At 39.9% G+C, this 125,908-nt stretch overlaps 2 protein-coding genes, 1 long non-coding RNA gene and 2 other non-coding genes across 6 annotated transcripts; 1 reads left to right on the forward strand and 4 right to left on the reverse strand.

The window, feature by feature from the left end:
• Positions 1-8,712: 8,712 nt before the first annotated feature.
• LOC116668524 lies at positions 8,713-29,572 on the reverse strand. The gene is made up of 2 exons (XR_004325636.1): positions 29,297-29,572; positions 8,713-9,549 (listed from the first exon to the last, which is right to left on the reverse strand). It is a non-coding gene; the product is annotated as an uncharacterized LOC116668524 (long non-coding RNA).
• TRNAE-UUC lies at positions 29,493-29,564 on the reverse strand. Its single transcript has one exon. It is a non-coding gene; the product is annotated as a tRNA-Glu (tRNA).
• Positions 29,573-50,588: 21,016 nt separating the features above from the next.
• NUFIP1 (nuclear FMR1 interacting protein 1) lies at positions 50,589-82,091 on the reverse strand. Its single transcript, XM_006176254.3, has 10 exons — positions 81,636-82,091; positions 79,434-79,519; positions 77,983-78,081; positions 77,053-77,115; positions 76,172-76,248; positions 65,492-65,584; positions 62,224-62,417; positions 57,246-57,362; positions 52,123-52,358; positions 50,589-50,889 (listed from the first exon to the last, which is right to left on the reverse strand). Exons 1-10 carry the CDS (start codon positions 82,042-82,044, stop codon positions 50,773-50,775), a joined length of 1,491 nt encoding a protein of 496 aa, XP_006176316.1. The 5' UTR covers positions 82,045-82,091; the 3' UTR covers positions 50,589-50,772.
• Positions 82,092-82,156: 65 nt separating this feature from the next.
• Positions 82,157-111,223, forward strand: GPALPP1 (GPALPP motifs containing 1). Of its 2 annotated transcripts, none has more exons than XM_014551991.2 (9): positions 82,157-82,354; positions 93,436-93,568; positions 94,385-94,489; positions 96,958-97,063; positions 100,792-100,926; positions 101,345-101,509; positions 104,132-104,230; positions 109,900-110,118; positions 110,758-111,223. In XM_014551991.2, exons 1-8 carry the CDS (start codon positions 82,240-82,242, stop codon positions 110,116-110,118), a joined length of 1,077 nt encoding a protein of 358 aa, XP_014407477.1. In that variant the 5' UTR covers positions 82,157-82,239; the 3' UTR covers positions 110,758-111,223. The 2 variants fall into 2 exon arrangements, with proteins under 2 accessions (XP_014407477.1, XP_032352010.1); XM_032496119.1 differs by having other exon boundaries at positions 100,795-100,926.
• TRNAA-UGC lies at positions 103,751-103,822 on the reverse strand. Its single transcript has one exon. It is a non-coding gene; the product is annotated as a tRNA-Ala (tRNA).
• Positions 111,224-125,908: the final 14,685 nt, after the last annotated feature.

A 125,908-nucleotide genomic window follows, 5' to 3' on the forward strand; every position in this document is an offset into this window, starting at 1 on the left:
CCAATTCATCAAAGTTCTAAAGATTGGTGCAAAAAGATCAGAACCAATTAGAGCTACACTAGGACTTTTTCTAGAAGGGTGAGAGAGGTATTCTCTCTCTTGATTGGGTTATGGAGAGGAGAGATTATCAAACCAAAGCTCAAGGCTCCCATCTTGCCTCCATCAGGGGAGAAATTGCTGAGAGTGGAATGGATGAGGAAGAAGGAGTTAAAATACCTGGACTGTAATCCATTCTCTCCCAATTATTAGAGAGACTTCCTTGGAGAGAGAAGGCAAGTGACCTAGTTGAATCTCTCTCTAAATGGGCTGATAACTGACCTCCTGATAAATAATTAGCAATAGTTCAAGAAGGAAAGTCCTTATCTGTGGAATGTTCTTAGCAGGATGCTCCTGGTTTTGGATTGCTTATGGTAAACAACTCTAGAATAGATATGTGAGCCATGGCTCCCTAAAAAATGTCACTTAAGCTCAGTAACAATCTTGCTATAAAATGGAGATGCTCATAACATAAATACTCCCTGCTGTATAATATGAGCACAAACATTACTTAGAGACCACATCTCATTACTCTGAGCCAAAAAGCATGTCTTATGAAGGAAGGGCCTGGGGAACCACATGGGCTGTTCCACATCTCTCTGTATTCAGTTATCTATTGCTGTGTAATAAATTCCCTCAAAATTCAGCAGTTTCAAACAAAATCATTTTATCATAAGTCAGGAATCTGGGCAGGGTGTAGCAGAGTCAAAATGTCTGCTCTGTAATGTCTTGCAGGGGTGTGGGGGTAGGTGGGGCAGCTGGGAGGACTCCAAAATTGGAGGTGATTCAGAGGCTGGGGCTGGAATGCCTGAGGCCTCATTCACTAACAGTGAAGGGAGATCACTGCTGCCTGGAGACTCAGCTAGCACCAAGGATGGGGTCCCCTTCCACATGGCCTCTCCATAGCTTGTTTGGCTTCCTCACTGCATGGTAGCTTGTATCCAAAAGAGTATCTTAAAAGGAACAAGCAAAAGCACTATCACCTTTAATGACCTAGACTCAAAAGCCATATAGCATCACAGCCAGATCCACATGCCCACCCAGTCACAGTGGAAGGAAACGTAGACCCCACCTCTTGAGAGGAGGTGTGACAATGTCATATTATAAAAGGAGCACGTGGGATGGGAGATCTTGTGATCATTTTGAAAATGCAATCTGCCTTATACTGCTTTGCCTATGTTGTTTGATTACCTATATTTTTGAAATTACGAGTAAAGATTACTAGCAAAGGCAAGAGCTCTGATTTGACAGAAGAAATCAGAGCCAAGAGCCATGATGACCATGTTTGTGCTCTATATTTGGCTACATTTGAAGTCAAAATCATTCTTGCACTGCCCAATTGCATGAGCCAATAATGTCCCCCCTTTTTAAAGTGAAGCTGGTTTGATTTTCTTTCATTTGTAATCAAAAGATTTCAAAGTAACATAGTGTGTATATATCATTTACCACCTTATTAGGTGGTATTTTAGGCTGCTTATGAAAATATACATGTACCACGCAGCAAGATAAAAATGTTTTTTTAAAAACTGAGGAAATTAGAACCAAGAGAATACAACAATAGGAAAAAAATTTAATTAAACTAAGACTGGGGTAAGAACTCATAATTCATGCTGGAAGATCATGAACACTTAATGGAAATAGGATAAATCAACTAAGAAATTGTTGAGATAATCCAGGTAAGGGTGAGAAGGGAGATGAGTGGATAGATTCAATAGGATTTGTTGACTGACTAAATGTGAAGAAAGAGTAGGGTACATGGAAGTTTCACAAGGATTCCTGTGCTTCTGGCTTAGGTGACTGGGGTAGGCAGAAGTACAACTCATGAAGATAGGGATATCTCAGTGAATACCAAGTTCAGGGGGATTACTTGGAGGTAAGGTGCTCTTTCTGGACATTTTGAAAATGTGGTACTATGATCATGCAAACAGAAATGCAAATGGGCAATTGGGTTTTTTATTTTTATTTTTATATTTTTTTTTTACTTTTTGGGGGGGGCAGATAATTAGGTTATTTATTTATTTTTTTAAAGGAAGTACTGGGGGATTGAACCCAGGATCTCGTGCATGCTAAGCACACACCACCGAGCTATACCCTCCCCCGGCAACTGGTTTTCTAAGGTAGCAAATGAGGAGTAGCTCTGAACAAGAGACACAGAATCAGTTAGCAATAAAATATTTTTTAAGATTCTAATTATGGGCATGGAACTGTGCTAATTACTGGAGATAAACGGATGAGCACAATAGGCAAGATTTCTGTCCTCATAGAGCTGACATTCCAGCAAGTTATCGGCAAGTACATGACACTTGAGGCCATGGATGTGCACATCACCCAAGCACCTTGTCTTAGGCAAACAGAGGAGAGAGTCCTACAAAGGAGAGTGAGAATGGCCAGAGAGGTGGGAGGAGAACCAGAGGGATATTCTAAAAGCCATCCAGGAGAGAGGATGTGGAGCGTATAGGAAAGTACTCAGTCAGTACAATGTAAATATGTTTTATTATCATCATCATTCTTGGCTCTCATCTCTCTCTGCTTTTTCTAAGATTATTTTTAGGTACTTACCTAAGTTTCTTAAGGGTGGAGACATTTTGTACCCTGGTACCCCTGAGTAGCCTGATCTGTGTCTTATACCATAGTCAGTGTCTGTGAAAGTATCATGTCTATTAATTACTGTTCATGTGTGTGTGTGTGTGTGTGTGTGTGTGTGTGTGTGTGCGCGCGCGCGCACGCGCGCGCGCGTATGATCCCTGTCTGATCTCTCTAACTGGATCAAGCTGGCCAAGTGTCTGAGGACAGGGGCTGGATAGGGACTTGGGTTCTGTGTCATCAGATTTCCCATTCAGTCTCCAACATATTAAGTCACTCAATCTGTATGTATTGAACTGAACTTTCTCTCTTGTTCTAGAGGCTAAGCATTCCTGAATGATCTCTGAGCATGAATGTACTACCTGTAGAGAAACAATTTGTTCTCTGTGCTCTGTTGTTCCTTTGCACAATGTGTTCTCACAGAACTGTTTTTATTCCAGTGTTGGAATCAAGGTTTCCAAGGTTAATAAGCAGGGCACTTAACCTAACCACGCCCCAAGCAAACCAGGTCTGCTGAGATCCGAAAAAGCAGCCAGAGCAGCACAGAACTGAGACTAAGGGACCTATGGGACTATCTAGTGATGACATGAGTCTAATCCAGCCCCTTTGTTTACAAAGCAAGGGAGCAAATCAAGAGAATTTCCAAAAAGTATCCAAAGACACAGCCAACTAATGGCAGAGCTGGTATTAGAACTGAGTTCCCAGACTCCCAGGCCTTCAGTCCTTGCACTGGACCCAAGATTTCCTCTTAAACACCCATTATGGAATAATATTTGTGAAGACCTGAGGCTGGGAATTTCTCCAGACTCAAATCTTATACTCTTACTGCAAGACCTTCATACCACCATCTTTCTTTAACTGGCGGTCACTTTAGAATGTCAGGACAAGGGGAAATAACCCTAACAGATGCGAAAAACCAAAAAATTTTAAAATGATCACTCAATTTCATTTACATCTCACCTGAAGTCCTAATCTTCTATTTGCAATGTTATAATTCTCTCCAGTAGCGACTAATCGTGGCATCACAAAGAAAGGATTATAATTCTGGTTGAGGAATAAGTAGTAGATGGAGGGGAAAGATCCTGTTTCCATGTCAGTGTTTCTAGCAAATTTGTTTTTAAAGGCACAAAACAAACCATCCACTTTATTCTCATATTTATTAAAAACAGTAATGTTTACTATCTCTTGGTGAGTCTTCACATATGTGATCCTGGTGGAAAGATGCATTTCTGCACCTGAGGCATGAATCCTCTCCTCTCAGTGCATCCAGAAGAAAGTCTCTCTCCCCACAGTTCCCAGAGGTTCTGGAATTGTCTCCCCTGCCTCTAACTGGCCTGTGTCCAGTGGCCACAGCCACTGGAGGCCTGTGGCCTCCAACCACCATGGGCAGGTAGCACAGTGGTCACATTCCCACACCTGCAGTCAGCTCCACCCAACCCACAAGGACAGTAACTGCAGGATAGCGAGTTTCTCAAGGAAAATCAGGATGCTACTGACTACTAGAGGGGGGAGGAAAGGAAACAAGAGATGTCTATTAAAGAGTCAAACTGCAGCCTAGCTTAAGCTGCCAAAGGTTGCAACAGAGGTTAAAAAAAGTCATCAAACAATACAAACTAAGTAAAGAAGCTCCCAGAATCAGAGCCCTATCTCCCGTCTTCTGTGAAGTTTGGCTTTGCATCTACCACACAGACCTGAACATTCATCTGAAAAAATAAAGACATAGTTTGTTATAGAACAGGGTTTCTCAACTTCCACACTATTAGCATTTGGGGCTGAATAATGCTTTGTTATGGGAGATCTGTTCTGGGCACTGCAGAACGTTTAGCAGCATCCCTCGCCTCCACCCCCTAGATACTAGTCCAACCCACCCCCAGTTATGAAACTGAAAATGTCTCCAGACATTGCCAAATGTTCTCTGGGGGGCAAAATTGGCCCCCAATTAAAAACCACCATATTATAAGACATGAGAACGATCTATATACAATGGAATACTACTTAGCCATAAAAAAGAGTAAAATAATGCCATTTACAGCAATGTGGAAGGATCTGGAGATTGCCATCCTAAGTGAAGTAAGCCAGAAAGATAAAGGAAAATACCATATGACATCACTTATATGTGGGATCTTCAAAAATGACACAAATGAACTTATTTACAAAACAGAAACAGACTCATGTAGAAAACAAATATGGTTCCCAGGGGGAAAGAGGGTGGGGAGGGATAAATTAGGAGTTTGGGATTTGCAAATACAAACTACTATATATAAAATAGATAAACAATAAGGTATAGCATAGAGAACTATATTCTATATCTTGTAACAGCCCACAATGAAAAAGAATATGAAAAGGAATATACATATATATGCACAACTGAATCACTATATTATACACCAGAAATTAACACAACATTGTAAGCAGGCTATACTTCAATAAAAATCAACAATTAGAAGACAAGAGAACAGAAAAGAAGGGCTTTATTCACTAACCAGGAGGGACAAATCCAAGTCACCTGGTCCAGCTGGTCCCTCTGAAACCCTGGGGCCTGCATGGTTGGAATTCTGGGCAGAAGAAATGGACACTACTGGACACTAGGAGCCAGAGCCAGAGATCTTCCAGTTCTGCTTGAAAACTTTGCTTGGGGCTGGCCTCAGAGATGCCAGGATCTCCCCTCTAATTCAAGTTTCACGTGGTCACAAATCTTACCACTTATTGAGTACCTATGGCATGTAAGGCACCGCCGGGTGCTTACATGCAACTTCTCACTTAATCACACATCAACATTCCAATGCAGATGTTAGCTGCATTTCACTGAGGAGGAAACTGAAGCTCTGAGAAATTAGTTGCCCCAATTTCGCACTTCGTAAATGGTAAAGCTGAGATTCAAAACCAGCTGTCAGATTCCAGGGTCCTCACCTCTCCTAACACACCCTGTGGCCTGCATGTCCACTCTGATGGCCAAGCTCCCATGACTTTCCATTTCTAGTCCAGTTTCTCTTTCCTTTGAGATCTTATTTTATATCTTTTCTTGTTCTTCTCCCTGTGCTCTCCGTTTCTGCTTCATCTGCTTTAATTGCTTCATCTCCACAGGTCTAACATAACAAAGGAAGGAAACAACAGTAACAATTGCTCACCTTCAGATGAAGAACCACACCTCACTCTTCTCTTGGCTATTTGGTCATTTTAGAGATTGGTTTCCCAACTTAAATCTGAGTTTAAATTTATCATTTCAGAGACCTCATAGTATGATGAAAGGGCATATGTTTGGGATTCAAAAGAACTGGGTTTTAATTTTGGCCCTAATACAAACTTGCTGTGTGACATTGGGAAAATGATTCAACGTCTCTGAGTCTGAAATTGGAAGCCTAGATTTATTCATCTACAAGGACTGTCCTAGCAATTTGGTACTAAATGTAAAATTAATTTCACAGCCATTTAAAAAGTCTAAAATACTTAGAAGAGGTTTGAAATAAGTAAACAAGGCCTGCTTCTCAGGGAGATGGCTGGAGAAGAGCCCCACTGTGTGGAGTAACAGCTCGAAGCTGACTTCCGCTGTGTTCCATGAGGACAGAGAAAGGGACAGGCCTGTGTCACCTGAGTCTGGATATAAAAGGTGATTAAAAATGCATGCCCAGGCTGAAGGAGGACACCGAGTGAATTAGTGATGGCCCTCAGATGTCTGTTGCCTGGTGACAGCGAGGCAGGAGGTGGGGCACCTGGTAAGGCCCAGCAGAAGACTGGTGTGAACAGAGCGCCCTGCTTGGAGCCCCTGCGCGCCTGGTTGTGGGTGTAGCCCTGGCGCAGAAGGAGGCCGCCTCCAAGTATTAGGTGAACATGATTCATTTAGAAGAAGCCGGGCGAGCCCGGCGCCTGTCACACCCAGAGACACACGCGCGCCAACCCTCCCGCCTTCCGTCTCACAGGCACTGGCTGCCCAGAAAACAGCGACCCTGTGGTCAAAAACGGGGAGCCCCGCAGCAGGAAGGGCTCCCTGCAGAGATGACGGGGTGGCCTGAACCCCTGCCCGGAGCCGGAGCTGAGTCCGCTGAGGCCAGGAGGGAGCTTGTAGTGCGGGAGCGCCCTCCCTCCCTCGGCCTCGCTCTCCCATCCCTAACTCGGCTGCCGTCACACTGTATTTTCTGTTCTGAGGCCTCAGGGGGAGTCTCTAATGGCTCCTCACAGCCGAAGAATTAGAAGCCCACTGAGGTGCGGGGAACCCACCTGAGCTTTGTAGTAAAGGTGGTCTGAGAGCTTGAGAGGAAAACCTCCAGGGAGTGGCCAAAGAAAGGGGCCCCTTCCTCTCCCTGCCCACGCCGCGCGCCATTTTCCAGGTGCCGAGTCGGCGGTGGGGGTGGGGGGCGGCCCGGAGGCTTCTGGGAAACCGCCCAGGGCCTCCCCCGGCTCCGTGAGTCCTGGGCGGATACAGAGGCCAAGCAGGTGAGGACAGGCGCTGCCTAGCTCGGTCTTGTGGACAGGGAAAGTCAGCCCCGGGCAGTGGAGACGAGGACACAGTTCAGAGGACTGAGTGTGAAGGGAGGGTGGGGTGGGATGTCAGAGGGCTCCAAGCTGGGCAAGGTGTTTGCGAGACACCGGTCACCGTGTCTGGGAAGCAGACACGTCCAGCCAGAGGTAGACAGAGGGCTTGGAGCTCAGGGGTCATCTGGGGTCATCAGGGAGCAGGAAGAAGTTGACACATGGAGGGTGGACCAGTTTGCACAGTGGAAGCACATAGGCTGAGAAGATGGGTAACAAAAAACAAAAAAACAAAACACGTCGTTTTAAAGTGTCCTCTGTAGAGAGGCTGTGTTTACTGGGCCAGGTCACTTTTGAGTTACTAGGAAATGTAATGGTGATGATCACCACACAGAAACTTCACAGAAGTTTAAAGTCATGATTGAAAGAACAGTCAGCAGTCCCTCCTGAGCGTCTTCCAAGTTTTTACAGGTAATCGCGCTGAGAAAGCTTCCTGACTCTTCCAGGAAGGGATGCCTCCGCCATCCACTAGACAGTGACTCCTCTGTTTCACCCAGAGAAGGCAATACCTTCATCTGCTTGGTGTACCCTAAGTGCTAGAACAATCTCGATCACACGGAAGAGACTTAATAACTGTATGATGAATGAATGAATCATTTAATCATCAATCTTTAGACTGAATAGTAGACCTTTCAAAAAATCATTTCTATATCCAAAGCCTCTAAACCAGTGCTTGATACACAGTAGGTGCTGAATAAACGTTTTTGAATGAGGCAAATGTTTCCAGATACCAACAGCAGCAATGTTTGCTCCCTGGCTGCCCCAGGAATCATTTACTCCCAACCCAACACCCACCACACCACCCCCTCATCCCTCACCTAAAATTTGGATACATTTCTGAGTTGTTCTCTAGACAAGCAATACATTCACTTCTTTCTCCTCTAAAAATGTATATGCAAAAGAAATAAAGAAAAATAAAAATGTATATGCAAACTTTTTTTTTTTTTTTTGGCTAAAAATCAAGCCTGGCAAACCTCTATCCTCCCTAACAGCTAGCAAATAAACACAGGACACAGGAAAGACATGGCTTAAAGGAGGAGAAAACGTCTACCTGTTTTAGGTTATTTGAAGAGCTGATTTTATAAGAGACTCTGTGTGTTTGCTGGATTATAAATGACAGCTTCCAGACCCACAGGCTCTATTTGGTGATGCTAACCGCCGCCCCACCACCACCATGAATCCCCGCAGGAGCAGGCTGGCAGGACAGCACCTCAACCACCAAATCTGCATAATAGACATAATTACTACCATCAGGGTGAGTGACAGAAACACTGTCATTAACGATGTTGTGTAATCTTCCTTTTTTGTTTTGGCCTATGGTAAATTAAGATCATTTCCCTCTCCTCTTGAAAAGATTCAGCTGTCCTGTTTCTCATTCTCTCCCCCACCTCAGATACACAGCGTCTCCCCTCCAACTCCCACCCCAGCCCCCCGGCCCCTCTCTCTTCAGCTCTCCCTCCTGTTCCCACACCCATCAGCCACTGACTCACCTCCCCATGTTTTCCTCAGGGATCTGACCAGTAGCCTCCCCCTTTCCCTTTTAATTTAGGGTTGTGACATCTTGCCTGGCGAGGTCACTAACCTTTATTTAGGAGACCGGGAGCCATTACCCACCACCACAGAGGCTGCCCAACCCTCCCGCCTTGGAATTTGGTCTGAAGGCGGCATTACTGCCACGTGCAGGCTTCTGGTGGGAAACCTGTTCCTGGCACTGAATTTTTGGTGGTTGTTTTTGGTGCAGTGGGAACTGAACTGAGTGGCCTTTTGTTTGAAGCCAATCCAGTGGTGGCCAAGCACGGGGCAAAGCCAACCTTTTGCTACAAGTCAATGCCAGTTCTGAAAAGCAGGGTGTTTCAGGCACTAAAGCTTGGGTTAATAAAAAACTAAAAGCAATTATAATATTACCATTTGTATTAGTTTCCTAGGGCTGCAATTACTACAAATTGCCACAAACTGGATGGCTTAAAACAACAGAAGTTTATTCCCTCACAGTTCTGGAGGCTAGAAGCTTAAAATCAAGGAGCTCTGTCCAAAGCTTTCGGGGGATATTTCCTTGCTCCTCTTAGCTTCTGGCGGCTCCGGCCATCCCAGGTCTTGTAGATTCGTCCCTCCAACCTCCGCCTCCATCTCCACGTGGCCTTCTTCTCAGTGCGTGCATCTCTGTGTCCTCTGCTCTCCTCAAAGGACATCATTCATTGGGTTTGGGATCCACTTTAATCCAGCATGCTCTCATAGTAACTAAATGCACCTGCAAAGACTAGTTCCAGATCTGAGATTCCAAGTGGACACGAACTTTGGGACACTATTCAACCCAATGCATTACTTTAAAGACTTAGGAAGATAGATTTTTTTAAAACATTTCTGAATTTCTTCATATTCTCTGGCATATCTCTCAAGTATCATCTAGAGGAGAAGGGAAGCAATGAAAGAATATAGTATGTTAATTAGGGGATTTTTTTAATCCCAAAGTGTTCCCACAAAGCTAATTTAAATGTAGGGACCTCTATATGACCCAGCAATCCCACTCCTGGGCACCTATCTGGAGAAAACTCTAATTCAAAAAGACAGACAGGAGAGATTGGGAACACCAGATCATTTGTGTGCCTGTGCTCTGTGCTCTAAATAAAATTAGTTCCATTAAAAAAAAAAAAAAGATACATGCTCTCCATTGTTCATAGCAGCACTGTTTACAATAGCCAAGATATGGAAGCAACCTAAATGTCCATTGACAAATGATTGGATAAAGAAGCCGTGGTATATTTATACAATGGAATACTACTCAGCCATAAGAATGAAATAATGCCATTGGCAGCACATGGATGGACCTAGAGATTATCATACTAAGTGAAGTAAGTCAGACCGAGAAAGACAAATATTATATGATATCACGTAGATATGGAATCTAAAATATGATACAAATGAAATTATTTACAAAACATAAAGAGACTCACAGACATAGAAAACAAACTTACGGTTCCCAAAGGGGAAGGTAGGGGGAGGGATAAATTAGAAGTTTGGGATTAGCAGGTACAAACTACTATATGTAAAATAGATAAACAATAAAGCCCTACTGTATAGCACAGGGAATTATTTTCAATATCTTGTAATAAACCAGGAATGGAATAGAATATGAAAAATAATACATATATGTGTATAACTGAATCACTTTGCTGTACAATGTGCAGAAACTAACACATTGTAAATCAACTATATCCCAATAAAGATTAAAATAACAAAATTAAAAATTAAAAAAATAAACTTAGGAGCATCAAGAAAAAAAAAAATCACAATCCTCCTTAGTGTTTATTTTTCAGCTCAATATACTCATCTCCTCTTTGGGAAGAGGCCCTTTCCTCTGTGCCTCACCTCTCCCACCTCCCAAATTCAGGTGCTGCCTTAAAGTACTTACCTGCAAAGACAGGTACATACTGTACGAACAGCAGAAATGTTAATGTGAAGTGTGGAAGAAAGATCCCTTAGGGCTTTCAAAGCCTCGCTTTAGAGTGAATTAAACCTTATTTGTACAAACTTTGCATAAGCTTTTCTTAAAATGGAGCCAAATAATATTCAGTAACTAGAACTAAGGTGGCCTTTCTACTACTTAAATTTCCAGTTCCTATGTCCACACAATTATAGTGAAAGGAGCAAAGTCAATGACCAGGATACTTCAGATCCAAAATTCTGTTTAAAAAAAAAAAAAACATAAAAATAAACCAATTTAAAAAAAAAAAAACACTGGTTCTCAACCAGGAGGAATTTTGCTCCCTGGGGAGCATTTGGCAATATAGGGGATATTTTTGGTTGTCATGCTTAGAGGGGTGCTACTGGCAACTAGAGACCAGGGATGCTGCTAAACATCCTACAAAGCACAGGAAAGCCCTTCACCACAAAGAATGATCCAGCCCCAAGCATCAATAGTACCAAGACAGAGAAGTCTTGGTGTAACACGAAGAAAATCTACAACCACATTTGGATCACATTTCACTCCTGCTCAAATGGCTGCACGTTATCTTTGAAAATTCAAGCTCCTTGGCCTTTAAGACCTTCCAAAACTTTCCCCAGGTTCCCTTTCCAGCCTTCTCTCTCACTACTCCCAATATGAACTCTTCTTATCTACTACCCTGAGCCTGCAGTTACCCTGCTCACCCTACTTTGAAAATGTTTCCTCCTCTCTCACCCTTAGAGCTCATCTGTCCTCCAAGGACCAGCTCAAGCTCCTCACCTTCCAGAAAGTCTCTGGGACCAGTCTTCTCCTCTCAGTCTCATCTTGCCTTCCTCTCCCCTCACTCAGGACACTCCAGCCACACTGGTCCTCCTTGCTGTGCCACTAACACACCAAGCTCTGTTCCCCTCTCCTCATCTGGCTCCTTTTATGACTGGCAGCTTATTCTTTAGATTTTCAGCTTAAATGTCATCAACTCAAAAAGGCCCTCCTTGAGCCTCCTATTCACTGCCCAAGTGCTCTGTCATCACTCTATCTGGTTCCTTCCTAATATTTATCTCTGCACAGTGTCCTGTTTATTCACCTGCTTGCTTCTTTCCTGTCTTTTTTCTCACACTAGGATGAGCACTCTGAGGGCAGGAAACTTGTTTAGCTTTTTATCAATATGTCTCAGCCCTTTCACAATTAGTCTGACTCATAATAAGATGTTCAATAAATATTTATTAAGTGAATAAATGAATGAACTCATAGGCAGATATTGTAGAAATTGTTTTTTAATGGAGGTACTGCGGATTAAACCCAGAACCTTGTGCATGCAATTCATGTGCTTTCCCACTGAGCTATACCTACCCCCACCATTGAACTCTTGAGGAACATACCTCTCATTCTCAAGAGCAGAACTGCCCCACCCCCATAGTACAGCATGATGCTCTGGGTAAGTTTCTAGTAATTGTGCACTGGATGAGTAAGTGCCCGCCACAAATTTATTATCTGTAGAGCTTACATTCCAGTATTTCTAGATCTAGACCCCACAGTGGACCTGTTTTATTGTTCATTCTAAGTGGTGGGTGTGGGAGCAGGAGGCAATACTCTGACTGATTAGGTAAATTACCTGGTAGCCACTACATTCTGATGAGGATTTCAGAATTGCTCCAATTCTGTTTTATGGCACTATCATGCCTTGTTTATTATCGCTAGTCTTCATACTCTTTCCAGGAATAAATTTCCATTAATCTGTTTATCTAAATCTATGCAGTTCCTTGCTCTGCAGAGAGGCTCTCAATTCTTTGATTTTCCTCCCCTGGGGCAGTTGCAAAGGAGATCTGACAGTGTTCTTATGAGGCATTGTGCCATATTTCCTCCAGTCACCTACGGCAGAGATGCTAACTATCTCCTGATACTCCTTTTCCTCATGGTTGTAGACTGTTTAGTTGGGACACAGCCACCCTGGTTGAAGCCCACATTTCCCAGACTCCTTTGCGCTGAGGTACGGCCATGAGACAAAGTTCTAGCCACCAGAATATGTATGGTATGTGTGCGGCTTCCTGATGGTGAGCTTGAAAGGTGAATGCTTTCCTCTTCTTTCTCTTTTCTGGCTTAAATGTGGATGAGGCAGTGTCCACCCTGCAGATGAGGGCAATATTCCAACAATGGCAGAACAACAAAGTTGAAGGCAATCAGGTCAATGACTCCATGGCTGCCGTGCTGGCCTGGATTCCTTAGGCTCAGAAGATTCTGTGGGAGAAAACACTTTCTATCTTGTTTAATTGACTGTTATTTGGGGTCTATCAGATGACCTGATAGCCTTACCCTTTCCTACCTTCCCCACTAAGAAAGTCAGCAGTACCGTCCCAGTTTTGCCAAGCTGCAATAAAGAGGGGTTATGCTGCTTTCCCCCCCAACCCCTCTCCACCCCTCATCCCCATCATCCAGTAAAATTGGCAGAAATGGGAGCACTGAGGCAGGACTTCCCGCCTCTCTCTGCTGCCTCTCCTTGGCTGCTCGTAGCTCCTTCCAACCTCGCTCTTAACCACGGGCACTGATCAGGTAGCACAACACAGTATGAGTAAAGGATTATTTTAAGGGATCCTGAGCAGGCTTATCTCCAGCCAGCAGTGCTTTTTTACATTCCCAGGTGGAATTCACCCCATTCCTTTTTCTCAGCTTTCCCTGAGGTTTCATTTACCTGCACCAACACCGAGCGTGGTTCCTTCAGGTTTTAAGGATGCCTCCAGAACTTGTGATCTGAGTCTGTCTCTGTGGATTGTTTTCAGGTTATCAGAGACCCCCCTCAAGCATGAATACTCTTTACCAGCATCAAAGTGCTTTGCAGTGGTCTCCATTTACCATTTGTTGAAAATAGATGACCTTAGTGTCCCTCAGCTTTCTCAATGGAAGCAGCCAAGAAAAAAGATGGGAGAGTCGACTTGTTCATGTGACAAGTGTAGGTAGAGCCCCTGCTTAGGTGCCAGCATAGGCACTGAGGATGCATCGGAGAGTAAGACAGACGAGGTCCCTGCCTCCCAGAGCTCCCGTTTTAGTGGGGGAGACAGGCGCCGAAGAAAACCAGGAAGACCTAGGAAGGAGAGAGAAGGAGAAGGGGAGCTAGGACAGGGAGAAGAATAAGTTGGCTCACATTGTGATGAACGCGCTATGAAGAAAACACAACAGGAGGTGGGCCAGGCAGGCCTCTCCCAGGAGAGACTGATTGAGCAGAGGCTTGAAGGACACCATGCCAGTTGTGGGGATAAAGATCTGGGGAAGAATTCCAGAAGAGGGAACAACAGATGCCAATGCCTGGGGATGGGAACATGCTGAGTGTGCTGAGGGGCAAATGGACAACCCTTGTTGGCTACAGTGACACGACTAAGGAGGAAACGCATGAGATGCATCTGCTCAGCCTCCTCCCAGCCCTCAAAAGTCCACACATGAAGTTGGAAAGGCGGGCCTGAGGGTCAGGAAAAGAGGAAACGAGAGGCCTACCCTTAACCAATGTCTTTCCCAAGGAGAGAGGAGCTTAAGAATTCTCTGAACATCTGTTTCAACTGCACCCAGGCCCTCATGATCTCAGGGTCCTTTAGAGAGGGCTCTGCCTCTGTTTACACTTGGATGTGTGGTGATTATGGTGATGACGATAGGCATTGACAATTGAAAGCTTCGCTAAACTTTAGTGTTAAACGTATCCTCTTCTAAATTCTCTAAAATATGTACCTTCTAGCACAAGCAGAAAGTAAAACTTCCTCTTCTGGGGAGGGGGTAGGGTATAGCTCAGCATGTACGAGGTCCTGGGTTCAATCCCCAGTATCTCCACAGGAAAAATAAATAAATAAAACTTCCTTTTCTAAGACTCACTACTTAATAGAACAGCTCATCCTAAAGCAGAACCAAGAGTCTAAAAAGGAAGATTCTTGCCTTGATGCCATTTCTTTCCACATTTAGGATGTTGTAGCCCAGATGGCCTCAACTTAGCCTTGAGTGACCCAAAACAAAGGTTCTGATCAGGTCTCTGGGATGACTGAGATGGGCTCATGTGACTCATTTTATGGCTTTGGGCCTCGATTTTATCTTTGAAATGAATCTAAATGCCTTGGAGACTAATATCAGCTAATTGGTAAGTAGCCTCTAGAGTCTACCTGTTCTCATTTTTGTAAATCATGCCTCTCTCTGTGGCATACTTCCCATAATTTTCCAGAAATTCCTGACAGATCTGTGATCAGTTATTCATTCATTGACTGGGCAGTCAATGGCCAGACCAGGATGGACAGGATGGCCATGGTCCCTGCCTTCAAGAAACTAAGTCTAGTGGAGAACACAGATACTCAGCAAGTAATTTCTAGAGTAAGTGCCATGCAGGAGAAATTCAGGTCCTTTTGGAAACAGCCAACTACAATGCCCACCCCTAGGCTTAGAGAATTCAACTCTCCTTGAAGGTCTCATTCATCTTGGGAAATTGGTTCTAGCCTTTAAGGATTGTTTTGCTTCCTGTCACCTATCTCCCTAAGCATGGCCCAGCCCCATCTTTCTCTAAATATACTTCTGAGCAGTGTAACAGAAAAAGTGATGTGGGGTGATGGAAAGACCCAGCATTTGGCCTGAGATGCTCTGGGCTCAAATCCCAGCTCTGCCTCTGAGAAGTACCCCCACACGCTGAGGACAATAACTCCTCCCCCTCCCACCCCACAAGGATTATTGTGAGGATCCACGTGATCATTTACATGAAAATGCTTCACAAACCATGGAGTATTATTCTCATGTCAGCTGCTATTTCACAAGTCTTAGCATATTCTGGACTTCAGCTTTTCCTGACACTAATATACAGATTCCTGCTATTCTTTTGTGGCACCCTTCATTACATGCCCCTCCTTCCATCTTTTGTTGGTGTTCATTTAAAATCAGAGCTACAGCAGCCTTCCCCCACCGCCACGTTGGCTCTTTTAGCTGCCTCTTCCTTTTCTTCCTTGTGATTTTTTTTTTTTTTTTTTTTTTTTTGTCCTCGTACAGATACGGTGAACCTTATAACCTTCCTGGGGTCATTTCAGAGTCATCCTCAACTCCAAATTGCAGACATCCCTCTATTCCGTTTACTAACTTGGAAAATCAGCAAACTCCTTTTAATCCAAATCAAAATGATCTCTCACAGCCTGGGGTCAAGTAAGAATCGGGGTAGCCCTGGCTTTTCCGTGAAATCACTCCCATCTGGTGGTGGTCGTGGAGGAACTATATGGAAGCTCTGGGAGTCAAAATTCCCTTGAGAATCTAAGGAGGTGGTTCAGAGAACCCAGCAGCTATCTATCTAGGGACTCCTTCTCACACCCCAGAGTTTTCTTAGGGCTCCCAGACTCACCCTATAACTGGCCTCTTCAAATGGAGAAGCTGGGTCTCCCCTCACTGGCCCACCACCACAGAACACCACCTTGGCCTCCTGGGCAGCTGGTGGTTGGTGATGAGGGCAGGCTGGCCTGGGGGCAGGGCATTTCTCCCAGGACCTGCCAGAGACAGTTCACGCGTGAGCTTCCCTTCCTCATCCAGGCAAGCCTACTGACCCTGATGTCACCCAGCCAGCCGCGTTCCTGCCCTCTCTGTTCCTGACCATCACAAAGGGCTTTACATCCGAGCACTTAGAGCCAGAGCAAGTGTCTCCTAATCTTCCACTCAGGGAGTTCAGCGATTGCCAGGTGACTTCACAGGCAGGATTGGGGAGAACTCCTGAGGCAGGCAAGCATGGAGAGACTGTGGATTAAGCTGGTATTAAGTACAAACACATGAAAACTCAAGCACACAGAAAGGAAATTAACATCACTTTTTGTCCCACTTCAGTGAAAGAGATCCCTCCTGTGTAACTGCAGCTCAGGCACAATTTCTTTATTGCAAGTGTCTTGCCGCCAACGACAATAGACAGAGAAGCAAGTGGGATGGATGACAAAACCCCGGGTTGTTACTGTGAGGGGAGGGGCCTCGCATGATACTGGAAGGACTCCGCTATGGAAGCAGCCTTTCCCAGCTGTGGACACCTCGGCTGCAGTCCCCAGCTCAGAATTCACAGCTTGCTTCCCTGGCCAAGGCAGTGTGGTCCCTGGAAACACAAAGAAACACCCACAAAGAGCAGCCCATTAAAAAGGATGAAGCTCTTGAGTAAAGAACCAAAGCATGGTGGGGCTGTGGCTGCTCCCCAGCTCCCTGACCTCTGCTTTACCAGGCGACAGTAGCTTTCTCCCGAGTGACTTGTGAGGAATCCCGGGAGAGGGTGCATGTGTTTTCAAACAAAGACACAGGAGCTCTTTGGTTGCTGCGCAGGACTGAGACTTTCTCTCTCTCTTTCTTTCTTTCCTTTTTTTAGCCTTCTTAATTCAATTTACCCATCTTCCATAGTCATTACCAAATGTCACTGAATCCCCCGTGTCAGATGGAAATAACTACTGTTTGCCTGAAACCCAGGTTCGTTTATGTGCTGGAATATGACACATCTTAGAAATGCCAAATCAAGAAGCATTCTGAAAAATAAGCACTCGCAAGAAAAAGAGAATGTAACTGTATAGTGTCCAAAACACTCAACTGGGAAATAGCTTCATTTTCCTTTGGCTGCAGTCAGAGCCATTAAAGGGGTCTCATCTTTCTAATTCTGAGTACTTCTTAACAATGTGTGAACCTATAGGTTCTGGCAAGACTGAGGGCTTTGTTGTTGCTTTGGTGATGATTTCAGAACTGTTTTAAGAGTTTCTTGGAGTTGTTTAAGAAAGTTTTTCTTCTTTATTTTCTCCTTTTCTTTTCTTTTTTTTTTTTTTTCTTTTTCTTTTTGGTTTTATGGAAATATTGACCCATGAGGATTTACTTAAATCCTCCTTGGTTATAGGCCTCCAAAGACAAAGCCATATCCATGGCAACCACAGGCCGCCCAGCAGAAGAGAGAACACACCAGACCCAGAACATAATAGCTCTGTTTACTGATGACTAAGATCTTGAAAGCACTACTGTACATGCCGACTCCCGGCTCAGGGCAGGACTCCAGGATGTCCTCACCCTCCAGACCCAGGAGTCTATAATCAGAGCCACAGAAAGGGAGAGAAGCCCTTTTCCCAGCCCTTGGATGTTCCTCCTCCCTGGGAGGGAGGAATGTGCCACTTCTCGCAAGGCTCCCGATAGTCCTGCTGAAGAGGAAACTGTGAGCCAACAGGAGAAGGGGGCAGGGGCAGGGACAGGGCAAGTCACATGGAGGGGAGCACACCAGCTGGAACCTCATGGGAGCCCGAGGTGGGGGCTGGCGTTCCTGCCCATCTGCGAGCCCTCTGAGGACAGCCTCGTGCCCAGGCCACCTAACCTCCGGAGGTAGAGGCACCCCTAGCAGGAGCCCTACTAGAGCCGCGGTCACAGCCAAGCTGTGATTTACCCGTTGACCCCCTTCTTGCACCAGCAGACCTAATTCCATGCATCTTTTCCAGGTGTGGGTAAAAATCTGGCAAACACACAAACCCAAGTAAAGGGTTGTGCGCACGAAGCACCTCCCCACTTTCCGATACAAGCCAGTCAAGTCTCGGGCTTAGGAAGCGCCCTCACATACCTAGCCCTGCCTTCCCTCCAGAAAGTGAGTTCATCCGAGAAAATGCCAAAATGAAAAGAACTCCTGCCCAAGATGCATTAATTTCAACCCAAAACACACTGGAGCCCTCCCTGGGAGGATTTCAGTTACCTAGATCTGGGAAGGAGAAGGGGTAGTGAAAGATGGGGAGGATGGAAGTGGCCAGCGATCCATTCCGATCATGCGCCTGCACTCCCCCCAGGGTCTCCCAGTAAAGGAGAAAGGCCATCCCCAAGGCACTTAAAATTGCTGGAAACTTCTTCCAAAGAAAAGAAGGTGGGACAAAGCAAGCACTTCCTTTGTAAGCAGCTTCGGGGTTTTATCAGTTTTCTTTGCCTGGCATCTACATACATATTTATTTGAATGTTTTAGAAGTTTCAGCCATAAAAAGTTTGAAAGTCACAGCTCTAGAGACAAGAAAAGGGGATGAACAGCAGGAGGAGGAGGAGGAGGGACCGAAGAGGAAGGGTCTTAGAGTGCCTACTGGGCACCTTTATATTGGTTTGTTCACACTTCCATTGACCTGATCACATGGGCATTGCATTTTCTACTGGTTTTTACTTGAAGAACTAGTATTTGAAGAAAATACAGAATTTCCCCCCAAAGTCACATATTGGCAGTAGAATCAATTCTAAGCCCTGTGTCAAGTTGAAGCTGTAACCCAAGCTATTTGATTCACCTCCCAGCTTTATTTCTCTGTAAAACTAGTAGCTGTTTGCACATGATTACAGATGACAAAATAAAGAAAGCTTACGCAGTCTGCCAAGCTTTGATGAGAAATTCAGAATGTTTGGGGACCTGCTAATATCCCCACAGGTCCTACGCTGAAGCAATCACTGTGATCAAACCCTCGGTGCCATATTTACTCTAAATTCTAAAAACTCTCTGCTGAAAAGTGGGACTCTGTTTCTTGTCACCAGTGCCCCAGCTGCTCTCTGTTTCAGATCCCAGTGCTTCGGAGATGTTTAGGTTGCTCCGTTTTTACCATCACATAGCGAGAACTTCGTGGAATTGCTGGGAAATGGAGCCAGCTCTCTATGTACAGGGAATTGTCCACAGTGTTCTTCCCAGAAAGGGAACATGGGCTCCAGTTACGAGGCAAAGTGGAAAGGATTTTGGAGAAGCTCTGTTCAGAGCTGTGCGCTGGGCAACCCCTTCCTGCACAGAACCAGCTTTTGTGCTCAAAAAGGCTCAGTGGAAGCAGCCACAGTTCTTTGACCAGAACTGCTAGCTTTTAAAAAATTTTGACCAATTGGGAATCTCAGCCAGAGAAGGCTGGGTCTAGCTTCAGCATCCAGGGCGAACAGAGTTGTTGAGGTAACATCGCCCCCAGGTGCACTGCATCTGGTCGCTGAGATCATTTCATTCATCAGTGGCTTGTGGCCCACGCAGAAGGTGGAGAATGAATCCATGACACCAACTTAAAAAAGACTCTTCCATTAGCTGCACACTTGACCCCAGAACATCCCCAGGAACTGTTGACCTTGTTTGACCTAACTCAGCCCTGGGTGGAACAAGCAAGCAGTTGGTGGTGAGCAAAAGACAGAGGACCTCGTGTGTCTACACTGGAGTTCAACAGCAATGCATCTACCCCTGTGTCTATACCTAGTCATCTAAAACTAAACAGCCCAGAGGGGAGGGGATAGCTCAGTGGTAAGGCGCATGCTCAACATGCATGGGGTCCTGGGTTCAATCCCTAGTACCTCCATTAAAAAAATAAATAAACCTAATTACCTCCCTCCTTCAAAAAAAATAATAAGGAAGTAAATGAAATTTTAAAAAAATTAAAAATAAACAGCCAAAACAAAACAAAAAACCCATACAACCAACCAACATTATCCTTCCCCTTGTCATACCACTCCCCCCCGCCCCACCCCAAGTATTCACAGAAATACTACTATTGCTTCCTCTGTCTGCTGGCAGAACAATAAAACCCTAGGCTGTCTCTTCTGGTCTCTCTGCATCCCCTCTACCCACTACTCCCAAGCCAGTTACCCTCCCTTCACCAGCATCTAACTACCTCTGTGTCGTGCACCTAGGGATGGTGGCCAAAGTCATTATAACGAATCTTTAGTCCTTAGGCTCCTAATGTTTCTTGTTCTCACTTAATTTCTTTTAACTTTTTATTTGAAATAATTGTAGATTCATAAGAAGCCGCTAAATATTTAAATGTTAATACTCATTTATGTGAGAGGAGAGCTGTAGTCACACCCTCTTCCCCATAGGTCTCTTTGCCCCTTGGAGGACTCAATCTGAGGAAAAGAGTCATTGGAGACTGGAGATTTATGAACTCTTGGTGGGGAGGGGTCTAACCTTCTTGGAAGCAGAATGGTTTTCTACATATATACATGTCTATGTATATTTATATCACATCCTCAGAAGATCATGTTTGAAAAATAGAGTGCTCTCTCTAAATATCCAAGTTATTATGCTTTTATTACTGCTAAGTCTAACATGGAATGAATTCTATTATCTCTTTTTACTGTTTTATTTGTCATACCTGACATTGACCTCTTCCCAGCTTATGAAAGTAGCCATTATTTCGGCTAACCCTCAGCTAAGAATTCAAATTATTGTGATTCTTGATATGAAATTTCATTTTGATAAATCTCCCAGGGGTTTCCATACCCAGCAGATCAGAAATCCACCTGAAAACAATTAAAAAAAAAAAAAACAACACTCCGTGGACCTAGAGATTATCTACTGAGTGAAGTAAGTCAGAGAAAGACAAATGTCATATGATGTCACTTATATGTGGAATCTAAAAAAATGACACAAATGAACTTATTTACAAAACAGAAACTAGCTCACAGCCATAGAAAAAAACATGGTTACTGAAAGGGAAGAGGCAGAGGGGTAAATTAGGAGTTTGGGATTAGCAGATACAAACTACTACATATAAAATAGATAAATAACAAGGTCCTACTGTATAGCACAGGGAACTATATTCAATAGTTTGAAATAACCTATAGTGAAAAGGAATATGAAAAACAATTTTTACGTATAACTGAATCACTATGCTGTACACCAAAAACTAACACAACATTGTAAATCAACTATAATAAAAAAATTTTTTTAAACACTCAGATTTTCATTTGTAAAAGAGCAGTAAAGAAAAGCAGCACTCCGACGAGAGAGAAATTACCAGATGGGGAAGGCTAATGGGATCTGGGTTAAGCACTTAAAAAGTCTTTAGATGCTAGAAAAGAGCTCACAGTGAATGGCTAATGGACAATCTTGGTTAACTAAGAGAACGTCACTTAACAGATAAAACAGCATTTCCTGTGCAAGACCGAGGGCATCCAGGTTTTGTTCTCCAGTGAGAAGGGGGACTACCCAGGGCACCCTGGGTGAGGGCACGAAGGGGCAGTTTGTGGGCCCGGACCCTTGTCCCTTCAGCCCAGCCCACTGCAGGGATCAGCCCAGAACCTACATTTAAAGTGTGAAAGCGCCAAACAGAAGCTTTCAAAAGGTTGGACAGCTCTGAAACTGGGAACACATTATAGAACATCTCATGCCACTCAACACAGACTCCCAAGCCATATGGATTTATTTTGGGGGAAAAGTTCCTGACTAGGAAAGTAATTATATACCACTTTCAAACATAATTTGGAAAACTGAAATAAGTATAAGGAAAAAAATTAAATGTAACCGTACCATTCAGAAATAGCCACTGTTAACTTTTTGGTGTATTTCCTTCCTGTGTTTATGTATGTGTGTATATTTCTTTCCATACAAAGTTGGACAGAGTTTACAATTCTGCTTTTTCCTGTGTCATTAGATCATCTTGGCTGCAAATAATCAGCTGTACAATATTCCACCATATGGATGTACCATGTGTTCGTTCATTCTCCTGTTATAGGATCTTGTTATCATTTTGAGTATTTTTTAATGATAGATGATGCTGTAAGGGAAAAAACTGCCTTGTTCATCAATCTGTATCTTTGCTCTTCTCTGATTCTTCCCTTGATGTCAATTTCTAAAAGTAAAATTACCAGATAAAAGGAAGAAGCATCTTTATGGCTCTCGATATGTATTACACGCTAAACAGTTTTCCATGAAATTTGTATCAAGTCAGCTTTTCAGTGGGTCCCACAATCACACACAAAGCATGTGCAACAAATGCAGCAAACATGAAGGTACCCAGTTTATAAAATAATTTGCAGCTCAAAGTCTTTGACTGATTCTTCCCCCATAATGTAACAAGATCAGAAGGGACTGGAAAATTTGCAGGCTTTATTAACCAAGACTTTTTTTTTTTTTTTTTGAAAGACAGCCTAACAAGCAGCCTAGAGCCTCTGCCAGCTTATATATACCTTTGCTCAACTTGGAAAAAGTCACACCTTCCTCAAGACATTTTACAGCCATCTGCCAGAAAATTATCATGGTAAATATCAAATCCATGATGACCACAGAGGACCAGAGGCCCTCTGAGCTGCGCAGTGCACATTCGATGCCCTTGAGAAGTGTCACTGCTGGGCTAGAGGTCTATGTACCAAAGTTTGTGTCTGTCACTACTGGCCAGGTACACGACAGAATCTGTCACATCCTCCCAAGCGCACACCCTCTCTGCAAGACCCCACTGCTGGCAACTGCCAGGCACCATTCAGTGAGAAAACCGAAAACCCCAAACCCCGAAGACTCTTATTTGCCTGAAAATGACAATTGCCCCCCCGAGGGGTCTGCTTTCGCAGGTGTTCCAGCCTGAATTGCCTGCACTCTTCATTTGCTCCATTTAGATGTCCCAGCAGTGCCTCAAATTTGTCAGAGGAGACACATTTCATTCTCTCTGCCCCACTTCTCTGTCTCTCTGGGGATGCTTATCATCTTGGGGTTGTCAAAGAATCATCCCTTCCTTTCACACCCCACCGCTGAGCTGTTGCCAAATTCTGATTATTCCTCCTTCACTTCCCTTAGTGCAGCGCTCTCCTCTGCCTCCCTTGAATCTATTAACCCCAATCAGGACATTAACAAGCACAGGTCATGGAAAATTACTTTAGCTTCTGATAACTGTCAGATTCACTGTTCCCACCTCAGACTCAATGAACACATTTGATGCTTACAAAATCTCCTGCCTTCCTCTGCACACCTCACCCTACTCCCTGGCATCTCCTGTATTAGAGCTTAGAATGGAAAACAGCACTGACTGAACAGAGTCACCCAGAGGCAAAAAATAAATGGTGGGTCTCTCTGCATTTGGCAAATGGACTTGCTAAGTTTATACATAATGAAAGAGTCAGGGTCAAAGGTGACGCATACAGACTGCTGCAGGTGTTGGGCCAACATAGCTAAAACCCACTGAGGGTGGAGATAGGGGTTCCCTGATAAGAACAAGGTGGACTCCCCAAGTCCTCTGTCAGATGCTGCAAGATCCGGACAAAATCCTGACAGCCCTCCATTTTCTGCACGCAATTCTGCAATTTTTGCTTTGGCGCTTCCAGTGAAAATCCTAATGCAGGTGACATCCATCAAGCTAACTGCAGTTCTGATGAGACAGAAACCCCCAGCACCAGACACTCCCCCAAAGGCCCACTGTTTCCATTTAAAGGTCAGACTGTGATGTGGGGTACCCCACAGCCTCTCCTGATCCCTCCTTCTGGAACTTCCCCTTAGGGAAAAAGATGGAGGAGAGGTCAGAGCCATCATGAGCTGGTGCCCTGAGCACTTACTTAACGTTTTGGTAAACAGTTTGTGGCAATAACCAATCCCATCTCTTCTCCTTTTCCATTGAGAAGAAAACTAGAAAAAAATGCTGTGTAGTGAAGAATGCGGCCTTGCCCAAAGAGAGGTCTGGCCTTACCCTTGGCTTCTGGGAAGTAATCGATGTCATACCTGAGAGGAGTGTCTTTGTTTAGGGCAGGCGCTGGCCATACTTGATAGCTTTAGGGTGGAGCTGGCCAAGCCAGAAAGACCAACTATGTGACTTAGGGTAGGGGCTTTGGCTCACATGTTATCAGGCAGCCTACAGGAAGAGTTCAACCACATGGGCAATCAATGAATTAATCATGCCTACATAATGAAGCCCCAATAAAAACTCAGGTGGGTGTCCCTGGTTGGCAGTATTCCATGCATGTTGTCACCCATCAATCCTGGGAGGGTAACACATCCTGGCTCCACGGGGAGAGAGAACAACAGAAAACTAGCACTTGGGACCCTCCCAGACTCTGCCATATGCCTCTTCCATTGGCTGATTTCAATCTGTGTCCTTTTCCTGTTATAAACCCTAATTGTGGATACCTCAGCTTTCAGTGAGTTCTGTGGGTTCTTCCAGCACATTACCAACCCCGAGCATGGTTTTGGCAACCCCCCAAACTTGCAGACCATGTCCAAAGTGAGGGCAGTCCTGGGGACTGTGTCTCCAAATATTGCAGTTTGGCTAACTCCAGAAATACGGGCTGAAAGCAAAGTATAATGTGATTTGGTTTAGTCTATAAGGAAGCTTTATTTTATGACAAAGTTGCCAAATTCTGAAAAGAGGTTATGGAAGCCATCTCAAAGACCTGTTAAACATTCTCATCTTCCTATAAAAGTGCAGTCGGTGCTGACCACAAACAGAGAACCTGGCCAGAAGACTCTCAAAGCCCCTCAAATCCAGGGAGTCTCATCTTGGAAGTAGAACCCAGCCTCTGCTTAAACCTCCAGAGTTTTCCCATCACATTTAGAATGAAACCCAGACTTCTTACCTTATTCATGTGTTTTTGTGTGTGTGGAAGATTCCCCAACTAAAATGTAAATCTAAATGGTGCTGGCGCATACCAGCTGCCTATAAATATGTGCTGGATAAATGAGCAGCTCAAATAAAAGGAATATAAAAATGATTATTTTGCCAGTGATATTTTATTTCTGGCTTAATTTTTTTTCTTTCTTAAATTGAGATATAATTCATATACTATAAAATTCAGCCTTTTACATTCAGGGGGGTTTTAGTATATTCACAAAGTTGTGAAACCATCACCAATATTTAATTTCCTTGGCTTAATTTTAAAACCTGTTCCTCCTTCCTCTCCACCACGTGGTTCTAATGAAGGCTGCCAATCATAATACCCCACATGCATCAACCATCGGGAGGGCACGGGGCCCGAGGAAGGCCATGTTCCTCCCCAGCACTTTCCCACAGAAACTACAAAAAGAAAGACCTTCCCTCTTGGTTGGGGGAGCTGTGAGCAATGAGTACGGAGCTGGTGGTATCCGGATCCCTGCCATGTGGAAACAGCTGGTCCATAGTAGGTGAGAATAAATCTGACACACGGACAGACAGAGAGGGAACACTGGTTCTGGTTGTCCCCGAGGCCAGCCACACCACTCCACTTTCCACAGTTTGGTTATATAAGCCAAGCATTCTCTCTCAGGCCTGAACTAGATCCAGTGGCTTTCTGTAACTTGGAACCTAAGATGTTCCTGGGGACAATACAGTCCTTGTCCGGCTCACACATTCCCTCAATGCATGTTTATTAAGTATTTACTGTGGGCAGGGAACTGGCCTTGGAGCATGCGGTCTAGGGAGGGCCGTGGCAAGTGTGGTAAATACAACGAGAGGGAATTGTGCAGAGCAAGCATCTCCCCCCGTGTCAGTGAGGCAGGAGAGGCTTCTGGAGGAAGTAACATCTAAGCTAAGACCTGAAGTTAGAGGTTAGCATCAGAAGACACGTACACAAGATGCTAAGGGGAATTAGAAGAAATTCCCATCAGGCATCTCCCAGCAGGAGAGGTAAGGGATGCTACGTGAAGAACCAGACATTTGAATTAAGCCTTAAAGGGTGGATAAGATGCAGACATTTAGAGAAAGGGACACAAGAGCATTTCAGTAGAGGGAAAATTGAGCAGAGGCCAGATACAGGGCACAGTGAGAAATTACCTGGCATCTGGGGTGCATGGAGGGAAGAGGTAGGAGTAGGTTGCAAAGGTAGGTTGGGAGCACATGGCAGGCCAAAGCCCTGAAGGTACAGGTGCGGGGGCAGCACCCTCAGCTCTGTGCTAGGACGGGCAGTATGATGTGAGATAGAGAAGATGGGTGAGATGGGGGTCAGAGAAACCAGTTTGGTGTCTGGTGCAATAATCCAGGGACCAAGATGATCTGAACCAGAACAGGGGCAGGAGAAATAGGTAAGAACATACCTGGGCAGCACTGAAGAGGTAGAAATGATCAGGTTTAACGTTGCAATGAGAGGTAGAGAAAGAGGAATTCAACATGATAATGATGACAATGATGATGGTGGTAATGACGGCACCCAATGGTCATTGGCCCTAAACTGAGCCAAGCAGCTTATATCCATTATCTTATCTAATCTTCACAACTTTATAAGGTAGGTCCAATTGGTATCCCCATCTTAGGGTCTAGGAAACTGAGGAACAGAGAGATGAAGTAATATGCACAAAGAAAATCTGAATAACATTAAAAAAAAAAAAAAAAGGAACCCAGGCAGTAGAGACTTGGGAAGGACAAGGTCATTTCTGCCTAGAATGAGGGTGGGTTGCCTATCTGGGTGAAACTGAGCTCTGAACTTGGGTTTGAATGTGTCACTGCCAGACAGCAATAGCCTTACCTACACTTTCTTCAGGAGTACCCAACACAGAACAAAATTTCAAGGTTTCTTCAGTCAGGATGGATTATCTTGACTGCTCCCTACATCTACCAAGCCTGTCACTCTGTGACAAAAGGAAATTAGATTCACCTGGTAAGCTTTGTTTTTCACAAAGCTATGTAGGATGATTACCCAGTACCCTGTGGTCTTCTAGAGGTTTGCAAATTGATTTTTTGATTATTTGTTCCAGTGATTTTCCAAGTATTCAGTGTTTTTCCAAGTTCTTCAGTTTTACAACGTAGGTGAGTTAAAATTCACATTTGCCTTCCCTTTCTTGTCATAATACGAAGTTTTAATGTTGTGATTATTTAGGAAATTTTTTGCATGTAGCACGTACCTCTGAGGGAACACACATGCAAATCTATGTTACTCTATATACACATGTAGGTGGGCACCAAGGGATCTCTATGCAGACTCGCTCGCTCAGAGTTTATGACCATATGCAAAAATGGAAGCATGTTGAAAACCTATGACTAGTTCAAATAACCCAAATGAAGATCATCACTCTCTAGAAAATATTTGAATTTTACAAAAGGGTGGGGTTGGGTATAGCTCAATGGTAGAGTGCATGCTTCGCATGCCTCAGGTCATGGGTTCAATCCCAGTACTGCCATTAAAATAAAGAAACCTAATTACCTTCCCTTCCAAAAACAAACAAACAAAAAAGACCAAATAAAATAAAATAAAAATTTTTAAAAACCTCAACATTTCAAATAGAAAAATTGTTACAACTGTGTTCATGTAGCTATCCTGTGAACACTAATCGAAAGTGAGATACAACAGAATTTTTCAAATTCACCTTCTCTGCACCCTATCCCCTTTCCTGAAGCCGGGTTTTGGAAGGACTGGTATCTGTCCAGGACACTATGCAAAATTCCATTTTGAGGGATAGAGTCTAAAGTCCAATACTAGGGAATCAGAGGCAAACAGTCCCGGACCCATGCTTCAAGGGTAAAGTGAAGGGCTCGATTAAATGACTGCAAAGGGCATCTGCAACTCAAATAGTCTATGCATCTAAAGACTGATTATGACGATGATTAATGAAAGTTATGGCAAAATGTTTTGTGAAAATACAAGGCTTTAAGAAATGCCAAATAGACCTCAAGGAACCATGTTTCCATAAAATCACACTCTCATTTTATTAAGTACTTGTCTGTAGAAGTATCTACTCTGCTCTGGGTCTCTTAAGTATCGTATGTACCCGAAGGAAGCTTTTGTCAACTTTGTGAGGCCACAAATCTGTTTTATGGAAATGAGCAATTCATAGGATGCATAGATTTAACAGCCTTCATGTTTATGAATTCACCTGCCCTATGAAAACAAGTGTTAAGACAAACAAAACCCACAGCTCCTCAGTGGCAGCCCTCTCCATCAGCCACCCCAACTCCCTTACTCATTTTAGGCCCAGGAGCCCTGAGGACTAGCATTATTCCTTGTTGTTTTCCTAGACCCTAAGTAAAACCTAAATGTACCTTGATTAAACTCATTAAGAATCATCAGTTTCCTACTGGGCCTCTGGCGGATAGAGACATAACATTTTAAACGGTGCTTAAAGCATTCATCCTGTATGTGCTCAATAAATACTGCCTATTATTATTAGACTTTTTATTTTCTTATCATTTCTGTCCTACTGGATTCAAGAAATGCAGATTACCTGCTGATGATCAATTGCTCCCCTAAGCTCCTTATTAGGAATTTTGAATAAGCATAGATTTATCCTAGTGTTTTTCCCATGAAGGATGACATTTTCGTGCCCCTGAAAAATCCCAAAGGACTTTAAAAAGGGAGCACATTTCAAAGTCACATGGATGCCAAGTCTTTTTCACAGACATTTCTCAGTGTAAAAGGCAGTCTGGGAACAATCGGGGACGCTTCTGAGTTCAACACCAGTGGGAAAGAAGTGTGACTTCTAAATGCCTGGAGGTTTTTCCTAATGGCAAATGTTTGGAGAGGTAAGCAAGACAAATGAGCACAGCAGAGGAGGCACTTATTTGGGTAACAGTTGTAAACTGTCTTGTCACACATCAGTACTAAGATTTCTAACTCTAGAGATCTTATTGAGCATATCATGAATTCTTGAAATTTTTTAAACAGAATGTGTCAAATAAATATGTTAGGGCGTGAGAAGAAAGTGTTGCTTTTGCCATTGCCTCACTCCTCGGTATTTGTAATAACCTAATTTTCTTTTTCTTCTGCCCCACCCCCACCCCGCAATAACTGGTTTAGTGAGTCCTTTGGATCGCAAACACAGTAGATTGCACACTGAACCACTCTGCCCTTTAATGATATGTTGTTTTCTGGAAATCTTGCTGTCCTTCTCAAAGGAATAGCTTTAGGCAGCTTAAAAGCCCTATAATGTCCTACAATGTGTCTTCTTTTTTTTCAAAGAGCACTTTTTGGTCATTTGCTCCATATTCACAGTACAAGGAGAAATTACGCAGAAAAACCAGCTGAAACATGTATCTTAGCACGGGACCGGTTGGCTCCCTGCTCCTCAGGTTTAAAGGCTTATTTCAAAAGCTAACTTCGCACTCTTTCGAGTTACCTCCTTACCGCCTGCTCCAGCCAGCCGACCGGGTTTGTGTTGGCTGTGTTCTCAAGCTGGTTCCAGGGCAGACTTGACTCTCTCCGGCCTCGACCTCTCCCAGCTGCTACTGAAATGCAGTTACAGGGTTTTCTAAAAAACACTAGTCTTCTCCTAAATTAAGAGGGGACTTAAGTTAACTTCCCCCCCTCAAAAGGCTTAGCGTTCCCACACCGGGAGTCGAACCCGGGCCGCCTGGGTGAAAACCAGGAATCCTAACCGCTAGACCATGTGGGAGACGACAACACTCACTGCAAGCCTAGGCAAATTGAGTCTTCTCCACCGGCTTCCTCTCGCCCCGCCGCACCCGCCCTCCGCTGTCAGACTTGCTTCTGCGCATGCGGGGACCCCTTCCGGCCGAGCGCTATCCTTCCGCGCCTTGCAGAGGAAGCTCGAATCTAGTTTCTCTCCACGCTCGCGTCTTTGTGATCTTGTTCTGTCTCCTGATTCTGGACACCATTATTCAGAATTCCTTACGAGAAATCCAGCCAAGTAGCATGGTAGTAGTGTTTGGACTGTAGACTCATTAATAAGAAACAAGTGTCTGTTAAGTGAAATAAGTCAGATACAAAAGAACAGCTGTTGTATGATTCCACTTACATGAGGCACCTAGCATAGGCAAGTTTATAGCGACAGAGTCCATGAGAGGTTACCAGGGGCCGAAGGGAGGTGGGAATGGGGATTTAGTGTTTCATGGGGGCAGTTTCTGTTTGGGGGGATGTAAAAGTTTTTCAGACGTTGTGAGTGTAATTGTTCACTTAAAATGGTCAAAACTTTTAGGTTATGTATATTTTATCACAATTTTTAAAAAAACCTTTCAAATGAAAAAAAGAAAAACACGTGTCGTGTGGAGCCGTAAAAGAGCCACCGCAGAGGCCCGAGTGGGCTCGGCGCTCGGTCCCTGGTGGCCGCTGACCAGCCCCGGGGCAGCCGCTCGGAGCGCAGCGGACACGGCCTCTGTGCAGCCCGCCCGGCTCGCCCTACGCCAGGCACAACCTCCCGCAAACGCACGCGCAACGCACGCGCCGTGGGCCCCGGGCCGATGGGGCTGCAGAGCCCGGGGGTCCCTAGCGTCCAGGCTTGTGTCTCTCCCCTCCGCTCTGTGCAGGGCCGGCCGCAGGCCGTATCTCGTCCCCGGGAAGTTTCTCTTTCCCCTCAAGAAACAGGAGCGAGGGCCGCCTGGAAGCCTGGAACATTCGAGGTTCTGTTGACTCAACGGCAAAAGGCAGGGCTTGTGTCACTGAAAAGTTGGGGGATGGTGGGTTGTGAAGGTAGTTTAAAAATCTGGAGAGTGTCCCTCACTGCAAGCGGGCGTGATTGATGGAAGGTCCCGGTGGTTTCCCAGCCTGGTCTGGACTGGAAGCAGCATTTCGCTGGGAGCAGTTTTTCTGCTTTACAATCTGCTGCATGGATTAGGGAAGCACAAAGGGCCAGTTATTCGGGCAGCGGGTGTGGGAGAGCTGCGGTCTTGGGGTCCTCGTGGCGGCTTAAACTACATAGAAGTTGTTTCCACTTGCGCCGGGCACTTTGGAGCCCGTTTAAAAGCTAGTTTTGGTTCTCCTCTCTCGCCTCCTCTCTTCCCACCTGTCAAAGGGTCTTAGAAGGTGCTCGCTCTAAGGCTTCCATTGTGACATTCATCAGCAAGAGAGGAGGGGTGGAAAGAGACCTAAAATAGAAACGATTCTTACATTTATGAACACGAATGAAGCTCCCTGAGAGGAAATCAACATAATCCGCCAACACTGAACCTTAATGACGTTCTGAAGGAAAATCACAACCTACTGACTGCAGACCTAGTATGTGTATTAGACACGTTCAAGTGTTTGCTCTTTTAACCCTCACAGTGTACCCCCGAGGTAGGTCTTACCCACATCTTTGAGGGTTCTTCCTGTACTATCTTCTAACAGTTTGTGGGTTGTTTGTTTGTTTGTTTGTTTATCAGTGAGACAGCTGCCTTCCTTTGAGGGACATCTGTTTTGGAAGAGTAAAGAAAACTCTCCAAAACAGACCTCATCAACTACAGAATATCCTACGTCTGTGGTTCTCACTCTGGGGCCAGAGATTTCACCTATACCTTTCAGAATTTTGTATTTCCACTTAACGATAATTCTTTTTTAAAAATATCCTACCAGTTTTAAAGATAAAAGTTCCCGATGTAACCTATACATTGGACAGCACCATCCTTAGGATATAACCAAAATGAAACTTTTCTTTGGTCTCTTACTAGCCCCAGACTGAAATTTGTTCGGTTTTTCCCTTGTCACTGGATGAGAACTTGAGCAGTGACAGAAAGCTCTGTAGTCACTTTAACTCTATACTCTATAGCAAGGTCCAGGACAATGTTCTATTCAGCAACTCAGTCTTCATTCTAGATAGTTCTCCCCCACCGCCCCATCTTGGGCATGACTTCGGGCTATGAACAGTGGTGAGCTGGGTCTGGCTTCTACCAGCTCACAAGATCTAATTGTAGGCATCTCTTTCTAACCCTGCATCCAGTAACATCACATTGGTAGCCCCAGATGGCCATGCTGCGAGAGTATTTACACCACGGAAATAGGCAGATACTCCAAGGCACGGCTGTTTACCTTGGAGGGCAGTGTGCTGGTCAAAGACTAGTGTTGTGCTAGTTAAATATTTACCAGCAGACAGGGGGCCAGGGTCTGCTGTCCAGGAAGGAGGGTGTGATCTACTTCTCATTTCTTTCTTTGGCCTTCCTCCCTTTGGGACTTAAAAGGCCCTCCAAGAATGGAGTGTAGGGAGGGCAGGAAAAAGGGGGACTGAAACTTCCCACTGGACTGGTACTGTCGAAAGTCCGCTTCCTGCTGTCTGGGCCTGAATGTGTTTCAGGCCTGACTTTTTTTCTCTGCGGTTCTCTGTGAGTTCATCAGGGGCTTCCCTGCTTGGACCCCTTAGAAAGTGTCTCCCAGAAGGCCAGCAGTGGTCTCCCAGTGTGGGTCTTACACCAGTGACACCAGGATCACCAGTGCCTTTGTTTAACTGCAGATTCCCAACCCCACCCAGAACTTCTGAATGGGAGCTTCTAGGAGCAGGGCCTGGAAGTCTGAATTTTAACAAACATGCTTCCCCACCCCAAATGATTCTGATGCCACTCCAGTTTGAGAAACACTGAACTATAAGACTGTAGGTTCCTTTCAACCTCCAAAAGCCCATGAGCCCTGAAGCACCATTTCCATCATTTCCCTTTCCTGCTCAAAAACCTGAAGAAATGGCTTCTGGTTGCCTATTGAGTAAAATCTAAATTCCCTGGCCAAGTCTTCCCAGCTTTCCCTAATCCAGCCTTCATAGAACCACTAATATCATGCTCCCTAATGCTGCCAATTACCCTACTTTCTCTGTCCCATTGCCCCTCATGCTTTCCTGCCCTGACCCCTTTGTTCCACATCTCTGTGCTGCCCTCCCTCCTCTTCTCCCCCCATCTGACCCCCAACTCCAAGGCCTGCTCAGCCCCATAAAACTGCTTCAGGTCTACTGGATTCATTTCCTCTGAATCCCAAAGCACAGGCCTTTAAGAATGGTGAAGTAGGCTTATACCTTGTCACCCTTATTATCTAAGTTATTTAATAGGAAAGTCCATGAATAAAAATCAGATTCCATAATCCCCCTGGGAACCCAGTCCTGTACTCAATCATTCTGCCAAGTAGTCCTTCCTTTTATCTAACTTAAATACTTCCTGCTGTACTTCTATGTGAAAGCTGCCCCCTTTTAACCACCAGCGTGAACAAAATGTTCCTGGGAGGAGGGAAAAAAACCACAAATTTTTGAAGTTTAGCCAGACCAGTAAGTGAGCTGCATTTCTTTAGTTCTTTAGCTGCATTTCTTTAAAAAAAGCCTCCTTGTTGACACAGGAACCACTGCTATTCCTGTTCCCATGCATCTGAGGTTGACTCTCCCTGGGCAGCTCTCCCATTTCATCCACCATTTGATACATTTGATTCTGGAAAAAAGCCCCAAATACATTATACTTGCCGGGCATCTACATTAGCCAAAGCAGCGGGTGCAATTCAGGTCCCCTGCCTGCCGGTCACTTAGGAGTACAGATGGTTTCCATTTCAGTGGGCCCAGAAGTCACCCTTTATAAGGGCATTGAAAATAAGGGCCAATTAAATTCCACTCTCCCAAGGAGAGCTCTGGCCAGCGCAGACCCAGCCTACGGCATGAAGTTAACCTCAAAGCTCTTTTGGGTAACAGCATCTGCCCCTGCTGACCAGTTGGGGTGAGTTAATCTTCATGGCCTAACACTAGGTTCAACTTCTAAAATTGGATCTGGGCTCAGGCGGCCACTGGGATAACAGAGCTTCCTCAGGGCTTGCTTCTGTTACAGAACTCTGCCCTTCACCTCTACCCCAAATCTAGCAACTCCTACTCGTCCTATGACTCAGGACAAGTACCCTTGAACTCTCGAAACTGGGTTAGGTACTCGCTCTGCGGGCCCACCCCCTTAGTCACTGGGCTGGATGAATTTCCCTGCTTCCCTCTCCGTGGTCGACTGTAAGCTCCTGACAGCAGAGTCTGGGTCTCATTCTGCTGCATCCCCAGCTTCCAGCACGGTGCTTGGCAGGAAGAAACTGTTCCTCAGCCAGGTAAAAATATCTCCACGGTGTGGTGTATTTCCTGACACATCAGCCACACTCAGTAAATGTTCGACTGGTTGCTTACTCCATTCATTCATTCACTTAATAATCAGTCAGTCTGTCAATCGCAGGGGAATAGTCTTGGTTTCCACCTAGCACCTAAGTGGCAAAGCAAGTCGCTAAGAGTTTCAGGGGGCCACAATTTCAGTATCTGAGCACCTACAACATCGAACATGAAACCACATCTCTGTCTCCCAGTGTCCTTCCCCACCTCATAGACACACTCTTCCCCCACCACTCCACCTTCCCTTTCTCTGCTCTGATCGCAAAAGACAGGGAGGCCCTATTTATACTACCCCCATTGTCTGCTCCTACCAAGGCTCAGCCCTGGGGCAGACAAGAGCTTTTCTCGTTTTTCTGGAGGACTGCACTCTGGAGTTGTGAGGTTCAGATGCTCCACAGCCTGGCATCTAGAAAACTTGCCCAGCATTGTGGTTTCCTATTCCACATGGCAATTGCCCACATATTGAAATTATGGCCCTCTGAGGCCCTCAAATCTGTTGCTTTACCACTTAACTGCTAGGTACAAATCAAGGTGGACCTTGTATGGAAGGTTAAAACTACTTCTGATTCATTTCTGGACTTCCCATTAGCAGTTCTGAGTTGAGTGAGCTTTCTAACCTCATTTTCTTCTTTACCTATGAGATAATCTGTCTCAATTATCTTCAGTAGATCCACAGCCAGGGATTATGTCCAGTTCAGTGTTCATCATGGCACCCAGAATATGAGACAGTGCTTGGTATAAAAAAAAATAGTTATCACATGTGTAAGAGTCACTCTGTGCCATATAATTCTAAACACTTAAATATATTAACATTTTAATTCTCACAATGACTCAGTGGGATAGGTACTAATATTATTCCCATTTTAAAGATTAGAAAACTGAAGCATAAGAAGGTTTATAACTTGCTAAAAGTCTTACAACTTATAAATAATAGAAGCAGGATTTAGATCCAGGCATTTTGCCCCCAGAATCTTAACTCTTAATATCAAACTGCCTCTTCTGTTATACGTATTGCATAAAACAGGGGACTGTCATTGATAATAATAATAATAATATAATGCCATCAGCAACAATGACAACATGCAGGGAAGAGCGAAGATGTTATGGGCTCTTTCTAAACCAATGAAAATAAACATTTCATAATCTAAGACCTCACAGATGCTGACGTTGACCCAGAGATGATACCTGTGGTCCCTTCCTCATCATCTAGTCATTTTCAGAAATGCCACCTTCATTATTATCCCAAAAATAGTATTTTCCTTCTCTCGAAGTCTAGGATTAGAAATCTGGGCAGGTGGGAGGTGGAAGTATAGCTCAGGGGGAGAGCATGTGCTTAGCATACACAAGGTCCTGGGTTCAATCTCCAGTACCTCCTCTAAAAATAAATTTAAAAACCTTAATATCTCCCCCTCAAAAAAAGAAGAGAAATCTCATAACTTTTCCCCCTAATCTCTTTTCAGAATTATTGCTCACTGTTGATTAAATGATTCACACAATCCAGAGAGGCACAAAGGTTCATGCCTTTCCAAAGCCACAGCCTACTAGACAGCTGCATGTGGATGACTGCTGAGCATCTGAAACTTAACATATTTAAATCTGAGCTCCTGAGAGTCTATCCACTCCCATTGCCCCATACCAGCAACTTCTGCCATCTTCTCCATTTCCATTCATGGCTGCCACATTCTCCAGTTGCTCCAACTCAAAACCCTGGAATCACCCTTGATTCCATTCTCTCTCACATTCCGCACCCCAGACCTCAGGAGATCCAATTGGCTCTATCATGGAACTGTATAAAGAATTTGATCACATCTCCCCACGTCTTCCTCTGGCCCAACTCACCATCCTCTCTTACCTGAAATAGTCTCACTCCTGCTTCTGCCCAAAGCCCCCCACCTCCCACAGCCTATTCTCAACACCACAGCTAGAGACTTTTAAGACAAATCAGATCATGTCACTTCTCAAAACCCTCCAACGGCTTCCCATCTCACAAAGAATAGAAGCCCAAATCCCAACTATGATCTACAAGACCACCCTCCCATTCATTGTCCCCCTGTGCACTGGCCTCCAGCCACACGGCTCTCCTGATCATTCTTCGAATCCCCTAGGTATGCTCTCATCCTAGGGCCTTTGCATGATATGGGGAAGGAAGAGCTTTCTTCCCAGGTAGAGGAAACATGTTCATGGCTTGCTCCTTCACTTCCCTCCAGTCCTTTAGAAATTTTCCTAATAGGACCATCCCTGGCCACCCTATCCAGATTCAGGAACCTGCCTTTTCCTGCTTTATGTTTTCTCATTAGCACTTACTGACATTTGATATACCGTGTCCTTTATGTATTTATCTTTTTCATTGTCTTTCCTGCCAGAGTGTTAACATTTCTGCTGTTTTGTTCACTGCTGTATCCCCTGCCTTGAACAAAACTCAGAATTTCGTGGGCATTCAGTAAGCATTTGTTGGCGAGGTGAACGAATGAAGACAGTCACAAAGATGACTGCATTGAAGGGCACTCTTGAGTGATGTGGACAACAACCACTGTAAGAATTAAGAGGGAGAAGAGCCCTTCTGATAAGGGCAATCACAAATGTCTGAGCTGAGCTTTTAGAAATGAGGAAACTTTGGGTAAGTGTAGGTGGAGGGGAGAGCCCCATTGTGAGAGTGGAACAGGAGCAGGTACACACAGGGTGTGGTGGGGGGTAGTGTCCAGACCAGCGTACCTGAATGGAGGTTCCTAGAGGAAGAGAGTGCCGAAGAGTGAGGCTGGGTGACTGAGAAGGCTTCATGTGCAACCCAAGAACTTGGATGTCGTGGATCAGGATTTCACATCAGTCTTAACTTACCACTTCATTTGTCCAGGCCATAATCATAGCTGGCTCCACCATCACAGCGTATCTGACACCTCTGTGACGCTAGGGCACAAGGAAGGCCAAAAGGATTTCTCATCAGTCAGAGAGGAATATTTACCGACCACTCGCTAGTCACAGAACCTGTGTTGCCAGTTAACTTATTGTTCCCAAGAACAGAAGGGCAGCTTTGACCCAAATATCCGGAGGCTGGGACCATGACTTTTAGCAATGCACATATCAGAGTTGTAAAAAGGAAATTCAAAAACAAATTGGAATTCATCTTCCAGTCAGTATGTTATGTTTTCCCTCGTATTACCATTAAGTGTATCTTTCTGAGATGCAGCAAATTAGAAAGCAACTGAATTAAGTATTGTCCCAAACTTTTAAGCAGATGTGATTTTTGGAGGGGGCATTCAGTAGAACATTAACTTCCAAGCAGCTGATAGTTCCCACTATCAGACGCTGTGGAGCAATAATATCTTTCTTTGGAGCCACTCTCAGGATAGTAAAACTTTTATAAAGAGGACTAGGATGTAATATGAGTACAGGATAAGTCAACTACTGATTACTGATCCAAGAGGAGCTGAACATCCCCTTAACAATGTCCCCTTAAAATTAAAAATCTATTCGGACTACAAAAAAAAATACACTGGTTAAGTATAATAAAGGCTGACGTAACAGCATCTCATACGACAGCGCTCCTTACCTAGATCCAGATCAACTCCTGGAACACCTCCAGACTTACAATTATCCACCATGAAAGCCTGGTGTGGCATGAGATTTGTCCAATTCCTGGTATCAGACCATAAGTAAATTCCATTCAATTAAAATAAGTGGACTCTAAAAATAAATGTCTATTATGAAACATTCAAGCTCTTTCAAAGTCAGTCAAGTGCTATTTTTTAAATTTTTTTTCTCTTTTTTGGGGGGGGTAATTAGCTTTTTATTTATTTATTTTAATGGAGGTACTGGGGATGGAACTCAGGACCTTGTGCATGCTAAACACACACTCTACCACTGAGCTACACCCTTCCTCAAGTCATGCTATTTTAAAATAGCAACAATTCATGGACTAGTGTTGTCTATTAGAGATATTTGTCCAATTTACCTGGGTCCAAATTCTGGCTTTGAAAAGAATAGTCAGGAGGGCCATTATTTGTAAACATCAAATCTTAAAAGTGTAAAACCACTCTGTCAATTTTGTAAGTTCTGAGCCTTTGCTCTCTGTTCTCTTTATCTCCTCTGAAATCCTCCCTTGGATACAGAAACCCATTACTTCCCTAGAAACTCAGTTACGGACCAGAAAGGAGATATATAATGAATCGTTCCCTCCTCTTCCCTCCTTCGAACCTCTAGTCTAATAGGCTTTTTAAAATTCTGTGCTGGTTATTTCTCCCCTCTCCTCTGAGATGCTGGCTGGGACATCACTCTGCAGCCCTGCTCCCTTTGCCAGGGCGTACGTTTGGCTCTACCACTAGGGAGCACTAAAGGGAGACTGGGAAACTGTTTCCAGTTGCCCAAGTGTGACCATAACCACCACACTTGCTCATCTGAGTAGCAACTGTTGGTTCCGGTAGCGGCAATTGCTTCCAACACTACTAGAACCAGCCTGATCACCACCTCCCCTCTCTGCTCAGAGACACCAGCATTAACTGGCCAGCATCCCTTCATCAAAGGTCTGAGTGCCAGCTCCACAGTCTTCCTTTTAAACTTCTGAGGAACCGGGACCAACAAAGCAGGATTTCCTCCAGCCCAGAGGGCTGAAGCAGGGCCTGCTCCAAGTGTCTAAGTTTCAAAAAAATCCAAGCCTCTGACTTGTCCTAACCCAGCCCAAGGGGTGATTACTGTTTTCTATAATCCTTACCTTTGTGACACCTCAGTGTCCCCTCTTTGCCTTTTTTCTTCCCTAATACTTGGCTAGCAATCCTTTCTATTAAGTTTCCTATTAAAATATCTCCTGTGATTTCTGTCTCCTGATTGGACTCTGATTGATTCAAGTCCAATAAAGGAACTCTTTCCATCTGATTTCATATTAACAATTCTTTAAGAACACAAGTGCTGGTTACTATCTTCCAAGAGGTCTCTATTTATCTCTAATTCATGCTCCAAGGTCAGGGATCAGTCCTCAATCTGATAGAATCAGAATTGACTATGTCAGCAAATAAAAGCAAATCAGTCCCTCATGTCACCGCCATGAGGAAAGAGACATCTGAGTCAGCAGTAACCACAAGTTAGCCTGACCGGTTTCATGGATGCTGGAAGACCCCAAATTCCTGGATCAGAGACAAAGGGCTTTCTACTTGTGGCAATAGTACAGCCAAGTGTCAGCATTTCCAACATTTCCTCAAGCTCCAATTTCCACATGACACTGAGAAGAGGGCTGCGTGACACCTGCACATGCAGTGGATTGAGTTATAGGACAGGAACCCTGAGTTTACGGAACCTGAATCTTTTTATAACATGCAGCAAGCATGTCTGCCTTATGCTCTAGAGAGACAACAGCTCTTTTCAAGGCTGGTTGCCATACAAAGATCTTTGAAAAGACAGTCCAGAAAAAAAAAAGAAACACAAGAGACCCTAAGAGAACTGTATTGATCTGAAGCTTTGCATGTAAACATAGACTTAGAGCGAGGACAATTAGTTGGATAATTGAATTGTTCACATTTCCACACTAGGGATCTATCTACAGGACCCAGGGTTGAGTCTTTGGGCCAGGGTCCCCCTTTCTTATTTAGTGCCCTTACGTCTCTCTGAATCTAGATTTTTCTATATTATAGGATATTGACCCCTTTTCTCATGAACATAGATGTAATTTAGATACACAAATATTGTTGTCAAGTCTTGTTCTGGCCAGTAACTAAACCATCCTGTCCCTATAAAGTGCACACACTATCCAATGTTCCTCATTATGAAATTTATGTAGAGAGGACAGTCATATTTGCAAGGAAAGCAGTCCTCCCTTACCCATGGGGGATACGTTCAAGATCCCCAACAGATGTCTGAAACTGTGGATAGTACCAAACTCTATAAATACAATGTTTTTCCTTATGCACACATACCTGTGATGAAGTTTAATTTATAAATTGGGCACAGTAAGAGGTTAACAATAACTAATAATAAAATGTAACAATTGTAACAATATAATGTAATAAAACTTATGTGAATTTGCTATCTTATTGTACTGTACTCACCCTTCGTCTTGTGATCATGTGAGATTCTTGTCCAGGGCAGGACAAAGTGGGACAGTGTGAGATTTCTTCATGCTACTCAGAGCAGCACACAATTTAAACCTTATGAATTCTTTATTTCTGGAACTTTCCATTTAATATTTTTGGACTGCGGTTGACCACAGGTAACTGAAAACGCAGAAAGTGAAACAGTGGAAAAGTGGGGACCACTGTAGCTGGAACTTAACTTACTCTTCCTTGGTACCACCCATCCTCAATCCCAAAGACCACCTTAGAGATCCAGTTTGAGCATAACATTGCTTCCTGCAGTTTTTCCTTAATATTGAGTAAAGGAAATTTATCTTTTATCTATAGATATCTTTACAGTACACATTGGTTTTTAGACTCTTAGGAGAATGTAATGCCCTAGATATTAGTCGACTAAGATTCTTGACCTAGATCAATGTCAAATGTGAGATCATAGCTGATGCCTGACACATATAGGAAGCACTCAGTAAATAGTAGTTGTATTGTCAGGGCTCTGGCAAGTAACAGAAACTGAGTACATTTGTGCAAAATAGGGGATTTATTATAAGAATAACAGGGTGTCTTCTAGAAGCCCACGGGCAGGAAGGCAGCCAATTCTGGAATGCCCACCCTGCCCTTGCTTCTCTGTTTGTACAATGTGACCCATTCATTACCATTCACGCAACTCCTATGTGCGAGGCACAGTGTTTGCAGCTGGAAAACAATAGCAAAGACAAACTGTTAATTTTTTTTACAGTGTAAGTTCCAGAGCTTACAGTCTAGTGGGGAGAGACAAATGAAATTATCACACAAGTAAATATAAAACTGCAGCTTCGACAATGCTGAGAAAGGAAGGTACACGGTGTGAGTGTATAAAAAAGAAGGAAAGGACCTGACCTACTTGGGGAGGTCAGGAAAGGCTTTCCTGAGGAAGAGAGAATTGAGCAGAGATCCAAGTTGGAGCCAGCAATAATAAGATGTTAGAGGAAAAGGAAGAGTTTTTGCTTGTTTCTAATGGAGGTACTGGGGATTGAACCCAGGACCTTGTGCATGTTGTGCCTGCACTCTACTACTTGAGCTACACTCCCCACCCTGGAAAGTTTTCCAGGCATGGAGAGTAGAGGCCTCATAGCAGGAAGAAGATGGCAAGGAACCATTACTGGAGCTCTGTGGCTGGACAGCAAAGACACCAGGCGACCTGCCCAAGGTCACAGTAAAACCCGGGTCAAAGGACAGGGACTATAGCACAGGTCTACACAACTCTTCGGCTCTTTTCACTGCACTGCTAAGCCACCCTAGCCAGCAAACATCTTCTTTCCACTCGCAACTTTCCACAAGGACAGAGGTTCACCAATTAACGCTCACTCCAAAGGATAAAAACGACCAAGGAGAACACGAAAAAGAAATACAAGGCTTGAGCCACAGAAACTGAGAATCTTGCCACAAAATTCCGTTTTTTGTTTCCCTGTTGAGTGTGACCTGCCGGGGACTGGGGAGTCCTGGGGACAGTCTATGTCAGTAACAGTCAAAGTTGGTCCCCGGGCCAGCAGCAGCAGCAGCTCCTGGGAACTTAATAAAATTGCACATCCACAGGCCCCATCAAAGACCTATGAGTCGGAATCTTGGGAGATGGACTCAGCAATCTGCAGCTATTTATTTATTTACTTAAATTTTTGAACTGAAGTATAGTTGATTTACAATGTTGTGTTAGTTTCCAGTGTACAGTAAAGTGGTTCAGTTTTATATATAAATATACACACACACACACACATATATATTCAGAGTCTTTTCCATTATGATTTATTATAGGATATTGAATATAGTTCCCTGTGCTATACAGTGGAACCTTGTTGTTTATCTGTTTTATATATATAGTAGTTTATATCAGCAATCTGTATTTTAACAAGCAAGATGTCCTGAAGGGGCTTCTAATGCACACATGATCGTCTACATCAATGATTTCCAAACCCTTCAGACTGTCCTAATCACCTCAGGAACTTGTTAAAATATTCATGGGCTACACCCCCCATTTCTACAAAAATCAGAATCTCAGGGTAGGAACCTACGCTCAGATGATCAGCCAGGGTGTGGGAGCCACTGGCCTACATCAAAGTAACACTGTATCTGATACAGTGAGTACTTAATTTTCAGATGCCATTTTTTGTTGCTAGGTAGTTAAGGGCACTAAGTCTCACAAGCTCTACAAGCCAGAATCAGCACATAATTTGATTGGTATCTTCTATCGTCTCAGCTCTTCAATTTTAAAAGAGTATCTTTCAGAGATTTCTTATTTTGATGTTTTTTGATGAATGTCTCCTTGTCTCAGTCTCGTATCATATCCACCAAAAATCATATGAGATCTATTAAGTGCTTACCAAATTCAGACCTTGTTATTATCGTTGTGGTCTAAAAATCTGGTCTTGAAAATGTCCCCAAGCTTCAAAATATTCAAAAGAAAACTGCCCAGCCTTGTAACACAAATATGCATCTAATTCAGAGCTTTTCTTTTTCCTGTTTCTGTAAGGAAATGGATTTCCTATCATAATGGATTTCAGCATTGTTTTAAGTAAACATACAAATATATATGGGAAGAATTGAGACAGTATTATATATAAAAACAAAAACTAGAAAATATCTCAAGAGCTGAAAGCATAAATATCGTCCTAGATTAATTGTCAAGCAACAGGATTCTCAAGAATTTTCCCATATTAGAATTCTTCCATATCCTGAGATTTATGCAGTTCATCTGCAAATAATATTGACTGGTCTACAGTAGGTAAGTTTACATATCTCATAAACTCTTAAGCAAGAAATGATATATTGTCTTATATCTTATATATCAAGATATAAGAAGGCTGCAGTCTAGTAAGAAAGGATAAAAAAATGAGTGGTCATGGTAACATTTAAAAAAAGGCCCAATTATTGGTTATCTTCATACAGTTTAGTGGTTAGGGTCAGTCATCTTTGTGTAAAACCAGAAATTTGTGAAGTGGCTGCTGCTACAATTCCAATAAAACAAGGAAGCAATTTAAATACTCTTAAGAAAATGGAAAAGAGCACAGGAAAGAAGAAAATGTAGGCTTGATTAAGTAACTCTGCCTTTGAAGATGTTAAAAAGAAATCACTAACTGTAAAATTACATAATAATAATGGATTGTTTCCTATTATACAGAATCATCTTAAAGAAAAACAGAAACCCTTCTGTAGAGCACAAAATCTAGAAGGCAGTACCAAGAAGGTAAACCATTTTACCTGTAAAAATAAAGAGATTAGAGCAAAAAGAAAATAGAAGTTCCTCTTCTATAGTTCTACAGAATAGGGAATTAAAAAAAAAATTAGCAACTTCCTATCTTATACTACATGCAAAATAGATTAAAGAACAAAATATCACAAAAGTATTAGAAGAAAAAAATATGTTTGACGCAAAGCCCCAAAGCCATCAAAGAAAAAGTAACAGATCAAACTTCCCCCAAATTAAAATACTAACAAGAGATTGAAATACTAACAAAAGATTGAGATCCGTAACAAAATGTCTGTACAAATCAAAAAGAAAATGTACAATAAACTAACAGGGAAATAAAGGATTAGAGCAGGCAATTCACAGGATACAGTGGCCAAAAAAATACATATATGAAACAATGCTCAGCTTCACTAAAATCAGGGAAACGCAAAAAAAGAAAAGAAAAAAACTGGTCTCTCACCTGACAGAGTAAAAAATTACTGTATTTTCTGTTTTCAGATGTCCTTGTCCCTCAAAAAGGTCATCTAAATGTAACCTGTGTTACATGTGAAAGGTCCATCACTGGGGACCACTCTGCTACTGCTCTGACAGGACCACCTTCAGGGCAGGAATGCTCTAAGGAAAGGCACACCTGCCCAGCCAGCACCACGTGGGCTATGGAAAAGGAAGCCTGGGCACCACCTAGTCCTTCTTACAGCTTCCCATTCTCCTCAGGCACCTGAAACGTAATGAACTCTGAGGAAATGTTTACTTTTATTTTTTTCTTCACTTTCGTCTTTAAGTCTTATATCCTGGCACATTGCATGTAACAGCAAAACCAGCAAAAGGGTTTGTAATATACTGGTAAGAACATGGAGAAAAAGAAGTTCCTATATACTTATCAAAGAATAATTTTTTTAAAAGTTGGGAACATAGTAAGCACAGGTCAAAAGATGTGTTTAACTTCTTACCAAAGGACCCTGAAGGATGACAAAAGAGGATACCAGAGAAGAATGTAGGAATAACATCACAAATTTCGATGCTAAAGTGGTTAATGTCCTACAAGGCTAAACAACAGTAATTCCCTTTCTACTAGAGAAAAATAACTTGTCACTCCACCAAATAAAAATCGTTCGCAGCTTATTAAAACTGTACAAGTCTGGAAATAATGTGCCAAATCGTTAACAGTGGTATCTCTGGGGAATATGAGAAAGGAACAAACTTCACTTTATTTTATATTCTACCAGATGATTTGAATTTTTACAATGAGTATATTACTTTTTTTTTGAGCATATTACTTTTGTCACTAAAAAAAAAAAAGCAACAACTAAAACCAAGATAACTAAGAGATATAGCTAAATGCAACATGGTATCCTAGACTGAATCAAAGAGAACATTTGTGGCCAACCAGTGAAATCCAAATAAAGCTTACAGTTTAAGCTCCTCTTAGGATCCTCTACGGTAACAGCTATAAAGAACAGAATTTCATCTTGGGGGTCTTTCCTCTGTGCATTCTGAGTGTCTTCTTTATTACTCCATTTATTCACATTTACCAATTTTTCTCCTCTTCCCATTTTGAGAAAGAAATAATTACTCGTTCCCTAAGCCACTCCCAAGCTGCCTCCAGGTGTGCTAACAGGAGACTCTTCTAGAGCAAGTCTGCCCTTCGACCACCAGAGATGAAGTGGCTTCTCCTCTCCTGATGACCATTCGGTCCCTGTCAGCCTTGTGTATCAAGCAAATAGTCACTGGACAATGGAAGTAAACAAGGCAACCTTCAAACGCTAATTCAAAGTGTGGGCAGTGGAGGTTACAAAAGCTGCCCGGGCGCTTCCATCAGCGGAGCTCTCTCCTCCCCTCTCCCTGAGGACTCGCTGGCCACCTAGCACCTAGCAGCAGCGACAGCCCTACTGCACACAGCACCATCATTCTTACATTTAAATTAAAATAGTGTCCACTTCAGAATTTAAATGTCTGTTTTTTAGTGGAAGAGAGGAAGGTGTTAGTAAATTCAAGAAATAGGTTCAGATTTTAAATATGTCTAAAATAGTGTTTTCCAATATGGCACTTTTGATATACGAAACAAAGCACAAAATGAAGTACACAGAATGACCTCAACTATCTTAGATAAAAAGTTATAGAAACTCAATCTGTTATATTGGACAGTTGATGGTCTTAAGGAATTAATTTGTAATGATACGTGTTTCTTTTTTTAAGTCTCTAACTTCTAGAGGTATATACCAAAATACAGAGAGATAAAATAAGATGCCTGGGCATTTGCTTCAAAATAATCTCAAGTTGGGTGGGGTGGGGTAGTGTGGGCTGGAATGGATGAGACGGAGATGAAAACAAGATTGGCCACAAAGTGTTGAAACTGCACAACGGTTGGGGAAAAGGTTATCATTACATTATTCTCTTTTTATACCTCATATACTTTTACATGTGTTTGAAATTTTCCAAAATAAAATGCTTTTTTAAAAAGCCATAAAAAGGAGAACGAAATTTTAAACAAAGATGCTTACCCAAAAAACTGAGGAATACGGTGAACAAAGAGATTCAGTTAAAATTCTAGATTAAAACAACCACTCTCTCCTTATGCTCTAAATTCCTTGAAATGATATTTTTAAAAAATGACCGAAGATTTACAACAGGTAAGAAATACAGGATAATGAGTGATGACAGGACATGAGTGGTTTTGAGAAACTCCTAATTCCTCAACATGGTTCTCAAGATGTGGTCCCCCAGACAAACCACATCTGCATCACCTGGAAATTTGTTAGAAAGGCAAATTCTCAGGCCACACCCCAACCCTCCGTAAGTATAAGCTTTGGGGCCCTGCAACCTGGTTTTAACAAGCCACCTAAGTGATTCTGATGCACACTCAAGTTTGAGAACCACAGTAAAGCTGATCAGGCTGACAAGAAACAAGAGAGGAAGGCCTCAGCCCAAACCTGCCCCAGAGACAACAATTGGAAATGTAAAAGCAACTTCAGGGGTACTGTCAACAAGTGACAGAAAGCTGGAGACCTCTGGCTACAATAGTCAAGTCTTACCTTGCCCACCTCAAACACCAAGTGGTTGTTGTGGGTCGGAGATAGTTCTGTCCGGTTGGGGGGTTGGGGGGGAAGAGCTCCATTCTCTGATTAAAGCCCTTTGTAGTCTGGCAGATGTGGGAGTGAGGCTGGAACAAGAGCCTAGATCTTCTGCCCACTCTCCATCCGTGAATTCTAAGAAGTCTGTGTGAACAAGCTCCCTTTTCTCAGCCAAGGTAAACATCTTCTGAAGCAAAGGCTTATACAAAAGTAGGAAAAATCCACACCAACTACCAAACCATTAATCAAGTGAATCTTTCATATGTACGAGTGAGCCTTTACGGACAAGAAGTAGTGGTAAAGATAATTAGTAAAATGAATAAACAGAACAAATGACAATTGGTAGGGAAAACAGAAATAATTCAAGGAATAGAAAATAACATGAAAATTCTAACTGGTATCCTTAGAAATGCAAGGGCACCAGATCTAGGAAAAAAGCAATTAGAATAAGAAAGCAATCTTGAGGAGATTCCTCAAAAGACTCGGAATAGACTTACCATATGACCCAGGAATCCTGGTCCTGGGCATATATCCAGAAGGAACCCTACTTCAGGATGACACCTGCACCCCAATGTTCATAGCAGCACTATTTACAATAGCCAAGACATGGAAACAGCCTAAATGTCCATCAACAGATGACTGGATAAAGAAGATTTGGTATATTTATACAATGGAATACTATTCAGCCATAAAAACCGACAACATAATGCCATTTGCAGCAACATGGATGTTCCTGGAGAGTGTCATTCTAAGTGAAGTAAGCCAGAAAGAGAAAGAAAAATACCATACAAGATCGCTCATATGTGGAATATAAAAAAAAAAAAAAACATAAATACAAAACAGAAACAGACTCATAGACATAGAATACAAACTTATGGTTGCCAAGGGGGCGGGGAGTGGGAAGGGACAGACTGGGATTTCAAAATGTAGAATAGATAAACAAGATTATACTGTATAGCACAGGGGAATATATACAAGATCTTGTGGTAGCTCACAGTGAAAAAAAATGTGACAATGAATATATATGTGTTCATGTATAACTGAAAAACTGTGCTCTACACTGGAATTTGACACATTGTAAAATGACTATAACACAATTAAAAAATGTTAAAAAAAAGCAATCTTGAATATTTAAAAACAAATTACTAAACTTAAAAAGTAAATAGAAAAGCTAAATAATGATGTAATGGACATGCTTGAAAAGGAAATTAGTTATATGGAAGAAAACATTTGAAAAAATCTTTCAGAAGAGAGCAAAAAGACCAAGACAAAAAATACTAGGTCCAGTGAGAGCATAAAGTCAGGAGGTCCCACGGTCACTTGATAAAAGGTCCAGAAAAACAAAAGAGATAAAATGTAAAGAAAATAAATAAAGAAATCATTTTAGAAATTGCCCTTGGTCCAAGAATGGTACAATTTGTCAAAGTGAAAGGAACATGAGGTAGGCAGAATGAATGACATATATCCCATGTACCTAGACATATTATTGGTAAAATTTTAGGATTCCAAGCATAAAAAGAAAACCCTTAAAGTTTTCTTTTCCATGAGGGGGAAAAAATAGGTTTTTACCAATAAATAGAGAAAGAGAGACAATCAGATTGATGTCTGATTAATCAGCAATACCAGATGCCAGCAATCATGTTACAGCTTCAAAATTCTTAAAGGAAATCATTCTGAACCTAATGCCCTAAACCAATTTTTTTTAAACCGAAATGAGGATTCAACACTTAACTACTTGATGATACACTGCAGTAAACCAAACAACTAACCCTGGGATGAAAGAAAAAGCAGTGAGAAGGAAACAGTAAAACTTAACAGTTGTCTAAAGAATAATGCATAGCGTCAAAACACACCCAAACACACATACCAAGATAATTGAGATTAATCTAAAACAAATCACATGATTATATCAGAAGAGGTCTGGGTGGGGAAGTGAAAGAATGCTAGGGTAATTGACTTAATTGGGAGATGGAAGGAAGATATGGCTACTGATTAACTCTAAATATAGAGGAAAACGGTAACCCCTAAAGGAACAGCAATAGGTTTAATTATTTTCAAAGGACTAGGAGGAAAAACAAGGAGGAAAAAACAACAATCAATCAAGCCAATAAAATGCTGAAATAAAAACAAGAAAGCACAATATACAGAAAATATAAAATACGATGGCAGGAATATTCCAAACATTTCAACAATTTCAATATGAATGGAATAAATTTCCCAGGGACTCTTAGACTGAACTCCCCCAAAGTTGTTTTGATGACATTAACTGGGGAAAAACAGAAGTCAATGCAGGAAGTATTAAGGACAAAAAAGAATATTTCAGTTATAAAAGGCACAACTCATCAACAGTCATAATGCTTTCCCATCTCAGAAATCAATTCATTAAATGCACAAGAAGATAAGAATGTAGAAGGTTGAACAATTAACAAGGTAAATCCAGAAAAGAACAGGCAAAGGACCCCTCCCGACCAGCTCATAGAATATTTCAAATATTGACCATGTATTCTGTAAGTAGAAACCACACAGGTTACATCCTATCTGCTTGGAAATTTTAGACACACTTAAATAATTACTGAATTACATATAAAGGCTACTGAATCTGAAATTATCCACTAAAAATAAAGTCACCACTGCTTAAGACTGTCAGACACAGCCAAGGCAGTACTCAGAGGTGCATTTGTAGTCTTATATACATTTATTAGAAAGCAAGAAAGATTGAAAATAAAACTTTGCACAATACACCTTTAAGCAGTGATTGTCAACATCCCTGGAGATATGATGGTTCTTTGAAAGTAGCCTAGGAATCTGTGAGTTAATTTATGTATTTAAAATCTATGGAATTTGCATGCTTACCTGTGACAAAACTGAAGACTGGTCAAATTTTGAATATTAAGTCAGTTTGTAACATTGGTTAATTCATCCATCCTGATGAGATTAACTGGGTTGGAAATCACATCTTTGAATAATGGAAGGCCTTATTCATTTTTTAAAAATTAGGTTTATTTATTTTGTTTTGTTTTGGGGGGGAGGGAGGTACTTAGGTTTATTTATTTACTTTTTAAAGGAAGTACTAGGGACTGAACCCAGGACCTCGTGCATGCTAGGCAAGTGCTCTACCACTTTGAGCTATATCCTCCCCTCTGCCTTATTCATTTTTATATCTTTATTCCATTAAAGTATTATATGAACTGAATTAATTAATGAACTGGATAGATAATTTCCCAAAATATGGAATAGAGGAATAGAGTAAAACAGTATAAAAAGGTCCACATGGTGGCTACAAGGCTGGGAAACACTGACCTCAACGTGAATTTTATCTCAGGTCTGTGATGTCACAGTGCCACATGCCAGGGGTTCCAGGGTTCTCGATGGGATCTGACAGGTCTACGTGGAGAAGCCAGAGGGCTGAGAGCTGCTATCAGCTTGCTTGCCCTTCTTCATGAAGGTAAGATTTCATGGATTTCAATAATCATGATGCAGATAAAATTAATTTCCAGCTACAATAACAGACTAACTTTAAAAAACCTAGCCCCTTTGGCTGTATGTCAAAGAGCAGAGAGCTCTAGCACAAATGACCAGAACGTAAGATCAGAATCTCTGGTATTACAGGAGATAAAAAGATCTCAGGAGCTGTTATTTATTTAAGACATTTTTAAAAGGTTCAATTACTATTTTTATAGGACAAATTTTAATTACTTAAAACCCAAGTAGCGTTTCATAAACTACTGTTTACGCTATCAAAAAATTAATTGAACCTCATCAAATACTATACATACTTTTCTCACAAAAAAATTTTCTAAAAGGTCCAATACTGAACCATAACAAAAAGAAGCACTTCAACTAAATCAAAATATATAGAGGCCATATCTCTAATATTTCAAACAATCAATATTTGAGCTACTTAAGAATGTGCCACTTCGTGAATGTGTCCTTTGAAATAAATGATGAAAATTCAAATTTCAAGAACTCCTGATTATATTAATTTGATCCAGTTTATTTAAAAAATATTCCCCTTATTAAAGAATGACTCTTTCTCCTCTACATTAAAAACAAAATGATTGTATTTCTCTCCCCAACCTACAGCTTTGCTCAGCTGAATTAAAATTTTTTAAAGCTTTTTTCTTTACTAGTAAACCAGTATCTTCAATTCTTAACTGACCCAAGAGCAGACTTCCTTACATGACAGTAATAAATACAAATAAAAAGTAGAACACTGCCAGCAAATATTCTGTATGATCCCAACAATACAGACACAGCCTTAAAAATCAGTTACATATTTATTTGCATAGCATCAAAGAGAAGACTTGAAAATTCAACATAGTATCCCGTGAGGCTTACGATTAATTACTAATCCATTTTTTTTAAAAAAAGGTTTTCCTCTACAAACTTGAGGGTGTTACTATTTTACATGCTTCGGTTATATGTGCTAAAACATCAGACACCTATACATCTTCAGTTTTCACAGAATTAGAATTAAGTCCAAAAAAGTCTTTTTTGATGATGTACCGAACACACTGCAAAATCACATTTCTTTCATGTCGAATGTCCGGAGCTAAAAGCTAAAAAATGATAAATTAAAAAAAAGATTAGCTGGTAAATAAAATACATCAAAGAAACACCATCTAAAATAGTATGCATGCCTTCTCTATATAAAGAACACGGAACTATAAAGATGTTATTATATTTACTAATTATTTTAGTGGGAAAAAAAAACAATGCAAAAAGCATTTCCTTTTAACTCACACCAAAACTATCTAACTTTAAGCACAAATGTTTATATTTGGGGTCCTCTCTAGGAGTATCTAGCAGGAGACAGGAAAAATGAGTTTAAAAGTTTACAATTCACTTTCATAACTTCCCATTTGGGGGCTTACTCTAAGTAAAAGAAAGCTGAAATCTAGAATACATAACCAAGGAATCCTATGTGATTTGCCAAAAAGGAGAATATAACCACTCATTGTATTTTCTAGTGTCACTAATGTAGTTCAGAAACATCCACACAGGAACTTTGGAAAGTGGAAAGATGATATAATTTACCACTTAAACAAGGTAAATATTTTAAAAATGCAATTTACTTTACATAGAACTAAAATTTATAAAATAGAGAGCACACTTCAGATGAAGCTTAGTAAGAAGCAACTGTGTCTATATGTAACATGACATAGACATAGAGTGTGGCCACAGAACACTCCAGCTACAGCAGAAGCACTTACTTGACCAGGAGAAAAGACTATGAACAGAATGTCAATAGATAGTTTTACAATTTCACTGAAAATTTCAGAGTACTTCTATCACTCTCAGACATGAGAATCTTGAATCTCTGAACAGCTTCATGTCCATCACTTAGAATCAAAAGACACACTGCTTCTTCTTTATAATTTGAAGAAACATCATAAACTTTCGAGCACATCACTATGAGAGCAAAGCCAATAATGCATAAAATAAACACATTAAAAACCCTCTTCCCCCTTCAGCCTGCATTATATTTAGCTGTGCTTTCAATGAAAACTTTAAAAAAGGTCAGTACACCTCAATACATATTTCTTTACCAATCAGTTGAACCTGGATTCTTTTATTTTAATCAGTTATAAAAATCGTAATTATTCCACATTTACTTATAATCAGCTATATACCAAATACAGCTTCAGAATTAAAACACATAGACGACTGTTTAAGGAACGTTATGTCTCTTGTAACCTTAAAACACACACGGACGCACACACACAAGCCCAGTGGCTCTACCTTCATGACATGAGAACACAAAGATCAGAACATAAAGAAAAATCACTTACCATTTCCAGGAGATATGGATGGTGTGTTCTTGGTTCAAATAGTGTTTGATAGTTGTGATACTTGTTTTTCCTCTTAGGATTTGTCTTTTTAAAACTTTTCTTTTGGCTCTCATACTTGGCTTCTGAGAAATTTCTAACAGTTGCTTTAACATCTTGACTTGGTTTCTTAGGAGTATTATTGCTATGAAGAACCTGGTCTTCTGCCAGAACGTCTGCCTCAGTCTTGATGGGAGCTTCTAAATGTGATGAAAAACAAACACAAAAATAAAAAACAAACAAAAAAGAAACAGGCAGAACTTCCAAAATAACCCCAAAACCCCCATAATAATCCCCATCCCTAGCCGTAATACTGGCTACTTATTAATTAAAGCTGAGCATTTACAATGTATTACAAAATTTTTCAAATTGGAAGCTGTAACTGCCAAGAATTGAGAAGACTACCACAAAGAGCTACAGGAAGTGATCCCTATGAAAGAAGTAATACCAGATGGAAACTTGGATCTACACAAAGGAATGAAGAGTGCCAGAAACAGCCAATATGTGGATAAATACAGAAGCTATTTTCTTTTCACTCGAAAAATTTCTTTAAAGATAACTGACTATATTAAACAATAAGTTTATACTGTATAGCACAGGCAACTATTTCAATATCTCGTAGTAACCTATATGAAAAAGAATATAAAAAGGAATATATATATGTGTGTGTGTAGAAACTGACCAGAAACTGACACATTATAAACTAACTATACTTCAAAAAAAAAGAAAAAACTAAAAAGATAACTGACTATTGAAAGCAAAATAATAATAACAATGTATGTGGGGTTTATAATACCTGTCGAACTAAACTCTAAGATAACAGCACAAAGGAAGGGTAGAGGAAAATATAAGTGTACTGCTATAAATTCTTAAATTACAAGAATACCTCGTTTTATTGCACTTCAATTTAATGCACTTCACAGATACAGCATTTTTTACAAATTGAAGGTCTCTGGCAACACTGCGTTGAGGAAGTCTATTGGCATCATTTTTCCAACTCACTTTGTGTCTCTCTGTTACATTCTGGTGATTCTCTCAATATTTCAAGCTTTTTCATTATTGTTATATTTGTTATGGTCATCTTTACTCAGTGATCTTTGATGCTAGTATTGTAAATTTTGGGGGTTGCCACGAACCATGCCCATATAAGATATTAAACATAACAGATAAATGTTGTGTGTGTTCTGACTGCTCTACCAAGCTGCCATTCCCCCATCTCTCTCATCCTCCTTTGGCCTCCCTGTTCCCTGAGACACAATACTGAAATTAGGCCAATTAATAACCACTCTTCAATGGCCTCTAAGTGTTCAAGTGAAAGAAAGGGTCACACGTCTTTCACTTTAAATCAAAAGCTAGAAATAATTAAGCTTTGTCAGGAAGGCCAGTCAAAGGCTGAGACAGGCCGAAAGCTAGGCCTCTTGTACCAGCTAGCCAAGTTGTGAAAGCAAAGGAAAAGTTTTTGAAGGAAATTAAAAGGGCTACTCTAGTGAACACACAAATGATAAGAAAGCAAAACAGCCTTACTACCAATAGGGGAAAAGTTTTAGTGGCCAGAATAGAAGTTAGAATCAGCCACAACATTTCCTTAAGCCAAAGTCTAATCCAAAGCAAGGCTCTAACTCTCTTCAATTCAGGAAGGTTCAGAGAGGTGAGGAAGCTGCAGAAGAAAAGTCTGAAACAAGCAGAGGTTGGTTCATGAGGTTTAAGGAAGGAAGCCATCCCTGTAACATGAAAGTGCAAGGGGAGGTAGCAATGCTAATGCGGAAGCTACAGCAAGTTATCCAGATCTAGCTAAGATAGTTAATGACGGTGGCTACACTAAACACAGATTTCAACATAGATGAAACAGCCTTCTATTGGAAGAAGATGCCATCTAGGACTCTCATAGGTAGAGAGGAGATGTCAATGTCTGGCTTTAACGCTTTAAAGGACAGGCTGACTCTTGTTAGGGGCTAGTGCAGCTGGTGACTTGAAGTTGAAGCCAATGTTCATTTACCATTCTGAAAATCCTAGGGCCCTTAAGAATTATGCTACATCTACTTTGCCAGTGCTCCATAAATGGGACAACAAAGCCTGGATGACACAGCATATCTGTTCATGACATGGTTTACTGAATATTTTAAGCCCACTGTGGAGACCTACTGCTCAGATAAAAAGATTAATTAAGTGTGATCTTGGGGCAAGCTACTTATCTCTGCCTAAACTTCCTCATAAATAATGGCCCCTCCTTCATGAGGTTATTGTAATAATTAAATGAGTAAAGCACATTAAACAGTGCCTGACATACAGTAGGTACTATGTAAGAATTTGCCCTGATGATAGTGGTTTTGATGTGCCTTCAAAGTAATGGGAAAAAGAGAAAAAGAAGATAAATATAAGCATGAAAGAATGAAGCTAAGAATTTACAAAATGGTTTACAGAGTTCAAAACCATGAGAATAATAATTAAAGGCAAAAAGAAAAACGAGGGCACTGCTTTCTGTTTTTCCCTTTCCCTTCAAGTATTGATCTCCCAATCCAGGAATACAAAAGAGAAATGAATCAGAGTAGTCAATTTTATGCTAAGGCATGAGAAACTGGGACCATTTATATATTTTTTAAGGTTCACAGCATTTCCCAGTTTGGTATCATATTTTAATGTAATAATTATCAATCCAAATAAATTTAAAATACAGTCACTGAGTTTTTTCAAACCTAAATCAATTTTTGTGGTTTGTGGCCTTTTTAATCAGTTTTCAATTCAGAAGTACCTTCATCATAGCCAAACTAGTTTGAAAAAACATAACAACTTTGGGAAGTTGCGAAACTGGGCTTAACTTCGCATACGGCAAAAACAAAAAACAAAAAACTAACGTGCAAAACCCAGGACAGATAAACTATTTGTAAATACTGCTTGTTGACACTTTCTTTCCTATCTATATCTTAATGATTCTGACAGCCCCAGAACCACGTATAGCCTCGTCTTTAGTTCAGTCTTTCTTGAGGGATCCTTGTTTAAAATTAATTCTGGAAAAGCACTATTCATGTTTAAGATCCTCTATACACTTCCATGTTAATTCCTAAGTTGAAACATATCTTAAATTTGAAGATACAATTGTTAAAATCTGTGAGAAAGAATCAGACTGCTTCTCTCCATTTAGAATCCACTTAAATAAGAAGCCTTCTAAATGCTATTTCATGGTTCAGAGAAGGCTCACTTTATTTCCTTAGTTTGTTTATTCCAAGTCCCTCTGTGTCAATATCCTACCCTATAGCCCAGAATTAACACTGAAAGCTAGAAATCTGCTAATGAACAGGATAGCTTAATAAAGCTAAATTCAAACTACATAAAATAACTCTTAAGGCTTAGGAATGTGATGCAAGGACTTTTTTCCTTAAGGCAGAACATTTTAGACAATTAGTTAAAATGAATTCATACAAAATCAAATACATCTTTTAATAGATAACACCCTCTGTTACCTATTTAAAAAGAAAAGCTATGCATTACTGTGCAGGAACACAGCAAATGCCACACAGAAAAACTGTAATGGAAGGTAATACAGTTGGCTTCTTTAGACTTTTAAGTCCCTAAACGTAAGCTTTACATCAGCTCTAATCATATACTTAACTAGCTTTGCAAACTTTAGCTCTATAAGTTGGAGGGTTGGGACCCCAAAGATCCCTTCTAGTTTCTTTTCTTCCTTCTAATTTAAAAATAGTGGCAGCCTCAACATGAAAGCATGAGTATAAAAGTATTAAATGTTTTACCTTAGAAGAGAGAGAAGAAAGTATTAGTACAGCTTGTTTTTTATGGGAGTCAGTAATCTGGGAATAGCTTTCTTTGCTATCACCTGTCATAAACACAACTGATAAGCAGGAAACGTAATATGCGTTTAAAGAATAACTTCCATCTTCATATCAGTGTTATTAGAAACAAGAGTAAAGAAACACTGTTCCTCTTAAAATTAAAACAAAATTAAGAGGCAACCATCTGTTAAGGAGTACTTTGATAAAGCCAAAGTAGTTCGTATTTCAAAATTCTAGTAGCTTTTAACCAGAAACCATAGTTAAACCACAGCCCATTAAAAAAAAAAAAATTCCTATGTTACAGATAGATCTAAACCTTAACTTTCATATTAATGTCCAAGTCTTCCTTTTTCGACATCTTCCAACTACACACACAGATTATCTCTAGCCTTCATCCTACACACTCACGTTTAAGACCCTGTATTCTTATCCTCAGTACAGCCCCTATTGTGTTTACGTATCTGAAATACACACACATGAATTCTTCCATGGTTGGTGAAGCCTAGTAAAACGACTATGCAGAGCGGGATATATAGGCACAACAGGACACAGGCTGATTCACTAAACAGATGCTGGATTATCGCTAACAACCTTGGGTTAAAAATTGCCCCCCCCCAACCTACTTGCATCTCTTTTAAGGCAACCTAAAGATTGAGCTGGTTTATCATTACCTTTAAAGGTGAGGCATATATCCTAACTATTAACTTCTCAGAAAGACTCCTGATAGGATTTCATTCACATCTTCCAACCTTTAAAACATACAGGCTAGTGCACACACAGTATAGGGTTGCTGTGTTCACCAAATGAGGGGTAATTTATGTAAATGTACTCTATAAAGACCAAAGCCCCATATACATGTAAGGAATTTTATTATCCTCTTTGTCATGAAGGACCTCTCTTCACCTACCAAAGGTGCAAAACATGTGAAGACAAGGGTTCTTGAGATCTTGAGAGTAGAGAGAAGTAATTAACCCTTCTTTCTATACCTTTTAGAATTTTCTCTCATTTCATTAGTGGATATTATCTCTTCCCCTTCCTATTCTTTCATTATATTATTTTTGCCCTCTTCTCCTAGAGTAGCATCACATTTCCCCATTTCTCTCACTTCCCTTCATTCCATGTTAACTTGACTTCTGAATCAAATGAAAAAGGAATTTGAGGATCATATAAAGAATGTGCATGACACATCCTGTCCTCAGATACATACACATGAAAGGATGCTACTGATGCACAGTGCATATCAAAGGCAAAAAACAAGGGAACAAAACAAACCTCACTGTAAAGACTGAGGCCACGACTTACCTTCTGGCTCACTCTCTGACCCTGAGAGGCTGCCGTAGCTGCTCATTAGGGAGCACAGGGCTGGCGTCACTTCCTTGGGTATGACAGTACTTTGTGGTTTCTCCTCTTTATCAGACTCTGAAATAGAAAGAGCTAAGAGTAAAACTGTATACTAAAAACACCTACCACCATAAAAAATAAAGCTGGCGCCCCCTACTCCATCATGTGTTAGTGAAAAGTAATTTTTGATCATTTCTTCAACCTTCCCAAAAAAAGAAATCCAGGAGACTTGAGAAATTTCCCCTTCGTTTAAATCTTTATGGTCTGAGAAGCTATTTGCCCCAAAGGGAAGACAGAGGGGCAAACGGAAGCTATACACTACTCAGTTTCTTTCCGTACTCCAAGAGTTACAGCATCTGGGCCTTCTCTAATTACTCAGTCTTCACTACTAATTATTTTATTTTATTTATGCTATTAGTTAATTTTATTAAGGTAGTAGGAAGGCCAGAAATTTATTTAACTTCACTGGGTTAGGACATGGACTGAAAATTAGATGTAGAATAAATAAAATATTCCCCATTTTTATAGTTTTTAAGACTGGTTTAGAGGTACAAATAACTTTTAAACCATTCTATATAGCTCAAGGAACAAAGAGTATGCTGAAATGAATCTGTCCCAAATTTTTATTATTTAGAACTTCTAAGAACTTAAGTAAATAAGGCAAGCATGAGAATTTAGCAAGAACTAAGAGCCTGCCAAAAGGTAAAGTGTTTGATCAGAGCCCAGCAAACCTAGTTATAGCCCCAGGACACCAAATATTACATTTATTTTTGGCAGCTCTAAAAACGTATTACATCTATTCTAAACAACCAATAAAAGTAATGCTTGACTGAAGAATGAAGACAATAAGTAACTTGTCTGTGTAATGAAGTAACTCAACCCACAACCAATATGAAATGATTCAAAACAGGATTTAATGTCCACCAAGTCAGTCTAAGGGAAACCAAAGCATGCCAGTAGAAAACGGGAGTCTTCTTTTATGTGAATATGAAACCACCACCTTCTGGTGGATGAAGTTAAATCCTTTCTCCTCTCTCCTCCACCAGTCCATACTACCTAGCACCACCCCCTCCTAAAAATATCCCTGACATGAGCCTGCCTACCTCTGCAGTCCATTCTGTACCTTAACACATCACATCATCTCTCTGCTCAATCTCAGAGTAAAGTTTCAAGTCCTTTCCTGCCTACAAGGCCCTAGTGATCTGGTCCTTTATCACTTTCCTCCCTGCTTACCCCACTCCAATCTTGCTCTTTCCTGAGTACAGGAAACATGGCCTCCACTTGAGGTGTTAGCACTTGTTGCTTTCTCTGCTTGGAGAACTCTCCTCTCAGGTATCAGGTCCTAACCTCATTCAGATTTCACATCACCTTATCAGAGATGCCTTCCCTGATCATATAAAATAGCACACCTCTTTCTCCAGTGGCCATTCTCTATCCTTTTACTTAGCTTTACTCATCTTCATGATGGAAATCAATCCACATTTTATTTATTGTAGCTCCAAGTAGAACACAAGGTACAAGAGAGAAGGGGTTTGGCTTTGTTCAGTACTGTATCCTCAGAGCCTAGAACAGTACATAAGTGCTCAACAAATATTTGAAGAACAAACTGTTGCATGAATGAGTTAAGGACAAGTTCAAAAAGGCTCACTGGTGCAGAATGACAAAGCTGTGCAGAGGCGGCACCACAACACAAACCTAGTTTTGTCTGACTCAAAGCTCATTCTTTTCCTTTTCTTTTTAATAACATGATTCCATTTTTATTTTAAAAATCACATGCACATGCATAAGAAAAATACCGAAGGATATACAACAAAATGTGAGCAGTGGCTGTCTCTGTAACTTAAGAAAGTATGTTGTTTCTTTTATTTTATGCTTTTCAGTTTTTTCCTCATATTTTCTGCATTACTTTTGTAATCAGAAAATAACAGAAAAAGCAAACACAGGAAAATAAAACCTGGAAGGAAGCGTTTCCTCACAATTCAATTCAAGTAGTGGAGTGCAAGGCTTTAATTGGCCTACGTATCACCCCTGTTCCTGCCTCCCTTCTCCCTAAACTTTGTATTTTATATTTACACAAGTGTTGCAAAGATAGTACCAAGAACTTCCATATACCCTTCACCCAGCTTTCCCCAATATTAACATCTTACATAACCACAGTACATTTACCATAGCTAAGAAATTGACATTGGAAAGGTACTACCACCTAAACTACAGACTGCATTGTAACTTCACCAGTTTTTCCACTAATGTCCTTTTTCTCTTCTAGGACACAATCCACTATAACACACCACATTCAGTCACCATGACTTCTTAATCTGTGTCTTGTCCAAATCTATGACAATTTCTCAGTATTTCCTTGCCTTTTATGAACTTGACTTGAAAATAAAAACAACAACAAAAAGAGCCAAAACCAAAAAACAAACTGTGCTTTGAATGTCTTGCCCAACTCTATACACAAGTTAGTAGTCATAATATCTGACGTGCTGGGCCGGCTTCTTTTCTTTCTTTAATATCTATCTTTATAACAACAGAAGCCCACCTAGCTCATGTTCGACGCACAATGAGACTGATGTCCCAGTGTGCTATGACAGTAGCTATATTTATGTTGTAAGGAATAATTAACAAATTGGATCCTCTCTGTTTTGTGGATGCGAAGGCACTTGTCAGTGGTGCTCAAGGCCACATTACTGACCAGCCCCCTGTCTATCTAGCTCAGGCAAAACTTGTTAAAACCATAGGCCAGGAAAGCCATAGAACATATTGCGCATATAGTTAAACAACAGCATCAAAATAAACATGGTCGTAACTAATGAGATCTCCAAAAAAAATTATAAAAAAAAAAACAAAACCCTGAAGAGTAGACTAGTTAGTAAAATATACAAGGAAATAAAAAGCATAGTACCACCAAAGAAATCTAGTAACACCAGGCCATATGCAACACTCTTTAAGCTGGGAGACTCCAAATGACAGGCTTTCCTTTTGAAACAATGTCAATTCCCAGTTTAAAGTATCTGCACAATTAATGAGAGTTCACATACTACCAACTATCACCAAAAAAAGGTGGGCTCAGGCAATGATTTTCTAAGCATGATGTGAGGTTTATAGAAATCCTCAAGAAGTACTGGCTTGTCTAAAACTGCACTAACAACTTGAATAACAAGCACAACTAAATCTTAGTGAAGGCTGTCTGGCTGTGGCCTATGGTGAAGGAAGCTGCTTCCAAACAAGGTATAACTGAGACACTGGAGAGTGGAGATGCTCAGAGTATCTAGGGCACGTGAAAAATGGTACATACAGTTTTCTGTAGCTATACTGGGAGTGGAATGCTGAAGAACCAATACTCTAAAATATTGATTTGGAAAATATAAAAGTCCAGAAGAGATCCCAAGTAACCAGTAACATGAATTTAAATGGAATCTTTCCTACAAAATTAAGCGACCATAATTTGATCACTGGTATTTTGGTGGGGTTGTTTTTGGTTTGTTTGTTTTGGGGGGGGGGAGGTAATTAGGCTTATTTATTTATTTATTTCTTTTAATGGAGGTGCTGAGATTGAAGAACAAGTCTAAAGAAGTATGTGGGCTCTCTCCAACATTTTTTCGAAGGGGAAAAAAAATCAGTGCCCAAGAATAAACTCAGCCCTGGCCCAGAATATCTTCTGCATTTTCCTCCCTATCAGCAAGAATAAGAAGATGCCTTTTCTAAACTAAACATCTCAAGACTATCCTAGACTCATACAATACTCTTTTTTGGCCAGATTCAAATTTCACATTTAGAGGATGTGCAGTATACTAGAAGCAAGACTCCTAAGTTCAAATTCAGGCTCTGCCACCAACTAGCAGCATGACTACAGTAAATTACTCTAAGTTCCTCAGTTCTAAAACGAGTAGCAATCGTACATATGTAAAAGGTTGTCATGAGGAAAAGAGTTGATACGTACAAAGCATTTAGAGCACAGTAAGTACCTTACTCAGAAGTGTCAGTTGGTGTTAAAATACTTTATTATTTTTCCTCCTAAATTTTACCTTACCATCCTTAGCCCAACATTCCTTTATGCCAAGATCTTTTTCTATCCTGATTCTGTCAATGAATCAGTCATTCCCCCTGTTTCTTCCCACCCACGAGTTCAATAACTTGCCATGTGATTATCATAGAAGCCGCTATCTTCCAAGCTGAGCAGAGCCTGTTAGCAAACCTACAACGTAACATTAGTCCACTCGCTAATATCCCTTTGCAGAAGAGGAAGCACAAAGCAATTGGATAAAGCCTCACATTGTTACTGGAAGGGAAGGTGGTAAAATATTTGCATTAACATTTTCACTTTTCAGAAGGAAATGAAGCCTTAGAGGCTGAATGGTATCTTTCTATGATAGCAACATTTTGGTCCTTTAATTTTTCAACTTACAGGAAGGAGTAAACTTATCTCTTAAGTCCTAAAGGGAATTCAAGAATAATCTACTAGCATATATATTCTATACTCTGAGGAAGAATAATATTATTCAAATATATTGAATTAATATTATTTACCCAAAGAGACCATGTTCATACTGAGTAGCATAAATAACACTGGCTTCTATTGGAACTACTGCTTTCTAGGTGTGGGGAAAATTCACATAATTGTGCAAATTTGAATCCACAGCATCAATACATTCAAAACAATCTTAAGAAAATTCTCAAGTTTATATGATACTATGGAAATTATCCAATAAATAAAATCTTTCTCCCTACATTCTGCCTGCCTCATGCATTCAACTCCAAGATTCAGAAAAGGTTTCTTAAGATGAGATTTTTGACAAAATATTCCTATTAAAAACAAAAAGGATCATTTTACCTTTTTACATATTTGCCATTAAACTCTCCACAAACAAGGATGTGAAGAATCAACTTCTGCATCATTGTCTATGGTCTTATAAACACGTTATTTTCCTGATTAGCTTACCAGAATCAGTGTTTACCAAAACACCCAGAGGGTCTGAATTTGCTTCAGGTGGACCTTCAAGGTTTGAATCACACAAGGGATTGCCTGACCCGTTGGCTGCTCTCTGTCCAGCATGGCCATTTTTCCATTTGTGATGTTTGCCAGGACTTCTGATTTTTGCCATCTGTGAATGTCTGGACATCCCCTTCATCTTGCTGGAGTAAGAAAAATGCAATTCTCAATATAAAAGGCACTGACCTTTCAGGAAAAATTTTAAAAAGACCACTGAATGCAAAAGAAACTTTGCTGTCAAATCAATCACTTGTAGACTCGTACATTAAAGAGACCAGAATAAAATAAATTTAATGGCTTCCAAAGACAGAAAACTCTACAGCAGAACTTTAAAAGATAACACACCACAATATATCATACTTTATCAATTCTGAGATGCACACTTCCTCCCATTCTTTAATCCTTTGAAATTGGGCAATGTGGTACAATCAACAGCAGGTGAATTTAATTGGCAGTATTCTTTCACTCCTGTTATACGTAAGATAAAGTGTTTCTTAGACTTTAAAAGTGTGTTAACTCTTGTCTACTTAATTTTAAAGAGCCTTAAAGTTTCTGAAGTATTTGCAGATATGCTACCTTGTTTTGTATTTAATCAAGCACTTGCAAATATGTCACTTTGTTTCTTGATTAGACTGGTACCCTTCTCTTCGTATTATAGGAGGATAAACTTAAAGATCATAGACCAAGCACAGTTTCACAGTCAAGTGCCCTCTCAACCACTGCAATTATCACTCTTAGGAGGAAAACAGATATTTAAGTGAGCATATACTAATGTAAGCTACATGTAGGGGGGAAAAAGGTTCATTACATGTATTCTCAATAGACAATAATACAAGGGTAAGAAATACTAAGGCACATAATAATCAAATTGCTCAAAGTGATAAAAGAGAAAATCTTACAAGTAGCTAGAGACAGAGGAACAAGGTAATAATGACAGTAGATTTCTCACTGGAAACAATGCAAATGAGAAAACAATGGGGCAACATCTTTAAAGTACATTGTAACTGACTGTATTTCAAATTAAATTTTTTAAAAACTGTATACCTAGAATTGCATATCTAGCAAAAATATCTTTCAAAAAGGAAAGTAAAATAAAGACCTTTTCAGACACACAAAGCTGAAAGAAGTCATCTCCAGGAGACCCTCACTACAAGAAATGTTAAAGGAAGTCTTTTAGTGGATCAACACTAAAGAATGGAGAGTACCAGAAATGGTAACTATATAGGCATCCCAGCCATCAGCTAACCAACCCCCAGCTGTCACTGAGCTTTGTCGAGATCAGCAGATAGCTCCCAGTAGACCTCAGACATCTGAGCAATTAACACTATCATATGAAAAAAAAAAAAAAAACCCTATTAAGAGTAAAAAGGCAAGTCACAAATTGCAAGACTACATCTGTACTACATATACTCTGTGCAAAAAAAATTTGAAAAAAAAAGTCTTTTGTATAGCACAGGGAACTATGCTCAATATCTTGTAATAACCTTTAACGGAAAAAAAAAAGAAAATGAATGTATGTATATATATGCATGACTGGGACATTGTGCTGTACACCAGAGATTGAAACACTGTAACTGACTGTATTTCAAATTAAAAAAATAAAAATAAAGAATTTATATCCAAGTAAATAACTCCTAAAATCAAGAAAAGCAACCCAATTAAAAACTGGTCAAAGATTTGAACTGGTACTTCACAAGAGAATATCAAAATTGCCAAGAAGCATATAAGAAGATGTCCAACATCATTAGTCATGAGGGAAATGGTATGACATGAGGAAAAGGTGTAACAATATCATGCACTGACCAGAACACAAAGCAATTAGATGCAGAGTCAGCAGGAGTGTAAATCAGTACAACCAGTTTGGAAAAATGTTTGGTTGTATCTGTTATAACTAAACATATGGGATGACCCAGCATAGATATATATAGATATATACACATCCATGACCAATGAAAACAAGTACTAATGTCCACAGAACACACTTAAAAGAATTTTCTTAGCAGATTTACTCATAGTAGCCCAAATTGGAAACAACTCAAATGTCCAAAAGTAGAATGAATATATATTCTCACAATTGAGTTCTATATGGCAATTAAGAATGAATTTACAGCTACATATGGATGAATCTCACAAAAAAATTTTGAGCCATAGAAATTACACACCAAAGGAGACATACTGTATGTTTCCACTTACACAAGGTTCCAGGAACAGGTAAAATAAATCTGTGATGACAGAAATCAGAAAAGAGGTTACCTTTGTGGGGAGGCACTGAACTAGGGAGGGCTTAAGAGAGAGAACTTTGTAAAGTGAAGATGTTCTGTATATTATTAATCTACGTGGAGGTTGCGTGGGTAAGTAGGTATGTGTATGTGTTTAAGTGTATAAATTTATTGAGTTGTACATTTAAAATGTGTATATTTTACTTACATTAAAAATATATCTCAATAAAATATAAAATGGAAAAAATTCTATGAAAGTGAGGGATTGGGGATAATAGGATGTCTCATACATTGCTGGTGGGAGAGTAAACTAGGACAACTTCTATGATACATGTTTGGCAGTTAGCTATCAATATTACAGTCTGCTGGGTCATATGTCTTTTGACCCAGCAAAATCCACTTCTAGGAAGCCATCCTCTGAAATACCTGGATATGTGTAAAATGTATGTACAACTTTTTATTAGTAAAAGATTGGTGAGAACTTACATGCTTGTCAATAAGAGAACTGGTTTAAACAATAAAAATAAAAAAGACCCTGTGGGCTATCCCTAGACTTCCTACACACCCTCAGAGAGTAAGGCGGCTTATTATATATTAACATGGGACGATCTCCAAGTACATTATTTGGTTCAAAAAGCAAGGTGTAGAGCAGTGTCACACACATGAAAAAAAGACTATTATCTACACGCTGTATACAAATGAAATATCTCTAGAAGGATAAAATGGGTTGCCTCTGGGAAGGAGAACTGTTTAGCTAGCAGACAAAGACAGAAAAAAACTTGCTACTGTAAATCTTTTTGAAAACTACATGAATATAGGGTATTATTTATTTTAAAATATAATTTAAAATTTTTTAAGTAGAAAAGCTACAAAAACAAAGATTTCAGAGTTGGAAGTATGGAGGTTTTCAGATTTGGGTGTATGCACTTTTTTATTATTTGTAAGTACATACGTTCATTTAAAAGCACTGACAGCACCAGCCATTCCAAGGAACTTACCCATACTGCATCGTTGTCAACACTGCTCCTCTCTTTTCCTTTTCAAGTTTTAACTTTTTCTTCCTTTCAATATTAGCCAGAGTTGGATAGTTTCTAGAAAACAATAAAAGTCAATTATAAAAGGGCTTTTAGAGCACAACTTTAATTATGCAATCAAGCAATTGCTGAATTTAACAATTTTTGTTTAACAACTAATACAGTAACTCTATATAAACTTTTCATTCCTTCCAGAATTTTTTTAAGGGTGAAAAAGTAGACTATAACAATACTACTCCAAGTGTAGGCCAGCTGCCAGTCCACAAACTTTGCTACCAATGTGTTACCAGGTAAGGAATTTACAACAGAATTTAAATCAGATATATCATATAATGCACTGAAACTGATGTAATTCATTTATCTAGCATGTACCCATAAATAATCTAAGGAAAAATGTATTTCTTATGCATTTCTTTACACAAATACATACTAGTAGGTACATCCAAAGTTACCAAGATCAGGAAGAGACAGTTCTCAAAAGATACAGTCTATCAGGAAGGATAAGAAAATCACAGTTTATTTCTAAAGAATATAACAAAGGGCAAATATAATAAGCACCCCAAGGAGTATAAAGATTGGAGAGTAGGAGGGAAAGATCATATCTAGATGGAGAAATCCACAAAGAAAGGAACATGAAAGACATTGGTCTTAAATGATGTTGACAGACAGAAATCAGATGGAAAAGCTTCAGATTGTTCTAAGCAAAGCAAACAACGCAGACAAACCAAGGCCTCAGCAAGTGTAAGGGATATCCAGGGAATGGCAAGCGGTTCATTTTGGTTTTGTTTTCTTTTGGGGTTTTTTATTTGTTTTTTGAAAAGCTATTAGCATTTATTAACGAATACTGTTGAGACATTTCTTAAAGAGAAATATGCATTCCTAGCAAGCTCTGTCTCTAAAAACTGCGAATCAGTCTTACAAGTGGTTCATTTTGGAAGAAACATAGTTATAGGCGATCAGACCAGACAGGGAGGGTGGGGCCAAAATGTGCCTTGAATGCCAGACTAGAAAGTTTATATTTAATTCCATGGCGATGGGGAGCCACTGAAAGTTACGAACAGGGAGAGAGATGAGCAAGGAAATAAGATTAAATCTGACGGCAAGATGAACTGCTCTGACAAAGCTTTCTTTGTTCCTCAGCAGGGCTGTGTGGAGACAGGCATCAGACTTTAGTGGTGAGAGCAATAGATCCTAGAAGCATGGGAAGCACGAAGGAGGGGAATACAGACAGCCCTCTACCACTCAGCCTGGCTGCTCATCAGAGTAAATGTTGAGAAACATCAACAAATCGTGTTCTGCCATTATTTCTAGGACAGTTTCCATCCCCTTCTTTTTTTAACATCTGCCTCACTGATTTGGATAGCACAGACAGTTTGAAGCCCATGGGTCAGGTACACTGGCAGATAAGAATGGAAATGACATTGAGTACGTGGTGAAGTAATCAGGGGAAAAAAGGCAATGAATTTCAATGAGGACAGTGCAAAGTAATCTACCCAGCCAAGAAAAATAAACTCCATAAATAAAAGATGATTAATGTACAAGCTATAAATAAACATAAGAGGAAAAGATCAAGGTCATAAGAGATAAAAATCTGACAGTCAGTCAGCACCACATGACTACACTTTTGGAAAGCAAACACAATCTAAGGTTATACAAAATGGACTCTGGCACAGGTACCCGTGTGAAATCATCCCCTTGCAATACTCAAAAGTGATCAGAAACTCGCGGGGCACTGCGTCCAGTTTTGTATTTCTAAACTGAAAAGGAATGCTGAGGAAAAATAACACTTGGGAGGGATTCAGAAGAGACTCACAGATGATTAACAGGATGAAAAATAAAACCTCCGAAGAAAGATGAAAGGAACTGGAACTATTTGCAGCCTTTAAAAGAGAAAGAGAAGTGACAATAATCGATCTTATGGAGAAGGTGGCAGCCATCTGTTCTCAATCTGAAGACAGACTATACAGAGGCAGAACTGCTGAGGGAAAAGGTGATGACTTTCACAGGCCCCACAGTGTCTAGACATGTGACTCACAGCTACTCGACACTCTTCACATCTCTGAATTTACTTATTCTTACTGCATGTGTTTCATCAACATTTTCTTCTGAGCATTGCGGACCAACCCTTAACACACTGGGCCATATGCTAAAAATAAAGACTTGGTCCTACAGTGTTTCATGCATAAGCAATCAGATGCAATGTTAAAAATGCTTCTCAATGGGAAAGAATGTAAAGGTGGGTTACAGCAAGCAGATTTTAGGTGAGATGTAAGAAAGAATTCCTTAAACGAGACATCAGGAATGTTATGGAAACTCCTTTGCTGGAAGTCTTTTAAAACTACTCACTTTTTCTTTCTGGTCGATTAAGTATCACTTTCCTAAAGGTAAGGGAAAAGTTGTAAGATTCTATTTTTCAGTGTTTAAGTTAATAAAATCGTCTTCCAAAGGTTATACCATTCTTATTTACACAGAACCTAGAGACTAAAAACTAGGAAAAACAAGGGTACTAGAAAGCAAATTATCCCCCAAAAAGGGAAACCAGAAACACAAGACCTAGTTATACATACAATTATAATTAGGAACCGCTTCCAGCAACATACTACCGAGATTCAAGAATAAAGAAAAGTCTAGATCTTTGATGAAGGACTCAGCTCAGGTTTTTAAAGTATACAAACCTAAAGAAAACTGTTGACAAAAATCAAATTGTCTTACACTGCACAATCGCATACTGATAAAACTTAATACAATATCTTCTGTCAGAGAATGGATGTTATGAAGCGATAAAGACTGACTGTTTTAATCTACTAAGATCACTTTTCTCCCTAGTTCCATCTTTCCCCAAAACCCCAAAAGGAACTGGCCCTGACACCGTATGCTCTTATTCCTCTCTTTTCCTTCTTTCGTTCCTTATCCCCTCTTTGGCTTCCCTTTGCCTAAACCTTATGCCTCCAGGGACAATCCTTTAGCCCCAGAGTCAATAAATGCTATTATTTTAGCATGTCTCATCCTGGTGACATCTTACTCTTTAACCCTTTCCTGATCCCCAAATCACTACCCATTCATTGGCTTTTCCCCCAAGCCTGTTCTCTAGAAAAACACAATCCCTCTTCACTCTCACTGAACCACAGCTGCTTCAACACAAGCTATAGTACTGCATTTTTATTTCAGTCTTTTAGAACTTCACAAAGATGGAGCATTCCTAGGAGCACACCCCCTCTGTTGGAATTCTGCAGAACTGGGGACATAATTATACAGGATTTCCTTAGAGCCACGGTGACGACTGAACTAAACATCACAAAACTACTCCACCTAGTGGACTCCCAATCTGCTGGAAGCATGTCTCAATGCCTCTAAAATCCAGGTTGTGGAAACAAACCTCTATCACTCATTTCCCCTAATGCCAAATCAAATACAGCATTTGTACTCCAGGAATTAAGAAAGAATCACTTTGGGGTTTTTCGCTGGGGTTTTTTTTTTTTTTTTTTTGCAGGTTATTAGTGGAAAAGCATTAAAGTTTTTAATTAAACACAGTGGGTACCTCCAAGTTTGGCTAATCTGAAAAAAATAAAGATGAATGAATACAAAGAAGTATTTTCTTTAAAGAGTAATACACCAAGCAAATCTTTATAGTTTTCTTTCAGCTCAGAAATTCTTACTCTGTGAAAAGCTTTTACAAGGTTTTCGAACAGAGCAATTACACAAAGATTACCCTCCTAGCCTGTCAAAGAACATAGTGACTTCCTCAGAAAGAATGTAGCTCTCATAAGAAAGGTAAAATTCAAGACATAAGGGCTACTCTGACGTGTCAATGTCAAACTTCCTCTTTTTAGGAGTTCAAATAACTTTTAAAAATTGAGAATGATAAAAACTTAAATATGCCAACAGAAATGTTTCCCATACTTTTTATTAAAAGTTTTATTAAAAGTACACTCATACACATACATAGAAATAACACATGTGTATGTAAAGTGCAAGAATGTGAGAATCAAGAAACGGAAGAACCTCAGATGAAATCATCAACTGCCGAAAGATAATTTCGGAACCCTTTATTAACAAGGTGACATCACAGATACAAATAAACTTCATCCAAAACTGTCATCCTCGCCCAAACTCCTCATTCTTTTTAAGCATCTCTAACCTCTTATTCACTCCATAGATTTTACCCATTCCTCTTCCAAGTCATTTCTTTCTGCCGTCACATACTTTTAGCCTACATTCTGAAAACTAGAATTCAGTTCTATCCGCTCTGCTGCCACCAATGCTACGTGAAAAGAATTACCAATAAGCATATTCAACGCTTGCTCAAGTCTCTCCTTCCTTCAGGATAGAGCTGCTTCCAAGTATTATTTAGTTTTGAAATTCAAACTTTAAAGTTCAAGCTCATCAAGCACTGAGGCAAACACACCCAACTGTTCATTCTCCCCTCTTCCTTAATAATTTTGTTTGGGGACATCCCATTGGCTCTGCTGCCACTAAAGGTGGCCAAGCAACCCACTGGTAGCCAGTAAGAGCTACGTGGAAGTCTCCTGGTTGGGGTTAAAAACAAAGCAATTGTTTTTCCAATGAAAAGGGGATAAACTCAGCCACAAGTGCCTTTTGTCTTTTCCTCTTCCTGCCTAGTCTGTGGACTTAACATTTAAACTGCAGGAACCTTCTGGCAGATATGAAGGTGAAAATCACCTACTGGGGTGCAAAAAGAGAGTGCCTGCACCCAATGGTACTGTCAAGCAGCAACTGCAGCCTGGACCTTTTTCTTCTTGGGAAAAATAGACCCTTTTGTGCTAAGCCACAGGAATCAGGTTGCTGTTCCACTTCTGGAACATGATCCTAACAGAGGCAAGCATCACCGCACCCTCGCTATCCTCCCTAATCTGAATGCTTTCCATGCCTAACTAGGCATATCTTGATTTAAAAACTCACCTCCTGAAAGGAGTGGCAGCTTCCTATAAAGTTAAACATATGCTTATCATATGACCAGCCAATCCCATTCCCAATTATTGACCCAAGTCAAATAAAACTCCACATTCCAAACAAAACCTGCATGTAAATGTTTATGAAAGCTTTATTTGTTATCACCAAATACTGGAAATATTCCAAATGTCCCTTAACTGGGAAATGGATAAACAAACTGCGGTACATCCATTTAATGAAAGAACAAGCTACTGCTGCAGAAAGCAACATAAATGAATCTCAAATGCACTATACGGGGTCAAAGAGACTCAAAAAGCCACACACTGCATGAGTCCATTTATACAATGTTCTGCAAACACACAAATATGGGAACAGAAAACAGATCAGTGGCTGTCAGGGGCTGGAGGTAGCAGAAGAGGTTGATCGCAAAGGGCATGAGGCAATATGGGGGGTGACAGAATCTTGATTTTATATCTTGACTGTGGTGGTGATTTCACAACTATGTGTGTTTGTCAGAACTATGCACTAAAAAAGAATGAATTTCACCGTAATTATAATTTACCTTAAATAAGTGGTGGGGGTTGGGGGGAGATCTGACACTACCCCTCTTACACAACAAACTGACTACCCTGCCTTCCAAAGACTCCAAGTAACCCTTGACAGGACACTGTCATCCCCACGTGGCGAAGGTTAATGCTTCAGTGCCTGTGGTCTCGCGGCCACCTCACGGTATTCTTCCTACGTCTCCCACTACATCTGCTCTCAGTTACCCTGGCCATATATAATAAAATCTTTGCCTTTTCAAATACTGAATGTTTACCTCAAATTTCAAGCTAAATCTTGCCAAGATTTTCAAAGATATAATATACATGAACATAAATTCAAAGGTGACTGAGATTTCTCAGTAACATTAGAAAACCTAACCAGTCTTCTACCAAAGACTTTATATAAACACATGCTACCTAAGCTAGTTTGCATCTTCAAGTTTAATATTCCTTACATTTCTCTAGCCAGTGGAATTTTTTCCTTTAAAGCACTTGTTGCACAAAACCACAAGGTGGCACAGTTCACCTTCATATGGGGAAAGCTACTGTAGAGAGGAAGTCATCCAAATACAGATCAATTTGGTTTGTCTCAGTGATGATCTGTCCTATGTGGTGAGAATTAATTATTCAAAACTACAGCGGTTTAAGTACTATTTGTTATATTACTGAATTCCAGCCATAGTTATTAATCGGATGAACACATTTCTGCCCAACTTCTTTAAAAATGGCAAAGGTACAGTTTAAAACATAATTTAAAAACAAGAATCTTAGCAAGATTTTTCCAACCACTTACTTGTATGCACTCAAAATACACCCATAAAAATTTTTTTCAAACCCCATTTACATATATCAAAATTTGTAAGCATCTCGTATCTACCAACAGTTTGGGATACAAACTGTCACTTGGTACATGGTTCTTATACTTCTAAAGCTTGTAATTTATTCTTTTTAAAAAACACATGCTCAAAAAACTTCATCAGTAGGACCATAATAAGAGGCATCTACGCTAAAGAGGCAGAGGGGATACCACATTCAAAGGACAAGATACTCCTCTAGGCAGATGAGGAAAACTATTCCCCAAATTTAATCTGGCAGGATTTCAGCTGGACTAAAAGCAGTGAGCAAAACTTGAAGGATGGAGAAGGTTAAGATTTTTGAGAAGCAGCAGCATGATCAAAACTGAGCCTGAAGACTCAAAAAACCTGTTTGGGATATGATTAAAAAACAAGTGTGGGCTGGGACAAAGCTCCTATAACCAAGTAATCTGGGGAATAATCTGAAAAGATGTATTAAGCCTACATTACAGTACCTTGACTGCCAGTTCTAAGGCACTCTGTTTTCACTGGCATTTTAGCTGGCTAAAATAAAATCAGTTTAACAAATTTATATTTAAACCTTATTCTACATAGCCACTTATATACGAAATATTTGCATACTAACATCGAATGTTGCACAGTAAAAGAACAAACACAAAGAGAATAGCCTAACCCCAGTGGTCAAGTCCATCCCTTAAGTGTGATAACACTGCTGATATTCACTCGCAGACCACACGTCAACCTGTGGTTCTCTTAAACAACACTCAGCAACTGAGCCAGGGCTGAGATTTTGCCAGGTGGGTGCAATGGAGGGCGCTGGCATCAGGGAGCTGAGATGCTGAGAGTGGTGGAAGTGATTTAAACCTGGCAGGGAAGCAAACAGAGCAGAGAGATGAGAGACAGAGAAGGTGAAGAGGGTAAGGGGTGGGCAGCCTCAACCAGTACAGGACCAGGCAGAGGTGACTGAGAGAGCTGGATGCCGTGGAAGTTATGCCCAAAGAGGAGTAAGCCCAACTTTAAGATTTCTGGGGCAGAAAGTTCAGAAGATAAGATCCATGGTGTGGCCATGAAAGTAAGAGACTAAAACTGCACGGAGGTAAAGGACACTGGAAATAGGAAGGTAAAAAAGATGAGCTCTTTATTACAGAAATCCGCCTCATTGAGAATCTTGGGGGAGGATGTTAGAGCTACAGAGAGCTGTCCAGACAGACGGCAGGAAACTCAAAGAGAAGGGCAAAGGAGCAATATCTAGAATCCGCATCAAGGAGGCCCTACAGGTAGCAAAATCAGTCACTTTTTGTTCTTGGTTTATCTGACCTTCCCAACAGCAACATGCACCGATAACCATACCTTCCTTCTTGAAATCCTCCCCTCTACTGGCTTCCATGACATGTCACATTCTTAGTCTTCACTTCCCCAGCTCTTGCTCAGCAGTCTTGTTGGCTTTACTCCCTGTCAGGCTATCTTCTGTCCCCACTTTACCCTCTCTCTGTCGGGAAAATCTGCATTCACGGTTTCATGATTTTAAAACACCTATCTCCAGCCAGTCTGCTCTGAGTCCCGATGTCTCAGAAGTGCCTCATACTCAGCAATGCCCAAAATCAACACCTACAAATCTGGTCCCCTGGATCAGTAACAGGCGCCACCTTTCCCAGAGGTACTCATACCAGGAACTTGGACGTCTCCTCAAAACCTCTTTCCTTGACCCCACAGTTGTTCAATCAGCAAATACTGCCCATTTTCATCTCCCAAACGGTTTATATCCACCTACTTCTCTCTGTCCCCGCAACTGCCATCTTCCAAAAGCTTCTACCCTATCTAACCTAAACTCAAGTTCCTACACTCAGGCCAAACTGTCTGAGCACTGCCTCCCTTTATTTCTTCATAGTTAGGTCTAAGTTAGCTCAACCTTTCTTTGTCAGGGAACACCCCCACCCCACTCCTCCAGACTAGGTGAGGTCCTTTCACTGATGTGCTGAGGAGGGCAGTGTGGAGGATGTGGCAAAGGAAAACAGCTACAGACATAGCGGAACAGAACCACTGAAGTTGGCTACCACTAATTTAACAGTGGCTCCAATCTTCCCAGGGTTTATATAATGATTTAATTTAAACACGTGCTAGAGATAAAAGAACCAAAGTCGGCAAATCAGGAACTCTCTTCAGATCTCCCTATTGACCTAAATGAACTCAAAATTTGAGAAATTCAACACTTTAGTTAACGTCTTAGTTACTTTATAATCATTGCTGACTAATAACCATTGTCATTCTCCTCAAGAGATTTAAACACATACAGCAGGGGCCGGCACCACTGAGCTGAAACAACTTCCAACTGACCAAGTCAGGGCAAAGTAGCAGAGAGACAACCTTAGCAGTTAGGCCATTTCCATCTCATCTAGCAGGATATGATCTTCAATACCATTATCATCAGCTCTTCAAAAACCAAGTACCAGGAAGCAGAGCTAACGGACCCAACTCTTTGACTTCTAAGTTTGACAGTGCAATGGCTAAGGCTCCCTAGTAAGTGCCAAGACCAGGTCTACTCACACTACACCACTGAACAGTAATTCAGTCGGAAAATACTTATTCTCCGCATACTAAATCCCAGGCACCATGCAAAGTGCAGCAGAATCAAAGCTGTCTAAGACCAGGCCACCTATAATATAATGCAACAAATGCTACTGTGTTTGTATTAAGCTATGTACTGGCAAAAGGACACAGTGAATGATGCATTGCGGTAGGTTGGTCCACAAACTGGCAGCCAATCCACACACTTATGCCTGGGTGTAAATCAACTGCGTCCCTCAGCAAAATATTCAGTTCAGCTGATACTTTCTTCTTACCAAGACTTTCTCAATGAAGGAAGTAAGGTATAGATTTACATTCTGGTTCAAGTTCCTTATCTGGTTACAGATGGAGCTCTGGCAGCACTGAGACAGAGGAAATGAAGGGTAAGAAGAGAACGACAAATCAGGTGACATTTAAGACAAATCGTACAAGATAAGTAAGATTCTGCCAGGAGGTAAAGAGGAAGAGGCATTCTAGTATACCCTACTCCTGCTGGCCTAGATTCTTACAGATGTTAGACAAAGATGCACTTGAAATTTTGATAAATCCATTGAGTCCATGTTGACAGGCTGGACCCAGGCTTACCTGCTTAAAAATTAAATTCCTCTGATCATCTCTTCACCCTCATCCAACTCTGCACACAGTATTAATAACTAGTATCTATACACATTTACTGAATTCTATTTGTTCTCAGTTGGTCCTAAATCTTTTATGTTTATGCTGGTTTTTCTCAGAGTTACCTCTAAAGCTTTAAAAGGCAGTGACTCACTTTTTCACATACAGTGTAAGGTTTGGCAAAGCACTATGCATACAGACATACAGTGGATTTAAAGTGAAAACTTTAACTAAGCTCAATGAAGTACAAGTTTAACCTGCTGGCCAGAAGTATTAAGTATCTTTCTTGACTTTTGAGGATAACCCTTCCTATCTCAGGCTCTCCTCATTTTTTTAATTCCAGAAAAGTAGCTACTGACTTGAAAGTGCAGCTGACCATCCTAACAGTTCTGACTTAGTCTTCTGCTTTGGGATGAGGTATCCTGGTCCTTTCTGAGAAGATAATAATAAAATAGTATCCTTGTGGGATTTTTCATTAGATTCTAGCTAGACATCTACTAAGCTTTCTTCCCTAGTAAGTAGAAAGCTACGACTCACATGGTGAGGCTCAAATTTTAATTACAGGAAAACATTTCCGGTTTTTTATAGTGAAGGACAAGCATGTGAGTAGCTTGTCACTGCTGTGCTCCTTCTGCCTCGCATACTGCAATCATTCAATAATTTTAAAATGATCAAAACAATAAACATAGCAAAGTATCATCCTTTTTTTTTACATAGCATCCACCCATCACGGCCTCAGCACTGAATATCTAACACAGGTGGCAGGTATGTAGTAGCTCCCCTCAAAGAGTAAAGTCCCATTATGACATCAGTTATTTACGAAGAGTTCCTATTAGGTCTACCAAAAACTACATTCAATAATAGCCTCATACAATACAGTTTACAGTCCTATGCCCTAGTACCAACATTATAAGGGAATGCGATGAATCAAAATAAATATAAATATAAATTAAATTAAAACTGTGTGTTTATCATACATCAAGTAACAATATTCTCAAAATCACTATATGCCAATTCTGCAGAATAACAAAATTAGGACTGGTCATTTTCAGTTGAGTATTTGCAACAGTTATAAAAGACCAAATTTCCTTTTTCAAATTATTCATTAGGGCCAGGTCAGTCATTATTTCGAAGCACACAGCCTTGCCACAGTAAAAGAAAGTTGTTTCACTAGTTCTGAACTCTTTACTCACTTTCTTCTTTCTTCCCTCCATCTTGCAATCTCCTCTGGAGTGTCTAACTTGATTTTCTTCATACCAGGAGCATGCATCTAAGGGGAAAATGCCTGCTGAATATCAGGAAGCACACTGTACGCTTTTGACTAAATGCCAAATATTATGGGGGCCAATAGACACTCTGCAGCCAACATTAAATTTACTAGCAGAGACAATTTTAAAATCAAGTAAGCAGGTTTTATCTATCCTTATTATGACTTTTCCTTTAAAGGAAAAAGAAATTTCTCAGTGTATTTAGATTAGTCCTATTGATAAAAAAAGGAGTAACATAATTTGGTTTACAAAGTAAATATGTCACCCGTTTCTCAACTGACATTAAATACCCAAATGAATGACCTTCCAGCCACAATTGAGGGAGACAGCCAAAGAAATAATGAAAACACAAAACGATCTGGGGCAATGCGGTGTATCAAAACAAGCATAGAGGGGGAGGGTATAGCTTAAGCGGTAGAGCGCATGCTTAGCATGCATGAGGTCCTGGATTCAAACTCCAGTACCTCCTCTATGAATAAATCAATGAATAAACCTACATATCTTCCCACACCAAAAAAAAAAAAAAAAAAAAAAAGCATAGAATTTGGAGTCAAGAGACCCAAGTTCAAGAATCAGTTCAGAGGCATTAGGGCAAATCATTTTATAAATCTCTTAAATAGGGCCAAGGTTTATCTACTTTACACAGTGGTTTCTGAAAAACAGAATAACAGATGTAAAAACGCTGTACAAAGTTCTCCATGAATGTTACTTACTATTTATTAGACTATGTAAATGAAGAGCTGTGAAGATTATAGACCAATGAAATTTTAAAAAGCACATTAAAAAAATGAGACATAAAAACTTACATTTTTCCAATGGAATTGGACAATCTTCTCATGTGCAGTAAAAGAGCAATCTACTTCAGGACACTGTAAGAATTTTAAAAAAGACTATTCAATGTTTTCCATATTAAATTTATCCTACTACAGACATATTCTGGTCAAATTACAACTGTGATGTTATCACTGCATACTTATGTCAATAGCAAAACAAAAATCACTCCAAAACAGAGTTGCATTCTCAAAGTATACAATACAGTAATACATATAATTTGCTTCTCCACTTCAGTGAATGCATGATATCAGCAATGTTGTAAAACGTTCTTTTTCTTTCTTTGACTCTTTTTTCTTTTTAACTGGTGGTACTGGGAATTGAACCCAGGACCTCATGCATGCTAAGCAGGCTCTACCAATGAGTTATACCCACCCACCGCCCTAACGTTTTTAATTTAATTAAGTTGAGGGCACTTCTATAAACTGAAAGACAACTTTTCCAAACTAAGAGCTTCCTTTTTAACCTTTTTTACTTCTCAAATATTCTGGTTAAAAATCCTTTTAAAGTACTTAATAAGGTCCAGACCATCCTTAGAGGATGCCAGACCATGGCAAATTATACAGTGTGGTTAAATGATCAAGGGCAGCCTTAAAGGTCAAAGAACTCACAAAGGTGCATGGAGCAACTGGAGGAGAGGCCCAGCTCTCTTATCGAGCAGAGGGAGTGCACACGTACAGACAGCTGCCAGACCCCACCTTCTCCTTTGCTGCCACTTTACCTCTTTCTGAAGCAGTGGGCTCCCCACCCTCAAACTGCAAATCCCAGGGTCAATGTCCCCATTTGCCAAGTCATCAAACAACATGTCTGTGAAAAATATGAACTTGCATGGAAAAAAAGCTCAGAATTTCTACCGAATATACCCATTTTGCTAAATAAGTTTCAGGACAAACAAAAAAACCTACTTTTGTATGTTCAGACATGTGTTTATCATACTTCTCTTGATTTTTAAAACCACGATCACAGGTATCACAAAAATAGTGAAAAACTGGTTCCTTTCTTTTCTGTAAACAAAAATGAAGAGGCATTAGGCTTCTGGTGAGAAATCTTTAATCAACAGTAAAAATATAACTATTCCTCTAATAGTACATATTTTGATTTTTCACATAAATCTTACATGTGGGAGAAACTTCTGAACACATTTCTAATGAAGGGATGATTCTGCTTCTTTCAAATTTTAACAATCACAAAAGGGTCAGCATGATAAAAATGTTAAAATCTGAGTAGTGCTAATATAAACTGTGAGTAGATTTCAAATTGGTAATCCAATTAAGACTTAGTATAGCAAACGTCAAAATGACCTAAGAATAAATATTCAGGGTAAAAACAGCATTTCTTCTTTTAGGAAAAACAAGTACACTATATATTTTTTTAAAGTACAGAAGAGGAAAAAAATACAAGTTTCTTCTGTATAGCACAGGGAACTATACTCAGTATCTTGTTATAAACTTTAATGAAAAAGAATCGGAAAATGAATATATGTATGTATATGCATGACTGGGACATTGTGCTGTACACCAGAAATTGACACATTGTAAATGAATGTACTTCAATAAAAAAAAAAAATAAAATAAAAGTAAATTTTTAAAAGTATGGAAGGGGGAAAAAAGAATTATTTAGGTAAATATTCATTTTTTTAATTCTCAATTTGCTGTTTTTACATTTAAACAAAAACAAAAAAGATTATTGCAATGAGAGATATATAGGAAATGGTCTCCAAATGTTTAATGTTGAGATTATAATAAATGTATCACACTTTCGCTATATTTTATATATTAGCTACATAGTTTTCATGCCACACAAAGGGCACTAATTGCATGTAATTGCTGTAGACCTTACTCAACTTATTCTAAACTAATGACATTATTTATACATCTTATAAGTTGAAAGACCAAATTGTATGCTACATCAGAATAAAGGAAACCTATTTTAAGACTTGGTTACTGAACATAAGCAAGAGTTGATCCTCAATGGAAAAAAAAAAACTTTTAATGCCATCCTTCCCCTCCCAATTTGCTAGTAATATAAGTATAATACATTATGTATAATTTATATTTTTTATTTAATTGAAGTTAAATAACATTTACATTTATCTATAATCATAATTTCCAATTATATTTACTCCTGATACTACATTAAAATGGATTTAATGTTTTCTTTTTCAATAATTTCTCCATTTATTTCTCAAAACTATTTTGGTTTACTTAAGCTAAGATCCTTAAAGATCCTTTTATAGCAAGGCTCTGCAGTGTCAATAATGGATGCAAAACACTAAGACAGTTATGACAGAAACTCAAGATATAAAACAGTGATATAGCAACCAAAGTGTCACATTCAAGAACATCTTTAAAAATACCTTTTTTTTCTGTTTTCTCCTGGGAGAGAAGTTGTTGAAGTTATTGGCATCTGCATCATGTCTTCGTGGAAAATAAGAATGTTTAACTGAAAAACAAAGATCCATAAATGTTTGCAACAATAAAATTATTGAAAATGTTATTTATTATAGCATGTCACAAGTACTTGAGTAAAAACAGTGGTAAACTACCTCTCCTAGGAAGACTAGTAGCTCAAACAAATTAACAAAGATTAAAAATAGTTTACCAAATATTTTTCAAATCAATACATATTGGTAAGATTATATGTCCATAGATGCTTCAGGCATTTAAGTAAAGGAATGGACAGGCTAACCTGGTAAAATTTCTATATAACCTGGTAAAACTCCTTGTAGTTATTTCTGATGTAGCTATTTCTAATGTTTGACCACTAGAAATGCAAACCTTTAAAATCCCTGATACAGCTCTTTCAGATTCTATTTTACACAAGGAAAAGAGAACTTGTGAAATATTTTTTCTTTCAAATTCTTTTCCTTTCTTATTGTCATGACCCTACTCTGAAACTTTGATCTTTCACCCAGATTACTGTGACAGCCTCCCAGACTGTCCTCCAGTTCCTAAACCCTCTCTTCCAGCAGACCCTGCATACTGACACTACAAAAATCATCCCCCAGTCACCACAACCCTGCTCACAACTCTGGAAGCAAATGGCTTTCCAGAGTCCGTCAATGAGATCCCACTTTATCTTCTCACCCTGCTCTTCCCCCATAACCTCCACATACTCTGCTTCAGTCATCCCAGAACACTGCACCCTTCACAACTCACCTTGTACTGACACCTCTTTACCTGTATCTAAAAAGTATCTTTTCCTAAATCCTAAACATCCCCCAAAACGCTTCTTCCAAGAGCTTTTCCCAGCTCCCCCCCACACTCTGAAATCTTCTCCTACATGCCTCTAATACCAGTCACACTGTATTGAGATTTATATTTATGAACCCATCTCACCCAACTTAGTATCATCTTAGGTACATTCAATCCCCAGCATTTGGCACACAGTAAGCAATGATCTGGATTCAATTTAATGCAACTTGAATCTTGTAGAAAGTTGGAGAATAGGTTTAAAGTGAACAATCTCGTAGCTTTAAACATAATCTACATGCTGATGACACCCAAATTTACAGCTCTAGCCTCAACTCTCCCCTGAAAATACTAACTAATAGCTGAAAGTCAGTTCAGTACCTCTACTTGACACCTCCTGGTCTTCTTTACAAAGTTGCTCCATCCACACCTTTCCACTTATTTAGCAGAAAAACGTTAAGCTATTCTTGTCTCCCCTTTACCTCACACCCATATCCGGTCCTTCACCAAGTTGGGTTGGCCTTACCCTACCTGCAAAATAAATCTAGAATCCAACTACTTCTCATCAACTGCGGAGCTCCACCCTGCTCCAAGTCCCCTTTTAACAGCTCTCACTTAGTTAACTCCATTAACTTCCTGTCTCCCTTTCAGTCAATTCCCATCAACAGCCACATTAATCCTTTTAAAACACAAATCAAACCACACCATCTCTCTGCACTAAGCATATCACAACAGTAAAAGTCAAAGTCCCATGATCTACAAAGACGTCTTCCCCAACCGCCTGCAAATCTGCCCCAGGCTCAGTCCTCTCTAGACACACCGGCTTCCATTCTGATCTATAGGTCCTGCCTCCAGGCCTTTGCACTTGCAGGTCCTTCTGCCTGTATCACCAACCTCCAGATGTATGCACTGCTCCATCCCTCACCTCCCTGAAGTTTTTGCTCAAATGTCACCTTACTGATGGCTGACACTGACATTTAAAACTGCACTGCCTGTCACTCTTCTCTGCTTTCCCTCTCCAGAGCACTCGCTGCCTTCTAACACACAATGTTTTATTTTGTTTTATTGCCTGTCTTCCTCCACCAGGGGATGTTAAGCTCCTTAAAGATAAGGTTTTTTGTATGTTTTCTTTCCTGTTATATCCCCTGTTCCTGGTCCATAGGTAGAATTCTATAAATAATTACTAAACTTAATGAACAGGATGGGAAAACTTAACTAGGTATGGGACAAATTGGGATACATTAATACCCAGCCTCCAAGAGTGCAGGCCAGTATCAGAAAGGGAGGAAAGGAAGGTGGATGAAATAGGAGCGGGAAAAAGGGAAGAAGTAAGGTAAGGAGTGGTACAGAGAGGAGTAACGACCTACCTGGAGTGTTGTGGGACTTCTGATGCTGAGGAAAGACACCCGGAGACTGAGTCCAGTACCATGATGTCGAAGCTTGGAAATTCCAGGAAGGCTGGCCATTGAGTTGAGGCTGAGAATTAAGAGGCAACTGAGCGACGAAGGAGGGCTGCGCCCCGGGAAGAATCTGGGCGTCCAAGTTGGGAGGCGCCTTGGGGAGAGCCTGGGCCTCTACAGTGGGCTGCGCCTCTGCGGAAGGCTCGGACCCTGCTGCGAGAGGCGACGAAGGCGGCGGTGGCGGCGGCAGCATGGCCCAGAGCATCCAGTTGTTCGGCAGAGAGGCACTGTCGCTCAGAGGCCCCGACGTGGGAGTCAGCTCGGGAGCTGGAAACCACCCGGTGGGAGTCACGAAACCACTTGCCGGTTCAGCCATGCCACCCGCCAGGTAACTAACCCAGCGTGCGAATGTGGCGCAAGCGTTAGGCGTCACTTCCTTTAGCGTTGATGATACGGAACAGCCAATCACGGGCCTCTGCGTCATTAGTCGGCGCCGGAAAAGGCTTCCCGTATTTGCGGCGAATCGCGGGCTGCTTTGGGGAGAGATTTGACTCGGCCTGGGTACACTTGTATGCGGGATCAGTGTCTGCCACCGCGGATGGCGAGGGATCTGATCGGGCCGGCGCTACCGCCCGGCTTCAAGGCCCGCGGGTCAGCAGAGGACGAGGAGCGGGACCCCAGCCCGGGTAAGCGGCGTGTCCCCTGCCCGCCAGACCCGCCCCCCTCGTCTCTGGCCCGGCCCAGCTTACTGAGTACCGGTCCGAGGCCTAGGAGGGCAGAGAAGTGGCGAATGTGCTCAGCCCGACCGGAGCTAACTTTCCTTCCCAGGCTGTGGCCGTGGGGAGACAGCCATGGGGGCTGCAGAAACGAGCTTTGGCTGGTAATCATTATCCTGATGAGGTATTCCCATGTAATGCTTAATGCGCTGGACGCGGTGCTGAATGACCGATACAGATTCAGTCATTTAATCTTCCTGGAAACTGTATAAGGTAAAGACTTTATGTCGTGTTACACATAGAGACAGTTGAGGCCCAGGCTGTTGCCCAGAACCACACAGCTACTAAGCGGATTAGAACAAAGCCCGTGCTCCTAACCTTTGTGCCATCTTGCTTTCTGACTTACAATGAATGCAGTTGGCTCTTGCAGAAGATACTTTCTCCTCTAGCCCCCGACCTGCCTTTGTAGCCTCTTACCCTGTCATTGCATCAGACAGACACAGCCCTGCTCAAACCAATCCAAGTTTCCGCGCACTTCTTCAGTTCTCTAGGCTTCTTCAAGCCTCATCTTGCGCTTCTTGGCATCCCTGACAATCCTCTACCCTATCCTTCAAGACACAGACTAAATGTCACTTCAGTGAAGCCTTTCCAAACTCTCCCAGGCATTGTCACACCCTCCTCTTTACCCTCGGGTTTTTTCCTACTTAGTTACATCACATATTTGATACACTGTTTTTGAATAACTTTTTGGCATATCTGTCTCCACCATTGCACTATGGTCTTCTAGCCTTAACACATAGCAGGCACCCTCGATTTGCCAAATAAATGCTTCTCAGATTCCTCCATGATGAGAGTCTAGCTCCCTTAATGTTTGTTCTAATTTGTAGCCGGGGACTGACTGCAGTTGGTGAAGCTGAAAAAGTAACCATCCCATTTCTGAATCTAAGTTGCATTCTTTGACTACTTAAAGGCCATGTTTCTACCTTGAACTTTCTTTCCAGGTCTCATTTCTGCTATAGCCTTTAAAAAGTTAAGCTTTTATTTTAGCAAGGAAGATTCCATTCAACTGAAGTTGAAGAAAAGTAGGGTTAACCAAAATTTTTAGTTGGGTTCCTATGCTTACGTTGGTTTTGGTTCACCATATTGCCTGATTTTAAACCAAGGCAGGATTTGCTGGTAAGCAACCACCATCCAATAGATACTTGTACTACGATTTGCTTCCATCATTCTGCCAGCTTTTACTTCAGACACTTTCTGTCTACTCTTTTCTGCTTGTTTCTTTTGTACAGTCATTCTCTCCCCACCCCTACCCTCAGCGTTTAACATCGTGTCTGTGTGTGTATCGCCCTCTACCTTGACTGAATCTTACCCCAGTCTGCCTGGCACATAAAAGGTCCTTGGTCGTTATCTGCTGAATGAGTTCACTTCTCCATCAAGCACAATATCTTGCACATAGCATGTCACTTTTTTAACACGCAGTTCCCCTTACTATAATATCATTCCCTTCATAACCTCCTAGATGGCCGATGCTAAAACAGTTGCCAAAAAAATCTTGAAATATGATTTTTTTTTAATTGAAGTATAGTCAATTTACAGTGTGTCAGTTTCTGGTGTACAGCACAATATTTCAGCCATACATTTACATACATATGTTTGTTTTCATATTCTTCTTCATTATGAGATAGCACTTTTTATCTCATTATTCTTCCAGAATAATAGAAGTTTATTAGTACCAATATCCTTGAAATTCACTGTATGACTTCATAGAAGTTCCCCTGGTGCCATCTTCCATTCTGCCTGCCTCTCCAGTCCTCTTTCAACCAAAGGGTCACCACTCTCCTGACCTATAACATCAGAGCTGAGTTTTGCATGCTTTTGCTTTTTATGTAAATGGGAAAATACAGTATGAACACTTTTGTAACCGGCTTCATATTTTGGCACGGTGTTTTGAGAGAGTCTCCATGTTAATGAATTATTGTTGATGTTATTATAGATTGTTTACTGTCATTGCTATAATAGTCCATTGTGTGAATGCCTGCAGTTTCTTTCTCTATTCTACTATTAAGGAACGTTTGAATAGCTTCTTCTTTTTTGGCAGTTAAAAAAGTGCTGTTGTACATTCCAGTACATGTCTTTTGGTGAGCACATGTTGCATGTCTTATGAAATTGTTGGGTCATTGGATATGCATATATTCGGCAGATACTGGGAAACAGTTCCCAAAGTCATACCAATTCACATTCCCACCAGCATGAATGAGAATTCTTGTCGTTCCATGTTCTCACTAATACTTGGTTTTTTCTGTCTTTTTAATCTGGTGATTTGTAGCAGTATCTGATTAGTAGTTTTAATTTGCATTTCCCTGGTGACAAATGAAGTTGACTGCCTTTTCATATATTTTTTGGCCATTTGGGTGTGTGTCACATCCAAGTCATTTGCTAATTTTCCACTGAGTTACCTGTCTTTTCTTACTGCTTTGTAGAATTCTTTATATACTGAGGACAGAAGTCATTTTTCAGTTATATGTATTGCAGATATCTTCTCTGATTCTGTGGGTAGCCTTTTCAGTCTCTTATGAGTGTATTTTGATGAACAGAAGTTTAAAATGTTAATATATTCTAATTTCTAATTTTTCTTTTTTTATGGTTAGAGCTTTTCATTAAGTAATCTTTATGTACTCCAAGGTTACAGAACTGTTCTCCTGTGTTTTCCTTTAAAAGCATTATGGCTTCAGCTTTCATATTTACATTTGCAGTCCATCTGGAATTGATTTTTGTGTATGGTGTAAGGTGAGGGTGAAGTTTTTTTTTCACATGTGGGTGTCCAGTTAACCCACCACCCTCCCTTCCCCACTGTACTACAATGTCATCTTCCTTAAAAATCAGGTGAATAGTGTATGTGCATCTAGTTTTTTTTTTCTTTTTCATTCTGGTAAAATATGCATAATGTAACATTTATCATCTTAACCATTTTTAAGTGTACAATTTATTGTTGAAGTACATTCACATTGTTTTGCAATCATCACCACTATCCATAGAACTCTTTTCCTCTTGCATAACCTTAACTCTATAACCATTGAACACTAAGTCCTCATTACCCCCATTCCCCTAGCCCTGGCAACCACTCTTCTACTTTCTGACTGTATGAATTTGACTACTCTAGGTACACCCACGTAAATGGAATCATACAATATTTTTTGTGTGTTTGATTTATTTCACTTAACATAATGTCTTCAAGGTTCATGCACATTGTAGCATGTGTCAGAATTTCCTTTGTAAGGCTGAATAATATTCCACATGTGTACATACCACATAGACCACATTTTGTTTATCCATTCATCTGTTAGTGAGCACTTGGTTTGCTTCCGCATTTTGGAAATTGTGAAAAATGCTGGTGTGAACAGGGGTGTACACATCTGTTTAAGTCCCTACTGTCAGTTCTTTTGAAAATACATCCAGAAGTGGATTTGCTAGATCATGTAAATAGTCTGTTTAATTTTTTTGAAGAACCACCATAGTGTTTTCCACGTTGGCTGCATTTTACATCCCCACCAGCAATGCACAAAGGTTCCAGTTTCTCACCATCCTTACCAGCACATGTTGCTTTTTGTCTTCTTTTTTATAATAGCCATTCTAATGGATGTGAAGTAGTAGCTCACTGAGGTTCCCATTTGTATTTCCCTAACGATGAGTGATTTTGAGCCACTTTTCATGTGCTCATTGGCCTGTGCATCTAGTTTTAAGAAACTTGAAGTCTCCTTTCCAAAGGAAAAAAATCTAAATAACAGTGCTATCCCCAATGTGTCAAATTTGTAATTGTCTAAAGATACACATTATGTGATACTCTGACCCTAAATCAACAAAAAAGAAAAATTATTTTAAGACTACTTTGTTTTGGAAGAAAATATGGTCTTTTAGAAAGCTATGAACTTCGTATTTTATCACATCAGGAGGCCCATAACACTTCAGTGTAAAGAATGAGTTTTGAGCTGAGCTGTAAATGGTTAGTAGAATCATTGAGACCAAGAGGTGTGAGGGAGCATTCGGACTGAGGAAATGACATGTATGAAGACTTTAAGGCAAGATGGAACAAGGTAGGCTCCGTGAACAGAGAGGACCAGGTGACTGAAGCAGAGAAGGTGAGGAGATGAGATTGCCCCTGCCCACCTGGATGCTCACATTCTAGCAGGAAAGCAAATAAGCAGAACCTCAGAGACCAAGTTAGGGAATTTTGGTCTCTATTCCAGGAGCAACAGATGTCTTTGGAGAGTTGTGGGTTTTTTAATATTTTTACTGAAGTGTAATATATACAGAAAATATACTTAAAGTGCACAGCTTGATGAATGTTCAAAGCTACACACAACAGTGTGACCAGTGTGCAGAAGGACCCTTTATGCCCCCTTTTAATCACTGCTCCCTCCAAGAGTAACTACTTTCATGATTTCTAACAGCATAGATTGGTTTTGCCTGTTTTTATACTTTCTGAATAAATCATACAGTATGCAGTTTTTTCTGTAAGAAACAATTTTAAGAGCTTACAACAAAGGTCTGACATCAGATTTGCGTGATAAAAAGATGAGATCCTTCAATGTCCCACCCACTCTCCATCCTCCTCTTCCCTCCCCTTTCAGGATTTGAATCTATTGCACAGACATCCACCAGGTGAAAAAGACTGGATTAACCTCTCAGTGCCTGGGGCTGTCCCAGTTTGAGCACTGAAAGTCCCACCTCCCAGGAAGCCCCCAAGTTCCAGGCAAACCAGCACAGTCAGTCCACCTCATTTCTGTCTTCTGTAATAATGCACCTCAAACTTGAACAGGCACTCAGATCACCTGGAGATCTTGTTGAATTCATAGATCTGGATAAGGCCAGAGGTTCAGCATTTCTAACAAGTTCCCAGATGCTGCTGCTGCTCCTGCAGGTGCCAGGACACTGTGTAGGGAGGGATGGGTGCGTCCTGTGCTTGCTCTGTAGTTCTCACATTGGTTGTAATGTCTTATTTGCTGGTTCCCCTGCTGAACTGGGAGTTCCCCAAGGAAAGGGACCATGCCCTAGGCCTTGTGTAATTCTGGACACTAGTACTGCTCAGTAGCTTCCTTTTGGGCAAGTAGAGGAGACAGTAGAAATTCCTTAAGAGAAGCCCAGGATTCAGGGCAGAGGGCCAGCCAGGACCAGTATAAATGTAGTTAACCAGAAGTCTTTATGTAGGAGCTGGAAGGAATTTTATGGCTGGCTAGGAGTGCAAATTTGTGCGTGTGTATGTGATAGAATGCACATAACATAAAAATATATCATTGTAATCATTTTTTCCTTTCTTTTCTTTTTAAATTTATTGAAATATAGTCAGTTACAGAGTGTCAATTTCTGGTGTACAGCATGTTTCAGTCATACATATACATACATATATTCATTTTTATATTCTTTTTCATTATACGTTACTACAAGGTATTGAATGTAGTTCCCTGTGCTACACAAAAGAAATTTGTTTTTTTATCTATTTCCATTGTAACCATTTTTAAGTGTACTATACAGTGGCCTCAAGTATATTCACATTGTGCAGTCATCACCACCATCCTTCTCCAGAACTCTTTTCATCTTGCAAAACTGAAACTCTCTACCCATTAAACAACAACTCCCCATTCCCACTTTTCCCCCTTCCTGGCCCCTAGCAACCACCATTCTCCTTTCTGTAAGTGGGATCATACAGTATTTGTCTTTTTTGTGACTGGCGTGTTTCCCTCAGTATGATGCCCCCAGGGTTCATCCATGTTGTGGGCTGTGTCAGGATTTCCTCAGGTGGCGATTCTTGAGCCCCATCTGATATCTATCCTGTGTTCCTCATGCTCAGCTACCCCTGGGAGAGATCACTGACTCGCATGACCAGGGTTCAGAGGAGAGGGGAGCACACAGGTCTGAGATGGACCAAATTAACTTTATTCGAATACTCTGGAAAATTGAATGCTGGGAAATGTCCCCATTTAAAGGTCATGTTAAAAAACCACTGGGGTGCAAGTGTTTTCTTGAGACCAGCCATACTCCAGATGCTGCTCTGTGAAAGCCGAGTGCAGCCTTGGCTCTTGTGGCTCTAAGTCCATTCTCCTCACCTGTGGTGATCTCCACTCCACTCATCTCAGCCACATCTGCACTCACACTCTGGCCCTGTGCCATCCTGAAAACCTAAATTCAGATCTTGTTCTAAGCCAGAACCCCTTAGTCATCCATTGTCCTTACTCAGTTTCTCTCATTACACTTTTTTTTTAATCTTTTATTTTTGTTTTTAGCCTCATTGAGCCATGTGATCTCTGCCTGTCATTATTGGCCTCCTTTAATTATTTCTGTCCCTGTTCAACTTAGCCTCCGTGTAGTCTATCCATTCATTCTTTCTCTTGCCAGTGTTTTCAACTGCCTTCTCCCCTTCAGTATTCTGTTAAACCCATCTGGCAAAAACCCAGCTGTGGATCAGTCCAAACATGCAGCCTTTGTGAGCCCACACCCAGGCTTCCAACTGTTGTTCGAAGAATCCTCACATTTCCTCAGGCTAATGCTGCCGAAAACTGTAGTCTCCTCCCTGGCTGGGTCCCCAGCGCTGCCCAGAGGGTCCCCACACAGCTTCTCCCCATCATCAGCCTTGGCTTTTTAAAACCTTCTCTTTCTTAGACTCACTCTCATTCTGCTTCACAGAAAAAGTAGGGGCCACCTTAAGAAAAATTCCTCACTTTTCTGGCACTTTGCCTAAAAACTTCCCTGACTCTGCCAGGTTCTTTCATCTTCCCTTTGATCATAATGGAAGAGGGATATTACTTCCTCCCAAGGCTAATCCTTCTGCTTTTACGTGGAATCCCTTCCCTTGTCTGCAGGGCTCTTTGCCCTTGGCATTGAACCAGAACATTCCAATTGTTTCCATCTTCTTGAAGACTACTCCACATCCCCCTGTCGCTTCTCCTTTTTCTCTCTGACTAGATCTCCAACCAACACTTTTTCTAGGAAACTTTTCTCTGACATCACTATCTATTCCCATCAAAAGACAGTTGGATGCTCTTTATTTATATTTCCATGACTTAACCCTGTCTGGGGGGTGACCAGCAAGCTTTTCCTGGACCAGATAGTAAATATTTTAGGCTTTGCCAGTCAACAGGCAAAATCAGGATTATTATGAAAGTATGTATATAACAAGAGAGAAAACAAATTTTTATTGTTGAAATTCAAAACTTGATGGAGTACAGTTTTTTGTAGTATAAGTCTACTAATGAGAAGAATGGAATTGCTTTGGGGGCAATAACATTTTGTTTAATTTAGGTTCAGAGTTAGCGTTTCCTATTACCATTAATTGATCGCTGATCTATAATGAGATTTGATGTGTTATACTGAGTACATCTTTTTGTATGCATAATTCTGTGTGATAGATGCTACAAGGGAAACATAATGGAATATATAAGGCACGTTCTCTCTATTCACATGGCAGTTATAATCTATTTGTAAAACTACCATTGCAGAGGGAGAGTTACCTTAATAATGAACATCACCGCTTTAGGAGAGAGATGGAATAGATCATTTTAAGTGCCTAAAATAATTTTTGAGACATTGTATATAGTTCTGAAGAATGATACCTATAAAAATGTGAAGCCAGGCACATCCTCAGTTTTATTAGTAAGTCTGTAGTGTGGCTTATAGTAACTTATGCTTTCAATATTCTTCTTTTTTAATATTATCATTTCTTGGTATTACGTTATTATGTAAATGATTTCTTTTGACACAACCCAAATGGAAAATAAATAATTCTATATTTTGAATGTTACTTTATACATTATTTTTCCTATGATCATTTAAAAAATAAGGCCATATATTCTTCTCAGATGAGATTATATTCATCTGTTCATTCCCTTCTTTAAAAATGCAAGGCAGGGGAGTGGGCATAGCTCAGTGGTAGAGCACATGCTGAGCATGCAAAAAGTCCTGGATTCAATTCTCATTACCTCCATTAAAAAAAAAAAATCAAGGCAAACTTATCTGTTAGTTATAATCCCAAGGACAGCACACATTTAGCCCATTTAACATTTTAATCATTTGAACTATTTAAAAGAATAAAATCTCTTAATGATCTGAACCAACCCAAAATTAGCCAGTAGTGTCATATCGACAAATTGCATTGATAACACCCACGTCTAAGAAAAGAAAGGAGCAATGTAATCCTCCAGTCTGTTTCATGTTAAACTGTGACCCCCTAGAATTTTGAAGAAAAGGGTATTCATGGAAGGCAGTGTCTTCCCCTTCTTTGGGAGTTAGTAGTGCATACAAAGATAAACCAGAAATCAGTAAAGGCATTGTTCATTGCATGCAGCCAGAGGGCAGATATAATCTGCATTGATAGCTGGGGAACATTTACATGCTAAGACATTAACTATTCTTCAGTCTTACACAGCAGTTGGAGATATGAATCCTATCCCTTAATTTTTTTCTGTTTTTGTTTTTTCTGGGGGGTGATAATTAGGTTTAATTATTTACTTATTTATTTAGAAAAGTACTGGGGAATTGAACCTGGGACCTTGTGCATGCTAAGCATACACTCTACCACTTGAGCTATACCCTCCCTTCATCCCTTAAGTCTTAATGTTTTCCCCTTTTTGCTGCTTGATTGTTCTTTCTATGCATGCTGTATTACAAGCTTAGCATTTATTTTCTAAATTCCTTCCTTTGTTTAATGATGTGTAGAAGAATGTAGGAAAAAATGCATCCAATTTTTTAAGATAAAAGTTTAGATTTTTTTAAAGTCAGTTTATTGTGTATTGAGCACTTGATCTATAGTAATACACCAAGAGGTGATAGGAAAAATTTTTCGGAAGTAGATAAATGGTTCTAAAACTGACCTTGACTTCTTCCTTGAGCTTTCTGCTAGTATAACCTGGGTACCAATGAAATTTTTAACAGACGTGTTAAAGTAAGATGCAAAAAACAAGGTCTTGGCTCTTCCCCCAAACCTGCTTCCCTTCTAGTCTTGCCCATGTTAGAGAATAGCATTACTGTCCTCCCAGCTAACCAGTCAGGCCAGAAACCTACGGCTCATCCTCAGTTCCTTTTTTTTTGGTTCTCATTTCTTACATGCAAACCATTGGCAAGTCCTCTTTGCCCTTCCTTCAAAGCGCATTGCAAATCAAACCATTTCTTACCAGTTTTCTAACTCATCTTCCTACTCCTGACCCCTCTGTTAACTCTACAGCAGACAATTATTTAAAAAAAAAAAAAAAAGGTAACTCAGATTATGTCTTTGCAGACTTAAAACGTTGCAGTGACTGCCTGTTATAATCAAAATCCAAACTCCTTACCACATCTTGCGCTCACATTTATGGAGTGCTTACTGTATACCAGATACTGTGTTAGGTGCTTTGAATGTATTAACTATGTAATCGTCACAACAGCCCTTTGAGATTGGAACTACTATTCACCTCATCTTACAGATTAAGCATGTAACACAGGAAGGTTAAATAACATCCAAATTGCTCAGCTAGTAAGTGGCTGAGCTGGAATTCAAAGCCAGAGAGTCTGGCCCCAAAGCATACAGTGTGACCCCTTTGTAACCATCCAACAGTGTCTTGTCACTTTCCTTTCTTTGCTTTAGCTGCACAGGCCTTTTTGTCCCTCAAGCACATCAAGCTTGTTCTTTCCTTAGGACTTTTGCACCAGCAACTCCTCCATCTAGAATGTTCTTTCCTTATATTGTTGCGTGGCCACTGTCATCTCATCATTTAAGTCTCCATTCAGAGGACTTCTAGGGGACCTTCCCTGACCTCTGGCTTTAAAATTACGCTCCAACATATTCACAGTCACCTTTTTTATTTGTTTCTTTTTAAAGTTGTTTCTCTAGAAGTAGTTACTTAAGTAATATTTGTTGGATGATGGATGCTGACTCTTTGTTGGATGTTGTTTAGTACAGTGGTTAAAGGTGTAGACTGAAATCAGACTTCTGGGTTCACGTCCCAGGTCTGCTGTTCAGTTATGTGAAATTGGGCAAGTTACTTCTGCCTCAGTTTCCTCATCTATAAGACAGAAATAAATACCTCCCTAATAAGGTTGCTGTCAAAATAAAATAGGTTAATGTGTGTAAATCTCTATTTGTATGTGTGGTTTTTAATATTGAATTAATAGTCTACCTGGGAAGCTCTTTGGAAAATCATATTTCCAGGCCATCCAAGTCAGACTCTATGGAAGTCCCCAGGAAACCCTCTCTTTTTTTATATATATTTTGGTGATTCTGATAAACATCCAGGCTTGGGAACTCTGGCAGTAGAGGTTTAGTATCACTGCTCAGGATCGACATAGACACTTGTGTCTGTGTCACATCATGACATCATGCAATAATCTGTAACTTTTCTGAGCCTTAAAGAGAGAGCAGTTCTCTTCTTGTGGGCCCTGAAGACCCTTACCCATTTCCCAGGCATCCCCAACTCAGTACAGCCTCATTCTTTTCTCTGAATCTCGACTAGTGAGCACTAAAACTTCAAGTGCCTCTACTTTTGTTTCTGTGTGGAAAATCATTGGCAACAGAAAACTAACCGAGAAGTATAATAATGCCAGTAAAGATATCTTCTTCAGTGAAAATTCTTAGAAACCAGATGGGGTAATTTTGATTTTTAATATGTTGGAGTATGGAATGGCAAGTTTGTTGTTTGGTTAGCTCTGTGATGTAAATATTGTCTACCATATGTTGTCTGTAAGAAAAAAAAATCATGAAACATTTTGGCAGATGGACCAACCGAAATTACAACCAATGCAAAAACTGGAAGATGTAAACAATTACACACTATTGCTATATTTATAAGTTTGAGTGTTAAAGTTTTTGTAAATCTCAAAATTAATATTGTGTAAGACATGATTTCTGCCTTCTTGGAGTTGGAAAGACAAAAACCACTATACACAAAACAGGAGCAAATGAGATTCAAGTCCTAATAAATGATAGCCTGCCAGTGCTGTGAATTTCAGAAAAGAAAGTGTGAAGTGTCGGCTGAGGTTCACTGAAACAGTTGTGACTACTTATGACATACACAAGACGTCTTCTGTAGTTGCAGGACCAGCTCTGCCTCCTAATTATAAAAGCAGTAGTTCAGAGTCGTCAGACAGCGATGAGGACAGCAGTTCTTTGTATGATGAAGGAAATCAAGAATCTGAAGAAGATGACAGTGGTCCCACTGCAAGGTCAGTCACTTATTACATCAAATGATAGATCAAGCCTCAAACCAGGTATACATTGGCTGGAACAGACAGCTACAAAGGGGATATCGTATCTGCATTTGTGTAGCACAGGAAGAAGTCACTTCATATGACATTTCCTCATGAACTACACCTATTACAATGAAATTTGTTCTAGTAGTGTATAGCTAGCTCCCCAGATATCTAGAATTTCAATAAAACTCTAACATAAAGGATTTTTCCTTAAGGTATTAGTGAAGTGATTAAATTATTCTAAATAAACCAGATGATTTCTTTTAAAAATTATGCATGCAGTGTATGTTTTTGTTTAAGCAAATGAATGATTTCGCTCTGACCTAGCCATACTCAGCGCAGGTCCATGTAAATAAGAAGTTGAATCTTTGTTTATTATTGGGTAGCAAGGTTTTTTAAATGTATTTTAATAATTATGATACAGAAATAGCAACTGAAAACCCTTCTTTAAATGAAATTAAAAGCCAAAGTCATAAACGTTTTGCTGGGAAGTATATAGCAAATAGACTATTTGAAACTTCATTGAGTAGAATCTTTAACACCACAGAAAATGTATAAAACTGATATATTACTTCTGTAAAGAAGTAACCATCCTCTATTTTAGGCCACAGATAAATTCCAGGAAAAGATTAGTATAAGACCTGTGGTAGATTTTTTTTCTTACTTGGCAAGATTAATTTATTGTTTCATTGTTTATACAACTAGTTGAGTTACTGTTCCTTTAAAAATTAAAATTTCTCTATGAAAACAATTCTGACATACATGCATAAAATTATACTGTGTTTTCAGAAAACAGAGAAGAAATCAAGATGACGATGATGATGATGATGATGAAGGGTTTTTTGGACCAGCCCTGCCTCCTGGATTTAAAAAGCAGGATGATTCTCCTCCAAGGTGATAATGTGTAATATTTCAGGCCAGTTGTTTTCTAAATATGTCAACTAGTGTCTGTTAATTCATTAAAGAGTTATCTGAAATTGTTTTTAACTTATATATTTATAGAATGTTTGAAATAAATTTGATATAAAAATATTTATAAGTTTTTAATTTCTATAAGGAAAATAATTATTTACATGTTTATGGCACTTTTATAATTTATTAAAAAAAACTTCCCTATCTCTTATTTGATACTCACAAGAGTGTTCTGTGGTAGGCTGGGCAAAACATTATCCTTCTTACCCCTTTTTTTAAACAGATAAAGTTGTGCACGTAGTAAGTGTCAGACCTGGTGCTAGAATTCTGGTATCTGACTTCTAATTCAGATGTTTTCTTAATTATTTATTGAAAGATTAGACAGATAGCTATGTGCCAGATTAGATAGTTAACTTCACTGAACCTCCAGTTTGTCATCTTAAACCAGGATAGCAACACGTACCTTACAGAATTGTGGTAATTGAGAATTCATATTTATACACATGTATATACATGTGTGATTCTTATATGGTGCCTGGCACAGAGTAAACATACAGTAAATATTGATTCCTATCTTCTGGGAATTATAAAATTTTTAAATGCTGAACACGATATTGCACACCAGATTGTTTTATAGGTCATAACACTGTATCCCAATATGCAAGAACAAGTGGAAAAGGCTGTTGCACATTTTATATTCAGAGGTTATAGTCACGCTAGTCAGCTTCTAATTTCATATAACTTTGCTCTCTTAGAAATAAGAGGGATGGACAATCCACTACCTGTTTTGCGTGGCCCACTAGCTAAGAGTGATCTTGAAGGGGTCATTAAAATACAAAGACAGCTCTGCGACAGAGACCCAAATGTGGCCCTCAGAGACTAAAATTTCCTATCTGGTTTCTTATAGGAAATTTGCTGACTGCTGGGATATAACATTCCTTCCAAGAAAATACATTATTAAATGCATAGCAGTTTCTTTCTTGAGAATTATATTTTGGCAGCAATAAAATATATGTTTGAAATAAACAGGTGGTAGAATATATTGGAGGGAAAATCTTACATATCTCCATAGCATGCCACGGTTATGTTCCTGTACTATATTTTCAGATTGTATGTATTACTAATTTTATCCTCACAGATTCCCTGAGGCCAGAAAATGGAGCTGTAATTGCATTTGTAGATCTGCTAGAAACTGTACTCAGAAAAACTCATACAGCACTTCCTTATACTTAATAAATGATAACTAATTTGCTCTTTCTAACAATGCCACATTTCTGCATTTTTCATTTGCAAAATTGTTTTGGTTCAAAGAAGTTTTATGAGCAAAGGCAAGAAGTAATTGGCCAGAATCAGACCCTGTGACTCTTAGTACTGTTTTCGCCCTACCAGGAAGCATGTCTGTAAGACTCTAAATGAACACAGCACAATCTGGAAAATTCAGCTTAAGACTTCAGTGCCGTCTTAGTTGGTAATACTGGCCCAGGGACATCTCTAGAGAAAAAAAACCAAGGAAGACAGGAGAAACTTTATGAAAGAGAGTAGAAAGTATCATTCCTCTTTTATTTTTTCCATACATAAAGTAAAGCTTTCTCTTTTTCAGACCCAGAATTTAGGCAGTTTTCCCTTTTGAATAGATGTCAGTTCCCTCAGAATGTGGCAGTGGGGCAGCTTGAAAGAAAGTGAACTTTGGCATCAGATAGACCAGGATTCAAACTCCAGCTCTGTCACTTACTGGTTTGTGTTATGCTTGGGCATTATTTTGCTCCCACAGAAAATGGAGTGACTTACCAACCAGGCTTTTTTAAGGAAAGAGAAAAGTACACTGATTGAAATATCCTTCACATACTACCTTTTCCTTATCTGTGGATCTCAAATTAGCTATTTTCGTTCTTACACATTTCCACGTCATTGTTGGATTCTTTGTGAGGACAGTGTTTAGATTTTTTTACTGCCTTGGCACATGTAACCATAAACATCTGTTGTATGCATGTGCTATGTATGTCCGTAGGGCTCAATTTATACTTAAGCAGTTCTGACTGTAATTATAATGCCCTTAAGTGTCAGTGGACAGTAAGTAGCAACACTGAAAGCCATGGCACAAAATAAAAAAAGACCTTCACAAGCTTTAGTCCATAATAAGGACTTTTTAATGATTTTTATTTAAGATAATTCTTTTAAAAAGTGGGAACACACCACTGCCACAGAGATTGAGAATTATAGGTTTAGTATCCAATCATTGACTAACAAGTAGAAAGCTAAAATGCAAAAATTAGATTTTTTATGATACTAAGTGAAAAAATATTAGGTTATAGAGTAATAATAATATTATTGAATAAAATTCTCATTTTCAACATTTGTATTTTCTGGATTTTTATTGTTTGTGTGAGGTTTTATTCTGAAAGCTGACTTTTTAGTCGGGGAGAATGATAAAGGTTCATTTTATTTTTCAGGCCCATAATAGGTCCTGCATTACCGCCTGGTTTTATTAAATCTACACAGAAAAGTGACAAAGGCAGAGGTGATCCAGGACACGTGTCATCATATTTCAACTCTGAGGTTTGGAAATTTTTCTATTAAAGAATGAGTTGTAGCGAACTCAAGACTTTACATAGTAGTGACTATAATCATTTGACTCAAATGTAATGAGAGATACGTCATATTCAGATTAACTTCAGATTGTAGCATAGGTAGGTGAAATCAAAAGGTGTCATAGACCTGAGATTCTGTTAGAAAAATACCAACTCAGTGTTGACAGGGCATTACCTATGCATGGTTCTCATCCTTGAAGAGAAGCTTTAAAATGCTAGAAAATAGAGCATAATGAAAAGTTTAAGGAATTTTTGTGATTTGACTCAGAAGAGAGAAAGCTGAGGAATTTTTTAATAATGATCTTTATCTCCTACCCGGCTTTGGTACCTGTGTATAAGAAAGGCACTGCTGGATACATAATTTTTGGAAAAGAAAGATGGCATGATTTTGGAGTCAAGAAGGAAGTCTGCTGTCTTTTTAGAGGCCTGGTCCTTAACAATAGCTGAGATTTGCATTTGTCTTTGTTTTTCTGTTACCTCTTCTCAACACAGCAGCTAGAGTGGCCCAGATGAAACAGTCAGATCATGTCACTCACACTCAGAACTGTCTTGTTCCTCCTCTCTCTGCGTAAGAGCCAACATCCTTACAGGGCCTTCTACAATCTGGCCTCCATTAACTCCCTGATTTCCTCTCTTATTTTGATGTAACTACACTGGGCTCCTTGCTGCACCTCCTTAAATATGCCTGGCAGGCTTCCACCCCAAGCCTTCATATCTGTGCTCCAAGTCTCTCCAAAATGGCCCTCCCCTAGATATTTATGTGGCTTGCTTCCCACCAGCTAGAGTGCTTTTAGCTGCTAATGACAGAAAATCCAATTCACAATGAAACTTTGTCTTAACCTTCTTAGTTAGCAAATGGGTTGTTTATAGAACTTTCTGGGTGGCCTATAATCTGTATTTCCAAAATAAGGAAAATATGTTTCATACATAAGAAGAGGTCTAGAGGTAGGGTCATTCCAGGCTTGGCCAATTCAGCAGTCCAGTGAGAGCACCCAGGCCCCAGGTTTTCACACCTTCTCTGACATCCACAATATGTTTATTCCTCTTAGGCTGACCCCTTCATTATACAAAAGCCTACCAGCATTGAGATTCACATGCAGGTGGCAGTGTCCAAGCGTAGAAGGGGAATGGTCCTGTGCATCCTTTTTAGAGAGAGGAAAACATTTCCAGGTTTCCTCTAGACCTCTCCTCATATTTCTTTGGCCAAAATTGAATCATAGGCCCACACCAAGTCAGTCAGTTGGGCAGGAGGAATGAGACCAAAGTGATTGACTTAGAATTATCAGCATTTCCCCCAGAATTAGAGAAGGTCCCAGTTTCCTCAGAAGAGCATGATTCTGAAAAGAATGTGCAAAACACAGGGTTACCTTAGTAGAGTGCTTATTGGTTGGAGCTATTATAATCCCCAACTGAAAGACAAAACCAAGCCTAGAAAGGTTGAATAACGTGGTTGAGGTCACAGGGCTGATAACAACCGCAAATTGCAGCCTTGAAAGTACATCTGTCTAACTCTCCAGTCCAAACTGTAAACCAGTAAGGTACATGATTTCTCTTTATTTCTGGATAAAATAACTCACTTTTAAAAAAAAGAAACAAAATCCTCACCTTTTAAAAAAAATAAATACTCATCCAGGACACCAAAATGATTTGATACCTAGATTAGATTTGGGTTTATGATTCCAAGTTCTCGTTTTCAGTTTACTGTGTTGGGCTTGATTTTATCTGTTCCTTCATCTACCCATTTAATTTATGTCTCCCACCATTCTAAGTGATTTTTATTTCAAAAATTTCGGGCATCTGCCTTTATAAAACCATCTCTTATTAGATGGAAGTGTGAATATCATTAGCTTATTACCCATCATCCTAAACTTCAATACTATATTGATGTCATGTCTCTTATAGTATTAAAAGTTTAGTGTATTTTTTTTGAGAGGGAGGTAATTGGGTTGGTTTATTTATTTTTGGAGGACGTACTAGGGATTGAACCCAGAACCTTGTGCATGCTAAGCGTGTGCTCTACCACTTGAGCTATACCCTCCCCCAGTGTATCTTTTTTTTTTAATTGAAGTATAGTCGATTTATAATGTGTTAATATTTCTGGTGTACAGCATAGTGATTCATTTACACACATACATATTCCTTTTCATATTCTTTTTCCTTATAGGCTATTACAGACTGTTTTTTTTTCCTTCAAGTTTTATTGTGATATAATTGACATACAATACTGTGTACACTTTTTTTTCATTGGGGGTGGGGGGTAGTTAGGTTTTACTTATTTACTTATTCATTTATTTATTTATTATTTATTTATGGAGGTAGTGGGAATTGAACCCAGGACCTTGTGCTTGCTAGGCACGTACTCTACCACTGAGCTATACCCTCCTGCTCACAAGGTATCAAATACAGTTCTCTGTGCTATACAGCAGGACCCTGTTGTTTTAGTGTATCTTTTGTAGCTGTTTGTTTTATATCACCAAGTATTATATTTGTAGGGGACTGTAAATATGTTTGAGATAATGTCTTTGCTGAGAGCTTACTGTTGCAAAGGTAAGCTATAAACATTTAAAGTTAAATCATTAGCAGTTGAAATAAAGAAAATAGAGGGACTGCTGTAGTACAAGTAGAAAAAATACTGGCCTTGATCTTAGAATATGAGTCTCGGATACTAGTTTTATAACCTCAAACAATCTGTTTAACCTTTCAAAATATACTTCTCTAAACCTAGGTTTCCCCAAAAAGAAAACAGGAATAATAATGCCATTTCACAGTTTTGTTATGAAGTTCAAATGAAACACTGTATACCAAAATCCATAGTTACTAAGGGGTGTGTGAGAGAGTCAGGGTAAGCCACGAGACTGTGTAATTATCTAGTTATTTGCACCAAAAGCAGTTGCTGTCAGGGTTTGGAGAAGAAACTACGGGTAGAAAGTTACCACTGAGTGGTTAGCAGGGAAAACAAACAACATAAATGAACACCTAATCCTGGTAGTTTGAAAAAATAAGAGGAGGAAGCTGCCTGTCAGAGCTGGAGAACAAATGTCTTATTGTTCTTTATCTTTCTCTCTCTCCTGCTTGAGGACAAGGACTATTTTAATCCCTACTGTGTATAGCATCTAACAGAGTCTTACATGAAAACCCTTTATTAAAATAATTTACTATGAACTAATTGAATTCAATTATTGGAATACTAGTATATCTTTGGGGAAAGAAGAGGGGTACTTTGGGAACCAAATTAACTCATTCGGCCCAGCATTTTGTGAGGTATTGCACAGCATTTCCATTTCAGTGGACTATACTAAACCATGAAGGCTGACACAGCTTCCCAGAATGTCTTACTTGTGTGCATCTTACAGCAGGAATGAAAATGGTTTCAACTTGTGTCATTTCTGATCACTTGTTACTAATTCCCTGGAATATTAACATTGAGAGGAATTGTGAGGCCACATCTGTGTCCATCAGGAAGAGAGCTGAAATAAGTCACCGAGGTCTGCCATAGACATAGGAGAGGAGGTGGGACAATCCACATGCCCTGGATTTGTCATCTCTGTACCTGCACTTGAGGAAAGCCCAGAAAAGGTGCTCACTGCTCAGTAATTAGCCAGCAACACAGTGTTCACTTTTTTGTTTTGTAATTTTAGGATCATTTTCTATAACCTGTAGCTCCACTCTTGGTTTAAAAGTAACGTCTTATTTCAGAAGGAAACAGATAGCAGTGAAGAGGAGGACATCATTGGACCGATGCCTGCCAAAGGACCGGTTAACTATAGTGTAACCACAGAGTTTGAAAAAAGAGCCCAGAGAATGAAAGAAAAACTGGCTAAAGGAGATGATGTAAGTCTTAAATACACAATACTCTTTACTCTGAGAAATCAGCTAAATAGATTAAAAATCTAAATTCGAAAAATGGACTTTAAAAAAAATGTGTTTGTACATTTGTAGGTATATGTATGTGTATAAAAATTTAGGATCTAGGTAACTCAGAAGCTATAAAAGGAAAAAACTGGCAAATTTGCCTACTTAAAAATTTCTGTATGGCAAAAGATAACATGAAGTCTAGGGAATAGTAAATTAGATGGAAGTATTTATAACGTACATTACCACAAACATCAATCATCTATTAAATTCTTTCTCTTAAAGTCTGTTAATTTTCAAGCCTCAATTGAGAAACAGTCACTTATACAGTATTCTACACACATACAACACTTTCCAGGCTGCTTTTTTTTAATTTAATTTTTTATTTCTCTTAAAGGATTCATCTAAACCAATTACCAGAGAGTCTTGGATGACAGAGCTTCCTCCAGAAATGAAAGACTTTGGTCTTGGGCCCAGAACTTTCAAGAGAAGAGCAGATGACAAGTCTGGAGATCGATCAGTCTGGACAGATACTCCAGCCGACAGGGAAAGAAAAGCTAAGGTGAGAGTGTCTGTTTGTTCCTGTATTTCTGTCCAGGTTGGCTCTATTTTGAAAAAAATATAAGGCAGAATTAGGTAAGTGTACTGTTTTTTAAATTATAATTTCAAAGGGAAAAGATTTCCCCTGAAGGAAAGTTCTAAGAAAAGGAAGTGATACCAGTTACTTCCAGAGTATTTGCTTACTATTTCCCAATAAATTATCCCATTTAAATCTGAGAAGAACCTGGAGACATAGGTTTATTGACCTCATTTTATCAAGGAAACTGTCCTCTATGAGGTCAACTTTTCTGGAATTAAATGTGGTAAGTGGTGAACAGTAATCCCATTATAGACTTTTCTGACTCCAAATCCCCTCCTTTATACAGCGTACTATCTCCATGAAAGTTAATTTTTTAAAATATTTTGAAAAAAGCCAAAGCCATGATTAACGTAGCAAGTTAAGTGATACATAGGGACTCTCTCTGAAAATGACAGTAGCTCGAGAGCAGTAAACTCCATGGTCCCTCCAAGACAGACAAAAAGCACTTTCATTAATACATTGAATAATTTACCCAAAAAATGCCCCCGAAAGTATGCATAAAATACATTATTGTTAGATTTTCTTTTTTTTTTGCATCTTTCCATTTATTATAAAATATTCCATTGTAAATTACGAATCCAACCAGTGTCCTCAGCACCGCTCCTTAAATTTACTCCATTCGAAGGTTTCAATTTCCTTAAACTGTCCCTTTGAAATCTTAAATGCTTGACTAATTGGCACCTTATGATTATAGCTCTGTCAGTTCTGATTTAAACAGTTTCACACTTAATTCATTCCTCTAATTCTATTTATCTTGTTCATGAGTACCTAGAATCATGAGGAGTTCTATTTTCATTCTGTGACGCAAAATTGAATATCTCCTCTGCCAGGCATTCCATTTGGTTACAGGTAATAGAAAAAGCCCTGAAGGATACTTTCATTTTAGTGAAGAATTGATTGTGAAATAGACAATGTTGTTCTTAAAACACGGAGGGTATGTGGAAATCTCCACATTTTAGCACCGTACCTTGAATAGATGGCAAAATCATAAATTCTCTTTTGCCCTGAGGATTCAAGGAAATCCAAGAGTTGTAATAGAAAGGTAAGGTGAACCAACACACCTGAGGGCAAATAGGTAACAAAAGATGTGGTATAGAAGTGAGCCACACACCTTGAATGACTAGCGTTGAAATGCCTGTCTACTCTTTCTTAACTGGTCTTTTATAAAGGTAACATATTGGCGTTTTTATCATTTAGCCTTTAAGATCGTCTCCAAAAAGACAACTTCTTTCCTTTGCAACATGGCCTAAGTGAAGTAAGATTGCTCTTTAGGAAGAAGTGGAAGTGTTATGCACAGATTAACTGAATAAGACCTGTTATGTTCTCACCTCCCCGTCTTGAGTAGATGGACTAATTCTTAACTGGTCAGGTTTTCACCTCCATCTTAGCAGAGCATCATTTATCTCTTAATATTTACAAGTAAAAGAATCTGTTTCTGAGAAAAAATTTAGGGAAAAATAAGAAATTAGCTATTCCTATGTTTTTAACATACTTTATTAAATACAGTGTTGTTTCAGCCCATTATTAAGATAAAAATTAACGGCGGCCTCCTTGGCTTTCTTGAGCAAATAGCAACAGTAATAATACTGTTTTGAGGACAGTAAGTATAAATACTATTAAATGCTTTGAGAAAAATGGTTTTCAATTGTTTTTATGCAGGCCTGCTTCATTCCTGGTTGGTACTGTATTCTCCAGAATTTTTTTTTCCTAATTAAAATTTATTGGAAATTTACCTTAGTATTTCATTTGTGTGTGTGTGCTATGGTACATGGTGTTTCTTTTTAAATTTCAGATTCTAGTTGTTCATTGCTGGTATATTTTGTATGTTAACCTGGTATCCTGCATCTGTGCCATACTTGCTTACTAATGTCCATAAGGGTTTTTAATAGATTCTTTGGAGTGTTCTACATAGACAGTCATGTCATCTATGAATAAAGATAGTTTTATTTTTATTTTTTATTTTTTCTGTACCCCCTTTATTTCTTTTTGTTTTCTTTTTTTTCCTTTTAGAGTGCTTCTCCTAGTTTTTGAAAACAGATAACATAAAATTTCTTAAGCCTTATTTTTCTTCTTGTTTTCTTTTTTTCTTTTTTTGGTTTTTGTTTTGTTTTTTATTTTGGGGATGAAGGTAATTAGGTTTATTTATTCACTTATTTATTTTAGTGGAGGTACTGGGGATGGAACCCAGGACCTCATGCATGCAGAGCATGCGCTCTACCAGTGAGCTATACCCTCCCCGTCTTAAGCCTTATTTTTCTTCTACGTTTCATCTTGTTTGTCAGACTCATCTCTGAATTTGATAAAACTCCAATTGGTTGTTGGATAGGGGTGGGTTTTTTCTTGTTTTCAGGAAAATCTTAGAGTAGGACACTAACAGATCCTTTATCAAGTATATTAACTTAACATTTCTAGTGAGAAGAGATTCAACAGGCCTGGCTTAGTTTAGTCTGTTATTACTCAATCTGAATAAAAATAATTGTATGTCTTTTTTATTTGCTCTTAATTATATGGTTCAGTAATGTGTTATCTGTGTTCATTCCTCAGGAGACACAAGAAGCAAAAAAATCATTCACTAAGAAGGATGAAGAACATGTATTGTCAGGAAGGGAAAAGAGATTGGCCGAGCAGGTGTCCTCATACAATGTAAGTCAGAGAATAAAATATATGACCTTCCTTTTTTTTTTTTTCTATCTGTTAATGCTCTTCTAATTTTTTCTTCTTTTCTTGTTTCTTTTTTTTTTTTTTTGAATGTCTTCCTTTTCATCTCAGTCTTTTTCTATACATCTGTTATGAAAAATTCTCAACTGTATTATGTGTGTGTGTATAAAATCCTTTTGTGTAGGGCTTTTTAATGTATCTCATGTAATATTTTCAGTTCGTTTTTCACTTCAGTCATATATCAGAAATCTAATTCCTAGAGATGGGTAGCATATGATCAGAAAGTAAGAGCCCTACTAACTCTTAGAGAGCCTCAGTACATACATTTTAAAATTGTAAGCTGATTTGGAATGTTTGATGTAAAGATTTAAATATGGGAGAAAATATAAAAATATGTAAAAATATTAAAAAACCAAACAACTAGGATCAGTATGAATTTTCAAAAGCTTTTGAAAAACTATCCCATTCAAAATAAATTGCTCTGGCTTTTACAAATTGGTATAAAACACACACATTTTTGTTAAATGATTCAATTTGGTAAATCAGCACATTGGTCATTTGGTAAATTGATCTCTACCTGAACTGGAGTTTGGTGCGATTTTTACTGAACTGACTGCTTCTAGGTGTTTTATTACTTATTTATAGTCAAGCATTAGTTCGGTCTTCTGGGTTACAATGTGCAAATTATGCTAAGCCAGACAGACAGAAAACCTGAAACAAGCTAGTATAACAGCTCATTTCTTTTATCATAATAAATTTGAGCACTTGAATTATTTGAATTGCCTATAATAGTCCAGTGGTTTAATTTATTCCTCTGTTTTTATTGATGTTTAATTTACTAACATAGAGGATCAGTCCGTTGAAACCTGCCATCTTTATTTCTCCGTTTGTGTTTGCTTTTTGTTACCTTCTGCACAGTTTTGCTCATCAGTGCAGGTCATTTTCCTCAGCAGCGGCTCTGGGTAAATAAAGCAGGGCTTCTACAGCTTCCCTCTTTCTCATGTCTGCACGCAGCCCCTCCAAACTTTGCTGTTTCCTCCAGCTCTTTCCTATATCCTCAGTCCTTCCCCTTGCAATGCTTGATAGTCTGTCTGCCTTCATCCTTATCATCTCACTCATGAGTTATTATCTCATTTGTGGAAAAAGAGAGGAAGAATGTGGAGAAATGATGTTAAAAGTTCAAGTTTTCATAGCATAGATTTACATTTATTCATTCACAAATACTTGTATTTATACTTCTCCATCCTAAAATTAACCCTACTCCACTTCTTTGTGTTGTCACCTAACTACCAGAAAGAATGCTCTATCTTACAGGTCACCTGTATGAGGACCTGGGTGGTTTTTAAAAGCATAGGTTTCTGAGACCCACGGTTGGCAATTTTGATTCACTAAAATCTATCATGGGGCTCAGGAATCTGTTTTTTGTTTCAACTGGTCAACTGGTCAAGAGACCAGTACTTTTACTCAGTATTCCCTCAAAGAAACCTTCTACTTGACCTTGAAAAATGTTCATTATAAGTTTCAGTAGTTACCAGCGATGAAATTTATAGCATATTGAATTGCTCTCTTAAATGTTTCAAATGGAATCAAAATGCCATAGCAATTTAATATCTACTATTATCCATTAAAAAAATATGAACAAGTACTTCCTTAACAGCTGGAAATTTTATTTCATTCTTTTTCTCCTTGAATACATAATTTCATTTCTCTTCTGCCACAGTATTTTATCTTAATGGGCTTCATTTTTACGCTTGAAAGTCTTATATGATTATATTGATAAGCCATATTTCACTTCAACAAAAATATGCACATAAATTGAAATGAAAAGTTTTTTTTTTTCAATTTCCTGTGCCTAACTCTTTAAATGTCTATACTTTTCTTTACTTTTGGATGAAGGTGTAATTTCACTTGATCAAAATAATTTAAATGTATTACAAATTTTGATAAACAGTTATTAAACATAGAAAGTAAAATGTGAACTTAACTTAATGAAAGACTTTTTTCCAGTTAGTTCCTGGTCTTTGAATGAATGTTGCTTACTTAATGCTAGAATAAGAGAGGTTTCAACATTAAATGTGTTCTTTTGTTTGTTTGTCTCTATAGTTAAGAGTTTTATAATTAAGAGAGGAGGGTATAGCTCAAAGTGTTAGAGCGCACGCTTAGCATGCAGTAGGTCCTGGGTTCAATCCCCAGTACCTCCTCTAAAAATAAATAAACCTAATTACCTCCCCAACCAAAAAAAAAAAAAAAAACCTAAAAAAAAATTTAAACAAAAATACACAGAAATATACACAAAATGTTATGGTAGCTCACAGAGAAAAAAATGTGACAGTGAGTGTGTATATGTCCATATATGACTGAAAAATTGTGCTGAACACTGGAATTTGACACAACATTGTAAAATGATTATAAAGCAATAAAAAACAAAAAAAACCAAAAAACAAAAATACACAAATAGTCAAGTAAAAAATGATAAATCTAAGAAAAAGTTTTATAATTAAGAGTTAAGAAACCATGTTCACATAAAGAAGTGGATGAGAATTGAACAGAGTTTGCTATAGTGCTGTCATTCAATTCTTTAGACAATTTCTGAGTTATTTTCTTAAACCTCATAATGCTCTATTAACAAAAATTATTATAAGTGATCTCTCAACTGGGGCTCAAGCTGGCAGCATCGCCAGCCCACTGGGTACTGAGGGCCGGGGGTGAACAGGGTGAAGAAGGGACATAGTGCCCTGACTCTTCAGCCCCTGAACAGGGCTTATTTACTCACTTGTACTTTTCCAAATCTGTGTAATAGAAATAATAACATTTGATTTACAGATGTGTTGTGAGGATTACAATATAGTAAATGCTCAGTAAATTGAGAGCTGAGGAGGTTTTGTGTGTGTGGTGTGTGAGGGCAGTGGTAATTAGGTTTATATATTTACTTATTTTTAATGGAGGTACTGGGGATTGAACCCAGGACCTCATGCATGCTAGGCGTGCCCTCTACCACTGAGCTATACCCTCCATGGTAAATTGAACACTTAGCATTTATTGAATAATTATTATATATCCCAACACTGTACTAAATCCTTTGTATTCATTAGATATTAGATCATTAACTCCTATCTCACCCAAATATTTGGACATTATTACTGTTATGATTTATTATTTTACATCTGAGAAATTGAGGCTTAAATTACTTGCCTAATAAGATCACCAGTGTTGAAAATAGCAGAACCACCATTGCTACACAGATTTTTCTGAATTAGAACTTAAGTTCTTAACTGTTTCTCCATGCTGTATATATTGATAGCCTATTTTTTTTCTTTCAATGTTTGATTTCTTACCTCAAATTTCATTAAAAATAAAGAATTAGAAAGCACTTGATGTGCAAATCAATTCATTTCCTAAAGACTTTATCAAAATTTATGAAATGACCAATTTATAAATTAAATGAGAGGGATTAGGAAAATGGAAAGAGTGCTAATTTAAATAAATATTTACTAATACAGCATCCAGATTGAGCTCAATTTATAGGAAATAACTACCACATAACCTAGTTGACAAAGTCAGATCTGATTGTCATATTGGGCATATTTCTGACCTCCTTTCTGTCAGAAAATCTGACTTCATTTTTCCCTTCAAACAGATGTGATTATGACCATTCCTATGACACTTCTGAATTGTGAAGTAGGTGGGCAGGTACCGAGTTGTCGTCTAGAAAGAAGACACTGCCACCTTGAATATTTCTTTTTTTTTTTTAATTGAAATATAGTCAGTTTACAACATTGTGTCAATTTCTGGTGTACAGCACAATGCTTCAGTCATACATGAATATACATACATTCATTTTCGTATTTTTCACTGTAAGCTACTATAAGATATCGAATATAGTTCCCTGTGCTATACAGTATAAACTTGTTTATCTGTCTTATATATACCAGTCAGTATCTGCAAATCTCGAACTCCCAATTTATCCCTTCCCATCCTTTTCCCCAGTAACCATAATTAGTTTTCTATGTCTGTGAGTCTGTTTGTTTTGTAAATAAGTTCGTTTGTCCTTTTTTTTTTTTTTCAGATTCCACATGTGAGTGATATCATATGATATTTTTTCTTTTTCTGTCTTCACTTAGAATGACATTCTCCAGGGCCATCCATGTTGCTGCAAGTGTCGTTATTTTATTGTTTTTTATGGCTGGGTAGTATTCCATTGTATAAATATACCACAACTTCTTTATTCAGTCATCTGTCAATGGACATTTAGTTCACCTTCAACATTTCTTACCAGTTGTATTGCTTTCACTGAGCTCCTTCACATCTTTGCTCTTTACTATAGTCTTTGCCAGGAGGCTGGGCCTGGAAGAGAGGTGATTGTTAAGCAGGAATTGCCCTTTCTTTCTTTGCCCCATCTAGCAGCGAATCTGAATTCACAACATTCCAACAAAAGCCAAAATACCCATTCCAAAAGGACATCACACTCTAAAGAGAAATAAGTTTAAGACACAGAAGGATACAAAGCCTCCTGGGTTTACAGTTCCTTGATTAGCAGTTTCATTTGTACCAGTATTTCAGATTTTTTTACTTGATGCTCTGGAGACTTGCTCTTCAAGACAATATTCTACAATAAGATTCTGAAGGGCCTCTCCTTTGTTAAATGGGAAAGGGCTGTCATGAAAGGGAAACATCCTCATGAGATACAGTATCAGACAAGTCAGTTTTAAGTAAGACTACGTGAAAAAGTTGAGAATTGTAGGTGGATTAAACTTCTCTGTGCCTTCGCACCCCATGGAATGCACTCCATGTGGCCCCCAGGAATACATAGACTCCACTTTGAAGGCTGCTGGTCTGTACTAGCTGCACTTACTCCTGCACCGCACCCCCGGCTTCCCCAGTCCAGGGCCATCTGCCTTTTACTTTAATCAGTACTGAGTGGTCTGTAATGAACTTCCAGTTTATGAAACCAATTGTCTGTGTTCAGACCTCATCCTACTAGATATATTGGAAAATGTGAAACTAATATAATAGTGGAAATCAACCATACTTCAGTTTAAAAAAAGGAAGAAGAAAATGTGAGCGCTTACCCCACCGAGCACCTGCCCCAGCTGAAAACGAAATGAGAAAGCAATCAGAAAGAAACACAAATTCTCTAGGCACACAGAGTGTGCCAGTGTATCCTGCACAGGCCCCGGACTTTGTCAGTGGTGGCCCGTTGTTTTGCTTTCGCTTCAGCCTGGCAGTGCCTGTCTCTTCTGTTCCAGCTGTTCAGGCTTCACAGACCAGGGCATCCATGGAGCTTTAACTGGTCTCCCAAGTGAAAAAATAATTGCTCTTCCTTCTCACTGTGTCCTTGGTTCAGACTCTAATTTTGATTCATCACACCATGCTTTTCCTTATGGTTATTTAAACATTTGTTTCCTCTCTGTCTTGCCCTTTTTTTATTGTGTGGCATGTAGTTTGTAGATACCCACATTTTGGTTGAATTGAATTTGCCTCTGATACATATTTTCTTCAGAGATGCTATCTTGGATTTAGAAAAACCTGGGGGGTTGTAAATAGCCCTCCTTCATGTTCGCCACTGCTGCTTCATTATTTTGTTTCCTGATTACATTCTGCCAGTTATCTATACACATTAAAGATTTTTATTTTTATTCTCTTGCTCTCCCCAGGAATCAAAAAGGTCAGAATCTCTTATGGACATTCATCATAAAAAATTAAAGAATAAGGCTGCTGAAGATAAAAACAAGCCCCAAGAAAGAATACCATTTGACCGTGATAAGGATCTCAAAGTTCATCGGTTTGATGAAGCTCAGAAAAAAGCCCTGATAAAGAAATCTAGAGAACTAAACACCAGGTTTTCACATGGCAAAGGCAATATGTTTTTATAAGTAAGTATATTACAGGTATATTTTCATATTGATGAATTTGAGCTTTACTAAATACTCTGCTGTCTATAAATAATTGTGTATAAAAATTCATTTCCCTTTTATAATAAAGTAGATTATAAACCTGCAGATCTTTTTTTTCCTATGTAAACTATGATTTTTTTGAAAATTCAAACCTGTGGAATAAAAAATGTACACCAGGAAAAGTAGCCTTGTCCTCATAATAACTTAACAGGACATTACTATTCAAAATGCTAAAATGAAAGTTTTTTCATTTATGAGAAACGGCAAAGGAAAGTGTGGTTTGAAGCTTGGATAAATATGCATGCTTTATTTAAAAATGAGATTTGCTAGCAGTCTTTTTATGTTAAACAAGATCACAGTTTGAAGATGTTCATTGCTTTTGAAAGGTTCTCTGTAAGTTAAGGTTCAAAACCATTACATCACTCGTCTATAGCCCGAATTGACAAGGGTTTGTGATGTTGATTACATAAAAGCTACTTCCTAAAAAAAGTTACTTCCTAAAATCTTTGTGATTTTTAATTGTATGAAACCTACATCAATATTAAAATGTGACTTTAAGGGAAAATACAGAGTTAGAAATATTTTCCAACTTACTGAATTTTCTTATTCTTACTTCAGGGGGATTTCCCTGTGCAGTGAAGAAGAGTTGAAGAATACTCTTTTTTTCTGTCTGTCCACCTTTATTCCTTGGTTTTAAAGTTCTTAAGATTAGTGGATTACTTTAGTCTTAAAAACCACACAGACTTCCTTTGTTCTGTGCATCCTTTAAAGTCACATGGAAATGTAAAATCAGCGTGTCTTGTGTGGAATAGAATCTGTGTGTCTTCGGCTTCTGACAAAGTGTGGGCTTTTCTTCAAATAATTATTTTGAGCATCGTCCCTCCCCCCAACTCCCTAATTTTTGTGGTGTCTCTGAGATCTGATCTGGACCATCCGCTGAGTCTCTCCTACAGCTCAGATCCCCTTGTCAGATTTTACAAACCTACCCAGAGTGAGTGCGTTGGGGTCCTTGCAGAAAATCCATGAATTTGAAATCGTTTGCGTTTTCCCTCTAACCCACAGCCAATGAATATACAAAGTTTACTTGAAAATAGAGAGTATGGAGGTTTTGTCCATTTTGTTATCAGTTTGCTTGTTTGGGCAATCAGGGCTTTTTATTTGTGGTCTGGGATTTTTGGTTTGTTTGTTTTTAAGTCAGAAAGAGGGACCTCTGCATTATTCCATGTGCTAAGGAAAAACTATTTGCATTTTTCCAACTTTATGAAGTATTTCTATGGAGGCAACCTGAGGGACAAGATATGCCCTTAACCATTAGCAGTGTGAAGTCTTAAGACTCAGTCTCTTGATCTCAGCCAAAGCTTTCTAAGTCATTAAACTGCTCTGGGATGATCTGGCTTTGCCCATTTATCTTTAACAGATTTTAGCTAATTGATTGGGAACAGATCTTTTATATCTATCATGAATAGCTTTTTAGAAAAATCAAACTCATAATCCCCGAATACAAAAATGGAAATGGAAACTAATCAAAACCACACTGATGGATTATTATAAGTTTTTGATGCTTTAAGCACTGCCTCTTAAGATGTTAAACAGAAAATTCTGAATTCTGACTAGTTAAAGCCTAAATTTAAATTCTGTAAGTTATATTTTCTTACTAATTAATTCTGATTGATCTGCTAGTTCTGTGTTCTAATTTTGATGAAGCACACAATTTTAATGGGAAAAGATTCTGAGTTCTAGTTCATTTAGACTTTATGAAAATTGAGTAAACTGTTCAGTCAAGTTATGGGACAGCTTTTTCTTCTGATCATAGAAGGACAATGATAATTTCCATAACAGTAATCTGCTCAAGGAGTGTTGCTATTTAAAAGATGAATTCTTCTCCTGAGCAAATTGAAAGAGCTTCTAGTCCAAGCAGAATTGAACAGAGCTGCCTTCTGACTAAAGATGTCATTTTTAGTGAGTGATATTGTCCAAACACAAAACTTTGTACCAGAGCATCTATTACTTTCATTAATTTTGTTATAATTTTTTTTCCCTGATGAAAGGAAGAAATGTTTTCTAGTCCCTCATCCTTATGTACATTCCTAACATGTTTTTAGGGGGAAGTTTTGGTAGTTTCTAAAGTAAAAATGTCATCTTTGGATGCTTATTTTTGCTTTGCTTTTCTCATCTTAAGGGGAAAATAAGGATGTGTCTATAAAGGATATTTACCATTTCTTCCCTCACCTTTGGAATATCTGTGACCTCAGCAAAAGGAAGAAAAGTCTCTTCTGCCTAACACTTTCCATGAGAGCCGCCTTACTGGTACCTCAGGTCTAGTGCTCTTTCCTACAACCCCAGGGCAGTTTTAACAAAATGCAAGGCCAGGCCAGAGGTTTTTTGCCCCATGGAGAGACTAAACCCAATATAACAACATTGACAATGAAGAACAGAGTAGCTCTTTGCACAGAATGGGAAGTTGGTCTTCATTTTGTCCCCTCCCCTCGTCCAAAGCTGTGAAAGTCCAGGTTAAATCAAGTCTCCTCCATCTGGCAGAAAATTGGGATTGTTGACATTTTTTACTAGGAACTTTTTAATTTCCTATACTTCTTGGCCAAATTTTATACAACTGCAACCTCTTGAAACTTAAAAATGAAGAAGAAAAAAGAACAACATTTGCCTCAAAAAGTTGAGCAGATACTTTCACATTCTTTGCTGTTTGGTGAAGGTGACATTTAAGTTCATTGTACCTGAAATTATATGATTTTGTTCAACTCTCTAAATTGTCTCAGGTAGATTTTGATGCTTTGAATATTAACCACATTACTGGTACATAAATGGCTTTAGCTAGTGGGGGAATTGGGAGGGGAGACAAAAGGTGAGAGAAGGTAGCTACACCTGTAATAAGACTGTATCATCAGATAAATTTTTTTGTATTGGGAAGAATATCATAAATTAAGCCCTGTGCTAAAAAAGAAAAGAAAAGCTACGGTTTTACTAAGAGTTTTTTTTAATCTTGTTCAGATGTAGCAGCTACTTGACAATTTATCAGTTGAATATTTAATGGTTCTTGGAATTAATGATTTTTTTTGAAAGTAATGTTGAGATTTACATCATACTGAGGCCTACATGCTTCAGAATAGATGAACAGTTATTATAAAAATCATTTGCTCCCAAAACATCATGACACTTTTTGTTCCTTATATAAGATGGATAATGTTAACATTATTACTCAGAAATGTATGATCATGGGAGAGGGTTTTTAGACTGTTTACAAGAGCCCTTATCACTTCTCTTCACTTTTTCCATGGCAATGATAGGTATTGTTTGGGAAAAATAAAATTCTCGGTTGGTTATATACTTAAGAGGTAGGTGCATGTAACCCATGTAACATCAATACCAAGTCTCCTGTTTCATAATATTAATTTTTCTACTTTGGCTTTTCGTGCCATCATGTGATTTTAGCCTACAGTTAACAAAAGGTCATGCATTTCCTATTATAGGAGAGGTATATTTTTTGCAGCTTAAAAAATTAACTGTGACTATAGTATGTACAAAATTTTAAAGCTATACACTGCCCCTTTCAGTCTTTTCATTTCAAACTGTACAATTAAAAGACTGTTTTTAGAAAAGAAGAATTCCTGAGGTGTACTTTTTTTATGTATAAATAAAATGGCATCTCTATCTGAGGAAGTTGTGGTCTTTATCTTTCTTTTGTTTGTTGTAATGTTATTAACTGACCTGGAGCAGGCAATGTTTGTAAAGAGAATAGCCTGTAAAGATTTGTTCTAACCAATCAGATCATGGTGGGGGCTATCATGGAAAACAAGTCTTGCACCCCAGATCACTTGCCAGATTTTTATTATCCCAGTGTAACTACAAATATTAACTGTTTAGAAACACAAGACAGACAAATTGGAGATGCTTTTAAGAGCACCGCGGCACAAGAGGGGCTGGCACTCAGTTTCTCACCAAGACTCCATTGTTTTACATGTCACAGGGTGACATGACAGCTGGTGGGTTTTTCCCTGGATTGGTTGTTTATGAGGTTTTGTATTCTTTTGGTTTTTTGTCTTTTTCTATTTCTATTCTTTCAGAAAGTATGTATTCTTTTATAATTCCAGGGGGAAATTAACTTCTTTTATTTTCTTAAGTCCTGATTTTGTATTATATAGGGTCAGAGTTAGAACCTGAACTACTAGAGAGACAGGACTGCGGATTCCTCTCTTCCTTAACGGGGAAAGTGACTGAAAGAGATATTTTGCAGTACAAAAGCTAAGCATTGAAATGATAGCAATCGAGACCTATAGGGTCAAGGAAAGAGAGCCTTTGAGTTTTCAGATCATTTCCCTGTAAAAAGTATTTCTTGAGGAAAGAAGGTGTTTGTTCATTCAGTAAACATTTATTAAACACAGGTGTGTCCTTGGTGCTACGAAGTGCTGAGAACACAGTGGTGAACCAGGCATTCGTATCCCTTCTCCTTGAGAGGAGGTTCTGTGCTAGTCACTACAGAGTGTCCACAGGTGAGTAACACAGATTCCCTGCCTCATGGTTTTATATGAGTGGGAGAGCAGAACATGTCAGTAAAAAGGGTCAGATAAGAGCACAACACGATGACTATAGCCAAGACTGCTGTACAAGATGTATAGGGACGTCAAGAGAGTAAATCCTAAGAGTTCTCATCACAAGGAGAAATTTTTTTTTCATTTTTTTCCTTTTTATTGTATCTATAAGAGAAAATGATTGTTAGCTGAACCTGTGGCGGTAATCATTTCACAATCTCTGTAAATCAAACCATCATGCTGTAAACTCATACAGTGATAGATGTCAACTGCTTCTCAATAAAACTGGGGGAACAATTCACAAATTGTAGTGGGTGCTCTAAAGAGAGCAGAGTCACGGGACACCGTGACAGGTGGTTGAGGATGGGAAGCCTAGTTAAATAAGGTGATAAGAAAAGTCTCTCTGAAGAGATGTTTTTTAAGGAGAAGCCTGAAAAAAGTGAAAAAAGCTAGCAGTTTGAAAAATGACTGACCATCTATGCGAAGGCCCTGAAGAATCACACCAGTGTGGGTGGTGTACAGTGAGATATGCTTGGGGTTGATCCCTGTATTAGTGGATACTAGGAAGCCCTTGTAACTGCATTTAACCCAGTTTTAGAAGGTGAAAGGAGCCTCCCAGAGGCCCGTGGCTCTTAGTCAAGTCATAAACATCACATAGGAGTTGGCCTGATGGAGCCTAATACCAAAGGTCTACCTTACTGGTCTTCCAGAATTTCCTACTCATATCTGAATTCATGGCTTAGGCCCTTGCTCTGAAAACCTGTGTGTAACCCCACTAAGAACAGTCATCAGTTATCAGAATACTAGTACATTGAACTTCTGCCTTACTTGATCACCAAAACTGCAATTAGTTAAGTAGAACTATTTGGGATGTTTTTTTATTTTTTGGTTTTTTTCAGAATTTGTGATGAATTATTGTTCATTTCCTCCTCTTAGGCCTAATTATTGAGGATTACATGCATTCTTTTTAAGAGCCAAATAGCATCAGATGAATTCAACAGATACTAATTGATATCATTTAATCTTGAGAATTCCAGGACATGGCAGAACTTTTTCATTTGGGGACTGGAGAATACAGAACTATTTCTTAATGTGTAATTCTCAAGCCACTCTATCAGAATCACCTGGGGAGCTTGTAGAACTACAGACACCCAAAACCACCTCTAGAGAATGAAAATCTTTGAAGTCAGAATCAGGAAATCTGCATTTTTAACAATTATTCCCAGTGATTACTTTTGTCTCAAGTTTGAGAATCACTGCACTTATGTTCCTATAAACATTCCCCTCTCCCTTGTTATACGTTCCACTTTCCTTTATTAAATATTCTTACATGCATAGTCATTTTATGCCACATGGGTATAATCACTAGTACCGACAGTACTTGCATTGTGAGGAGTGGATTACTTTCCACTGAGTGAATTGATGCCTAAAAGTTTCCACTCTTCAAACATTTTTACCAGCCAGCTGCTACAGGGCTCAAGATGATGCTGTCAATAGTAATTCAGTTTCATTTAGACTTCTCCATTTTAAAAGGTGCCTAAGAGAAGGCAAAATCCCTGGGAGGAATAGTTAGGCTCTAAGATCCTTGTCCCTGGCTTGTCGGGGCCCCATGAGATCACTGAAGGCCCTGGAAATACAGAACATTGAACAGGTGAGGGGCTCGGTGGGGTGCTAAAGACGAACTCCAGGGTTGGTCTCAGCTTCTGAATATTCTCTAGGGGGGATTAACCAGCTATTGTTACTGAAGTACTTTGAGGTCTTAGGTAACTGTGCTTTAGCAGCTAAGGTATTATTTTAACTAAAGAACTTTCAAAAGCTAGCAAGTTTACTTTTAGGTACCAGTTTCTGCATTTGCTAAGATAGCTATAGATAAAAGAATGGCAAAAAGCAAGGGTACATACAGTGATTGTGTTAATGAAGACTGAAAAATGTCAAGGACCTACGCTAGAACATTGAAAAGCATTTCAAAGCTCACTTTCAAGTCTGTCTGGTCACCGCCTTTCCACTTTGCAGCCCTTTAGAGAACTTCCTCTTGGTTTCCTTGGGATGGGGTAATGTCAGCTGAGCAGGCCTTGTGATAAGGTACGTGGTCCTGAAGTTTTCTCATACAGTCAGTGATCTGAGATGAAAATAAACTTGCTCCTTGTATCACTGGGCATGAAAGATGAAATGGAATTGCCTAAGTATGTAACTTATGACAGTTTCTATCTTTTTGGGTAATGGCTGAAAGCAACACATTTTGCTCACTTAAGAAAACATAATACTGTATATAATACCTCGTCCACACTACACACATAAAGAAAGCAATTTATTAACCTAAGGTTGCTACCTTTGACAATAAATACAGACATAGTTAATTTGACATTGGCCACAAAATGAACTAGAAATTATGACCATTCTTCAGTCATCATTTTAACTGGATATCTTATGCTCTTTTAAATTAGCTTAATTTTCCTTATCAGCTTGTACACTGGCTTATAAAATTGTCATACTTGGAAACTGAGACTCTTAGAGTTAAAAATGTTTGCCAGTCAGACTGGTTTGTCAATAAGACTAGAACTCACCCTATTAATTTATAAGATGTTAGTTGATACTGTGATACTTCTAAGAAAATAACATGAAAAGATGGATTCAGAGTATTTTCTTTTACCAGCTAATCATAAAGAGCTTTTTAAAAATCATATTTATAGTCCTTCTAGTAGGTCCCAAAAGGACTGCACCTTTACTTCCACATTTACCAGCACTGACTAATACCTAGGTTTAGAGGGATGAGAGAACAAACATGATGTGGACCAATTTAGACAACAAAAACCTTGAGGTCAGTGTTTTTGAAACTTTGATGTTCATCAGAATCCTCTGGGAGCTTATTAAAAACTAGAGATGCCCTAGCCTCATTATCAGACGTTTTTTGAGTCTATAGGTTTTCATTTGGGTTCAGGCATCTATTTTTGGTAAGATCCCCAGGTAATTCTAAGACATTCCGAAGTATAAGAACCAAACTTGGTTTGGTTCAAATATGGCATATTAAGATTTCTAGAACAACAACAACAAAATGCTGTCACGCTGTGGTCACTGAGCCTCTTGAGTCAAAGGATAGAAGGCAAAACTCATTTCCCAGCCTCCCTTGCTGCTGGAGCACAAGTATGTCATCTGGGTTCTGCCAATAGATGTACCCACATAGGATGGGGATTCCAAGGGTAGAAAAGTGGAGAAGCAGACATTTCCAGAATCATGGTGGTGGAGGTGGCTGAATTTTCAACAGCAATGAGGTGGCACTTCTGGTACTCAGTCCCAAGCATCACTAGTGTGAACCACCATGTTGGAGACCTGTGATGTGGGATGGAGTGGTGGTGACACTGGAACATCACAGGACATATCCCTGGTTATATAGCTTCCAGACCTGCTTAAACTGGCCAGATATATTATTTTGTTTGCAACTAAGAGCCCTGAGTAACATAAGGGAGTTATACTATGCCAGTTAAGAGCATAAACTTTGGAAACAGTAGCCTGGAGTAAAATCCTGGCCCGGCCACTAGCTGTGTAAACTCAAGAGAGTTTCTTAACCTAGCTCAGCTATAATTTGTCTTAAAATGGGAGGCAATGATAGACTTCACAGGGTTTTATGAGGAAGACGTGAGATGACACATTTAAGCAATTGGCACAAAATCTGGCCATAAATGATGGTTATCGTTATTGTAGACCCGTGGATAATAGGTCCACTCATTTCTTAAGACCTCAGATAATTCCCATATTGATCAGGACTCTTGGCAGCTAGTGATAGAAACCTAACCCAAACTGGCTTCAGAAAAGGATAATTTATTCATGTAATGAAAAGCGCAGAAGTTTGCCTTGGCTGGGGTACAACCGAATCAGGATGCCCAGATCATGTCACTGGGATTCTGCCCCTGGACCCCTGCCTGCTTTCCTTTGTGTGGACTTCATCTTTAGGTGGGCTTCCCAGGTGGTGACAGGTGGAGATAGCCCTTCTACAGTGACCCCCTACCAGCTCAGCAACCAATGAAAAGAAAGCTGCTCTCCCGCTAGTTCCAGCCAGTAATGCCCAAGGACTGATGCTGATTGACTCTAGGGACTAGCTTTGGTCACTTGTTTACCCCTGAATCAATCGCATGGGCAGGAGGTCACCCGATAGCCCAGCCTGGTTCACATCTCCACCTATGGAGCCAAAGGGTAGATTAAACCCTGTCTAAACCACAGAGACTGAGAACTTGGGAGGCTGGTTCCCTAGAAGAAAGTGGAAGTGCTGTAATTGGAAACAAGGTAACACACTGCAAAGGACAAAACATCTGATAATGGCAATAGCCCTCCTCTCACTTTATATGCCCACCAATTTGCTGATGAGAATCCCAGTATTTTGTCTACTGAAATGGGATATCACCCATCTACCTGTCTGTTCACCCCCAGTTAACCAATGATAGTGTCCAGCCATTGTTAATCCCCTTTGCATTGGGTGTCTACCATTCCAGTTCTCGTGGTTATGAATCTGCATGTAGGGGTGTGTGGGAGGGAGCAATCACATGCTGGACCTGCTTTAGAGACAACTTAGGGTGGGTTCTGCCCAATAAGATAGCACTGCTTGTCCCCTCCTTCTCTGCTTCCATGAACTCCTCTGACATCAAGAAGTACATTTAGCACAAAATGGATGAGAAATGAGGCTGTCACAGTTTATTCACCACATTCTGCTGCAGTGGATAAATCACAATACCATTGAAAATGATTTATTTAGCCTTTCCACTTACAAACAAGACAAGAAAAAAGAAGAGGGAAATAAGAGATAACAAATTGCAAGCTTCAACCCAATCAATAGTAAGGAGGCTTGCCTGATGTTGCAAATTTATTATGGATCTTGATATGTGTCTAGTGTCTGAGATGGCCCTTGAGAGAGGTTAGCCAAAGTTGGGGCCATAAACCCACGAAGTCACAAAACTAAGTGGAAGCAGGGAGGGGAATAGGAGATTCTCAGATTCATCTCCTGAGCACCTGGAGATTGGGGTCTGGAGGAGTGAGTGTCAGAGGCAAGTGTAGTGGGCTGGATGGTGGCCTCCAAAAGACATCCACCCAGAGCCTCAGAATGTGAGCTTATTTGGAATAAGGATCTTTACAGATATAATTCAATTAAGGATCTCAAGATGAGACCATCCAGGATTTGGGGCAGGCCTTACATCCAGTGACTGGTATAAGAGAAAGGAAAGACAGATGTAAGACACAAAGACACACCGAGGAGAAGGCCACATGCAGATGGAGGCAGAGATTGAAGTTACGATGCCAAGAGTCAAAGAACTCTACAAGCTGCTAGAAGCTGGAAGAGGCAAAAAAGGAGTCTCCCCTAGAGCCTTCTGACATCTTGATTTCAGATTTCTGGCCTGCACAACTGAAAGATAAATTCTGTTGTTTTAAGCTACCAAGTTTGTGGTTGGTTTTGGGTTTTGTTTTGTTTTGTTTTGTTTTGTTTTCAGCAACCCTAGGAAACTAACATAACAAGATAGGAACCAAATCCACCTTCACTTCATCAAGCCCAAGATGAGGCCTGGTGTTAGCAACTTTCTCGTTAACCATCACTGTTGATTGAGGGTCCACGTGGACCACCAGATGCATCAGATGCTCTGAGGGTTCTGATCTCTGTGCATAATGGAAACTGGAGGGATTGGTACCAAAAGAAAATACATTCTAGGCAGGCAAAAAATAGGGGGAAAAAAAAAGAACTACAATCAGTAAGCCTGTTAGGGAGTAGTTAGAAATGATTTCTTTTTTTGAGTAAGTGTTGTCAAGTGGAGGTTGTTCTTTAACAAATAGTTGTTTAAAATTAGCAACCAAATACGTTGCCATAGTGCTCCTGGCCTCCTATTCATGACAATTAGATCATGTGTAAATATAGCATGCTAAAGAGAAAAAAGGTAGCGTATTTTTCCTTACATAGGTAACTATTTCTAAATGAGCTTTGCACTGCCTTACAAGCAATTAAGCTTCCGTGTTGGCAGTAATGACATTAATTAAGGCAATAATAATATGAATTATACTTATGAGCTTTGAGTTCTCAGTTATAAGGCAGAAAAGGGTTCGGGAGTCATTCAGACCAACTCAGTGCACAGTTATAGCCCCAAAAAGCTAACAGATTATTGGATACTAAGTGAGAAAAGAGATACAAGAGGAAGAAAAAAAAAAAAAAGACGTGCTTCCTTTGTACAAACCTATGGAGTGTCTACCTAGAAAACTACTTCCTGTTCTAGTTTCTATACCTCAAGAAAAGACGTAATAGAGAAGGAGGAAGTCTACACAAGAACTAAATTTATTGTCTCGTCTACAAATATTTTTCGAGCTCCCACAATGTTCAAGACCCTGGTCTAAGGGATGCGGGGAGGGTTTAGCTCAGGGTTAGAGTGCATGTTTAGCATGCATGAGGTCCAGGGTTTAATCCCCAGTACCTCCTCTAAAAGCAAATAAATAAATAAACCTAATTACTTCCCTCCCACCCCAAAAAAAAATTTCTTTAATTTTAAAGACCCTGGTCTAGGAATGCAAAAATGATTGAAAGGTAGTCTTCTAACTTCACAGCCTAAAGGGAGAGACAGATGCAGAGAAGTAGCTGTAATAATGCATCGTGGCAAGAGCAGGACCAAGGTACACGCAGGACACCAGGAGATCACACAGGAGGCTCCAGGCCCCCTAGAGGTGAGCTGAGAACAGCACAGACCAAGAGCAGCGCCGGCTCGGGCTGGGGAGGGGCTGCTGTAATGTGTGTGTTCAGGGCTGAGAGGGACCAGCTCGAGAGGCAGGACAGTGGAGGGGAGAGCTGGGGAACTAAGAGAGAATAATATCCTCAAAAGGCTGAGCTAAAGGATGATAAATAGAAGTTGGCCTTGAGTAAACAACATCCCACATCTTCCAAAAGTAGCGAAAAGGAAATGAAGGTGGTTATGGGTATTGAAAGGTTTTAGGTAAAGTTCAAAAAGCTGAGGAAGGTTACTCCTGGCATACTCAATTTGCTGAAATCGAGGGTTTTTTTAACCTTTGGGTGTGTTGAGAACGTGATGAACACTCTGGATGTTTTTATCTCTTAAAAATGCACATTACAAGGTGGGGGAGGATACAGCTCAGCGGTAGAATGAGGGCTTATCACGCAGGTGATCCTGGGTTCGATCCCCAGTACCTCCATTTAAAAATGTGCATATATACAAATAAACCTAATTACCCCCCCCAAAAAAAGTGCACATTATGTAAATTTTTACACATAATTTCAGTTTCTCAACCTTGTGAATCCCAACAGTGGACTACAGGTAGACAACCTGCATTCCACCCAGAGGAGACAGACCGTTTGCTGAGAGGAAGGGGTCAGAGGCTGGAAGATTTGGTATAAACACTGAATGCAGGTGAGAGGGTCCTACAGAGAGACCAGCAGAAGGCAAGATGAGTCATGGGAGCACTGATCCAGGTTGGGATATTTGTCAAGTGGAATCCCATGAGGGAACACAGCGATTAACTCATACTCCAGACTTGGCGGGCAGAGGAAGAGAGGCCGAGGGGAGACTGACAAACAGGGTGGGGGCTACGTGAGCTAGACTTTTAAATTATAATTTTAAAAAAGAAACTCATGTATCCTTAGTGGATGAGCCCCATACTTTCATGAGACTTTCATAATGTTAAAGTAAAAACAAACCTGCTTCAATTCGGCATTCCGAATTAGTCCACTAAAAGTGCTGTCATTAAGATTTTCAGTGACCTTTTTGAGGCTCAGTTTAACAGTCTTCTTCAACTTTTCTGCAGTTTTGGATTGATGACAGCCTTCTTAAAATTCTTTCCCTTCTGTGATCCCACTGTCCAGCTTCGCCTCCTACTGGTTCTGCGTGGTCTAAGTCAATAGTATTAGTCAGTACTGTTAGCGAAGGACAGAAATCCAAGTTGGACTAGGAGTGTTTGTTGGAGAAATCCCAGGTCATTCAGAGGCTGGAGGGAAGTACTCTCAGAGCTCAGGAAGGGCGAGGATGCTCTGGGTTTCAGTGGCTGCTGGAATCCGCATCTCCAGGCCTGGGGCTGGTCCTGTTCTAAATCTTCTCCGCCACCACCCGCCACCCCGAGTTTGTCTGTCATCAGTCTTGGTCCCCACAGGCTGATCTTTTCCTCGTGATAGAGACCATGGCCATTAATGACTTTGAACCTGACATTTTACAGCTTCAGTCACACCAAGGACACTGGCTCTTTTTCTCATTTTGGCATGAAAATTCCCAGGGAGGACAACCTGACCCTCCTTCTGCCCTCCCCCAGGCCCTGGTCACTGTGCACTCTGTCCAGGCTGGTGCCTCGAGCTCTGTGCTGTGCCTGTGGCTAATGTCAACCTCGTCATCTCCCAGGACCCAAAGATCTGAGACAGAAAGGAGGCAGCCCAGGGCAGCGAGCTGCAGGACGCTGGGCTGCCGGCAGGGAGGGATCTCAGGCAGCTTCTCCTCCACTCTCAGCTTCCCAACTCCACTCTCCCAAAGGGCCTAGAGCTTGTCCCCAGATGTCTCCTGTACATCAACACCACTTCCAGAGACTGACCTCAAGAGTGCTCCAAATGGGGTGTCAGAGACCTAGTATTGTTACTCCACGTGGAAAGATGATCACGTTCTCCTGGGACCTGCCTGCCTGGCGAGAGGGCTCCATGTCTTAAGGGTGGACAGGATACAAAGGAGCAGAAGGCTTGACCTCCTGGGAGTAGGTCTTTTGAGCATCTTTGGAACAGAGTGAGCCCTGGTATCTGGATCCTGATACCTGAAACACAGCATCTGGGCCTTCTGAGAGTCTGTGCTGGGAGTGAAGGGTGACTCAGCTCTTCCTGCCTCCTTGCGGACAGAGAAAACTAAGTACACCCACTCTGTCCCCAGGCTAAGGTATGTGAATGCTGCAGCTGAGGATTGAAAGTGTTTTATCTTTAAAAAAAATAATAGTAATTCCTTAGGAGGACTCAAGCTGGGCTTGGGTCAGCACAGTTACCTGCCCCTGGCCAGAATGGAGTGGATGAAGCACTCTTGTTCTAGGTTTTGTTAGGGGCCCCCTACGCTGGATGGGGTTGGGGGTGTCAATTCAGAATAACATGGCAGTTCCTTCAGTGAACACGGTGTGGGTGGCAGTGTTGAACCACAAGCCCATATGTCCACCACAGGCCTTCAGAAGTGTCATTTGTCTACCCACCCTTTTTTTTTTCTAAACTTCTTTATTGAGTTATAGTTATTTTACAATGTTGTGTCAAATTCCAGTGTAGAGCACAATTTTTCAGTTATACATGAACATACATACATTCATTGTCATATTTTTTTTTTTGCTGTGAGCTACCATAAAATCTTGTATATATTTCCCTGTGCTATACAGTATAATCTTGTTTATCTATTCTACATTTTGAAATCCTATTCTGTCTCTTCCCACCCCCCGCCCCCTTGGCAACCGCAAGTTTGTATTCTATGTCTATGAGTCTGTTTCTGTTTTGTATTTATGTTTCTTGGTTTTTGGTGGTTTTTTTTAGAGTCCACATATGAGCGATCTCATATGGTATTTTTCTTTTTCTTTCTGGCTTACTTCACTTAGAATGACATTCTCCAGGAGCATCCATGTTGCTGCAACTGGCATTATGTTGTTGGTTTTTGTGGCTGAATAGTATTCCATTGTATAAATGTACCACATCTTCCTTATCCAATCATCTGTTGATGGACATTTAAGCTGTTTCCATGTCTTGGCTATTGTAAATAGTGCTGCTATGAACACTGGGGTGCAGGGGTCATTTTGAAGTAGGGTTCCTTCTGGATATATGTCTACCCACCCTTTAAATACAGATGTTCTTCGAAGTGTCTTCTCTTCCCATTTTGCTGTTTCACCTATAACTTTCCTTTTCCTCGAGGTACCCAAGACCCCCGCAGCTAAATCTCTATACAGCTTGCTTTCTTTAACCCCCGATGCCCTGCTGGCCTGCCACCTCTATGACTGAGCAGGACCCTACGGGGCCTTCCCAGGACAGACCTCTCCCATATCCTCTGCTGCAGCACTTCATTGAAGTCCCCAGGTAATAGTATCTCGTGTATATTTCCTGAGTTTTTCAGATGCTAAAAACAACCATCAAATGGAAGAAATTAACTACTTGATGATCGTGAGCGCATAGCCCCCAGGACTTCTAGTGCCTAGGGATTGATCAAGAGAATTGTGCACAGCTAATCACATACCCTGTAACACCCCTCCCTCAGCTGGCCTTTTAAAAAGGCTCAGCTGAAACCTGTTGCAGATTTCAAGGTTTTGGGGCTTGAGTCACCTGTCCTTGCTCAGCCCTGCAGTAAACCTTTCTCTGCTCCAAGCTCTGACATTTTGGTGGTGTTTGGCCTCATTGCATGTTGGGCACACAGACTTGCATTTGGTAGCATCACTTGGAGGCTCCACAGGTGCTTCAAACACTTGACCAACACAGAATTTATCATTTGCTTTAAATGAAATATGCTTGTGGAAGAAAAGAATATCTCTGGGAGGACACGTGAGAAACCAGTAGGTATAGCTACCATGTCCCAACCTCTCTTCCTGTACTGTTATCTCTTTCCATGAATGGGCACCACTGTCTATGAAGTCACTCAATCCAGAGCCCAGGAGTCACTCTTGACTTTGTTTATGAATATAATGCTATAAAAATGACCTTTGTAATACACAAATTCGATTATATCACTCCCTTACTTAAAATCCTTCAGTGACTCCGTAGCCTTTGGAATAAGGCACAATCTCTTCTGATTGCTCACAAAGCCCTTGCTGCTGGGGGAGGGCAAGTGGTGTCTGTGCCTTCCTCCTCGCCTGTATCTGTGCCACTCTACATAATAAGAGCGCGCGCGCGCGACACACACACACACACACCCCCTCTGCCCAGTGATCAGCCTAGTCCTTCCAGGGAATGCCTGTCATCTCTGCTCCAGATGCCCCGTTAACGGTCAGCCGATGATGCTGTGTTGCAGTTAGTTTAATACTGACACATTCTTCTCTGGTTTCTTTCAACAGCACAAAGTCTATGTACCTGCTCCTGACTGCAGAGCTGCTTTGAAGGTAGCAAACATATGAACTCAGATAAAGACAGGTATTACTATATTTTATACTCCAGTTTATTTTGATGACAGAAATTCCTGTTTGATAAAATATTGCCCTTTTGTTTTCATCTTGCAACCTTGAGGGACAGGATCCTTGAACATCGAGCTCAAAAATGTCTTCTAGCT

This window comes from Camelus ferus, chromosome 14 (assembly GCF_009834535.1).
Source record: "Camelus ferus isolate YT-003-E chromosome 14, BCGSAC_Cfer_1.0, whole genome shotgun sequence".
Taxonomy (NCBI): Eukaryota; Metazoa; Chordata; class Mammalia; order Artiodactyla; family Camelidae; genus Camelus; species Camelus ferus.

Coding starts and splice junctions, on each gene's coding strand:
- NUFIP1 (XM_006176254.3), bottom strand. CDS start 82,044: ATGGCTGAACCGGCAAGTGGTTTCGTGACTCCCACCGGGTGGTTTCCA. Junction 57,363..62,223: donor TTTGGTAAACACTGATTCTG/GTAAGCTAATCA, acceptor TTTCTATTTCAG/AGTCTGATAAAGAGGAGAAA. Junction 52,359..57,245: donor GTCAGAGAGTGAGCCAGAAG/GTAAGTCGTGGC, acceptor CATCACATTTAG/AAGCTCCCATCAAGACTGAG.
- GPALPP1 (XM_014551991.2), top strand. CDS start 82,240: ATGCGGGATCAGTGTCTGCCACCGCGGATGGCGAGGGATCTGATCGGG. Junction 101,510..104,131: donor ACAGGGAAAGAAAAGCTAAG/GTGAGAGTGTCT, acceptor TTCATTCCTCAG/GAGACACAAGAAGCAAAAAA. Junction 104,231..109,899: donor AGCAGGTGTCCTCATACAAT/GTAAGTCAGAGA, acceptor TGCTCTCCCCAG/GAATCAAAAAGGTCAGAATC.